This window comes from Salarias fasciatus, chromosome 12, assembly GCF_902148845.1.
Source record: "Salarias fasciatus chromosome 12, fSalaFa1.1, whole genome shotgun sequence".
Taxonomy (NCBI): Eukaryota; Metazoa; Chordata; class Actinopteri; order Blenniiformes; family Blenniidae; genus Salarias; species Salarias fasciatus.
In genome coordinates, this window is record NC_043756.1 from 11325486 (window position 1) to 11445808 (window position 120323).

General features: G+C 44.0%; 1 protein-coding gene and 2 long non-coding RNA genes across 14 annotated transcripts; 2 read left to right on the forward strand and 1 right to left on the reverse strand.

The window, feature by feature from the left end:
- Positions 1–6698: 6698 nt before the first annotated feature.
- Positions 6699–18474, reverse strand: LOC115397866 (uncharacterized). Its single transcript, XR_003932538.1, has 2 exons — positions 18247–18474; positions 6699–6837 (listed from the first exon to the last, which is right to left on the reverse strand). It is a non-coding gene; the product is annotated as an uncharacterized LOC115397866 (long non-coding RNA).
- mef2cb (myocyte enhancer factor 2cb) lies at positions 6804–67457 on the forward strand. Of its 11 annotated transcripts, XM_030104356.1 has the most exons (11): positions 6804–6927; positions 28588–28810; positions 38582–38785; positions 52994–53053; positions 53352–53489; positions 55784–55973; positions 56782–56829; positions 61234–61406; positions 62877–63006; positions 63396–63531; positions 63804–67457. In XM_030104356.1, exons 2-11 carry the CDS (start codon positions 28757–28759, stop codon positions 64150–64152), a joined length of 1482 nt encoding a protein of 493 aa, XP_029960216.1. In that variant the 5' UTR covers positions 6804–6927; positions 28588–28756; the 3' UTR covers positions 64153–67457. The 11 variants fall into 11 exon arrangements, with proteins under 11 accessions (XP_029960216.1, XP_029960210.1, XP_029960213.1 ...); XM_030104350.1 differs by lacking the exon at positions 53352–53489 and having other exon boundaries at positions 52994–53137; XM_030104353.1 differs by lacking the exon at positions 53352–53489 and having other exon boundaries at positions 52994–53137; positions 63900–67457.
- A 6123-nt stretch (positions 67458–73580) lies between these two features.
- On the forward strand, positions 73581–109139 carry LOC115397865 (uncharacterized). Of its 2 annotated transcripts, XR_003932536.1 has the most exons (4): positions 73581–73951; positions 87538–87633; positions 105637–105736; positions 108726–109139. It is a non-coding gene; the product is annotated as an uncharacterized LOC115397865 (long non-coding RNA). The 2 variants fall into 2 exon arrangements; XR_003932537.1 differs by lacking the exons at positions 73581–73951; positions 108726–109139 and adding an exon at positions 85046–85389 and having other exon boundaries at positions 105637–105695.
- The last annotated feature ends 11184 nt before the right edge of the window (positions 109140–120323 follow it).

Consider the following 120323-nt stretch of genomic DNA (forward strand, 5'->3'; position numbering starts at 1 on the left):
GCCTCACTATCACACATCTGAGCCGGGGAATCCTCATTTAGACACACATTATATTCCACTCCACTTACTTTTCTTCACAGCGAGATGCTATCAGCTGCTTGTTGAGAGTGTGGGAGAAGTTGCACAGCCATGCTGAGTGATCTTTAATTGTCAGGAGAACGGGGCTCAGGTCAACAGCTGCAGGAGGGACTTCTGCTGCGTCATGGTTACCATAGGAATTCCAAACGGTGACGACTGAGGGCTTCTGTGCCGCCGCTCAAATGGCACGAACTTTATTTTACTCAAATCCGAACCTAAGTTAGTGTTTACGGTCCCTACATGAAACAGTCATGACTGTGGTGTGAAGAAAACCCGTCTCAAGGTGAAATAAATGGCAGTGCCACGTGTGAGTCCACCGTATCGCTTTGTCAGCCGCAACTGCACTCATTTGCACATTTTTGTCAGGTGAACTGAAACATTTCAAGCATTCAAGCAAAAACCACCACTGTCATCATTTTCTCCTCGGTGCTCCACAAAAACACAGTGCTGTGGTTCGAGCTTTAGCTGTAAATGTAGGTAATTCAAGCTTGTGATTTCTTTTTTTTTGTTTTTTTTTCTTTCATGTTTCCCATGAAACCTGCTCAGATGTGGGATCTGCTCCATTGTTGCATATTTACAGCTTTTGCAACACTTTGGTAAACACTGGTGGACACCTCTTTGATCTGACACACACACACACACACACACACACACACACACACACACACACACACACACACACACACACACACACACAAAACAACAACACTGGCATCTTCTCTCCCATTTATGGGCACAATTAGAGAAAGGGCAGTGAGAACAATGAAATAATTGTGCCTGTGTTGGAGTAGTTCATAGGGAATTACTTTCCAACCATTCAAGAGGAGGGAAAAAAAATCATTAGCAGAAAGTGAGCTTCTTTTTTTCCCACTCTTCAAGCAATCTGTTGGAGACAAAGAGAACTTTGAGACACGGAGACAGAAAACAAGGCACAGGAAGAAAAGGAGGGGAGGTAAAAAAAAAAAAAAAAAATGTTTGTGTCACAAGTTAGAACAAACATCTCCGATAAATAAATTGATATTTCCTCAAAATGAAAGTCTCACAGTAACATCCACCAATTAAACAGCGCTTAGGATTAAATAATATGAGTTAAAGTTGAGGGGAAATAGCTCGGTTTAAACCATGTGATGAACCACTCGCCTGGTGCAGACCTCCCCTTGCAGGCAGCACTCTTCATTGCACGTCTCTATACAATTGTTTTGGTTTTTTTTCTCTCTCTCTCTCTCTACTGTATGTGGCAGATGGCACTCTGATTGCACCTGCCATGTACGCTTGTATGAAATACATGACATTAAAATGTGATTATGAATATGTAGTAAGAATCAATCTGCAGACAACAAGCTGAAATATTCAAACTCGTTTGTTTTTTTCAACTTATTAGATTTTTTTTCTTTAATTACAATTATTAGTTACCTGTAATTAAATCCAAGAGCTGTCTTTCTTTAGAATGAGATATTGAGAAAATGTGTTCCGCCAGCCATATCTGCGTCTGCAAGCACAAGTTCATGTGACCGAATGGAGGATCAACAGGTCTGATCAGCAGCTCGCCCAGCAGCGCTGCGTCCCAGACAGTCACAGGACCGCGATGCTTTTTCTGTGATGTAACTGGAGCATCGGGCAGAACAAAAGGAGAGCTTGTTGTTCAGCTTGCGCTTCATCCATAATGCAGAAAAGGTGTACAGACAGAATCCTGTTGGTTAAACACAACACATGCAAATCACCCGTGCCGTCTCCCGTCAGGTTTTACCGTGTGACTTTTACGGCCTTCACAGCTTTTCAGATTCTGTTGTTGTTACATTTAGGTCTGTTTTTATACCGTGAAAATAGTATTGCTAATAGTAATAATACTGAATAAATAATAACGATTATAATTTTGATTACATTTTTATTTCCTGACTTCTAAAAGCAACAAATGAGAGTTAAATTTATTTTTGTTTTACTCCCTTTGGTGATGTGAAACAAATAAAGAGAAAATAAAAAAGGTTAAACTCATATTTCAGTGTAATTCCATTTAAAGAAATAGTACCTACCTATAAAATTCTATATTTTATTAATGAAAGTGTGTTCACGTTTTAATAAATGTTTGCAAATCTGTATATGATTCCATACAAACTATTATTAATAATAATCCACTTTTTTCAAAGACGGAATATCTCCTCTATACTGAATTGTATGAGAGAAAAGACAGCTTAATATTTCACGGTCTTGTCTGAGTATACAAATAAATAGTTCCCTATCATCATGAACTTCTCCGTGTTATATATTTTGTACAATGATGACATATGATTTGAATTAATTAAAAAGGATTTTCTCACCTTTGCAACCGTAATTATAAAGTACGGAGGAATTCTTGAGACTATAATTACTGATGATATTGCCCTCTGAGTTTCATTACAAACCTTATTAATAAGGTGCTCAAAATCATGTAGAATATAAGGCTTTGGATGAATCACTCACGAGCCCAATGCAGATCGGCAGGGAAAAGTCTCTCATCTCTCAGTCAAGGTGTAAAATGACTTCTGAAGCAGGTATGTTTTGCCTGAGAACAGAAGCCAGATGTTCAGAGCAAATCCTGCAGAGTATGGATATCATCTGTGGAAGGGAACAAAGAGCGAGGGAAAGATGGTGAGATTTAAAATGTGTTCCATATTGTGAAACAGAAAAGAAGAACAAGGGGAAATGTTATTAAATCATATTTAAAATAAATATTTTGTGTACTTGCACTTGATTACTTTTCTCTTTGTCTTAAAACAACTTATGCTCCATTATATAATTTAATATAATGTTTTACAGCAGCTGTTTTTTTTATCCACTCAGCCATCCTGTTTTGAAGGGAAAACATGTTTTCAGTGAGGATTTCCCCGTGATATATCAGGCTTCAGTCTGGGCATGCCCTTTAAACAAACTCGAAATGTAACACGGACTATTTCAGACCCAAAACATGTGATGCACATGTGTAAAAGTGAAATCTATAGATTCCCAGCTGAGCCTGTGAGTTAAATCGGCCTGCAGGTCTTTTCGTGACCCCTGTGAAGCCTGCGCTTGTCACATCGCGTTGCGTCAGCGTTCTGTCAAAATACCAAACGTCGCTCAGATTCATTAGGGAGCGGCAGGCGGGGAGAGAATGACTGAAAGCGGTAAATACCAAATCAGGCTGGGAGCATCCTCACACGTATCCCACGTACAACAAATACTCGGTGTGTCTCGTAGTCCTTCTGTAATAGCTGGCTAATTCTCAGGAGCAGCGAGGCAGAGTGCTTGACAACATCATCTACTGTGACAGGCAGATTGTGTTTTCACGTGAGCATGATCGACAACAGATTGCACCGAGCCCGGGCTGTTCCTGTTTGCCCTGGAAATGTGTTTGTGTTTATCTTTTTTTTTTTTTTTTTTTTTTCTTGAGAGAGGCATTCCTTTCTTTCTCCCTCTGTTACCAAAAACACGCACACAAATTCAGGCACTCTGTTCTGCGTATGTGTGTGTGTGTGACACATGCTGTGAAGTGACTGCCAGGAGAGGCTTAAGAAACAATCCAAGCAAGATCAATATCAGCAAACCGCACTTATGTGTTTGACTTAACATCCAGTCGCAGTTTCCCTTCTTCTCTTTTTATGCGCCGTGGATGCCAAACCTCTCGAAATTTCATTTATCCAAAGGCCTAAAGTGTGTGTATACACACTCTGACATATTTAAAATTACATAATTGTTTTGGCAAACTGCAAAACTGATTTTTCTCCACCGGAGCTTTGATGAAACTGTCAACTCACACTTGTGCACACACGCAACCACACTGCTCCGAGCACAAGCCGAGGACTGTTCTTGGAAGGTGGGCCAGTGGCTCATAAGTTGGACTGTAAAAAGTTTTAGATGGTGGGAAACTCATAATTTGGTTCATTTTGATTAATGAAAAATAGTTTGACGTACGATAACACAAATGTCATAACCTCTAATATTTAACCTACATCACGCTCAGATTGTTTGCACATGCTTATTAGGTATTAAGCTCTAAATTTCTCACATTTAAACAGCATACTGCAAAATGCAGTGTAGCAATAATCTGACTACAGCTTTGAGTAGTAGTTCCCGTATTTAGAGTTCGCTGTAGATCCCCACTCTGCGGTCTCGAGAGCAAAGCATACAGTCGATCTTTCCTGCTTTGCATTAAATGCGTGAGCACTGAGTGAGGCTGTTATGAGCCCTCACCATAGGTTTATCCCCGCAGACGAGTCAGACATTCATTTATGAATATGCATGAGGTAGTGTTTGCCTCTTTTAATGATTTCTCACCATTGTAATGTATTCAATACACTTCCCCCCAATTTATTTCTCTGTATTTCACATGGCTATTAAACACACACACACTCACATTACACAGATTTTAACTCAATTTGTGCAGTATATTCATTTACGTGCAACAGTGACCATTTTACCAGCAGTATCCTTCTTCCTCTCCCCCTCCTCCTTTTCCTGCCTCTCGGCTTTACTTATCCTCTTTTGCTCTAAGGTGCCAACTAAAGACAACCTTAAGAATCACAAACACTGGAAGGACCTCTCCAATCAACTGCTGACACGCAGCGCAGAAAGTTACCAGAGTGGAGACGAGTGAGGACGGCAGTTGAAGGAACATTGAACGTGGTACGTACAACTTCCTAAGCACCGCTTACTGTCCATGCTTCCATAGTTATTGATTTATACACACAAAGAAGTCTGAAAGAAGGGAGGAAAAAAAAAGGACTTTGGAGGGTGTGAAATCTGTCGACTGCATTTTTTCACACATGTTGATATGTAAAGTCTTTTATATCTGTCATGTTGCAATCATGAACATACCTTATTGACTTATTATGGAGGTTTGGGGAGCAGAGGAAATGCTATTAAAGATTAAAAGGTCACGTGACGTGAAGGTGGTGTCCAGAGTCATCAGACACCGGCGGCTACAGTTACGGGCTGCTATGTCCACCCGTCAGGCAGATTAGCCAGCTTGATTTATTTATTAACTGATGTCCCGTCATTTCCGACCCTGACTGACTGACTGACTGATTTACTGGGGGTGGGGGTGGGCAGGGGGCACCGCATACATGACTTATGCTTCACAGGTGAACTTCAAAGGAGGAGAATGATTAGGCAGCCACTAGGTGTCTACTTACACTGTACTGAGTCTGTCATGCAGACTCAAGCTCATGGGGAGGTGAGTATTTCTGTGCATATACACACAGAAAAAAAGGTTATTAAGACATATTTTACTCTCATGATGGAATACTGAGGACTGTTCGCTGTATGTAAACCATAATCTACTCAGAAATATAAGGTTCAGATATCAATGTTCTTTTCATGAGGGTGGATTTATAAAAAAATCTGCTGAACTACAGTAGGCGTCATTCAGGATAGCCATTAAAAATTGTCTAACTGATACAGCAGCCATATAATGTGAGTATAATAGAAGCCTGGTATTACAAGGCCTATCTGGGATACATCTCTGCACAGAAAGCCAGTGCACTGCCTGTCTGTGTCTTATCTGAAGTGGCAAACTTGCTGTTCTAATTGTTATCTTCACACTAATAGAGTGGATGTTTTGAAATCATTTGGTTGGATGGATAAAGGCTTGGTAATTCCCCCATGCTTACTGTCTGTGTCAGGGCTTATCTGGAGGAGATAGCTGGGTCCCGCCGAATGATTGGCGGCGTGCAGGAGGTGGAAAGTGTAGGAAGTGTCTGAGAAAGAAGGCATGCACTTGCAGACATCCCAGGAACTGTTATTGTGTTTGAGAATCTATCAGACAATCTGATGCAAGAATGACTTTTCAGTTCTACTTTTACTTTAAGGAAGCGTAAACAAATCGTGAAATAGTGATTTCAAGAACAATCATTTCATTGTTTTGTTTTTAGTTTTATTTTAAAGTTGCAATGTGTTTGAATTCACCCACAACAAAACCACCAACTTAGTGCAGAGTGGATCTGGCTGTTGCAAAGTGGGCAGAATGCGAGCTCTCAGTTGGTTAATTACTTAAAGTCCACATCCCCCATCAGCCCTCTCCAGCGGTCCTCTCCTGCCAGTTAATTGTGTGTCCACTCTATCGACGCCGGCGCGATAATAAAGCATTAAGAGCCATGCCTCGTTCATTAAAGTAGAGTTGGGAAATGTGAGACCGCCCCCTTTCAGGAGTCAAAAAAAAAAAAAAAAAAGAGGAGACAGGAGGAAAGAAAAAAATTGATTATTTCTCCTCGCACCGGGAGAGTGAAGAGGGAGAAAAGAGAGACTCGGACGGGATTGTGGGACGGAACAGAAAGTGCGTCTCAACATCACTGTCAAGCTCCGAGACGTCCAGCAGCGGACCGGCAACCGGCAACCGGCACCGGCAGCACCTCCACCTCCACAAACCGCCCCACCGAGCCCCCTCGCCGCTCACCGGCACCGCGCGCAGACCAGGCGCTGCGTCCTCACCGCCTCCTGAACAGGCACTGTCCGACCGGAGAGAGAGAGAGAGAGAGAGAGAGAGAGAGCGAGAGAGAGAGAGAGAGCAAGAGAGAGAGAGAGAGCGAGAGAGAGAGAAAGAGAGAGAGAGAGAGTACTTTTCTCTGACATTATAGAGACTCCTACCACGCACTGTAGGTTACTTTTTTTTTTCCTCCCGGCGCCGTCTTCTGCTAAGTTGCGCTCCTGGATTTTAAGTGCGTCTCGACGAACTCCGTCCCCCAGCAGGCGAGCGGCTTCCACCTTCCTGTCAGACGGCCGGACCAAACACCCGGCAGGCGGACCTCTCTCCTCGCTTCATCTGTGGCTCCATCCGGACAGAGATTTCACGCGGAATAAGAAAAAAAAAAACAATAATAATTTTTAAAAAAAGAACGAAAAGTAAGTACCGTCCGCGCACCACTCGCAGCTCATTCGCGAACATCCACGAGACACGTTGCGCTCATCATGCGCTCTTTATTTTTAATCGCGCGGATGGAAACTTGAGGGTCGCGCGCTGCCTCCCTCCTCTAAGTACAGTAACTGCGTTTATTGATCGGCTGTGACCACTTTACACTTATGCCGGTGACAACTGTGTAATATGTCCCAATTACGGGCTGTTTCTGGTCTGTTAGGAGGGCGAAGCTCTGCTCTGGTGTTTTAGGGGCTGTTACTGCTGCTCGACCTTGTGTCGCTTTCTCATGTCCACATGCAGGCGCACGGTCCCAAAGCCACAGGACAAAAAAAAAAAAAAAGAAAAAAAAAAGGAAAGAAAAGAAACTGTTCAGGCTGCCCTCTTTAACATAAAGCATCATGTTCTCTTTTATGAGATGTCATATGAAAAGTTGAACTATACTTTTCCCTCTCTTTGCAGCTGTGAAATAAACTTTTAAAGTAAACTAAAGCAAAGATAAATTAAGCAAAAAAGTGTGTTAATAAGTAGGTTTTTTTTCTAAGCAATAGACTTGGAAAACATCCCTGTACAATATCTGCTCTTTTATGTGGTGCATGTGTAGTTTTTTTTTGTTTTTTTATAAGCACACTAATGTCTTTTAAACATGTATAAAGAGAGACTTCATAAAATTGTCAGGAACTGCTTTTACAGGTAATAAAACATTGCCAGTGGACAATGCCAAATAGTGTTTAACTTTAAAAAAAATATTAATTCTTGACCTGAGTGTGCTCACACACACGATAGATACAACTCCGATAGCTGTTTTAGAGACTTCTCAGCATCTTCAGCCTCACTTCAGAATTTCTTCACTGAGGCTTTAAGTCTTTAGACTGACTTATTAGTCTAGTCTGACTGTATTAACCAGGTGAGTTTCAGTCCCATGTTGCTCAGCTGAACCTGTTGCAGTGAGACATTTTCAGGATGACACCGTAATTGACTTGGAGCAACTTTCACAAGTTACAGCTTCAGAAACAAAAAATGCACGATTCGATGTTGACCGAAAGTGTACTGATCAGAGATCCACTGGCATCACATGTGTCGATAAATTAAGGATAGATTCATCTTTTCAAAGTACAAGAATACACTTCATTTCATTTCAGGTCGACTGTATAAAAGATGAGGTTGTGGGCATTCGGCTCATTCTCACTAACAACATGACTGTAAAACAGTAGTTCTACGGTCATTCTCTTGTAGATTTCTTATTCATTTTAACAATAATTTATTGAAATTTAATGTGATTTTTTATAATAGATTAAAAAAAGCTTTTTACAGTTTGTACTTAGGATTTGGAGATTGACATGACCTAATAAATTAGAAATACAGTTAGTTAAATTACGTATTTATAATTCAATCTTAAAAAGTATTATTTTGAAGTGGGCAAGTGTTGCTGTCTATTACAGCAGTCTAATCAGTATCTCTGCAAAGCGGTTGTGCAGTCACTTACTGCTTGATTGCTTTTTACACTTTGCCCATTTTGAAAAAAGTCTTTATATTCGAAATATACGTGATATTTCAGATCCATTTTTAAGATGATGTGGGGCCAGTAGCATAGCTCAATTACCTTTTGTTAACATTTATTGCAAATTGATTATTTATGAAAAATCTAAGTTTAATAATCCGTACAAAAGATTAAAAAAAAAAAAGACTTTACACATGGCCTTCCCTCGTCTGACCATCGTCAATGAAGTTGTTCTGTGTGGCCTGTCTGGCCTGTTGCTCTCTTGGGATTTAGCGATAGGTTAATCCGCTCAGAGGAAGGTGAGCACTCGCATGTGGACCTACGATTACACACAGAGGACTCTGTCAGCCAAGCTCTGTAATCTCAGAGACCCTTTACAAACACACACACACAGACACACACACACACGTGTGTGGTTGTGCGCGCACACACACACACACACACACACACACACACACACACACACACACACACACACACACACACACACACACACACACGCATGCTTAGACAAAAGCACGTTCTGTCTCCTTTCTCTCCCTGTCGGTTCCACACACACTTTTACACACATGCACGCATCAACACCCACACAATCCGGCCTGCGCTGCTTTTGTCTCTCTTATTCTCTTAAGACCTCTCGGTTTTGACAAATCATTTGGGATTTTGGGGACCGATTCACAAAACCAACAGTGACAACACACTCTTACCCTTCTCACAGAGAGGGATTAGAAGGTCACGTGTCCCAGTGATTGGCCGGGGCATTGAGCCGATTGTCAGGGCACTTTGCTGTACACCAAGGGCTCAGTGAAGCTTTAGTTAAGTGAAGGGAAGGGACACATTGTGTTTCATGCTCAGGGTTTTGCCATGTGTTTCAAACTCACTTAGGCAGAATCAGCTTTGGACAGACTGCTGTTAATATCTTCAATCATAAATGTCTTAATATATTGCCAGTAAATGTGTAATTAAATGCCTATAAATGGCTTTTATTGAAAGGCGGAGACGAGTATCACCACAAAAAGCAAAAAAGAATTGAGCGTTTTTAAATATGACGAGCTTGCGTGTTTTTTTAAAAAAAATATGGAATTAATTACAATACTGAGTTTGAACTTTCAGAGCTGCATAACAGATCAGATTTGTGAAATCTTAACTTAAATGTGAACATGTAATGTATATATATTTAGGCTAATACTTTAGAAAATGAAAAAGAACCTTTCTGTCTTCAACGTATTTTTTTTCACTAACGATTTAAATATTTTTGAAAGACTTTGCTAAGTTTGCCCAGTTAAACTCCAGCAAAACATTCATGTGCAGATTGCAGCTTGGCGAGATCTGCAGGTAGATACTGAAGGGCTGTAATTGGAGTTCATGTCCTTTGGCTCAAATGAGGAGGTAATTTAAAAGTCAGATGCAGAGAGGTTTATTTGCCACATATGTAGAAATAATGCCGCGTTTAAAGAGACAACACGAAGCGAAATATATAGCATCAGGTAATATTGAAGGGATTTGTTTTAACAGAATATGTGAGTCAACGTAGAATATTTGTTTGGATTAGAAGATCACTTTTTTCCTTCAGGTTTATAAGCTGATAAAACTACTTATAATAAATGAAATCCTTCTTATTTATTGCAAAAGTCAGGTGTTCTTCTTTTTGCTTTGTGGGAGAAAACGTCTCCGTTTACTGCTTTTTTTTAATGCCTTTAAAAGTAAAAGCGAAACGTGTAGGGCTCAGCCTCGCCATGTGTTTATTTACTCGTTTGGAGCAGACCTCACTTTCATTGTTCTGACTGTCGCACATGTTAGAAATGTTTATCCAAACGCATGACTGCCTCAGGACCACTGTCTGTGTATCTTCATAAGAGCAGCAATTACTCATGAAACTTAGGAAAATAATCTAAAGTAAATACCACAGTCCTTGAATGGTTCGTGGAGGATCGAATGCATATATTTGAATATGTCCTGGTTTCTGCATAATGATGCAAAGTATTCTTCTGTCTCTATCTAGTAATTAGCAGTGACGTTCAGCAACTTTCTCTGTACGCTGTAAGTGGAAGGGGGTGTATGGGGTTTGTTCACTGGGGTGTTAAAGATCACAGAGGAATATATCAGCCTTTGATGTTTAATTGTATTGTAAAACACACTTTAGAATATTTCTGCATAAAGTAGACTTCTGGCTGTGCTGTGCTTTGTGTTTGCTGTTTCTTTGTGTGTTTGTCTGTCAGTATGTGCCGTGTGTCTGGGAGATGTGTGTGAGTGTGTGTGTGTGCGTGCGTGCGTCTGTCTTCAAGTTTGTGTCCTGTCCCTGTATTTGTGTGTTGGGATGTTTGTGCTTTTGTTTTGTTTTTGTTTTTTCGTCTGAGTTTTGTGAGGTTGTTGCTGGTGTATATTCAGATGAAAATGCGTGTTTTTCTTTCCCTCCTTTATTCTCGCAGTGAAGAGGGTAGGATTTGATGTCTGGGATGATGGAGCAGTCTGGAAAACAGTGTCAATGTGAGGGCTGAAAAGGCAAACTGAGACGACAGACGCGCGTGGAAAAACAGAGAAAGACGCACGCCGAGAAAACGTAGACCGAAATTGTGTTTGAGCTCAGGTTAGTTAAAGGCTCGGCGACAAAACATCCAGGATCTTATCAGGTATCGGTTATTAAAAAAGCGATGCTTTTGTGATGTCATGCTTAACAGACTGATCTAGATGAACAGGATGTCCTGCCTTCTTCATCCTGTTTCCTGTTTCCTGCCTGGCCTGTTGGCCATTATTGCAGCAGCTGCTCGCTGGGTGGTCTTGCGCTCAGCACTGCTGACCACACAATCATATCGTCAGCAGCAGCCCACCTAAAGAGACACCCAAAACACCTCACCATACTTGAGGCCCGCTCTCCGAAATATTTGGACAGGGAGACGGTCCTGGGAGGAGAGAAGGCTGGAGGAGAGCAGGGAGTCGCGGACTTCGGGTGATAAGACAAAGAGAAACATTTACTTTGGAACAAAGGTTGATTTGGATTTGTTTTTTTAAGCGTTGGATGGTTCAGATCAGGAACCCTCCAATGCTAAAATGTGAAAATGAAATCTAAATATTGGCCGCATTACTATGAATTAGTCCAGCAGCCTTCCCGCCAGACACTTGTTTCAAGTTACCTTAGTGACATATTTTAAATATTTCTTTTTGATACCGGTAACACAGACAAATAGAAATATAACAGGAAACAGAGGTGAAGGGAATTTAGCGAGTTTTAGGAGTTCATTGGAGGGAAGAGTCTGTACTGTTCATGTGTTACTGTAGGAATGAATGTTCAAAGGCAGCGACAGTGTGAGTGTTCAGTGTTAAAACACTGTGCTTGACCTGTAAATGCTGAGTGTGACTTCTCAGCCCCTAATATATTTGCAGATAGATACCCCCCCCCCCCCCCTGCCACCACCCGCCCCCTCCCTCCGTGTCCCTTTGGTGTGGGACACATTTGGAATACACCCAATGCCAACAAAAAGAAAAGAGGTGTGGAGGAGAAAGTGAGGGGGGAAAAAAATGTAGATTTTTTTTTTTTCTTTCCAGTGGCTGTAATTTATCTTTGTCACAAGTGCAACATAGCCGAGTCATTCTGCAACAGAGTCCAGTGAGACGCACAGAGGTAGCTCTGTGCCTTGGCCTCACACAAGCTCACATCCATCTGAAACTCCTGCTCAGTCGGCTGCCACAATCTGTGCTGCTGCCGCCACTGCTCCCCATCCTCGCTGCTGCTGCTGCTGCTGCTGAGCTTCACATTGCTATCGGGTATTTTTAGCAGATCTTGTGTTCACACTGAATTCAGAGGAATAAGGGCTTCTTTTTTTTTTTTTTTTTTTCATCCAGTCATGCTTTTGTGTGATGTTGCTTTTTGTAATAAAACAATGTGACACTAAATTACCAACAATAGACAGTGTGATTAATATGTCTGTCTCTTTTTTTTTTTTCCTGCTTTAAGGCACAATATTAGAGTCTTAAATATTATAGTTATTTCTCACCCTCATCTCTGGCGTCTGGGCAATTTCTGTCCAATCAGGACACTCGCCTGATAACCCCAAGGGGGGCTGTGCTTTTTGAGAATGCTGTTAGCGTTGTCTTAAGTTTAGGGAGAAAAAAAACAACAACATGACAATCCATGCTCAGTGCTTTCTCTATTTTACCGAGCGCAGAGTTTAACCAGGCGGTGTCCTGCCAAAGTCCACACCACTGTTCCTTTCCACTGTCATCTGTGCCATTCCCACACCAAAGGCCAGCCTATAAAATAATGTGCAGAAAAAGGGCCGTTTAGAACACTGCTGACTAAAAGTGAAGCAAGAGCAGGACAAAGGAAGGAAGAAAAAAGAAAAGTGAGAGGAGCTCCGTAAAGAAATTTCAAGAAATTGCGTTCAGTTTTTTTAACCCGTGGTGCATCAACTAAAGCCCTTACTGGCCACGCGTATAAAAGGAAAACTTTGAAAGCATTAAGCTGAATAAAATTGAGTGAAAAGACCCAACTTTCCATTTCTATCATTAAAATTGACGCCGATGGATAAACTTCTTTCTGGATTTGTGGAAAATCCACACAACATTGACTGTCACTGTCCTAGTAAAATCTGAATAATCCTAAATATGGCTTCGTACAAGTGTCCACTGAAGTCATGCTTTATTAAAGGAAAGCGGAACAAAACATAATGTTTAGCAGAACTATTTCATCATAATTTGTCTTCGTGCCATGCATTTACAGTTATCATAAAAAAAAAAAAAAATGAGAGAAGAAAAGAAATGTCACCACTTATGGCCACTTTCTCAATATCAGATTCTTTCACTCCCAATATCACCTGATAAATTCCAGCAAAATGAAGTGACCCGAGGATGAGGAGCAGTGGAGCAACAGACACACACCCATTTTCTTTCTATGTCAATTTTTTTCCTGTACATTTTTTTTTTCCTTCTTCCTTCCTCCTCTTCAGCCCAACTCCTTCTGCCCCGTGATGTATGGCTTTTTCCTACAGCGGCTCTTCCAAAGTGCAGCTCGTGATGTCATTAATTTTATTCATACTTTATAGATGCTCTGTCTGGAAAAAAAACGAGAGAAAACGAAGAGGGGCGACGTGAGAAAGAGAGGGAGGAAGATAGAGAGAACGAGAGAAGGGGGAGAGAGAGAGAGAGGAGAAGAGATGGTGTTGCAGAAGGAGATTTTCAGTGCAGTTGCATGTATAATGAATGAGAGGGCACTTTGTTTGAAACTCCAGCCCGGCGCTTCACTTCAAGGTTTGCTGGGCAGAGTGGGGCCTTGTGATCTCACACCAGCCACTCTCTTTATCCTGCCAATAGATGCTTTCACCTGGCACTGTGGTTCGACCCAGTGGAAAAACAAATAACCTTGTGTGTGTGTGTAAGAGAAACACAGCATGTGTGTGTGTGTGTGTGTGTGTGAGAGAGAGAGAGAGAGAGAGGAGTGACAATGGAACAAGGGGCTGGGTGGAAAGGGTGAGGTGCGGGTGAGAGAGGGAAGAGGTGAGTTTGTATAACAGCACCAGTGCAATGACGGCCAGACGATACTGAGGAGAATACTGGCACCGAGCCCACACATCCTAAATAGTGCTCTCTACAGAAATAGCTCAGCCTTGATATTGACTTTTGTCTGCTGTTAATGTGTGTGCGCGCGGACGCACGTCAGCATGCTCAATAGGGGAACATGGTTTTATTTAATAGGGAGGAGTTTTTTTTTTTTTTTTTTAATTTGTTTGTTGTTGTGCACGTTTATTTATAATGTGTTTATGCGCGTTTGATAAAGCGGGAGGAAAAGAGAGTGATGGTGTCTTCGTTCGACTTTTATCGTTCCGGATAAAAATGGCCTCTGTCTTATTTTTGGCCCGGCGCTGGACTCATGGTTTTATAAATAGCAGAGGAAGTGCGGGGGATACCTGTCGTGGCTCCAGCCTCCCTCCCAGCAGAGTCCCAGTTCCTCCACGTCACATCCATCCATCGCCGGCCCACTCCGGGCCACGGCGGAGCAGCCCCCTCGAGGGGCCAGCAAACAGGATGGGAGTCAGATTGAGGGTGTGAGAAAATCAGTCTCGGGAGTAAAAGCACAAAAGGGCGCGCAGTTTAGCGCGGGGAGCCCGAGCTAACACTGTCAGGTTTTGTTAAGCACAGATTACAAACGACCAGCTTTTTCCTCTTTAGTCACATTGAGCAGAGTACACGGATTTAACAGCGCAGGAGAACATCTTGGAAATGTGAGTGGTGTTTTTCATCTTTTAGGTTATGAATGTGAGATCACAGGGTGTGTTTTTTTTTTTCTTCCCTCCACTCACAAAGTTATTGTCGTTCCACCAGATGCCATTTAAACATTCCTGTGAGTGTTACCTGGCTGGCTGTCAGTATCATTTCTCTCTCATCCAGTGGGCACTTTCTTATGGGACAATCTGGCTGGAAATTTGTGAGTCTCATAAAAGTTTTAGAATGACAGAACACTCAATAAAAAGATGTTAGCACAGAGAGTAAAACTGAATTACGTTGTACTATCTAACAGTTATTTACGATTGAAAGGATCAGATTACTCAGGGTCAAACTCATTTGTAATATCTCAATGACGTGGGTGAATAACAGTCTTGTTCTTTTATTTTACTGGGCGTCGTACTCTTCAATCAGACCGTTTGATTGTTTGGCTTTGATGCCACTTTATCACCCTGAGACACTCTGTTATCTTTAATTTGTATAAATGCATCTCTGGTGCACTTCAGCACAAGACATTGTCCGCCCATTAAAAGAGTAATACTCAACACATTGTTCTATTTTCATAGGGTACAATATGAGTCAGAACCAAAGAGCAGGAGCAACCTTAAAGAAGCGTGACTGTCCTTGGTGAACTCTCTTTACACAGTAAATGAAAAAATAAATGTCTATTTTTTTTTTGTAAGTGTTTTTACCCCCCGCCCCACCCCCCGTGGAGGGAATTGTGCCGCCTGTTATTAATGTGCTTTTGACAGCTTAATTTGATAAGCGGGCTACTTGTTAAAGAAACCTTGGATTGTTCTCAAAGCAAGAACATGATTTTTTTTTTTTTTTTTTTCCCTTCCCTCCCGTGTTCTTCAAAATGCTGCCGCACAATCTGTCGATGACCCAGTTCTGAGAGATGGTCGAAAACAAGGAAGAGCAATGCAAAATCCACAGGGAGAAGAAAGGAGAGGAGGCAAGAGGGTAGCGGGAGAGATGGAGCGCACGATAGAGCCAGAAAGGAAACTATAAGTAAGAAAGGCACTTGTGGGAAGTTAGCTCAAATGATTTTCTTTCTTCTTCCTCCCTCCTGCCTCCTTCTCACTCTTCCTCCTCCTGCGCCGAGCAGACTACCTTCTCGGGCTCCTCTTCCCTGTAGCCTAATCGGAAACGCTGGGAACGATAGCGGGGATTAGCTTCCACTGCTCGCCCGTTCCCCTTGGTTAAGTACACGTGTAATGAGTTGTTTATTTGGGATAATGCACAGTAGGTGCAGCAGAAGCCCAGAGCTGCCCTCACCTCGCTCCTAACACCGCTTGCAAAGACGAGACACACACACACACACACACACGCACACACACGCGCACAAACAGCAAATACGTGCATGCATTAAATCTGTAACACAGCCAGTAACGCAGAAATATACATGCGGCATACGTGGTGTGAACACTGACATGCGCAGGTATGCGTTCGTATATATGCGTTCACACAATCAATCCTCCTACGAACACACCCTCCCATGCAGATTCCCACACACAGCTGTGATGCTGGTCACTCGCTCTGGCAGGCTGTGCAGGGGGAGAAGGACTGGCAGTCTGCAGTTAAAGGGGTTCGGATGATTGTTGTTTCTGTGTGTGTGTGTCTGTGTGTGTGTGTGTCTGTATGTTCTCAGGCCTCCGTTGGGTCATAAGTTCGGGGGATTTTTCTCAGGGTGAGGAGAAGGGAAAGGAATTGAATGATATGAGAAAAATGAAGGGAAGGGACCATAAGAAGGAGAAGGGATATGTTGTGCCCACTGGTGTGTGCATGTGTCCAGTGCTCTTGTGTGTGTGTGTGTGCCTGTGTGCGTGTGTGTGTGTGTGTGTGTGTGTGTGTGTGTGTGTGTGTGTGTGTGTGTGTGTGTACGCACCAAGTTTGTGTGTATGTACATGAAGTGGAAAAAGCTGTTGCCTTGTGGAGGAGACGTGCTCTGCTATCATTAGCGGGGGGGTTGGGGTAGGAGGGGGGCAGTCGAGGTTATGTGAACGGTGCAGCTGTGCTCGCAGCAGAGGGATTTGAGTGGAGGGGTGGGGTGTGTGTGTGTGTGTGTGTGTGTGTGTGTGTGTGTGTGTGTGGCGGAGGGGGGGGTGCACTGCAGGCAGCCAGGTCCTTCACTGAACCACGAGCTCGAAAAGCATATGAGCAGAGAGGAGAAGAATTCATCCGAGCGTCGGGTCTTGCGAACCAAACGCAGCTTGCCGCCCTCCGTCCGCCACCCCTCCACCTCCCCACCCCTTCACTCCTCCGCTTCGGCCCTTTATTTCCCAAATAGGAAAAAAATAAATAAATAACGACTGATGCTCAATGGCAGGGATAACATTGCAAGAAAGAGGAAGAGGAAGAAAAAAGAAAGACATGATTTATATACATTGCAAGCTCAGCTTCTCTGCCAGCCATGTGTGGTTTTTACTTTCCATTTTAATCTGCGGCTCAGTCAAAACAACATAATAATTTCATCAGTAATATTTCATAATAGTTAATTTTCTTGTCATTTATTAGGAGTAAAGAACTCGTCTAATTAGCTCTCTTTTTGTTCGGGGTGTTTCTCTCCAACTCGACTTGCAATTCTAAAATCACTCAAATTTGTTTAAAGCTTCTTCCCCGCCTCTCTTATTCCCCACGCTGAAAAAGTTGGAACCCACGTAGCTAAGGACGGCGAGGCAGACGACGACCCAAACTTGCTTGTCAACCCCGTGTGATCAGCTGCTGCAGCGAGAGACAAGGCAGAGGTGGCTGAGAGACGACAGAACACAGAATGGCATCGGCATGCACTGCTAATGCATTCAGCCTGCCACCGAATCCAACAACAAGGCAAAATATCACACAACTCACTTCACAAGATGTTCCTACAACAACAACATCAACAATCGCAGACATATAAATGCACACACTGGCGCAGACAGTCATACAGTCGCACACAGGCATGCACACATGCATAAATAACTGCACACAGCATGTTAAAAACCAACCATGAGGAACAAGAATTTGAAAGCAAACAAACAAGTCAGAATGTAAGCAACTTGTCTCAGACTTTGTGACAGAAAAATAAATGAAAAATGAAAACAGCACCGTCTGTTCCGTGAGAAAGAGAGCTAAAATGTTGCAGCGCCTGACATTCGCATTTTGTAAGATGATATATATCTGAAAAAAAAAAAAAAAACCCCAAAAGTTTATAAAATATGTGAGATTACTGGCAGATTGTAGTGTAAATGTGAGCTACGTCAAGCACAACGGTGAGCGCGGGGCTAAAAATAGAGTGTGGTCAAACAGCAGTAGCGCTTCGGCAGGAGGGGTCATCGCTGCGTGACACAGCGGCCTTCACTGTAGCCACATATTGAGAGCAGAGGCGCTCTGCCAAGCCTTGTAGATTCACAGCAGTAATCTAATATTTGTTTGTCTCTATTATTTCACTCTCCCTCTCTTTCTCCTTCCCCCGCGCTTGCTTATGGGGGTTAAGTAACAGTAAGCTTTATCAGATTACTGGGTCTGAGGTCTCTTTCAAACCTCTCTTTGCCATCTTGATGTTGTGCAGCTGTGCAGACTCTTTAATCACAAGCTATCTTTTTTCACTCACCCTCTCCTCCTCTCTTCCCTTCTTCTCCTCCTCCCTCCTCCCTTAACATATGTTAATTGGCTGCTTTCTGTGACAAATTACGAGCGCTCACTTTGATGAGGTCGGGTTGTGATGGTGCTGGGAGTGGAGTACAGTGGAACTGCCAGACCCTCGCCAGTTCCCCCTTTAACCACTCCAAAAAGGAGCGCGGCACCCAGCCGATGACTAATGAGAGGCTTGGTCTGGGTCTGGCCTCGCTCGAGCCTTAGTGGGGCCACTCCCCTAAACAGAGGCTGATCTGTAGGTACCGTATGCCGCCACACGCCCTCCACACTCCATACAACCTTTCGCCTCTTGCGTCCCACCGCCAGCTCTCCTCTGGGAACCGTAACACACTGAAAGTATTACTCTGTGCGCAGAAAAAAATATGCATAGGATCCTTGTAGGTCGTGACAGTTTTTCGTTATTAACTTTAATATATGAGTGTTTGATTGAGACGTTTATTTGTGTTATTGAAGGCATTCAAATTACAGAGGAATGACATGAATTAAACACACTTACTTGTGTCTAAAGTTAACGTTTACGGCAGTGTGGATGCGGTGAAGAGACACTGCCTGGAAACATTAAACTAATCTCGCTTAGACAAACACTAAAATTGGAACAGTCTCTGTTTAATGATGCTCAGTGTCAACAGGGAAACAATGCTCACCAATAATCAGCACAATCAGCTTGCGGTAGAGAAAATAAAAAAGGAAACCTAGTGTTTTGTTTTTCAGTCTTTTCTGAAGTGTTGGTGGTGGCTGCATGTCATAATGTGACCCTGTGTCGCTTCTCTCGCTTCTGCCTCGTCTGTCTCTCACTCTCTAATATCTCTCCCTTTCTCCGTCACAATCCCTCTCTCCTACTCTATGATCTAGGTTACTTGGTTTCCTAGCAGAGCACAGGGACCAGAGGAAGAAAAAAGAGAGAGAGAGAGAGAGAAAAAAAACAGAAGGTCGAATCTATGAAGGACATCCTTGTTGAAGTATGCAACCTTCTACTTCTCTGCAAATTACCCACACACTGTGCACAGACTCAAAGCAGAGCTGTAGCGCTCATTTTAGCTCAGCAAGGCTGCGACCGTGACGCGCGACGCTGCTGAAGTGTCACAACAACGGGGGGAGGTACCAATAATGTTCCATCAGATTTGTTGCGTGGCTGTCATGGTTGTATTTTTAAAAAAAAACAACAATAATAGTATCGCTGCAGAAATCAAAGTTGCTGATGAGGCGAGACAAGGAAAAATAGTAAATTCCACAACTTCCTCTTCGGCCTGCAGATGCTGACTGAGTTCCAACAAACAGTCCCACAAAAAGAAATCGGTTATTTTTAAGTCTTCCCAACAGCGAGCATGCAAAATAGGTGAAAACCCCATAAGCGAGAGCAGATTACCACACACCCCAATCTGACAGACGCCTGCAGATTTAGACTGACATGCACGGACGTATGAGGGTGGCAATCGGAAGCTGGTTAAAAAAAAAAAAAAATCCACCCGGCACCTTGTGGCTGTGTGAGGGTTAGCCATGTTAGCATTAGCCTGCGGGGCCTAATTGAGGCCAGGAGGGAGCATTTAATAATTGCTGTCACAAGATCAAATTTAATTCTCCTCTCTTCACAGCCACCACTGCTGTAGGGTAGAGTGAAACAAATTGTCATCAGAGATTTCTAAATGAACAAAGCTTTTAATTAGGGTGATTAGAACACTGTGGCAAAGAGAAAGAGTAAGGGGTGGGGGTGTGATGAAATCATCAGTGGATCGTCTCAACCATGATGTCTGGTGTTGATACAGCGTGGGGTGACGGGTTGGGGCGCTAGACTACCGGGGAGATGCCACTCTGTGCAAGTAAGCGACCCCGTCGCAGAGAAATCACATCCACTGTTTTCTCAGATGTATTGTGGTGGAAAGCATAATTGATTGTTGTTCGACTGCAGTGCTGTGCAAGTAAGACTTATAGAGGTCTCTCCTTCATCAACGCAAAGTCAAAAAAAGTAAAAGATAAATGCATGGTTTCATATGTTAAGTTTACTAATATATTTAGATTCTTTCATATCATTCCTATAATTTTTTTCAGATCAGTAAATATTTGGCATTAAGAGCAGTGGAGGCTTAAGACTGGGGAAGCCAGCTTGTAACTGTAACTTTACAGCTTCCACTGGAGGTCTCTGAGAATTGCCCTCAAACCCCAAAACTCCAAGCTGCATCAGGAATGACTTCCTGTATCATCGAACATATAGATTACATGATCCAGTCAGGGAAACCAGAACCAGCGGCCGAACTGCAGAAAAATAAAAATGAACATTTCATATCATCGATCATTTTACGTTATTTACATCATTCCTGAGAAGAGGTATGGCCACTTCTCCAACAAGGCCTTAGCTTTTCAAAACACACACACACATACACACACTCACACGCAGACTTTCTCCCCCTCTTCCCCCCTCTGGAGAACATTGCTAACATCCTGAGACATTGTCATACTCGGCAGAGTACATAATTGGGTGAATATGTCAGTGCTTTGTGTTCTTAGTGACATGACTCCCGGCTGTTCCTGTGGGGGCTGGGTGCTCTCATTGAAGGGTTTGTACTGCAACTCCACTGCATTGACTTATTATTCATTACATTGTTGCTTGTTTTATGAACATATGAGCAACGCAAGCAAAGAACTGCCTCCGTTTGTGCTGTGAAGGAGTGAATGTTCGCCGCCACACGTGTGCGTTAATTTTTCTGCACCTGTACTTTCAGTGTCAGCATTTGGTTACACCTGGGTCCGCTGGTGCACGGGGGCAAGGTATGAATTTAGGCAGCGGTTCAAACAGACTGGAGAGCAACAGACAGAGGGAGACGGAGGGAGAGAGAGAGAGGAAGAAGTGAAACAAAACTGTGGCTGTGTTTATGAAATGAAACGAAACTTAACAAGGTTATTTGTGTTTAAATATCAAATGTGTGTCTATCCGCGCAATCAGCGTCACCTCCGTGTTCAAAACAACTTCAGTACTTCTTTTAATCCCCTCTTCATGCCACATTTCACCCTGTTCTTACCTTGTGCTGCCTCACCCCATTAAGATGTTTTTTTTTTCTCCCCCTCTTATCATCTTTTCTATCTCATCTTCATACTTGAATACATTCATTGCCCCTCTCTTTTCTCTTGCCATGGAAAGAATGAATACACTAAATGGTGATTCATCCTCGCCTTTCCGGGGCCTCTCCAAATTGTGCCTCGTCTTTGCTTCTGCTTTTTTCTTCTCTTCTCCTTTTTTTTTTTTTTTTTTTTTTTTTTTCTTGATACCATTTTTTTCCAGCCTGGCACAAGGCTGTACGTGTGGCGAGTTGCGGTCCCCAAAGTTTATTTGTTGATCACTCACGGCTTCGAGCCACTGTCGCAACCAGAAACTGCTTAGAATTAACAAGGAATCCCTTTTGTAGCCGCAACAGCGGCTCTTCCTCCCCGTCCCCGTGTGTCTGGCGTCGGCCGGCGTTTCGCGCGTGGCCTCTTGCTCGTCTGCCTTTGGCCCGGCAGCTGCAGCTTTACAGATCCTGGCCCGCTTTCAAAGAGGGGGGTTGACGCATTGTGTCAAGTCATTTTGTCCTTGGGGAAGTCGGCATTGGGTTATGGAAAGATGGCTCTCACCTGTCTCCACGCGGGGCTCTGACGGATGGCTACCTGTCTCCGCTGCTGCTCTGAATGCCCGAGGCCCGCGCTTCCCGGTGCTGAGTGAGACGTACAGCTGCCCAAACGAAGGGCAGACCTCTGCGTTCGCAGACCTCTCTGTTCCTACACAACTTATCGTGTTTACCCGACAGCAGAAGATCATGCATTATTCAGCGTCTCATTACTAAAACGCGCACCTGAGTAAATCGACGGTTTAATTTAAAAGTTTTTGTTGTACAATTGAGAATAAATTTGATATTATTTTGATCCCTTCGGGACTTGGTGCTCACACCTCGAACATTTACATTTAACCGCGTGAATTTCTAGAGAGCACATATCAATACACATCATAAATTAATTTTTTTAAATAAGATATTAAAATACCATTTCCAGTCTGACACTTTTTTTTCCCAGAATTTGCCTTTTTCGTTATGCTATGTGCTTAACGTACTTCCGATTTATTTCTGATGCGTTCACATATTAAAACGCTCAAATATAGTTTGCATAGTTTGATCGCCTAATTAATTCAAATATAAATGCTTGACGAACAATGTAATCAATACACCATGTCATATTTACGCAAAAAGAAAATGAGAAACCCAAGAAAGGTTTCAATTGTTTTAGAAATTAAGTATGAGATATCTGAATACGTTCATAGAAAACGAGCATTCGGCCTCGTCGCCACTTAAAAGCGGCAGCACACGTCTTAGGAGCTAGAAGTATTGAGAGAAAGAAGGAATTTGTCTTAAGAAAGCTTGTTGCACTTGTTTATTTGTCCTTAATATCTGCCAAGTGAGATAAAAGATGAGAGTGGCAGCAGGGTTTGTGTGAACGGAGTATTTTAGGGAAGGAAACACCTTTAGCACCTGTGATTGTCTGTACTGATGTCACATCCTTCCTCCTGGCTTCGTGTGTGTGTGTGTGTGTGTGTGTGTGTGTGTGTGTGTGTGTGTGTGTGCGTGTGTGTGTATATGCGTGTGTGTGTGTGTTTCCTGTCCTCTCAGACCACGGGACAGAGCTGCCGGATTAAGGGATAAGAGGAGAAAACAGTGGCGACAGACAGAATCACATCAGTTTAAAAATCAATTAGGATTTAAAGTTGAAGAGTAAAGTTTTAAACTGAGAAAGGAATCGAGAGCTCATCTCGTAGCACCCGAGCTGCTACTTATAACAATATACTTTGTTCTATAGTGTCAATCACACTTATGAGTGCTTGGCAGGGTGTAAAAAACTTGTGCCAACCACAGGCTATTGGCTCACTCTCCTCCCCATCAATAGACAGGTGTCTCAGTTCTGAGGCACATAGAGATTGAAAATAGAATACATGTGAAACCGTTTCTGTCTTGCTAATGATCCAACTAAATCATGATCTAATAAAGAGAGACAGGTGAAGACATATTCTCCGACACACCTATGAAGACACACAGACGCGCGCAGACACATAGACACACACATATCGCAGTCTCTTAAATTCAAGTTTAGCAAGGATACTCGCTGAGGGAGGGAGGAAAAAAAAAAAGGAAGAAGGAATGAACACATTATGAGATGATCCACCACTATCACTCTAATCCCCAGATGTACATGTTGCTAATCTCTTTAGCTGCTAACATGTTAAATTAGCCCTAATATCTGCTGAGATTCAGAGCCACAGAGGCCCACCTACGTGTGGGCTACCGCCCAGGTTTAGGTCACTCTTGTTCCCCAGCACTCCAAAAAAGATCCAGACATTGGAGTGGGGCGGTGGGGGCGGAGGGGGTTGAGGGAAATAGCAGTGATAGCCATTCGTCACCCTGCCTATCTCGCTCTGACAGATGGGGAGTGCGGCGTGCCACATAGAAGAGTCACTGCCTGTAATGACATTAGAGGCACAATGAGACCTGATACACATTTTTCCTGTTCCCATCCAGCCTGGCCATCAACTCAGCTCTATTTTTTTTTTTTTTTCTTGATCCTTCCCATCCTCTCATTTCTGTTGGTATATCTCCTTCCACCCTGACAGGAGATAAAGTGTTGCGTTCCACTATTTACAAATCAAAAGCAAAGACACACACACATACACACACACACGCACAAAAATGCACTCACACACTTTTAGACAAGCCAACATACACATCGCTTCAGCTAAAAGACAAAGTAAAAACCTCCCAAAAATCTACACATCTAAAAAAAAAAAATTGTTCTTGAGCGAAAAAAATCTTCTACATGACAGAAATGCTCTCGGAGAAAATGGAGCACTGCAAGTGTGTACTGACACCCAGATTGTATTTAGAAAACTGTATTAAAGCGCGTTTTTCATCCGCTTCTTCAAGGAAATGGGAGTTTATTTAAGAAGAGAGCGCGTTTATTTAATGTACCATACACCTCCTAAAAGGTTTACTTACTGCAGTGTAATATGTTATTTCAAATCCTCACAGCCACATTTCCTGGGAGGGTGGGGAAAACTGCTATATATGTGTGTGTTTTTTTTTTTTTTTTTTTTTTGCTTTTTTTTTTATCTTGTTGATATTGTGTTACAAAGGTGAGGTTTCAAGAAAAACAATCTCCGGTCCTGCCATGATAGATCACCTTCTGCAAATTCCAATTATGAGCAGAATTAAGATTTGTCAGCAACATTTGTCCAACAGTCTGTTCTTCTGTTTTCATTTGTATAGTTCTGCCTCATGTTTCTCTGAATCCAGGAATTCTCTCATAAGTGACCACGTACAACTTTTCTTCTCAGAACTGGGGTTCGTGTGTTCCGTTCACTTCTTGTCACATCTGTTCTTCCTCAGAAGCAAAACTCTGCAACTGTCTTTCAGAATGACGACACTGTCCAGTGCGTGAGTCAGTGAAGTTCCTTCTTTGTTGCCCCATTGGTTCAAAGAAGTCATCTTGACTGCGTGTCCTCAAAAACAAATCTACATTAACAAGCGCCCGACAGGCGTCTATTAGAATGTGAAAAAGCACCATGTGCTGTATATTAGTTTTTAGTGACTAAACACTTGGGAGAGAGGCGACCTAGAATCAAGCCTTGTGGTGCACTGAGTGTATATGTTCTCATTGTCCTCTCAGCTTCACTTCTGAGACACAGAGAGAAAATGCTCATTAGATCTATGTGCTGAATTGCTGCTCCCTCTCCTTCTCTCCCATCCTCCCCCAACTTTCATATCTCTCTCTCTCTCTCTCTCTCTTTCTCTCTCTCTCTCTCTCCATCCGTCTGCTTAACAGATGGGAGGGTCGTGGGTACAGCTCTTCCCCTCCCCCTGGAGAGGCCTGGTGCCTGTTCAAAAGATCCCTCTTTAAGCTTCACTCCCTTTTCCCTCTCTTCACTCCATTTCTCTGTTTTCCTCTCACCACTCTCCTCCTTTTTTTTCATTGTCACCTTTCCAACGCCGAGCTCAAAGACATAAAACAAGCGGCGGAGCAACCGTTGTCCTTCTGTCTGCTTGGTGCCACTGTGCTCTTTGACCCTAGCAATTGCCCGGCGCAGCCTCCTTCCAGTTGCCAGTTTAGTGTGAATACGGGCATGCCGTCAGTCTGACTCCACAGAGCAGCGATCTCTTTGTGTATTCCTGATTTTACGCAGCTTCATTCCCTCTTCCCCTACTTGGGGGATTAGTAAATTGGCTTAATGTGTGCAAGCTTGTTAGTTCTTTCTTCTATCTCACACTGTGTGACTTAAATTTTTCTCTTGTTACTTTGTCACCTTGTTTGCCCTCCTAAAAGTCAAGTGTCACCGTCGGCGCCCTGTGAAACATTCCTGCTGCGGACGGCTGTCTGGTGCCACTTGACCACGTTTTCCACGCGGTGTGAGGTTCCGACGTTTCCCTTCATTTCGCGTCACGAGGCCAAATTGGATTCAGTGATTCAGTGGTAATCTGTTAAGTTAACTGATGCTCTATCCACTACAGGGGGAGGGAGAGGGAAAGGAGCCCGATGAGGAGGTGGGCACTCGGTTCTTATCCAGGAGCTGCCTGGCACTCATATGGGACGGAGGCGAGTGTGAGGAAAAAGTGGGGAGGGGGGTGACAAGAGAGTGGGGAGAGGAGCGGGGATGCAGGGAAGGCAACTTGCGTCGCTGTGTAGGAGGAGGTAGAGGGAGCAGGAGGGAAGAAGGGGTTTGGGAAGCAGGGTGGGGAGGGGAGGGGAGGGGAGGGGGAGGCACAAACAGCGGGCTAAGCGGCAGCAGAACCTCACCTCGGGGAGTGTTGGCTGGTGCTGGGAGCCAAAAGCAGGGATTAAATGTTCAGGACACAGGCTTAATCTTAGTGTTAATGTTACGTAAGGCCTAAGGTGTTGCACCAGCGGGTGTTGACATTGAGAGGTTCAGCGCTGCTCAGTGGGCTGTGGGAGGAACGAGGAGGAGGTGGAGGCCAGGAGGCAGGGATCATGGAGGTAACGCCTCCTTGTTTGGAGCTGTGCCCGGGCTGGGTAGTGTTGAGTACAAAGACTGGGAGGGGATGATGCTGTCAGCCAGTGATTGAGGTACGCTGGCTTGATTGATATCCTTGTCTGGCTGTCTTGTGCCAAGCGCCTTAGTGTTGGCTTGTAATCCCAGTTTGTCTGACAACATCCTTTTTTGTTTTCTTCCAGAGGGCAGTGCTTTGTTTTTCTGTCTATGGATGGGTGTGTTTGCACAGAGCAATGCTAAAATGTTTTGGATAGCCTCTTCAGAACTGCCACAGAGTTATTTTAGATCTTGTTATTATTATGATGTTGCAGTTGGGCTGTTGTCCTAGCTGCCAAATGATGCATTTGTGTTCGTATCTGAGTTTTTCCATAAGTGGGTGTATTCCAAACCATCATCTCAGGAAGTTTTTTTGTCATGCATTTCATCATTTTTGAGACTGCATTGTCTCACTTTGTTTTTAGTTTGGAGCATGGAAGTTTTTGGCAGACATTCTTATGAAATGCATCAATACAGACAGGCAGTTCTTTAAGAATCTTACATATTTATTGAAAACTGAAGGCCCACATCATTGTCTTATTTTTTTTTTTTTTTTTTTAGCTCCGACAAAACTACTTTACTATAAGTCTGGAAAAAAAAAAAAGTGTCTCGTACACAGCCTGCGTTTGTGTTGCACTTGTACTGATCTGCAGTCATGTGCCACTGCTGCAGGCCGCGGTCTCTCGCTAAAAGCCACAGTATCTCTGGTTGTCTCTATTACGAGCTTTCATTATCAATGTCCTACTCCAGCACAAAAAGGTCAAGTGCATAGCAATGTGCTGCACTCACCTCGGGGGTTTAGATCTTTCTTGTGCTTCCTCATGCATGTTACTCAATAAATACATGGATTCAGGTTAGGGGGAGATAAAAAAAAAAAAAAGAGGAAAGAAAAAAGAAAGGAAGTGCATTACAATGTGCAGGTCTGTGTACGAGAGTGTGCAGAGGAGAGAATATGAGAGAGTGAGGAAAAGAGCAAGGGTGTTTGAGAAAAGAGAGATAGAGAGTGATAGAGAGAGAGACTGAGACTGACATGTCTTTTGGTGAAGCGGTGTCGTCTTCCACATCAATGTCTGATGCTTGTGCTGCCAGGTGCCGGAAATCTGGTTCAGAAAGGAGAGAAGAGAGAAGAAGGGGAAAGTAGCGAAAAAAAGGCAGGGTAGATGGAGGATTTTTTTTTTTATGTGACGGCACTGACAGCTCCCCTGCATTGCACTGAGCTTAAATAATGGGATGCTCATTTGCATAACGAGGGACGTTATCACCTCTACTGTCAAAAGAAAACACAACAACAGTTCTTGTGCTCCTCCCTGAGATAGATTGGGTTGGCCTACTTTAGCACTCTGGAGAGACGCACTGGAGCACTGGCTTAGCCAAGCTCTCACAAGATCTCTCACACACACACACACACACACACACACGTGCACGCACACGCACAGTCTCACATGAACCAGCACACACATGGACACAAAGTCACTCACTCATGCAAACTTTTTCAGTGCAGCTTTTTTTTATTTGCTCCATGCAGTCCGGCACAGCGACAGCTGGCCTCCACTCGTCAAACACAGGTACATGTGTGTACATGCAAACTCACCCATGCATGTATTCGCTGCTGCTCAGATGTTCGCACTCACATGCAATATCTCCAGTCGGGTTGTGATCTTTGTTTCAACAGATCATTCTTGGCACCTTTTATCTCATTTTTTTTTTTTTTTTTTTTATACTTTGGCTTTGTTTTGCCAGAACATGGAAAAACTGAATCACGGTTTTACATCTGCATCCTCTACCGCAGCTCACATCTGCCATTTTGGAGACGAGCTGCAGATAGAGTAGAAAAAGTTGCGGTTGGCAGTTCCACTGTCAATACAGTGCAGTTCCATGGGAAGAAACAAAATGTATCTCTCAGTTTGGAGGTAATGTTACAGTGTTGGTGATTAGAGCGTTTAAGTTAGCGGCACTTCCAAAACACTGTCAAACTCTCTGTGAACGAGGCGAGATCCTGACAGCGCTGTCTCCTCTCATAGTCGGTGCCTGGGAAAAAAAAAAAAAATGCAAAAACTGATTTGCATGATATCGACAGTGAAAAACACAGCGGTTCTCACAACATTGTTGACAGATTCTTTGTCTTTCTTCACCCTCCCTTGTGGCTGCCATGATGCCACTTTTATTATTTTTTCTCTCAGTATTTTGCCATATTTCATTTCATTTAATGCTTATTCTCTGCCACCCCCCCTCCCTTCTGTCTTGCAGGTACAGATGCTGGAATCTTTGAGTTGATTGGAACAAATAGCAAGCAGAAAAAAGACAGATAAAGGAAGAGCGGAAGAGTGAAGAGCAAGAGGAAAGAGAAGAAGAAAGAGGAGAGAGAAGAAAGCTTGAAGTTCTTGAGAAAGAGGAGAGAAAGAAAGAGACGGGGACGATGGGGAGGAAAAAGATTCAGATCACGCGGATTATGGATGAACGCAACAGACAGGTAAGTCCCTGGGGGATGGGAGGATGGATGAGTGTGAGGATGGGAGAGGGAACGGGTGGAGGAGGGAGGAAGGAGAAACACCCTGCACCCCACAAAGCCCTCCACAATGAAGGTCTTCAGGGAGTCTGGGCAATATGTGAACCGGGAGGACAGAAAAGTGCATGCAGGGAAACGCAGTTATTGCTCTGGGTAAAAGAGTTGCATTGGTCTATAACGGCATATCTCTTCTTTTCCATTTAAAATAATAAAAAAAAATCAAAATTAAGTGCAGTTTTCCAAATTGTAATAATTTCATGAAAATAATTATAATTTTTAAACATCTATTCTGCATATCACTCTGCAGTGTTGAGGGCTTCAGCTGAAGCACCCTTCACACACCCAGCCCCTCTCGCCATGCCACCCAGTTCAGGCCTGCCAGTGGAATATTACCGCTTAGAGGGTGGCAGCACCAGAGAGGCAGGGTGGGGGAAAAACACAAACAAACAACCAAATAGAGATGGGACGATCTAAAGTAACACACAGGGAAACAAACACTTACAAGTATTTTTAAACAGCTAAATCAGTAACTGTAGGTCTGCTGTAGCATTCCCCTGTGTGAATCAATAGATGTGTTTTTAAATAACTAATACACAGAAGCTCTTACAGACATTCACACACAGACACACACATTCAATCCCATCCCAAGCAATAATGGAATTCTTGGAAGACCCGTTGTAACAACACCTGGCATTACTTGAGTGAGACATAATAAATAGTGGACAGCGGGATTCGAGCAGACACTGCCGTCTGTGGCAGGAAATAGATAGAGACAGAGCTCTCTCACTGCCCTTGAGGCCCACAATCGATCACTTCCTGTGCCACAGCTGACCACTGACACTTTGTCAGCTTCCTGGCAGCCCAATTGGATCCATACGCTGTTAATGTGGCCCCTGGATCACAGGTCAAACGCATACACACCGTTACCAACACAAGTCCCGTTTCATTGCTTGAAGACATCTTTACGGTCCGACATGCACACGGTTCAGAACCACTCCGTCGTATGCGTTATCAAGCCATTTGTGGCAACGAGTGACACAAAGAAGCTCCATGAATTGATCGGCCTGTGCAGGAGAAGTAATTGAGGCAGATTTTGAGGCCTGTCTGGACCAATCTGGAGTTTAAGTAGCAAATAGCAAGGAGATTACCAAGAGAAAGCTGAGAAAGGGCAACCGAGGTACACATGGAATTCACAGAAGACATATCCATCCAAAACACAAAGCTGGCTAATAAAGTCTTACTTTGCATCCATATTCAAAATTCACACATTTGGTAGTGGAGGAGATGCACAGGGAGACACAGCAAGAGCAAGGAGGAGGTCACAGACTTTCAGATGAGGACTGAAACTATCGCGTTACAGTAGCACCCACACTTCCTCCTCACTGTTATCTCAGCCCTTCTCTCATCCCACCTCAGCCTCGGCCTGCAAGTTGCAACCAGGCTCTCCGACTCCTGAGGATAAGGAGGGAAAGAGGGAGACAGGAAGGACACCTGAGGGGAATCGATGCCTGAGATATCCGGGCTTTACTTACAGGGAGAAAGAGAGAGGAGAGAGAGAGAGAGTTCACGGAAAGGAAAATCAATATATCACTGGATTATGTTGTTTTGATCTTTAAAAATGATAGATTACTTATTCAGTCGTTGGTTTTTGAGAAATGATCCTTCCTCCTAACGTGATATCATCAAGTCATGTGGAAAACACCACGTGCTCCGCGGAGCATATGGCTCTCAGTGTCATTCAACCTACAGCCTAAATAAATGACATAATGCAGTTTGAAGAGGCGGGCATCACAAGACTGTGACAGAAAGAGATGCAGAAACTCAAATTTCTTGTAAAAAAAAAAAAGAAAGGAAAAAAACGGAAGCTTGGCTTTGCATATTTTCACTTCCTTTTTGAAGAAACATCCGAGAACCCAAGTCAAATAAACACCAGATGACTTTGCATAGTGTCACTTTCAACCTCACATTTTTCCACATATTTGTACATGTTTTACCATCCTCTTCAAGCTCTTTTTGTTAAACAAATTCTAATATTCATCCAAAATGCTCATTACCGAATATGAATGTCCAACAATTTAGAGTTACAAAGAAAAAAAAAAACAAAAAAAAAAAACGTAACTTGGTACAAGTCCCGTATTGCTCTAAAAATACAGATCTGTTGCAGCATGCCCATGATTACTGCACACTTCATAATGAAGCCCTCTTTGGAGTGGCACCACTCTGTGTAGCTGTCAACGCTGCCTTGCCACCTACGGGGCCGTGCCGCCCGCCCTCCGTGCGGCGGCGGCATCGCACTGGGCACAGGGCCTGGCTCTCTCTGGGCGGCCACTTCGGCCTGCCACCCCCAGGCCCCGAAACACTTCCCCAGAGCAGCGGCAGAAGGGCCAGGCCTCCCTGGCGTTGACTGGCTGCCCGGAGCTCCGGACAGTGGGCAGCAGTGTGCGAGCCCTGGCTCCAAGCCGCCCGACCACTCAGACCCTCTCCCAGCCCCGGGCACATGAAAGAGCCCCCTGTGCCATAAACTCACGGGCTGTACACAGAGAGGAGGCTCTCTTGATCCAGCCTGCACACGCACGCTGATAGGCAGGCACACACATCTGCAGTGCAAGATGCATGTACAGGTATGTGTGTGTCTGCGTGTGCGCATACTGGCAGGAACTTGAAACAGCAAATTATACACTCAGACACATACTTAGATGGTGCATTTACTGTCTTTGTTTATGCAGTGCCGACAAGCGCACGCTTGTATTCACTCGCACACATCTGAAACACGTATCTCTCTGGAGTCCGTCTTGGGGATCGACTAATTTACTGCAATTGGCTCTAATTAGTCCTACCTCTCCAGCCAGTTCGCTCACTGGGCCTAATTTAGGATGACTTGTTAGTTTCAATGTGTGTGTGTGTGTGTGTTTTTTGTGTGTGAGGGACATGTGGGTTCCAAGGGGGGAAAGGGACCCAGGGCCAAAGGTTAAACATGGACCAGGTCATCAGTGACAGGAAGTAAAACAACAGGATCTCTCCACTCCCACAAACAACAGTGACCCCGAGGCAGACTCGCCTGGATTCAGATTTTTTTTTTTTTTTTTTTAAAGCATCTTTACGTCTCTATATCTTCTCCCTCCCCTCATCATGGTAACTACAGCTAAGAAGAAAAAGGGGGTCTTTTTGTTTCTACGACAAAAGCATTATTCCCCCCAATCAACAGCACCGGGGTGAGAAAATGTGTGAGTGAAATTAACAGCAGGAAAATAATGAGGCCCACAGGGTAGCTCCTCACCCCTGCACCCCGTCTGTAATTCCCTGTTTCCCACCTTCCACCATCTTTTTCTTTCACCACAGCGAGTGGCACTCTCAGTCATGTGTTCAGCACCGCGAGACCTCACCTGAAAAGGGCTCACTAAGCTCTCACCTTCTCTCTGCTGTATTTTCTTTCCTTCTCTTTCTTTTCTCTTGCTCTCTTATCTTCTACTTATTTCATTCTACATTTACTTGCTCTGTTTTTCACATGTCTCTTCGTGCTCTGTCATTTTAGGGCCACAAAGACATTTTAGTTATTTTTATCTTATTAAATAACAAACTTGTAGTGCAGACCTAAGTGTCCCAAAATTTCCCAAGAAAATGTTTTTATTTTGTGAGTACAGTTTACTTTTTGTTTGTTAGAAGTAGAGGTTAATGGGATCAGCAAAAATCACTTCAACAATCTTACATGTTTAGATCCATAATCTGTGTGTCAAAACTAATTACTTTAACTTCAACTATTTTTTTTTGTGTATAAAAATTGTTCCAAAAGTGAAAAAATGATGCCCTCCTGTGTATTCTGTGTTAGTGACATGCCGAATGTTTATCCGCCCAAAATGAATGACAACAAAGTTATTTTTGTCGCTCTGACCACTAACTCGGGTCTCGCTGTGTAACATCCACTTTTTTTAGTCACAGAGCATATCCTTTTCCAGTTGCGGTTTTTTCAGCATAAACAGGAACATACTGAGGAGCGCAGCCATTTCACTCCTACACCGAGGCGTAATTACCAGGTTTGGTAGGAAGAACAATATGAACTGGCGTGGATTTTAGGACATCTATAAATGAAATTTTGCCATAATTAAAACAGCACTCTGTCAGGTTTACAGATTGAAACGTTGGGAGTTCACTTGCTCTGGGAGCTGAACTCAGCCGAGAGAAGGATGATAAGTGAGGTTTTTGAGAAGAGAGAAGAACATAGCATATATTAGAGGTGGGACAAAGCCTCTTTTGTCGTAATGCCGCTCTTAACAGCTTCTTTGGCTGTGAGACAGAGTTCAGGCCAAGGTCTTGGGCTCCTCTTATTCCTTTTGCGTAAGCTCGTGTCTTCCTGCCCGGCTCTTGACAATGGGATAAGTGTTTGTCTGAAGACAAATCGTGCTGCTCCATAGGTGACTGACATCTGCGCGTGTGCGTGCTAGCGCGCGCGCGCATGCGCGCGCGTGTGTTTGCCATGTTTAGTTTGTTAAGCAGCAGTTTTCGGTGCCTGTCTCCCCACTCCTCCTCTTCCCTCACCTCCTCCTCCCCCAGGGAAGCAGGCAAGAGGTGGGAAGCAGAAGCGAAGCCATTGTGAAGGGGAAGCCACTGGCCTCTTCCTGTTATGAGAGGAAATGCATACAAATGTGCTTCCTGTGCGTCCGCCCCCTCTTTTCTCCCTCCCCGTCCCTCTCTCGCCCATGTGGCAGAGAATCAGCCTCTATCCCTCCGTTTTTGTTTTGTTTTGTTTTTTTTGTTTTTGTCCCTCTGTTTATCAAAGGTGTTTTTCTGCTGGTCTATTAAGCCAAACAGCCGAGCAGATTTTTCTAATTTTTTTTATTTTTAATGGTCATTTTCCAGTTATGTATAAATTCCAACACACACAGAATAGAGAAACAAAAATATACTGTATAAAAAAAAAAAAAAGTAAAAAATGTAATCTCTGATAAAAGGAGGTGAGGGTAACATGGTTAAGTGTTTATAGGTGTGTGTCGTCGTCTCCTGGGATGCGCTCGTGGAGGAGGGTTGGGGTGAATGCATAAGTTGCGAGTTGCTGTGAGTCTGCGGTGTTTGTTCACTCTTCATATGCCTATTAGTGAGGGTTCAGAGCAGATAATTGCCCTGCAGCTCCAAGTAGATATGAGGTTACAGGAGTGTGGGGATGTTTTGGTCTCCTTCACACAGTTAAAGAAAAGATCCCAAACTTTAAAGGAAAAGTGCATGCTGTCTCTTATTGTTGCCGAGAGCTTTCCCATAATTGAGTAATCTCTCAGAAGGTTAAGTTGTTGTTGTGAGATTTAATAAGTGTTGATATTTGAGAGGTTTCCGAGCACAAATTTTCAAGGAGACTTCCCAGCTAAAATCTGTTATCATTATTTTACTGTAGATTTGATGCCGCGAAAATAACACTGAGACAACAGTGATTAGGATGGCGTGTGTATTTTAATGGTACCTCTTACTAAATATGTTACGTTACTTTTTAAGTTTCCTAACACACAAGTTTCCTTCACATGAACACAATCAGTCGATCTCGAAGTCTATTATGACAATTTTTAAGTTAAACGTCGCATTATAAGGCCAATGGACAAATATGGTCTGCAACAATTTCCTGTGTGTGTGTGTTTGTGTGCGTGTTTTTGTGTGTGGAAAGATAGGCTTCACACTCTAGTTACCAAAGTACTGTGAAAAGACACACTTGGGTTCACACTCACACACTCACGCTGGTCGCTTTTACCAGTACACACAGTGCTGTAATGTCGTGCTCTCTGTTATTAACATAGTGGTGCGTCTAACAGCACCCACTGACCAAGGAAACAAAGATTACACCCACACTGACATATGGGTGGCTAACAGTAGCTTTTTGGTTTTAACAGCAAAGACGCAGTGCGAGTTCAGCGAAAGAAATCAGTTTCTTGCCAAAACTGACATTGTCAAAGGCAGATACAAGTTTGCATGAAGATTTATCTGTAGCATAATGCGCCATACAAAGGGCTATAGATAAGGAAAAGTTCTAAAAGAGACACATACCAAAGTCTGAATCTGACAAAACTTAAACTGGACATGTACAAAAACAAGTTTAAAAAAAAACCATGATGGCAAACAACACACACACACTCAAAAACACAAAAGACTCAAGAGAAAGTGGAGATAAAGCCAAAACAGACTCAATCAAAGAGTGAAACTATAATCACCACACTTGGCAAGAAAGTCAAGACACCTGAGACAGAAAGAAAGAAAGTCAAATAAAACAGGAAATTACCACAAAAAAAGCAGCCAACATCACAGACTCCACAACAGCCTAACAACTAAAGGTGTTTGAGCTGTAATCAGGTTGAAAATTGCAAATAAATGTGCTTTCAGTAGAATTAATTGCACTACGTTAGTTTTCTCTGATTTAAGTGTGTTTTTTTTTTTTTATGAATTATGAGTTTCTGGGAGACTCGTGATTTCCTGTCGTGATCAAGTATCAGTCGATGTTTACAGGTCAGGTGTGCCATTCACAGCGTCTGTTTTCACCCACACAGGGTGCTGAACAGTAGCTCCTCGACAAACGGGTCCAGGGCTCCCGTTTTTACAGCGGCCGTGTGAGCCGCCAGACCAGAGCTGTTTTTTGAGCTCGCACGGGAAAGGCCAGCGGTGACATCACCTCTCTGCGTGCCAATAGGCTGAAGGAGTCACGTGACGGCACCATGTGAAGCCACAAAGTCACAACAGACTCACCTCAAGCAGCGGAAATCCAATACCGGGGGATCAAAGTTGCGTAGCTGAGACGCGGTATAAATTACCACATCCCACATGATGTTTGTACTGATATTCACCGTCAAGACAACCTTTTTCTACAAGCCAACTGCCATTTGGAATATATGCGTGTGCGCTTGCTTAAGCAAGCATGCACGGTACAAGACCTAATGTATTTGTGGATGTACGAGCATATCGTTAATAATATACAGTATGTGTTTTGGAGGTAGCAGGTCGTTAGTAATGTGCGTGTTTTGGAGGTAGCAGGTTGTACGTGACAGGTTGAGATACGGGGGTGTGGTGTGATATTTATGTAGGTGTTATTGTTTGGTCAGTTCAGGCTTTGCATAATCACACTAATTCTCTTCCCGTGGTGTTGTTAAAGTCAGATTATGTGTGAATTGTTATATGTGGGAAATGCATGTGCAGCTTCTCATTAATGTGTGAAGTTTAAAGACAACTTTGATTAGATTGTGCTCCCGTATTTCTTTTTTGGTTGTTTTCATACAAACTGAATGTTATACAAAACTGCCCGCGACGCTGATGTGCTGGCATGTTTGTGTTTTATGCCGATGTGTGCGAGCGCTCCAGTAATGTGTGGGTGATCTGAGCCAGCATGGGGAAGTTCCCCTTTGAGACTGGCAGCTCTGGACCCCTGAGACTCACGCCCAGTTCACAGTGGGTGCCATGTGCCACCTTCTGAAACATTAATGGCCCGAGTGAGTGGGCGATAGCGGATAACGGAGCGGGGCCGGCTGCCGGCGGCGTCCTGCGTCTGCCCCCGGTGACCCTCAGATAAAAACACAGAGGAAGACAACACTCTACCTGTCCTCCTCCCGAAGCCCAGACTCTGACCTTATGTTCCATGTTCCCGTGATTATATTTTTTTTGCTAATGCACGTTTTGCATTGTAGCCTCGCAGACCAGACTCCCTTAAGTTGCCCGTGTTCCAGCTGTGACTGATACAGTTCAGAGTTGCGCATGGTTATGACAATTAATCTTATTGTCACATGATACCTTTTGATCTTTCGGTGCAACAATGAGCCTTGTTTTGTTTTTTTTTTCCCCTCTCTCTCTCTCATTTCGGCATGTCTGTGGAAATGTCAGCATGGTATTTAGAGCCCAGGGGAGCGTTTTCTCCGTGTGTCGCCGGTGAATCAGACGAGTGTTTGTACCGTCGTACACAACCTGACAATGCACACACCGAACCAGTTTGTCAGGCGTTAGCATGCCGTCCCTGTCTCTGGTTTCAGCCCCCGAAGGGTGACATATAGCCCAGCGTGATGCCGCGACACCACTTGAATTTTGTTTTTCACCCTGGTTCGGGGTTACGGGGGTCCAAGATCTGATGGTTCATGCAAGGTCTCACCCACCCCACTCTTAAAAAGTAGAGGGGGAGGAAAAGAAAGGCAGGGCGAAGATGAGATATTCAGTTTCTCTGGTGCATCCTGGGAGATATTATTTCAGGAAATCCAAAACTATCTATCAATATCCATTCAGCCCTATCTTCTCTTCCAGTTGTAAAGAGAAAATGTGAAGGGCAGCGCACAATAGATAAATGCCAAAAATCTATTCATGCTCTCTCCAGATCTAACACATGGAGCTCTCTTTCTATTGTGTTCAAAGCAATTTTTGCTTTCCTTCTGTATTTTATTGGCCCTCTTAAGTGTCTGAGGAGAATAGGAAAACATGCAGTTAATCAACAAACTGAGATTGTTAGCGACCAGCTGGGCACAATCCTGGCACTATTTCCTCTCTGTATAAAGCTTTGTCAATACAGATCTCCAATGTAAATAACAAACACAGTCACAGAAGAAGAAGAAGAAGAAAAAAAAAGACATTTCAATAAAAACATGCAGTGTTGCTCAGTGATTGAACCTGGCAGTGGCACTTTTTTTTTCTTCTCTTTTCTTTTTTTTTTTCTTCTCCCATACAACCGGAGAGTTTGCACACATGGCTTGGAAAGAAAGCAGGTGCAGCTCACTGGAATTAACTCACTTTCACTGCTCTAGTTTTGATCCAAACAATAGCGGAATAGAGGCTGTTCTATTTTGACAATGTGGGCACTTGTAACGTGTATGTGTTACTAAAGGTACTGGTCCTGGGCTTCGCAAACACACACACACACAAATAAAGAGGACAACTGAAAGAAGTTGGGGGGGGGAGAGAAAAGCCTTCAGAGGAGATGATATTTTTGTGGTTTGAATTGTGCGCATTGCCACCGTTTGAGTACTGACAAACAGCTTCAAGCGCAGTCAAGGAACCCGTCTGTTATTTATATCAATGGCTTGTTGTTCGCTACGAGAGGTGGTTAATTGGGGAACACAGCAACGGAGTGCGATGTGTCAGTATAACTGTGTGAAATCATTAACTTTTTTTGGTTAAACTACCGAAAGTTATGCACACTCGCACTAAAAGGGGAGACAATGAGAACATTCAGGCAAAGCCATTTAACGGGACACATGTGCCACACTGTGCCTCGGGGCGCTTTGATGTACAAGCAATAACTGATCCTCTTTACCGTTATCTGACTGAGACAGGGTATTTTCAGTTCCTTAAATGCAAGCCCAAGCTTTTTTTTTTTTGCTTTTTTCTTTTTTCTTTTTTCCTGGTACAGTGGATGGACTGTAACAGTCATGAGGTGTTGAACCACCAGTAACTACACTGCACTGCACTTTCCATTAACGCTGTATCCCAGGGGAACGATCAGCTTAAAGAGACAGCGTTATCGCGTCTCATTCCGATTTGTTATTTCAGTAAAACCGAGTGAGGGTGGGGGACGTTTGTTGCATATTTACTGTAAATCACATTGAATATCTTCATGTGTTTGTAAAAAAAATCTCTTCTCTTGAATCTGATTTCTTCTTTTTGTACCTTCCTTCCCTTTTCTCATTAAAGATAATTGTTATTCAAGTTTATTTCCTGAACAATTCTTAATCTGCAATGTTTCCATCTCCCCCTCTCTCCCTCTTTCTTTATTTTTTTATTTTTTCCTCTATGCAGGTGACGTTTACAAAGCGAAAGTTTGGCCTGATGAAGAAGGCGTACGAGCTGAGCGTGCTGTGTGACTGTGAGATTGCACTGATCATCTTCAACAGCACTAACAAGCTGTTCCAGTATGCCAGCACAGACATGGACAAGGTTCTGCTGAAATACACTGAGTACAACGAGCCCCACGAGAGCAGGACCAACTCTGACATTGTGGAGGTAAGACGACAGGACACGGTTGAAAAGTACTAGAATGCACACATGGACATGCACACTCATGCAAGCACGACAGGCAGACAGATGGCTGCAGCATTCGTGACTCATTCAGCAAACCTTTCTTCTCTGTTTTTGTCTTCACACCTAAATATTTGCCACGCATCTCGAAAGGCTTTACACTCATTTCAATCATGTTTAGAAATTGTATTTTGGGACTCTCAGTGTGTCATACAAGTAATTCTGATTAATTAAATGGCCTCCTTGTTTTGTTTTGTCCTTTGCAACATAAAAGAAGTAGCCAGTCATTGATCTGGGCCTTTAAGCGCATCTCCCTGTGGCGTGTAATCACCACCCCCTGCCCTCGGTGTCTTGTCACCATCGATGTGCCTCTAAGAGGAGGATGTTGATCTGACTTGCTTTGGACACATGTCGCTAGAGTGGCTCAGGGCGACGTTAAACGGCACTCTCAGCCAAGCCAGTAGGCAGGTAGATAAGGCAGGAAATGACGCTGGCACCCTCCTGGATCCTTAAGCTCTCAACGTGAACCTGTTATGCAACATTCACTGTGGAGCTCGGATGAAGCCCGTGGACTCACACGCGCACGCAAGCGTGCACATGCGCGCCCTCGCAAACACGAACAAATGCTCCCATGCAGAGTTTGTCTTACTTGCTTTTATCGCTCATTTTTATGGCCACATCGTGCTTTTACTTAACCTATACCCTAAATACAAAATAATTCTAAATACAGTATTTTTCCAAAAGTATGAAAATGTCACATGCTATTATTCTCTGTCCTCACATAGTGAGCCGTGATCGGCTCCAGCGCCCTGCAGCCCCGAACAGGATAAGTGATATAGCAGATGGATGGATGAATGAATTAAGTCTGAATTTAACTCAGTATATGCAGATACATTGCTAATGTGGAGGCTGAGAGGTCATTTAAACACTGGACCTCATTGTTTTGTATCATTTGCACACGCTCGCATGAGCCTGACTGCATTATATTTTTAATGTTGAGGTCATCTGGGTCATAATTCATGCACGGCTCGATCAATATGTTGGTGTGACCCCAGCATTTAAAAACATCAAATATATCAAAAGAAACAAGAACTTGTAAGAGATGCATTGAATAAATGCTACACGCGTCCCTTTGGACTGGCCAGTGGAGCACAGGATCAAACAGAACAGAGCATGTTTTTATCTTTTCATGTGGATGTTGCTGAGTTTGTTCTGTACCCGCCGACGGAAACGTCCACTGAGTAGTTGCCTGCTAATCTGGATAGCACTCTGCAGCCGATTGCAGAGCTTTAAGTGTACATGGTGATATTAAAACTGTTATGGTATTAAATATTTTACCTCACATAAGTCCTATACATTTGGAGGTTAAAAACAGCACATGTGTAAAATGTATTGCTACATATTGCAGACTTAAGAGTCATTCACTCTGGTCATTATTGCATTTGTTCGTCCGCAGTTTCCATTTGGTGCCGTCAAATATATATAGTGTATTGATGTAGTCCATACGTAAAGTGGCTCAGCACTCAACAATTGACTAATGTTAATCATGAAACTGAAGACAATGGACTGGGTGCATTACCATGTACTGTATTGCAATATGTACTCCTGTTTCCGTTCCATAATTCACATTATTGAGCCTTTTCCAAATTATTTATGTGCTCAAGGCTGTAAGTTTGTTCGGTTAGTTACAACAAGACGTCTAACTTCAGAGCACTAAAGAAAGAGTGAGTCTATTTATCTTTATGAAGTGTTCACTATGAAGACATGAGTTTCCAGTTTCCGCAAATCACTTTCACATATATGAAAAAGGATTAAGAAACTGTCCATTGTGTTTTGTATTGCTTTTCCTCAACCAGTCTGGCTTAAACTTTTACCACCACTGTGCCCGTGAGCATTGATATCCTTTATCCGCCGAGCGTTTCTGCCGCTGTCACGTCTTACCATGTGCCATCCGAGCCCGTGAAGGGAGTTGTCACATGTCTCGGCGAGTGCCAGTGAGGGAGAGCTCCATGCTTTGAAGCTCCTTCTCTAACTGTGTCTCCATTAAAGAGCGGCGGATAGCTGCCGTGTAAACAGCCGTGTCAGGGTGGGGAGAGCGCGGCGGAGCACTGCCTACGCCTGCGATTCCCCGGAGGACCCGGGCTCTTCGGGCTCGGCGCTCTCTGAGCGACTCACAGCTGGAGAAATCGATCTGAAGAGGCCTTCAGCCCGAACTGCGGTGCGCTAAAGGGATTGGCCACAGGATTGACACCGGCACGTTTAGCGATGGTGGGAGGAGGGCGTGTGGTTAGAGAGGGGTACGTGTGATGGTGTGTGTGTGTTGAGTTTAGGGGAAATAGGAGCAAAGTGCTCTTCCTGGGAGAAACATGATGAGGGGGGAGGCCAAGAAAAGAATGGAAGGGTTTAGTCTCAGAGTGTTGATGAAGTTAAGATTCCCCCATGGAGTAACATGAAAATCCTATATTTGACGTCGGATACATGTCACAAGTATAATGCTTAGAATATAGAAAAGCCTCGTCTCTACTCGCATATGAAGATCCATGCATCTCTCTGTATCCATAATGCTGCTGTGCCTGAAGGTGTAGTGGGAGGAGAGGCAGAGGTAGGGGAGCGGAGCTCAGAGTGTGGGCGGCTGGCATAGAGGCCTGCTACATTAGCAATAAAGCTCTATGTAATTAGCATGTCTTTGGTTGATAATTAGCGTTGTTGAGAGAGTGGCACTGAGAGCGTTGCACAGCCTCTCTAGAAACAGCATGTTTACAAGAGGCTGGAGGGCTTTTCTCTCTACCTCTCTCACTCGACTGCTATCCTTCCTTTTTTTTGTATCCACTTTTTCATTGAACGCACAGAATCTCCGAGGTTGTTTTTCACGTTATATCGAGTCGGTACATGGGTCGGTGAGTGTATGTATGTGGAAGGCAGAACTAAGGGAATAGATGGCGAGAGGGAGAGAGGAAAGTGGTTTACAAAAAAAGGTCTTGATGACTCACTTGAAAACCATCTCATTTGGGAATGACACTTCTACAAATATATGTGAAAGTAGCAGACCAGCAGACAAAGCTGACTCTCCTCTGAGCACCAGCGTAACAAAAGATGCATGGCTAATCAAAGCAGGTAAAAGACATTATTTGTACCTTCCCGATGCATCACAGATGGAAGTCCATAATATTGAAATGACTACAGTTGTGCTTTGAAACTGTGGGATATGTTTTTTAATGTTTTTTGAACGCTTCCATTTAATCCTATGCCATGTATGATAATGATATATGAACTGGCTGAGACTCTTTCAGTCAGCGTAATAAAAAATGCAATACAGACAGCGTTGTCAGCTCTCACAAAAACAAAAGAGAGAGTCCACTTAATTAATGCTAAGTGTTCAAAGAGACATCTAAGCTCATCTCGGCTCTCCGAGCCTGATGAAAGGCAAACACAGAGGCAGATCTTCCATCACTGGACGTCCATGCGGGGTCCAAGTGTGTTGTCCTGGCAGGTCTACAGCACACTCCGAGTCTGGCTCCAGATAAAACAGTCAAACATGCAGATAGATTTCCTATACTCGCTGTCTGCCAGGCCCGCTTCCTGTACATGTGAGCGGCATTAGAGTAGAAACAGTGAGCTGTGTTGGGAAATGACAAGACAATAGATCTATCCCTCCTTTTCTCTCCTGCTTTATTCTTGCTAAAGAACAATCAATTCGAGCTGTTATTGGTGATTTATTATTCCAGTATGGAGGTTGTTAATTGCAACAGCACATGAAAGAGTCCTTTCTTTCCCCTCCCGATGATTGCAGATCTAGCCCAAACCTAAGCGGCGTTGGCTGGCGTTCGCTGTGATTCAACGGCCCAAAATCCAACAACACACTTGGGCTTTGCCAAATCCCTGTTCCACAATGTGCTTGTTTTCCCCACTGCTGAAACAAAGAACGCAGGTTTGTGAAACAACTGAAGGGTTAGAGAAGTGTGCGTTGGTAGGGAGACACAATCCCTTAATGCGGGTAAAAACTCTGAGGGGAGGAAGTATCCTTGCGCACTCTCGTCCACATACATCATCCAGGCCATTGTGCTTATATATGTTTCTATGCCGTTTGGCCTAAGGTTGCTCTCACAATGGCAGCGCTGCATGGGTGCGTGCGTGCGTGTAAATGCACGGCGGCAATTGGCTCGGACCCTGCAGAGGAAACGGCATTGCGATGACCTCAGCCAGGGCTGCGCACGCTGATGCCATTGGCTCAAGAATCACATGTAGTGGCACATGTCCCTTAGTACTGAAGTGCCTGCTTGCCTACCTGCCAGAGCAGGGCCAGTGGCCAATCCCATTTCCAGCAGATTAACCTAATCTGAAAGTTCAGCTCACCCTGTAATCTTAAACAGCAGCAGCAGGGACCCGACTCCCCACCTCGCCCCGGCTGATATCCGTCCCCGTCGTCTTTCCTTTGCTTCCCCCTGTCCTTACCGAGGACGCCCCGCTAAATGAGAGGAGGAACTTGAGAGACAGAGGGATGGATGAGTGCGAGGAAAAGAAAGAGGGAGGGAAAGAGAGATGGAGAGAGGAAGGCTGGTAATTATTTCCAAAGGTCATTCTGTTAATGACTACCTGCTTGGCTAATGAGATTCAGCAAAGCTCCCTCACCATGTTTCACCCTGCGTATGTTTCACCCGTGTGCCGAGATGTGTGAGAAGCACAGGTGTGATTTCAGCCCAGTGACAGTCCACTGGAGGGAGGGAGGGAGGGTGTGAGGGAGGGGGTGGTGATGGAGGGGTGTAAATGAAGAAACATAAAGGGAAAGTACATCGTGCAGGTACCTTGAGGAGAGAGTGTGCCCACACCGGCTCACTGAGAACCTTGCACAATGTTGAATTTGGCAATAAAAGACAGTTTCCCACACGAACTCGCTGCTGAAAAAAAGACTACTTTAGTTGATTTTACTGTCATTTCACTTAGAAAATGTTCCTCATTAGGTTTTCTTTTCTTTTTTTTACTTTAATAAATTCTGGACGTCAACAAGACATGCGATCCCCCTCTGAAGTAGCACTGTGCTCATGTTCCGCCTCGCTCCTATGAAAATATTTTCCCGCATGTGTGCTATTCTGCGTGCTTATTTGGTTTCTAAACACCATGGAGAACATTAGCCTTGAGGAGATTTCTGTGTTGATCAGCTCCCCGAATGACTTCTTCTCGTGGCTCCCGAACACTGTATAATTACTTTGACTTGAATGTAATTTATCCTCCATTACTTTTACACGTGTCAGCATCCAAGAGAAATAAAGGGGGTCACATCCTATCTTGAGCACTTCAGTTGTTCGCAGTAAATCTGCGCGTAGTCATTTCGCGGTTTTAAAATAGGGTGCATGTGGTGTGTGCATGGGGCGGAGGTAAAGGGGTGGGGCTGTCGCAGCGTTCACAGTGGCTCAGTGTTTACTAGTGATGAAGCGATCAACAACATGGCTTGTTTTTCCTTGTGAGCCGAGGATTAAGATCTGAAACTACTTTGACTAAGTAAATTAACCTTTTGACATTGGCAGGCTAATAGTATAGAAGGTTGTTAAAACAAAGACACTCGTGACATTTTTTTGTGCGTGCTATCATCAAGAGAAAAAGAAACAAAACGTGCAAGTTAGTGAAGAGCAGTTTATTTTAACAAGTGCCGGAGGCAAGGAAGTTGAAACAGTCCAACGTGCAAAAGTCATATTTACTATCTGTCCTTCTTTCTTCCTCACAAAACAACACGACTCAATTGCTCTCTATAACACCAGTAATTAAAAATTCTTTTTTTTCTTTTTGAAACACAAACACTGAGTTATGACATTTTGAATATCACTCTTGCTCACTACCTCAATAATGACTCCCACACCTCCAGAACTGTCTGCTTATTATAAACAGAATCTATTCACACAACTGGATATAGTCGTTGCAACTTAGGAAAAGAAAAAAAAAAGATTATAGTGATTCATTTTTCTGTCCGTAGAGGTTAGGGTTAGTATGGATCATAGATACCAGACCACATGTCTGTACAGTAGGAGTGTCTGTGTGTTCAGTCAGCACGCTTCAATGTGGCATAATGTGTCGAAATCACTGCATGAAGCAAAATCCCATAAACAACCGTCTTTTTTTTCTAATTCCCTTTTTTTTTCCAAGAAGTGCTTCAAAAAGTAGTACTTTTCTAAAAATAGTGTGTGGTGAAGCTAAAAATAGTTGCCTGGCTTGTGGTACTTGCTGGGAAAGGATAGAAGAATAGAACTGGGATCGCTCTCTCTCTCTCTCTCTCTCTCTCTCTCTCTCCCTCTCACTCTTTTCCATCCTTTCATTGCACCCTCCGTGTGTTTCAAACTGGGTGGGAGGGGGTTGTTTTTGAAACAGGAGTGAGTAAGCAAAGTGTCAGGGTGTTCATTCAGCCGCCCCTCTCTCTCTCTCTCTCTCTCTCTCTCTCTCTCTCTCTCTCTCTCTCTCTCTCTCTCCCTCTCTTTCTCCCTCTCTTTCTGGAGACCACATGCATAAGATCATTGGTGTGGGACTCTGCGGTGCCTCAAAAAATCAGAGCCCTTGAATACAGAAGTCTTTAATTTAATTCTCCTGCTAATCTATGCCACACGTCAGCAGGCAGAGTCTTCATATCTGTTTTTGAAAAGGAAAGAAAAAAAAGTCCTTTTATTACTCTTGTCCGAAAAATCAAGTACTTTCAGCAGGTCCGTGTCGGTTACCAGTCTCAAACACATGTGAGCGGCGCCAGCCTCAGACGTAAAGAGAGCAAGTTTACTGAATTCCTATTTTATAGACTATATGCCTTTTTCCCACTTTTAAAGAGAAAAAACAAGATGGCAGATAATATGTAAGATTTACAAGCTCAGCATTTCACTCCACATCAGATGCCCACTGACCAGAAAAGCAGAACCACAGACGAGAAATTATACCACTTGGATTTCTGTCAGAGGTGTTTTTTAAGGTCAATACTTAAAGCGGAAGTCTGAGGTACTCACGCAACAACAAAAGGAGGTTTTAAAAATAGCCTGTTTGAAATGTGCCAATATGTGGTCCCTGTGGTGAGGAGCAGTGAAAAAGGCAGGCCACTTCTGACGACGCGCTGCCAAAAGGCAAGGCTTTTCCACTACACAACCCAAAACAATTCATGCCAGCCATTAAGATGAAATGATGCCTTGTTCTTTGAAACTATTTGTGGAAAATTCGGAATAATGAAGATCTATTTTTATAGATGGCATTCCCTGCTCCGCCTAGCGCTCCCCCTGTGGCCCCACCCCGCTGCTGCCATGACTTCTGCTTTGGGCAGGGTGTGGAAACTCAAGGTCACAGTATAGAGGTCAGCCGGCTGGTCATTGTTACTCAAGGCCTCCCTCAGGCTGCCTTTTCCTGCTGTGGCACCACGCGATAAGAGACAGAGAGACAAAAGACGCTAAGTGACGGTTAGGGGAGGCGGTAGTGGGAACAAGGAGATGGATCACAGGGGGACTGGAATAGGATTTGAAGTTTTACACACTTTTAAATTCACCCATTTTTACTTGAAGGAAGCTGGCGTTAACTGTCTGCTAATCTTTGAAACAAAAAAAAAAAAAAAAAAGACTTGGAAATTCTAAACTTTGCAGATAAAAATGATTGATAGCACCGTGCAGACATCGCAGTCACATAGTCACATAAACGGGTCATATGCCGTAGCAGTGTAGGAGGCATGTAAAGCTAAGCTCTGTGTGGAAAATATACACAATTCAACCTCAACGAATTGATTTCTATGTTGCATCAGAAAGTCGTACGGAGATGTTCTCCTTTTTTTTTTCCATTTAAATGGATAAGAATTATACAACTGGAGTGTAGATGGGATGAAAGATGGTTAAGGGTGCAGACATAAGTGCCCTCTTTATCCAGTTTCACTGAGCTGGCATTGTGTCTCATAATGTCTATCTGGCTAATTATACAGTGTAGTGACAAGTCTGAATGACCACTTTGTTCCCGGGGCCGGGATGCTGCTGTAGCAAACAGTGTTGGATTCTGACATGTGCTTAGTGTGTGTCTCTTCCATATGGGAAACACAGCACCATCTGGTATTCTGCTGTGTACTGGCTTGCTAAGATTGTGTGTCTGTGAGTGGGCTCTCGTCTGCAGCGGGCCCTTCTTAAGAGTGAATTTAGCACATGCGCCATCACAATGGCACAGTTTGGAGAAAAGTGGAGGAACCTTGTTGCGCACAGTACCCTTTCTCAGTCTCACTTTTTTGGCTCGCACACTGACTGTAACACTTTTTTTCTCTATTTTCTGTTGTACTACTCACTCTCTTTTTTTACATTATTTAGTTCATAAAGTAGACCCCAAAAATCTACAAATCACAGTTTTTACTGAAAACGCCACTGTCTTGCCCAGAAATGACGGATCCCCGGCCCCGGGCTATGATTCCTTGACGATTGCGCAGCAGGGCACCAGAGGTTAGGGGATTCAAAGCCACAAAATCACTGAAAAGTCATTGATGCGCTAGTTGGTTCGATCAAAGCATCACGATGCACAGATGATGACTGCAAAAAAAAAAAATAGAAAAAAAAAAGCACACCACACACACACACACACACAGACAGGCTGGGACACACTTTGATTAGGGGTTCCATTCCTCACATTGGTAACCTACAAACTCAACCATCTCTCCCCCGAATCATTCACACACACACACACACACACACACACACACACCGTGTAGCCGTCATCCATGGGCATGCCCCTCGACATGGTCCTGGCATGTTCAAACCACGCTTCATGAAACTGTGGCCCTCTTGCCTTTGGTCTGCCATCTGCTTCCAATAAACTAAGCCAGCCTGATCCCTCTGATGTTCCCTCCACTCAGAGAAAGAAAGAGTGAGGGAGAGAGACAGAAATGAGAGCAAGCAAGAATGAGCCAGACAGGTCAAAAAAGAAGTAGAAAATAAATGGAATAAGAGCACATTTGAAACATACTATTACCCCTCCCTGCTGCCAGTACAGTCACCCTGATAGTGCTTATTGTGCAGTGGTGATGGGAGGTCTTATCCACTGTGCGTCTACTTTATGACTACCTCCTTATTATTTGATAGGAAAGGAATAATGCCTCTCTTCCTCGGCTCACCTCTACTGACAGGAAGCCACGTCGTTTTCAGTCAGCCTGCTCCGAAAAATTAGATTGCCAGTTGGTAAAAGCAAACAATGGCTCCCTGTGGGTTTCTTAACTTTCATCCCCTGAGCGATTGCGATCCAAATCTTAGATTTGTAAGTTCATGTAAAGATCATGCTAAGATAATACACTACATAATTTGTACATCAACCTTTGCTGCATTGCATTCCAATTTCTGTGCTCCGTGTGAATAAAAAGGCGATATAATTACTGCGGCCCATAGCCCTGGATGACATTTTCATAGAGATTATTTAGGGGCCTGCTTAAATGTCATTGTGATTCACTTTTGAGTCCTAAACTAGTTACTGAAAAGTTCTCACTGCCTTCTGTAGGTACACTCTGTGCCATATACCCAGCCTACACAAATTCTCAAGCGAGGTGATTTGGGTCTTTGAAATTCAGATGCTGCCATGTCCTCAACGACTACGTCTGATAATCAAGAATAAGTCAGTGTTTCCTTACCGTTTTTCACAAATCAAACTAAGACCCCAGAAAAAAGAGTACATTTCACTGTCCATTTATTATTATTTATCACATAAATAATTATTTACCACATGTGGAATTGTTAAAGATGCTTGTACAGGACTTATAAGATGTGCTGTAAAACCATAAACTGCTCCATTTATGGGGGAAAAAAAGAAAAAAAAACTACCAGTATTGTATTATCTGCTGTCTTGGATCTGCTGAAAAAAAAAACAGACGGTGTTGACATAGATTTAGAAGCACTATTATAATCTGAGTGTTTTTGCTGCACTGATGTTGTCAGTCACTGAGTCGAAGACATTGAGAAACATTCACTGGCCTGGCTGTCGCCAATAGCCATAAACACAATATTGAATGTGTCATACCCTTCAGCCACTGCCAAGATAACTGCAGAGGGAAGTGGTCAGCAACGCAGCTTTTTCCAAAACACAGCCCATCAACTATCAGAAATAAAGATGTCTCCGTAAAGCCGACAGTGCTTTGACTGTGTTTCTTGGGCGCGTTGCAGAAAATGAGACAAATTGGACCGAGGTAGTGAGACAGAGACAGACTGAGCGGCAGACTGAGACGGAAAGATAAGGGCAAGACGACGGATAGAGGGTGAGCCGGGTGGCAGAATGCCGAGCAGACGGGTCCTGGTATGGCGGGAGCTCTGGGCAGGCGTCAGCTGTCCCTAGCAGACCCCCCGGGGCCACCCAGAATTCACACCCAAATGCCCTCCACTGTTTTTCTCAAGAGCTCCATGAAGTTTTCACCAACACCCCAAACTATGAAAAGAATAAAAGGCTGGATTCACGCCTACAGTAAAAACATAGGACGGTGTGAATCACTGTACTTTCTAACTAATGCTGGTCTCTGATTACTTCAAGCACAGGTTACTTTACCAAAGTTTCCTTAATTCAGTAGTTCCTCTTAGACCGGCCCAGTCTAGGACAGCTTAGCTGAGGGTGTAGCGCTGAAGGGTACCGATGAGACGGGCGTCTCAAGTATGTAGGACACCTTGTCTATGCTGTGCCTGCTTCACACAGGCCCTGCGAGTCGAGTCATGAGGGAGCATCATGAAGAAGGAGTTTAATTAGGAGCAAGCCTCCAAAGGGGACACAGAGACACGGAGCCAAGCGAGAAGACACAGCTTTTCTGCTTTTTTGCTTCGTTCCTCCTCGTCATACTTTCCTCCCTCTACTCCCTGTAGCTCCTCTCTCCAGCACCCCGACTCTCTGTTAGTTTGTGCCTTTAGAGGTTTTACTTTCTGTCTCCCAATCTTTCAGTGTTTCACTCTTTTAAAATGGTCTGACTGGCTTTCTGCTGTTTAGGATAGTTAGTGAGTTTATTAAAGACACAAAAATTGATCCATAGAATGGAAATATAATACAAAAAGTGTAAAGAACATCATATTTGTGCATACAAAAAAGCAACATCAATACAATATCTTGAATAAAAATGTACAAAACAACAATGTGGAGAAATATATGAGTTAATTTTAAAAGTGAATGCATTTTTATTATATTAACATTGATAAATGTTTTTGAAAACAGAAGCAATACAAAAGCTTTAAACCGTTTGGGTTTTTTTTTTAATAAAAGATACATAAAATTACATTTTAGTTTATCAAAATTTGATACAGTCATTGTATTATTTGCAGGAGAGTTTAGCCAATTTTTTACTTTTTTTTTTTCTGTAGTTTTCATCCAGTGATCCAGTTGTTTCTGAGAGAATCCTGCTTTTAAGTTAGGTCTTCATAACTATACTCCTATATTTCCTGAAGTAATGTCAGAGTAGGTGCTCTTATTCAAACGATCATTATTCCTCCAGTTATGTTGAAATGTAAGTCTTGGAAAAAGCTTGCAAAATGATGAGAAATCGATTGAGGGCTACGGGGGAGCTATGAAATGCGTACATTGAAAGGGCAGATCGGGAAATTAGCTATTAAAGTAAGATAAAATACGTAGGATGGAAGTAGGGCAGTGGAGTGTTGAAGTGGAAAGCACCAGACGGAGAAGCCCATCTAGGGCTATATGTGTGCTCCCACAGATCTGATTGGGTGTTGGGTCCTGTGTCAGTCCTTGGCAACAGGTGCGATGTCTTTAAACAGGTGGGCATAACAGGGATAAGTGGCATAGCATCCTTGTGCTGCACTCTAAATATGCTGAGCCCTGCTGGAAAGCTAAGCCTGTGCCACATGCTTCACAGTCATATAACACTCCTGCCCTGGCTGCCTGCACCCCATCAATGCCCAAAGCAACTATTGCCCAACCCCCTGACAGACCACCAGCTCAGTTACCCCATATGGGTGTCACCTTTAGCCCAGCCCTCATGCTCCTCTACCAGCAATGCTCCACGCCTGTTCTTCCTAGAATGGAAGTGAATCTCTCATGCACTTTGTGCTGGTGGCAGTAGGTGGAAATCTCTGCAAGTAGGAAGAAAAGTTGTTGTTTTTTTATTTATTTATTTTTTTTCCTGTGTGCATTCTCATGTGAAAAGAGAAAGGCCAGCGGTTCAGCTGTTGTCAGTTCGATATGATGCATCGCCAAGGCCAGAATGAAACTACACAAAAGAAATAGCAAAAGTTTTACATCTCACGCCTTTGCCAAAAAAGACAGCATGCCTAAACCTCTGCAACCCCTTTGTTCTTTTGACTCATCCTCCTCAGATAGAGCAAGAGTGCCTGAATCACTGTAGGTCTGTTGGAAGTCAGATCCCCTGCATCGCCTTGGTTGATTTGTTTGGTGTGATTTCCTGAAGACTGTCAAAGATATGAGAGACGCTTTCAAATTCAGAATTCCAGATTTCCACTCTGGGGGCCAAGTGAGGATTCAGAGAGAGAAAAGGAGAGCCAGCAAATGTTGACACACTTACAGTAGCTGCTTCGCCACGAGACGCCTCAGGAATCAAACAGTTATCACACGCACAAAAGAAGCCCTGTAAGTTCACTAAAACCACACTCAAAACAGGCCTTTGTTGTGCTGACATGAGAGATGACTGGATTTTTATTTGTTTTCTAAGCAGGCAGATCGCTCCCTGTCATTTCTGTTGCTGGATGTGATTGAGTAGCTCGCACTCATATCTCCTGTGTGAGTGAGTACTGACAGAGACAAACAAATGAGAGGAAGAAGTTCACTGAGATTAACTTATCTTAGCATCTATCTTCCTCCTTTCTCCTGCTCAGTCTCTCTCTCTCTTTTTTCTTGACTCTAACACCTACTCTCACACACCCACACACATGCACACACAAACATACTCATTCCCCTCTTCCCCCTCCCACGCACACACACGCACATGCACGCGCTCGCACAAGCAGACACACACACACACACACACACACACACACACACACACACACACACACACACACACACACTCTTGATCAGCATCAAATACAGGGTGTGCTAAAGTAAATTTAATTACGTCTGTCTGATATGGAGCTTCAGATGAAAGTAGGAGAGCGCAGTGTGAAGCGACGACTGCACAGACAGGAGCAGGCCCGTGATATTCCTCCTGTAGACTAATCTCCCTTTATTAAAGCCAGGAGGAGAGTGGGAAGGAGGGGTGGGGGGGGTGGAAAGGAGGAGGAGGAGGGGGTGTCTTTGATGAGATCTCTAACTGTCAGCTACTGTACTTTTCTTCTCTCCCCGCTCTGTCTTTGTCTCTCACTTTACGAGGCAAATGAACACCGCACCTATCGCTGCTTGCCTGCTTGCTCAAGCAAACATAGCCCCATGCTATCACACACAGTAATGCGCTCTGAAACTTATCCCTGTTGTTAAGGTTGTCAACAATAACTAAAAAAGGACAGAGGCAGTTCTCCCCTCTCCTTTTCTCTCTCTCCCCCTCACTTTTCTTTGTCTGTGTCTCTCCTCCAGTTAGAGGGAGTGGTGAGCCAGTGGAGAGTGTGGGTTTTCTGCCTGTCTGCTATTTTCTGGCCACTCTAATGGGGGCAGGTGGCCATCAGGTGGCCAAAACAGAAACTGCCACATTTAATTGTACATACACCACAGTCATGAACCCGTGCACCTCTGCTATTTTTTTAATTTGATTTCATGGCCTACTGATGATTATGGTTATAAAATGTCTTTTACTTTTGCAACTGTTCCCTTTGCTGTGTAATTTTGAGGTTTTAAGGTCCCATGATTTTCTCGTTCGGTCAGGATTGTGATCATTTGTTGTGTCATGTTAGTACTGGACGTGATTAAACCATGTGTGCTGTTTGTTACCGATGTCTAGCTGCATTTTCTCTTACTGACAAAACAGCCAGTGTATTCTGGTGTCAGTCCAACTGTGTGTGTGTGTCAGTGTGATTCATTGACAAGCTTCAAGACTTTTTTTTTTTTTACATGTTTCTATCAAACACACAAAAATTTCTCCTGAGAGAAAAATGTTTTTTATTCAAAATGTGTTTTCATTCAATGTTGCCTTAAATTGTTTTTTAAAACTTCCTCCAAGTTGTCGTTTGTTCACATTCGTTCGAAGAAGATTTCTCCACATTTCATGACCATTTGTCCTTCCAAGCTGTTCACCTGGGTTGCTGTTCCCTAAAGCCCTTCAACTATGTTGTACAACTGCTCTATTTGCAGACATTGAGAAAGAAGGGCCTAAACGGCTGTGACAGCCCAGACCCCGACGCAGATGACTCGGTTGGCCACAGCCCTGAGTCTGAGGACAAGTACAGAAAAATAAACGAGGACATTGATCTGATGATCAGCAGACAGAGACTGTGTGTAAGTACTTTTCATTGAACCCAGAGCCTTCCTCACACCTCTCTTTCCTCTCTTTCCCCTGTCCCCCCCCCCCCCCCCTCCCCACGCTTCCTGTCGCTTCATTCTTGTCTCCTTGTTATCGTCACCTGTTCCCACCACCCATCTGTACGCCGCTTCGTGTGTGTGTGTGTGTGTGTCTCCCACCATCCTTCTCTGTGATTGTGGGACCTGGCAGGCATTGAACAAGAAGGAGAACAAGGGTGGCGAGAGCCCGGAGCTCGAGTCCGCTCTCATCCTCACCCCACGCACTGAGGAGAAATACAAACAGATTAACGAGGAGTTTGATCACATGATTAAAACACATAAGATACCTGTAAGTACTGGGTTGAAACTATGTTGCATCCACAGCAGGCTAACACAATGCTGACTGGCAAGCAACTGTTTAGCTAACCCGGCTAACCACCATTGTTTGGCACTGGACTAATTACACAAAGTGAGAGTGAGAGTCAGACCAGAGTGACATTATACAGTGTATTTAGAGTTAAGAAATTACAGTGCTTTGATTCTGCTTGCTTACAGATGAGGAGCAGTCCTCTAATTTGGCATTACTGCAACCATAACTAGCGGGCTCTTTCTGCTATTTCCCTCGCAGACTTTCGCATAAGACAAGTTTTAACCTCACTCAGTTCCCACCTTGAACCCATGCTACCCATAATGCCTTGCCTGCCTCCCAGGGGAGGTGTGGTCTGCATGTGCTTTTCCTTTTCCTGGACAAAAAACACAGTGCTCGGTCACCCGCGTCAGCGGGGACAGACATCGAGGCGGTGAAACAGCAGCAGATGTCCACAGACTGTTCAGAGTGTTTTCCTAATTCACAATAGACGGTAGTCTCTCGCCACCTTGCTGAAATAGCTTAGTGTAATTTCTAGTTGCCTATCTCTGTTAGTGAATGCATATATTAAAACATGTCAACCAGTGGATTCAGCGTTAATTGATACAGACGAACTTAATCTATCCCCAGCTGCCAAAAACCACAAAATAGAGGCTTCTTTCTATGTAAACTGAGCCTGCTCCTCATTCCCAGCACCCCATATTGAAATGGTTAGTGCTCTGGCCTTACGCAGACAGACAGGGATAATTCCACGGTAGATAATTCAGAGAACAGTAGAGTCTCGGCCGTGTGGAGCAGCAGGAGATGTGGTTAGAAATAAAGGCTGGGGCTGGTGAGCTGCTGGGGTCGGTTGGGTTTGGGATCAGAGAAGGGTGGGGATGGGGGTGGAGCTGGGTGTTTGAGGGGGTTGTGGGTGGGTGACTGCACACAACAAGTGGCAGTTCAGAGTGTGGTCAGGGTGGCTGCCAAGCACTGGGCCTCTGGATTGCTGGGGACTGTTGCGGGGAGCGTGGGGAGAGGCAGATGAGGAAGATGAATGAAAACAGGAAGGATGGCACCAGTTAAGGGACAACGCACAGATGAGCATTCACACCCCGCAGTCGGGTGTGTGCGCACGCAAATGTGCACTCGGTATAGAGCTGGCTTCCCTGTTCGCTACAAACATTAACAGAGAGAGAATCATTAACTCTAACAACTCTGGCAAGGAGTCTAAAATGGAAGAAATTATGGGGTGGCTAAATGAATGAAATAGAACCAGAGGCAACCCCTCAGTGGTTATAAAGGAAAGCATCCACAGGGTTTGGCCTGTCTACTCCTGTGTAAAGTTGTAGTAAAAGTCAAAACGTGCTGAGGCCCACAATGAAACTTTGTTGCAGTAATTATCATCGTACAGTGAAATAATATTTGGCCTGCAAAAAAGTACATGAGCAAAAAGGAAAGAAATTGAAGTAGCCAAAGCAGCGCTAAAGAACATATCCCACTTCGACGTAGGCCAGGCTGATGATCTCCCTGATGCACTCTCTCTGTGGCTCCCAGACACATGGCAGTAATTTAAGGCCCTATTTTATACTTCCTAAAGCTAACTTGCAGGATCAACCACTTCCAGGGCGCTCCCAAGGTTAAGCCCTTCTGCCAAGTGACACAATAAACATGACAAACTAGATGCCTGGGGCTGTCAAGATACCTCTACTCATGTTCCTGATGAGACTGCTGACTGATCGCCGTCTACCACTTTAAACGCTTAGTATTAGCTCCTTGTAACACGAAAATAAATTATTCCTAATTGCAGTCAGTTTTTCTGTCTTGAAGCTACTTTTACAAGTAATACTGCCGGCTTTTTAGCAAGGTGAAGACAGGCTGAATTATCTGCAGTCCTGTATGAAGAGCGGCACACACCACCGGCTCCATTCCCGTTGAACCATAGCCACATGGGCTTTTGGATTGCAATAAAGCAGGAATGTTTTTAGCAATGTAAATACTTTGACCTGAGCATTTAATTCCTGAAGCGCAGCATTCGCCTTTGCAGTGGAAATCTGGCTATATACTTGGTCCAACAGACTTGTTGTTTCAGATTTCTATTTCTGTAGTTCTTATATGGGTTTATCTGCATAAAACTCTTTATAGTTATGATTCTGTTGTCTTGTTTAAACTCTCCATCTTTCCTCTCTGTGAATCTTTCTTTCTTCAAAAGTGTATTTTATTCATTTCTCATTATTTTTAATCTAATCACAACATTATCTGTGTCTCTTTTTCTTTCCCCCCAATCTCTTTCTCAGCAGGCTGTGCCCCCATCCAACTACGACATGCCCGTGTCCATTCCCGTTAGCAACCAGAACAATCTCATTTACAGCCATCCCGGCGGGTCCCTAGGCAACCACAATCTGCTGCCCCTGGCGCACCACGGCCTACAGAGAAACAGCATGTCTCCTGGAGTTACTCACAGACCCCCCAGTGCAGGTAACACAGGTAGGGCCTCACATGCACTCAGGCACCCATGTACATGCTGTTAGTCCATCTGCCCGTCTTCTCAACTGTACCCATACCTGCCTGTCACGCTGTTAGGCACACACACATCAAATGTGTGATTTATTTCCTGACAGCTGCCCACATTATTCCAACCTCAAGGTGATGCAATCCATCCTGCAGTGATTCAAAAAATGTTCCTCTTAGATATACATTCAGAAGCTGTCTGCTCAGGATTTTCTTTAAAGTGAGTCGATGATTTAATGCTTATTCGAATCCCTGACCACAGTCTCACTGATTTAGTAGGATGTTCTACTCATAGGATGTCTGGTGCTATGAATAGGCCCAGAGCTGCTGGTGACATAAGCAAATTGGGCCTGTTGGTTTGTTATTGTTGTCCAAAAGTCCTTTTTCTGTCCCTCCGGTCTGAAGGCTGCTGCCCACACCCTCACCCTGTCATTACAACTGGATGCTAGAAACGCCAGCACAAACTAAATATGAGTTTTGGCGCTCGCTGCATCCACACCAAACCGCACACGCTCCGGACCCTCCCACTCCTCCACCTCACATGCCTTAAAAATAATAATGTGTCATTTGTCTTGGACTGCAGCTTAATGTATCCACTTGGAGTGTCCAGCTTGTTAAGGTTCGAGTGGGAAGCAGTGTTGTACTGGCGTACACACACACACACACACACACAGCACATTGTGCTTTAATTGAGTGGGAGACAGCAGGCACGGTGGATGTTATGTGGGTGTCCATCCTCTAATGGTCGTCTCTCTTTTGCTCTGCTCTCTGTTTCATCTTACAGGTGGCCTCATGGGAGCTGACCTCACCACTGGCGCAGGCACCAGTGCTGGTGAGAATGGCTTCATCTTCTCTCTCTCACACACACACACACACACACGTCTGCTAACACATACACACTGTACATGGCACCCACTCACCCACTTGGGGCTATAAAATGCATGACTAACGCTAACCCAAACCCGAGTGGAGATTTGGTTCATGATGTGTTGAAGTTAGTGGTCGTAGAGTTCATCTGGGAATGTTTGCTCAGTGCCGGGGCTGTGACACATCCTGTCTGTGTTCAGCTATAAAATGCTAGAACAAGTGAGGGGAAACTGAAATAAAGTCGCGTTGTACACCGACGTCGCAGGGCTGCCCGAGGAGAGACGGCAGGATTTTGTTCCATTTATCCGTATCACCTTGCAGATATTTTGCCTGCAACCAAACTGAATCAATGTTAAGAGTTGCTTTTCAATCCATAACGACTGCTCTTCGAGAATCATGTGAAGCGATGCTTCTGTGACTCTTGTTTGTCTGTGGCTTTTGCCCCCCGGAGGACATGTCAGGACCAAGTTTATGGCAAATCAACTCCCGTTTTAAAGGGTTAAATTTTACGGCCTCGGCATACAGTGCAGAGTGTAAAAATGGAGAACTGGGGAGGGGGGGGGGGGCGTCAATGGGGCACAGCTGGGCAACCTCGTCTGGCCCCCGAGGCACCGTCACAAGGGGTCAGTGCCTGGTTTCTCTGTCTGGTCACTCATCGCACACACAGATACATACGCACACACAACAGGGCCGTTTGTTGTGGCGTGTGTTCCATTGACGGCGTTCGGCCGTGCGTGCTTCAAATGTAGCCTTTGTGTCACAATGCTGAGGGAACAGAGGCGCTCTGTGAGAGCTGCGCGTCGCTCAGCAGCGGCGAAAAACACAACGTGGAGCGAGAGTCATGTGGGAGCTGAAAGATTCCATTCAACGCTCTCTTAAATCTCATCTGGGGGGGGAAGAAAAAGATCGTATTTCGGTGGGGCGGGGGGGGGGGGCCTCAGTGATGAATATCCACTAATGGTGGAAGCATGTGCGCAAAGGAGAAACAGTGGCTGAACACAGATGGAAGTGTTCTGCGAACTTGGTCAGCCATTTTAATGATGTTCCTCCAGCATCAGTGCGAGGTGGCCCCGCCACGTCTTCCCGATCCTTTTTCATTCCTTTTTAAGTTTTGATAAGCACACTATACAAATAGCTGTCAGCTCAGTGTGTATGTCTTAAGTAGCACAGAGGACGCCTGTGCATGTCTCTGTAAATACATGTTTTAGACATTGCAGTTCTTTTTTGCCACATGTTTTAAATCGAAAAAAAAATATTTGTCTGGTAGCATACAGATATACTGTGCTTCAGTCATATCTGGTTATAATCCTTCAGATTTGGCTTCCAAATTTCACTGAAACATCATTTTGTTATTTATCCAGTGTAAGCACTCCCACCTAAAGAAATAAAGGTCCCCAGATGATTCCAGTCCACTGTAAATAGGCCATGTTGCTGAAAGGCTGACTCATCATGTCCCTTCTATGGAAATATTGTGGAAAAAGTGTAGATGTGTATGTTTGATCACTTATGCACGCTGTAGTGTGTTCGATCTGTCAATCCCTTTGCTGGATAGAAGAAAATCTGTATGAGATGAGGAAAGGGAATGTGTATTTTTTTTTTTAAAAAAAGGGGAGCTATCAAGGCATTAGCGTGTGAAAACCTCTCCGCCTCCGTTTGTGCTATTAAATGCCTGTCATCTCTGCGCCGATCGGCAATCCTGTCACCAAAGCACAACAAGGAATCGCAAGAACCCCCTGTCTTTTCTCACCTTCACCAATTACTCTTTTAAATGTGTGATGTATAAGGTACATCTTTACACCCGTCCTGGTCAGAATCACAGAGAAATGTCAGCGTAAATGCGCTCAAATGTTCACTAACAGAAAGCCAGCTTCACCCGATCCCACAAACTCAGTCTTGGCAACACCTCAGATCAGCTGCGCAAGTAGTGAGCGTGACGCCTTTAATTCAGTTGGAGGAGTCGGGGTTGAATTGTACATTTGTCGAAACCGCAACGGAAGAGTGTCTGTGTATGGGGAATAGAACGGAGAGCGCCTGTTAGACCACAACAGGACATCAGAAATTTGTTCAGTAACCGTAAAATGTAAACCACACCTCTCCTTTATGTGTGTGTGCGTGTGTGCGTGTGTGTGCGTGTGAGCGGAAAGGGAGAAAGTCATCACTGTCTTGCCAAACACATGCATGTTGAAGCGTTCTCACTAACCGTGGAACTTATTATTAATCAGATCGCAATCCGTCATCTCTAACCTGAACCTGAACACCCCCCCCCCCCCCCACCTCCCCTTGCTGCAGGAATAGCAGAACCCTGCTTATCTTAATCTCAGATCACATTTTGTTCTCTAAGTGTGACTTTTTCATGGTCGCAAAAAAGACCTCTTGCTGAGCTATAGTTAATTTTGGTACTTCCTCTAAACAGTTGATGCCAGCCTGTGCTGCAGCTCCACTGTGTAAAAGGAGCATTCAAGGAGGACCAGTATCATATCGCATCTTCAGAACATCGCGTGTTTGAGCCAGTGGATCTCTACTGAATGCAACATCCTAAAATCAGGGTGATCTCGCCATAGAATGAAATAAAATGACTCATAGTTCTTGCTTCATTAGCTTAATTGGCTTGTGATTTTTACTTTCGAAGTGCTTAAGGACTGGCCCGTGCCACTCATGATTATAGTCGTCTAGCATATAATTGACTGGACCGCAGCCATCTCCACAGGGTGGCAATACACAGATGTCTGATTAATCGTCACCGAGATGCAGTCGGCGTTATCTTGACCAAAGTGTGTATTAATGTCTCTCTGTAGCTCACTGTCTTTTTTATTCATCTGTACAGAAACACTGGCGTACTTCCTGCTGGGTTATTTACTAAAGTGTTTGTGTGTATGTGTGTGCGCATGTGTGTGTGTGTGTGCGTGTGTGTGTGTGTGTGTCTGTCTCATTCATCTATCTCCACATGCACCCACTCCATCTCACAAAGGGCCAGCGATGAGAATGAGAGAGCGGGAAAACTGAAGAGGCAGCTGCCTCTTTGCTAATGTGGGATTGACATTGAATCTAAGAGGGTCCAATACAAAACACACATGTGCGTCCGTACGCGCGGCTCGCGCGTGTGCAGTCATACGGCTTGTTTCACAGAACCTCAAGTCTTTTCTTCGCTCATGTGACAGAAAGCCGGTGCCGTGTAGATTCACGAACATCGCAAAATTGTATACCACAAAAACATAAGATGACACTCAAAGCCTGTGTTGACATCAGCTTGTACTCGCACACACATCACACATGCCAGTAGAGACACAAACACACACACACACACACTAATAGTGGCACACACAGTTTTTCTCTCTTTTCCATCAGAGGGACTCTTTTTCTTTTTTTCTTCTTTTTTTTCACCGCTAGCGGTAGTTTACTCTTCAGATTGTTCAAATTGAGCTTTTGAGACTTTTCATTTCCAAACAACAAAACCCTCGCTCTCAAATTAAACAAAGATCAGCAAGGGAAATTGCCCAGGAAGACATCTGCAACTCATTTTCCCCCGGAGTATATGATTAGGAAATTCATTTATGTCTAACGTATAATTCCTGCCCGTCTTTCAAGTGGGAAGGTCCACACTGCGCCCTGTGTTCTCCTCCCTGGAAGAAGGAAGGAGAAGTAAGGGGAAAAACAGCCTGCGGGATTGGGTTAGAAACAAAGACTATGTTGCTTGCAAGAAAGCCCCACTTTCATTTTTTTTCTTCTTCTTCTTCTTCTTCTTTTTAAATGATGTCACTAGAATTTCACCCCCACTGGTTTGTGGAGGAAAAACGGGTGCTGCCTTTGGCCCTCCGCGCTGGGCGAGCGCAGATCGAGTGACAGCGCTGAGGCAGGGTCTTTGTCTGGAAGAACCACAGGGCCGTGTTTAGCTGAGATGGCCCAACGATCCGTCCGTGGTCTTGCTACCAGTAATTAGATGTTTTTACAAGCCTCGCTGGATGTTGGAGGGGTTCACGTAGCCTTTATTGACAGTGACAGAGGGAGCGGGCGAGCTCCTCTCATGTGGATGCTTTAATCTTACGACTCCCAAACAGAGGAGGCTGATCGGAAAGGTTAAAAGTCTGTTTGACTCTGCTTCCACCAAGCAACATTTATTAGTCGCTTCAAAACCGGTGCGCTAATAAAATTCCTACCGCAGCAAAGTAAAGACGAGACGGAAACACTGAAAAGGAGCACAAGGTGAAAATGGATTCCCGTAGTTCTTAATTAGGCTGCAGCATCATGGACAGCAGGAGATTCAGGATTCATTAAACTTTTGAAGAAGGTCTAATAACACAAATCTGTGTCTTTGTTTCAAGCGCCTTTTTTTTTTTTAAATATTTCTCTGCCTCTTCCCTTGCTCTCCTAGGAAATGGATATGGAAACCACCGTAACTCGCCTGGTCTGCTGGTCTCTCCAGGTGGAATGAACAAGAACATGCAGGCTAAATCACCCCCACCCATGAACTTAGGCATGAACAACCGCAAACCCGACCTCCGCGTGCTCATACCTCCTGGGGCCAAGAACAACATGCCATCCATTGTGAGTCTTTTTTTTTTAATATATATATTCTGAATCTTTTGCCACTACTCTCCCTTTCCTTGCCCACTCCTGCTGTAGCATATCTACCTGCCTCGATATCTGGCTGCTTCATATGCTGCCGTCTGCTGCTTTCATCCCTTCATATCAGGCTTGGGGTCATGATTTAATGTCTGTGACAGACATTTTTGTTGTTCTCCAATGAGCTTTACCAGCATTAAAGAAAAACAACGTCTTCCTTCAAAATCCTCCTCTGGCCCAAGACTGATTCACTGTGAGATAGATCTCCCCTGCTGTGTCTGTGCGTGTATTTTGGCACTTATACTCCACACCCTGGTATCTCATCTCTTTAAATTAAAGAGCAATGAATTAGCGTAGCTTAAATAGATGTTTAGCATCCTCCACATTAGCTGTGTTTCCTAAGGCAGCTTCTTCCCTGGATGTATTCGTAGCCACCAATTGCTCACTCACACTCACTAATTTCAATTTATTACCCTCCCCTCTCAATGCCGTCAGTCAGAGGATGTTGATCTGCTATTGGTAAGTCAGACACTCAAATTTAGAATCAAATCAACCAGAATGGTCTAAATAATCTGAAACGTTTGGCGTTTTTGATCAGAAACAAGTTAAGGTAGTTCTCACTACTAAGGTTTTTGGACCTGAGAGCATTGATATTCAGTGCATGCTTTCATGACAGAGTTTTTTTACAGGAAGAGTTTTTTTCTTTTTTTTTTTTTTCTTATTTCCAGAAGTGTGTTCCTGACTCCACAGTTAGTTTCACCTTTATTGTTGCTGACTCTGCCGAAGTCCTGAATGTCACCTCATGTGACATTTTGTGAGGGCACATAGTGCCATCCTGTGGTGCGTCCAGGTAACAGCAGCCTGGCCTCTTTTTTTTTTTTTTTTTTTAATTATTATTATTATTTTCTGGCACAGCCCTTGTGCATCTTACTCCTCCCGTTCCCACTTCAGTCTTTTCCACCTGCACGTCGGATCCTGTGTTGCACACGTGCAGCTCGCAGCTTTGATTTCTCAGACTTTCAAAATGAAGGGCAGCGAAGGAGTACACTTTCAAACCTTCATTATTTTCTGACAAACCACCCCTCTGCCAGTAAAGTGCCTTTCCTTTGCCTTTGCTACCCTGTGTTGCCGTGGAAACCCATGGCGTTACTATAGCGACAGCGGCCCTCGGAAAAAGGGTGGTAAATGATAGGGTTGGCAGGGTTCAGCCGTGCCGCATGTCAAGTGATTAATTTCCCCAGAAGTTGGCATCACATTCATTCTCCCAGCATCTGTTAGGTGAAAGAAAGAAATGAAAAGAAGAAGAAAAGAAACGAGAGAAAAAAAAAACTTTCTTATTTTATTGCAGATTTTTTGTGTGTGTTTTGGTGTTTTGTCTGAGAGTTGATTTCATGTTCCTCAAACCTCTCCCGTCTTTTGTTTTTCCCGATCTCCTCCCTTCCTCTGTCACAGAACCAGAGAATAAACAACTCCCAGTCTGCTCAGTCATTGGCCACCCCTGTGGTATCAGTAGCAACTCCCACTTTACCAGGACAAGGCATGGGCGGCTACCCATCTGCCATCTCCACTTCTTATGGTACCGGTACGTATCAGTGTGGGTTTGTCTGATGAAACCTTTACGCACTGAGTCTCTCCTGTTGTTTGTTACATTGTTTCATTCTGCATTTATACTTTATGTTTTGTTTTTTTATACGTATCAAATGAAAATGGCCAAGCCAAAAATTTCTGAAATGTTGTGCAGTTCTTTTCATGCAATTGAAAGTGTTCTTTTTTTTTCTTTTTTTCAAAACCCTTCTTGATACTTCTTGCTATACAACCCATCCAACAGCAGAGGGTGTTATTGCTCCACCTTCCGCTGTGGGAAATGTTCTCGGTGGTGTGCAGCAGTGCAGCCTTGTCTTTCTGAATGCAATTTGAACAATTCTTAACCTCCTCCCTCCTTTTTTCCCTTCCCTGCGTGTTTGTGCGCAGAGTATTCCCTGAACAGCGCAGACCTGTCCTCCCTGTCTGGCTTCAACAGCGGCAGCTCCCTACATCTTGGCTCGATGAGTGGGTGGCAGCAGCAGCACCTGCAGAACATGCAGCATTCGGCCCTGGGACAGCTCGGGTGAGCGGACTCACTCTGGTGTGGCTGGAATATGCATGAAGTAACACATAAATGATCAACGGAGAGGATTTGTGAGACACGTAGACGTACAGCACCTTTACTGCTCTCGATCGCCACCTGCACAGTCCAACACAGACGTCACCTCACTGTTCTCAGGAGTGTTTGTATTTGCATGCCTGCATGTGTGTTTGTGGTAGCCTTACTTTGAGAATCACTTTGTTTCTTGCTCTGCAACTCTGTAACCCCTTTGCGTTTCCTTTTCCTTCCAACAGAAATTGCTCTAGCTCTCACTTATGTCAGGGTTCAAATCTCTCCCTGCCCTCTGCTCAAAGCCTGCACATCAAGTCCGAACCTGTTTCTCCTCCTAGAGATCGCACCAGCAGCACACCGGGGGGCTACGGTGGCGGGGTGCCGCCTCCCCAGAATCCCTCGTCCCGCCAGGACTCGGGACGCTCCCCCGTTGATAGCCTGAGCAGTTGTAGCAGCTCCCATGAGGGCAGCGATCGGGATGAGCACAGAAATGAGTTCCACTCGCCTCTGGGACTGGCCCGGCCCGCCCTGGATGAGCGCGAGAGCCCCTCCATCAAGCGGGTGCGCCTGTCAGAGGGATGGGCGACATGATGGCGCTGCCCTCCCCTCGGCAGTCTCCCAAGTCGCCCCGAGCCCCCGACGATGCAGCATTTCGATGCCCCCTAAAGTCAGCCCCCCCCCCCGCCCCCCCACCTCCCCCTCCCTCTCCTCACTCGGTATCACGAGTCAGTCACCACCCAGCTCCACGGCCTCCCTACTTTGATCTCCTTACCATCGAAGGAAAGAAAAGGGATACCCTTTTCGCAAATCTGTTTGTAATTTCTTTTCCTTTTTTTTAATTTTCTTATTTTATTTTGCTGAGTGTGTGTGTGTGTGTGTGTGCGTGTGTGTGTGTGCGTGCTATACATATTGACATTATCTAAACCAGTTGGGTGTTGTATTAGGGGTTTCGGGTGGGTGGGTGTTGGTTAGGATGGGATCTGGGGCAATTTTTGTTGGGGAACTATGCATAAATTGTATTGTGTGTGGATAAAAAGAATCACGTATGCATATATCTTTACACGTGTGTATGTGTACATATATGCATATCAACAAAAAAAAAAAATAGTCAGGTACTCTCTTTCATGAAATGTACTTACAATTTGCCTCAGTGATGATATATCAGTGACTAGACACAAGGAAAAGAAAAGAAAAAAAAACACACAAAAAAAACAACAGGATAGGAGTGTGTGTGTGTCCAGTGGAAAAACACCGAAGCACTTGAGTTGGACAGACAATAACACGTGTACAGTATCGGTTTCATTGCTATATACCTTCTCTGCAGTTCTCCCTTGCAAAAATGTGTGTTAACATTAGATGATGTCATGTTGCAGGTTCAACGTATTTATGTAAATAGATGGGCAAAACGGTGAGGGGGGGGGCGAGGCGGGGGGGGGGGGGGGGGGGGGGGAAGGGTGGGGCGGGAGGGGGTCGAAGGTTGCCAGACATTACAAGATTTATTTACTCACTAAATGAAAAGCTATTATGCAACATTTGAAGGATTGTACAGGTAAACAGGCGAACCCAATGCTAGATGTGTGGACCCGTGGATGATTTTAGCGCTCCCCCTTAAAAGACCGGAGCCAGGACCACCCTTCGATCTAAGAGCTACGTTGGCGTAATCAAGAAAACTCTGGATCTAGTATTAACTCTTCAGTATTGATAAACAAAAAAAAAAAAAAACAAAAAAAAAAACCAACAAAAAAAAGAAAAAAACAATTGTACGATACACTTGCTTCTATTTTCATATGAAAGGAATACAATGCAAAGCATTTTTGTGGCTTTTTGTAGTTTCTATAAGCCAGAATGTGTTTTTTGATAGCTTTGCTAATAAGAGGTGGATAGTTCACCCTGAGGGGAAATGACAGGACTTCAGAGTCCTAAGCCATGAAAAACAGACTGAGATTCAATGCTTTGCTGAACTGTTTTATCTTTGTAGAGGTTTGTTTTTAAACGTGTATTTCTAATTATATATAATAATGGTAATATTAAGAATCTTTAAAAAAAAAAAATCTGTGAAATTAACATGCTTGTGTATAGCTTTCTAATATATAAATATATATAATAATGATTTTTGTTGGTTTCTTAGTGGAGTTTCTATGTGCAGTTGCACATGTTGTCTGGTTTGTTTTAATTTGAACTCTGAACAGTGCTGTTCAGGGATGTATTTAGACTAACCTTAAAAAACCAGCTGGAAAGCATTGCCAGGGTTTGTGTGACAGAGAAAAGACAGGCCTGAATGCTGAAAAGGAAGGAAAGACAAAAAAAAGAAAGAAAGAAAACGTCCTGCTATAGTGGAAAATGTCACAAGACTGGAAGCGGGGAAGACACACAAACAAATGCTGATGCATGATGCGCACGCTTGTCACACTGATGAGGAAATATGGCCGACCCTCAGTCACCGGATGCATTTTTATGCATCAGATATTCCATTATGGATTCAAATTATTTAATTTATTGCAGTTAATCTCATAAAAACACATTTGTGACATTATCAGTTTTCTGCTAAGGCGAGAATGTTGCAGATTCAATCTGTACATTTTGCTTTTTGAATAATGTTAATGTAATGCAGTTTTTTTTTTTTTGCCAGTGCATCGTGATTAATTACCCCCGTCATTTGCGAACCTAATTTAATCTGGCGTCGTCCGGCCACTCCTCCTCTTCCAGTCTTGAGGACAGGGTTCCACGTCATTTACCATATCACCGACAGACCGTTCAGCTCAAGATACAAATGGATAACCTGATCATGCTGGTATGGGAGAAGCACAATTGTTTATTTTAGATGAATAGCTGTTTTTTGAGTTTCTCTTTTTAAAAACAATGAAACTAGCCACATATCTCTCTGCCACTCCCACTCCTGTATCTGCTGTCACTTAAGTGTTATATTTCTATGTGCATATTTCATGCAGGTTCACTATGTTGTTACTGTATACAGTCTGTGTAGTCAAACGGGGCAGAGCCTCTATAACAATGTTCTTCTCTCTTTTTTTAAACTTCAATACAAAAAGGCTGAGAAAATAAAAAAAATAAACATGATGTTTCAGGCAGCATAAGTGTGGAGAAACCAAAGCCAGTGGCATTTTTTTTGTGTTGTAAACTCGACTTTTATTTGACATTCATTTATGGTTTTTGCAAGCATTGAAACAAAAATAATAAAAGGATTTGCTCAAATGTACAATTGTTTTCACATTTCAATTGTAGTCACAATGTAACCTTTGCAATCAAGTCTCATTGTTCAAAGAAAAGAAAAAGGAAACCCCAGCGACAACATAGGAATCGACCTGTTTTGTTGCCTGTTTGTCTCCATTGGAAATGTTCTGTGCAAAGACGTATTTTGTGAATGCGATTTGTTCACTCAACAGAATCATTCAGGCCTAAGTGTGTGTAATGCGAAGCCACCAGACACGCCAGACACCATGCTACGTTACACCCTGAATGAAACAATGCCAACATGTCCAGACGAGGAAATTCGCCCTATAGTTTTGACGAGACTTTTTACCAAAGACATGAAGAAAAACTTGTCTTTATATCTTTGTGTTCTCTTTCTTCTTCTTCTTTTTCTTTATTTTTTTTTTTTTTGTGTTTGTTGAATTTGAAGCCATTCTTTCTGAGCATCTGTTGATCAGTTGTGTTTTTGTCAATACTATACTAGCCGTAAATGTTGGTACCTCAGAATTTGACCCAAGCAGTACCTCAGCTGATCTTTTGATAAGTCACCTGCAGTGCAAAGGGGAGACACCTGTACAGCCATGTGTAATAACATACAATTGCTTAACATCCCGACATTCACAATGGGATTCTTTGTTGCTCCACTGTGTTTGTGGTTTATTTAAGTTGTACTCAAAAAAGCTGAAAAACAATTTCTAAAAAAAAAAAAAAAGAGTAATATGTTAAAATACTTAAAGTCAGTCTGTAGTATCAATGTAGCTTGTATAAACCTGAAAATGGAGGAAGTTTGGAACTAATGTTTTTCGGGAAACGCAAGAGCGGCTTTCAGCGGCATAAGCTGGCCTTTGTCGCCACTTGAGACTAAGATGGTATTCAATTCAAATGACATCTCTGTAACTCAAGGGACTTCATTCAGCTGTATGTAGTGAAAACGAACGGGGATGAAATAAAAGTCTCCTCTGCTGGAGGGAAAGGCAATTTGTATTTTGCAGAGATTTCAGTAAAGTTACTGGCTTTCTTAGTTATCTCGATGTGACTTGGTGTGATTTCATTGTGTTCAACTTGTTTCTGAGTGATGATGATGATCCCAACAGCAACTTCACCTCAACAGAGTATAAACTAGAAGCATGACACTGACATCGTGACCATGACATTTTACATTGCTTTATTTACACGTGCAGCAAATTAAATCTGGCACTTCAACATAAATATTCATGTTCACAGCATTTATTTGACGTTCAAAGCTCAGGTTTATCTCAGTTCAATCTGCAGTGGCGTCAGCTTTCTCAGTGATATATTAGCAGAAGTATGTGAAATGTGCACTGCAGAGGTTTGCAGATCTTAACTTAGCAGGAAACATTAACAATGCAGTGACACTGAAAGACACGTGAGTGGGGAGAAGAAAGAAAAAAAACACATCTCTTGATCAACACATGATACAGGCCCAGCCCAGGACTGACTCATTTCTTCATACAGCAGAGGAAAAAAAAAAACAAGAAAGAAACGACTTTATTTCAATTTGTCTTCAACTCATAAAATAATTAAAGGGAAATGTTATGTATGTATGTTTTTTTTTTATGCATTAAAAAAAGAAAAGAAAAGAACGGAAATGCTTGTCGCGACGCGATGACGTCGCAAATAAGCAACAGCAAAAAGAAAGGAAGAAACAATAAGAAGATGAAGTAAATTGAAAACCCCATTCGGGTTTGTTTGTATTTATATGAACGAACGAAGACGACATAATTCCCGATGCACCACTTTTCTTTAAATCATCCGTGATTTTTTTTTAAGACCTGAGACAGGAGAAAAAATCCAACCTGAATGGAGTGTTTGATTCTTGAATTTCCACATATAACGTGTGAATTGATTAGTTTCCAATCACTCCTTTTTAAAACTCGTGTGTCCCCTCGAAAAAAATTTATATAATAAATCCGATTCCAAATGACACTAAAAAGATTTTTAAGAAAACGTGTGTTGGGTCGTATTAGTGGAAATAGTTCCCTATAAGTAAGAGTAAGGCAAATAATGCACTTGTTTCAAATTTTTGTGTGTGTTTTATTGGGATTTTTAAAACGAAATTGAAATTTGCAGCTTGCAGAAAGGATTTCGTTCCATTGAAGGCCATATAGCGAATAGATTTTGTTTTTCAAACATTGGGACTTTTTTTCTTCTCTGCGTAAAACATAAAAAATAGCATCTTATCAAGACATTCAAAGCATTTTATATAGTGTTTGTTTTTCACGTAACCTGGATTAAATCCCACCAATGTTTCTACGCGGCTTATGTGGACTAAACGTGAAAATATCGAAAACAGCCCAATTATAATTCACTGCGTTGTGTTTTAAATCCAGCAGAATAAAAGCGCGTTTTTCAGTCATTCGTTCTGTGAAAAGAAAAGAATAAAAACACCGTGAGACTTGCTGTGTGCTGCTCTGCGGCATTACTGTAAATGCACATTTCATTTGCTGTATTACTGCGAGAGTGAAGCTGGGATCAGTGCACGCGCTGTTAAAAAGCCACTTTCAGCCCACAGGATCTAAAAATCTTTATTTATTTTTTTAAAAACATTATATTTACCATTCTTATACTGGCTGAACAGCTGATTCCAGCTTGTGAAGAAGAAAAAACTTAAAGCCAAAGTAGAGTTATTATGATGTGTATTTTCCATAATCATTCCATTAAAACTGTTCACTTTCACTAAATGTCACACTGACGTAAAACGCGTCAGAGCTTCACTGCGCCCTTTCTTAAAAAATTAATGTGCGCGTGTGTGTGCGTAAAAGAGCCTTAAAAAGTCCAGATCTAAATGAAAATTAATGACCAAACATTCAGTCTTACTGGGAGCAAAATCAAACAAACAAATGTAATCTCCCTGAAACATTAATGCAAACAGGAGAGCTCGTTAAAAATCACTTTACATCCACTTTCAGCTCCACTTCTGCAGACATGCACTGAGTGAAAATAAACTCTCACGGTTTAAGCTTCTGACGGGAGGCCGTAACTCCTCTGCATCTCTTAAAAAAAACTGCTCAGTCACGACAGGTTTTCAGGGAAGCGGACCGTGGTGGAGCAGAGCGCAGGCTGTTCCTCCCGTCCTGCCGGCTGCTGGAAGCCGGGCCGCCTTCCTCAGGGCCTGCATTCTCTGCCTTCACCACTAGATGGCGCCATTTACTCGTCTTAGGCGACGCGCTCTCCGCCCTTCATCCTCATCATCCTCCTCCGGAGAGGTAAAGCGACCGGACCGAAGCAGCCCGGTGTGTTTGAGAGCCACTGGTCACCGTGACTGATTCCAGGTGAAAGTTAGTCCAGAATAAAACACCAGTAAAACCCAGCTGGGCGTTTTAAACGGGCATTAACAGGGAACAACTTACAAAAAAAAAAAAAAAAAACCAGACAGAAAAGAAAAAAAAAAGAAAAGAAAGGCAAAAAACTACTGTACTGTAGCGACATAATAATAATAATAATAATAATAATAATAATAATAATAATAATAATAATAATAATAATAATAATAATAATAATAATAATAAAGGACAAATGGCGGGAATAATTACTGAGAAAAAGGGTGAAACGCTTTCCATCACTTAGGTTCAAGTGTACTATACACTACATACGTTTAGAATTAAAAAAAACAAACGTGCGTGCTTATTTTATTCATTTATTTTCTATTTCTTTTGAGGTGTTCCTTTAGAGCAATTTTCACACTATTGTTTCCACGTGCCAGATGTGGCTGCCCCGTTACTAGAAGCTGCAACATAAACGTGCAAATGCTTCATAATCCTGTCCTTTACGCGTGTTTGACGCAGTGCGTGTTGTTCATTCCCAAATTATCGCTTGATTCATTGTTGAATTATTGCTGTATATTCCACATGGTTCCAGGGGGGAAGCATGCGTTAAATAGACATGTGTCATCATTTGTCAGTCTGATCTAATCTCTTTTTTTTTTTCATTTATAAACTGGATTGTGTTTCCACCAGAACTCGCGATTTTGATGTCTGTATTATCCATTTTATTAGCAGGAACAAGGAGGGAATCTAGACTCCACAGATGTGTTTCTTTTGAACATAATTGAAATTAGGACGACTGTTCAACACACAGCTCTCCTCTTCATGACAAGATCTGGACTCAGTGAACAGTCAGGAGCAGAAGTGTCTCAGAGTTTAGCCTCTCCACCTCCACCTCTCATCAAGCCTGATTAACGAATTACACAACCCTGACTGCTCGACAGCAGAAGACTGTCACTCAGCAGTGTTATAATCACTAAAATCCTTCTTTCGAAAACCCTCCTCACATCAACCTGATCTCGTCCAATAAAAAAAGACTTTTAGATACAGGTTTATAAGCTTGATTTTTTTTCCATTTTCATGATAAGGAGGCCTAATCGTTGAGTTTCTGGTGATAATCTGATATTTTAGAAGTGATCAGCAGGCGTTTTTTTCTTTTCTTTTTCTTTTTTTTTTCCTGGAGAGGAGCTCGGTATAGGTGGGGTAACGGGCTCCTGTGGCTCTGAATATCTTTAGTGAGCCAGTCTGACCACTGGTGTTGAGCCACGAGCAGTTTGAGAGCAGGGTTCAATGAGGAGGGGACTTCCCCGGACGGACCGCGCGAGGAAAGTTTGCCCTCGGAGAAAACGTCCCGCCAACTTGATGGAAAAGTCGCGCGGAGCTCCAGCAGCAGTTGGCATCGCTGGATTTAGTTGAGTCGGGGGTAAGTTTCTGATTTCAAACAGGGTTTTTCTTTAATCATCACCAGGAAGCAACATAGACGCATTCACAGATGTGGAAGTTTACATCCTCTGAAGGACATTTTCACGGGTTTTCCTCTTGAATATCGTGCGATCTTTAAAGGAGGATTTTTCTAAAAGAACACAGCCATCGTTGCATCCGCGCGCCCCTCTTTGCGTCTCGGTGCGCGTGCACGGACACAGAGGAGACGTCCTGAGCGATCGCAGCCTAAATGTCAGCGCTGCGTCACTGGATTTCTCACAAACTGGGCAGGAGACTTTTTTTTTTATTTTTTTGGTTCTTAGTTTTTCGCAGACCTCATCCTGCCGTTCTGAGCCAGACGCACCGACCCTGAAGCGTCACCCCCGCGGTGTTTCCTCCCAATCCTCCCCATTGTTTGTCCACCTGACAGTTCTTTGTTCATGCATGCTGCATATAAGCATACAAATAAATCGACGATTTACATCACTTATATTAAAGATTTTCCTAATTGTCGGCACTCTAAACTCGTGTCGGATCATTCTATTGAGCATTAGCCTCTAATATGAATACGAAGATTACATTTTAAGAAAATACGCGCCGCTACAGGCGGAGCTTTGCACGTGTCTATACGCAAAAAATAGCAAAATCCGGTCGAAGCAAGCAGTAAGGACTAAGTATGGAATGCAAATACATCCACTGAATATGCATCAATATTAAAAATAATACGCACACCAGAGCCAACGGCGTTGGAGGATTGAGAATGGAGGAGCAGGTCGTCTCATTACGCATGGGCGGTTTTCCACGCCGGAGCCGCGGTTCCCCTTCTCTCCATGTCTTCCCTTCTGTCCCGCTCACATTAAGGAGGCTTCTCGGAAGAAAAAACAACAAAAAAAAAAAACAAACAACGTTATGTTGGCTTTCAAAAGCGGCAATCAAACACCCAAGAACAGGCTGGGGGGAAATTACTCCGACTGCGGCCGGGCGGACTATGTAGTAAGAGGGATTTGCATATTTGGATGCGCTAATTGCCTTGATGTATTTAAATATGGCTGCACGTAGCTGATATGCTTGTCTACGTCATTGAACGTGCCCTAGCTGTTAAACTAAAACGTGAATCCGGTTGAATCTAATGGATACGCCTGCAATTAGGCGAGGGGTGGGGTAGGGGGACGACTGGGGGGGCTCAAATGAGAGAGGACGCCTGGTGCGCTCTTTGCATTTACAGTCTTTTCAGTCACGTGGTGATTTTTTTTTTTTAAAAAAATATGGATTTAGATATAAAAGAATGAAAAGAAGGTTATCTGGAAAGTCTGACCAGTGGAAATAATGCAGCAGAAACCCTGTTTGCAAAGCTAGAGAGAGAGAATGGATGTTCTGGAAGAATGAAGCCTAGTTTTACTGCAGAATGGGAACGTGGTAATATATTCAGAAAAACAAAAAAGAGTGTAATCACCATGAGAATTATCTGAAGACACGGGCTACTTGTAGGATACTGACAAGTAGGTCACCTCATTCTAACTTTTTTTTTTGTAGAAGACATTTTTATCATCTTTCTCTGTGTATGTATGTGTGTGTGAGTGTGTGTGTGTTATGAGATTACTTTTTATGAGGCTTCTGGGAGGAAGGTGAGCGTGTGAGTCCAGAGGAGGCCTAACACTGTACACACAGATCCAATCAAAGCGTTTTTGGAGCGAAGTTTAAAGTGTGTGTTGCTCGCTTTTCATTATTGACCTCATTCGAGACTTAGTTTGGGAATTGCATGTAGCAAATCATTTCCCCTTCTGTCTGGGAACCGGTAAATGCGTTCCGTTTGTCAAAGCGCGTTAGCGAGGCGCCTGCAGCAAATTCATTACCGCCCAACTGCGAGGCTCACTTCGCAACCTGGCCAGGGGAGAGGAGGGGAGAGGTCCACGCCGAATCGCGAACAATGCTGCCTCAGTTCGTGCGTGCAACAAAAGAACCGAGGGAACTTGTTTGAATTTCAGAGCACGTACTCTCCTCACACAGAAGGATGGACTTTACACCCCCACCCCACCCCACCCGAAACACCATCCCTCCTCATCATCATCATCACCCCCACCTCCTTCCTCATCCGACCCCACCATCAACAGGGAGGAAAAAAAAGAAAAACTTGCTCACTCTGAGAGCTCAACTGTGCATGCACTTTTCTATTTGGTGCTTGTAGACGTTATGGGAAAGTTGTCTCTCTCCCTCTCCCCATCCCTCCCTCTTCCTCTTTCTCCTTCTCTTCTTCTGTCATGTGCTCGGGATGTGCTCGCGCTCTGCACAGAGCGGCTGTGGCGCGTCTCATGCGTGCTCCAGAGTGTTAGCGGCAATTTTAAAGTCCCCCCTGCCAAAATGATCCGGCTGGGATATCTGAGGGGGACATATACCACATCACCTGCGCGCGGAGCCCCTTCTCCTCCTGTTTGGGACGCTTTCTGGCCGTTTGCAGAGATTTGACTCTCCTTTGGGAAGTAAGTGCAACTTTTGTGGCCGCTTTGAAGGATTTGCTTGTGCGTAAAAGTTGAAAAGTGCGCGGATAAGGAGTATTTCGGTGTTTTGTGAGGATTTGTTTTGAAATGGCTATTGAGGGAGAAGTGAAAAGCTAAGTTTGTGACTCTTTGTCACGCAGGATTCGGTCGCATTGCTGAGATCATTTCGGCACTTTTCGAAACAACTTGAGAGTCGATGATACATTTTGAAACCAAGATGACTCTCACATTTTTATAAATTGTCTGTCCCCTCTTACCACACTCAGTCGTGTGTTAATAGGTGTTCTTTGGAGGTGTTTTTTTTTATTTCCGAATGAATTTTAGAAGCAAGGATGCTGCTTTTGTTCTCTCACTTTTATATTTCCTATAACAGGCCTGAAATTACAATAATATTCATTTTTTGGACAGTATAAGAAATAATAAAGAACAGGTGAAGACAGTGCCTCTGGTTTTACTTTGTGTGATTTAGATAAAGTGTGTGATGTCAGAAGCGATGTGTGTGAGACAATTTCAAAGCAAATAAAAAGACAGATTTGGAACAATGAAATAAACAATTTACCGAGATCATTTTCCTGCCAGCGGGTTGAAATGAAGTTTCACTTCACAAGGACAGAATAATGTCAGCGAAAATCTTCAGCCTGAATCTGGACGATACAAAGCTGACCTGGCATCGTATTTCATACATGTGTTTTTTTTACGCACGAATCCATCGCCGGTACGAACGATTTGACACATAATATGAAGAAAATTGCGAGCTTATGATATTCTTGGCTTCTCGGCACTGTGCCATTAACTTCCACGGAGATGCAGGTTATTGTAATTTCAAAAGGCTCAGCAGGTTGTGCGCTTAAAATTGGTGAACTGTAATTAAAGCCCGGCCTCTGTGTGGGAGGCCTATTCTGAAGCCTCCTTTGCCCTAATCAGGTGTGCTGTACGAAGCTGATCTTAATGATAAGATGTTGGCCTTGCAGTTTGTCATTCGCCAGCTTTACGCAGAAGGGAGCAGGGTGACTGTGGCCGTCAGATCACCGACAATGCACTGCAGTGAATAAAGGGATCAAGAACGTGTGTGAAAATTAAGAATATACCTGTTTTCTACACAGTATAGTGATGCCTTTTGGGTGAATTCAGGCCGGGAGCGCGTGCCTTTGGTTGTAGATACTGAGTATTAAGAACGCAAAGATGGAAATATGATTGCACTTCTTCTGAATGCAATCATTTAAGGACCAAAGCGCTGTGCACAGTAATCTCTCTTCAAATGCACAGGCCTTGGGACACATATTTGCTCATTAAAACACCTCTGCTTTGCCCCTCCCACCCACGAAACGAGAGTAAACTTGAGAAGCAGGTCTCAAACCATAATAACAAGTGAATGGCGCACCTGAGGCAAAAAAAAAAAAAAAAAAAAAAGGCTGATGCCACTGACATATGATACTATGTTAATTTGTCAACATCTGATTATCACTTTGTTACTTTTCCTGCCATACGCCCACGAAGAGAGTCAACCTCTCCCCGGGGCTAACTTTTCCCTCTGAATGTGGGGTGTTTTATGGTCCGAGCAGAATCAAAGTTGTGCACAAGGCACCTTAAAGGCACTCGCTAACCTGCAGCTGCGCGCTCCTGCGCATGATCCATCACATGCTCCACTGCTTGTTACTGTTGACTCAGTTACAAACAACCTATATTTTGACCCATTTCTGCTGAGCTATCGGTTAACTACTTACATTTTTTCTGTGGGAAAGTGAGCGGCTTTCACGTCCGCACGGTGAAGCGCTGGGGCTTTTCTCTTTTTTCTCTCTCTCTCTCTCTCTCTGAATCTGGCGTGAGGCGACATCGCCAGCCGACCTGACTGTGCTCGACCCATCGGATGCGACGATGGCAAAAAAAAATAAAATACACAAGACGCTGTTAAGGATTTTCAAGGCAAAATCGACTGCGTGAGAGCGATTTAACCCCTGTAGTTGTGTCTCATGTGAGCAATAAGCAAAACGGATGCCACCATGTCATCGCGATTAGAAAGAGAAAAGAAATAGACGGAGGACGATGGGCAGCTCCAGGACGCTCTCCTCAGTTGTGCGTTTTTATTGCTTCACATGTGCTATTTCTGCTCGCATCCGCCACCAAAAGAGCTGAATCGCTCAGATTCTGTGTAGCTGCGGGTCCGTGGTCTCCCTGCCATCCGCTCGCGTCCCTCTGAGAGAGAAGGCGCGCGGACCGCTCGCTCGCTGCAAGGCGGACTGCTTCCAGCGCGCGCTGTGTAATGGATGAAGATTGTGCATTGATAGGAGGATGCATTTGCGATTTTTTTTTTCATGACATCACCGCGGTTACATTGTCGTGGTCCGAGGCCTTTGACCTCACCGGGGTTGGTCCATATTTTGGCCACCCCCAGCCCCCCTATCCTTTGGGGATGGCCCTTATTCCCCCACTCTTTTCAGACTGATCGACCATGCAGGCTGCAGAACGGACCCTTTGGCTCAGACTCATCGCTTTTCTTTTTTCTTTTTTTTTTTATCGCTCCTTAAGTGCACGCTGGATGCGAACGGACAACTTGACACTGCTGGCCGAAAACAAACTGCTTGTCTTCATAATCCGAAACATTTGCGTCGTAATTCCCTGCGCCGTTATTGCACTTTCCACAGGAAACCGGATTTCCCCCTTCTCCGCCGTGTTTCTTCTCCGCCGGCCTCACAGGATATCTATTGCTCCTGCCACAACGACTTAATAGAGGCGAAAGAGCCTTTTGTGGGATTGAAGCTATTTGCATTGCAAATTAGGGCCCCTGTGCAAGGATGACTGCACCTTACCGCGATTTCCAAGGCCTGCACCAACTCAGTAATACTGGTTAATGTCAAGTGAATATGACATTAACACTGGGAATATATATCATTTTTCAGAAGAACTGTCGTCTTTTACACCGGGTGTTTAACAGTTCGGGCTGCACCGTAGTGGCCCTCCATGGCAAGAAGGGAATATAAGGGATATGATGCACAATGTTACCTAAAAAGGACCATAATTACTTTTTTTTTCTTAGTTTGTTTGAGTGCTGACACGTGGAAACTTGGAGAACCCAGAAGATGAAATGTACATGTGGATTATTACTGAAGATTGGGAAGTGGGTTGTTATCTTTGGTTATCTAGCTGTATGAGTGTTCTGCTCGTCATAAAGCTAGATAACCGAAAGTAAAAACTACTTCCAGACTCGTCGAGGACTTTTGGACGACATGTCCCAACTTAGTTCTCCCAAGGACCTGAGATCAGAGCTGATGCACACTTTAATGACTACAAATTTCTTTTCATTTATGTTATCATGTTTTTATTCACACAACTTTCTAAGCATGTTTTCTTTTTGTAAGGACTTTTTTGTTTGTATACTTTTTTAAAATTGTTTTTATTCTTTTCAGTTCAATTAGTAACTGTTAAGTAGGATGAAGTATTGTACACACGTGCTGGCTCATCTACTCTTAAGCGCGCGCACGCACGCACACACACACACACACACACACACACACACACACACACACACACACACACACACACACACACACTCCCTTCAGGCCACATATAGCATGTTAATATTAACAGCCTATTTGAGTCTCCGGCATTACGCATGCTTTTAATTTCTATCTCTCTCTGAATGGGTCGCTCCTGTATAGGTTGATCGCGTGCGTCAAAACGGTGACATTTTGGGTCTTCTGGTGCAGCTCCACGTGTACCGCCTTCATGCTTCTTATTTCGGCATGATCGGGTCCGGCCAGGAAACGGCGCTGGCATCCTAAACAGTAATAATTAGGACGTATAGTGAAGTGACAAAACATGGAGAGAGAGAGAGAGAGAGAGAGAGAGAGAGAGAGAGAGAGAGAGAGAGCGAGAGAGAGAGAGAGAGAGAGAGAGGTGTGGGAATAGGGTTAGGGAAAGGAGGGAGGTGACAGAACAGGGAGGAGAGGAGAGGAGGGAGGGAGAGTGGGGATTGGGGAGATGCTTGGGGGGGGATGAGGGGGGATCGGGGGGGTCGGCCCTGCTTAATTGATTCCGTTAACCGCAGTGCAGGAGATGTGAACGACTGGACGATCCCATTCCCACGCTCGGTGGGGCAAGTGGCAATGCCATGCCCAGGCCCAATATGACAGACAGCGCCGTGAGGGCCTGGAGGGGCTGGGTGGGGGCTGGCGGGGGCGGAGGGAGAGGGGGACGACAGGGGTCATGAAAAGACGTCAAGTGCACCAGACTCATCTGCATCCCCAAAGAAAGAGGCGACGTTTCCCAGCCCCAGCCGACGCGGCGCTCCTAAACTTGGAGTAGTAACGGTCCTGAATGCGTCCGTGTCTCGTCAATTGTATGTTGATAATGAGGACTCCGGGTCATTATCTTTAAAACTATGCGGGTTTATGCATGTGAAAGGGACGTGCAGCTACTCTCTAATCCCGCATGGCCCCACTCGAGCGCGCGGTCCTGAGAATGCTTCACAGCGTAAATATGTTGAATAGGAGACAACTCAGCTCATTGTTTGCATTTGAACTTGACCGTGAACGAAAGTCTGATTTTAGTTTTTGAAGGGGAAAAAAAAATCTATTTCTAAAATGGCATAGATAAAACTGTGGGGTGACACAGTTATGGAACCTCGTCAGTTGACACGTTTAATCTTTTAAATGACATTTGGATATTCTAAGATACGAAAAAAATACTGAAATAACAATATTTTACTTTTGCACTATTTTCATTTTTAACTCATGCTGGCGAAATATATGTGATTGCTTGATTGCTGCCCACGTGTGAAATGCAGCGATTTATGATAATGTTTTTTTTTTTTTTTTTTCTGCATGTCTTTGGAATTTTACGGGTTTTGATGAAGTCATAGCTGAAGTTCAGCATATGTGTGCAGAAATCTGCCATTTTGCAACAGTGGATTATTCCCGTGCAGTGTTTAACAGAGCCACAGAGGCTGAATTCAGCACACCGCCTCTGCTGAAAAGGTCTCTTGCAGACTTTCTCACACCGTCAGACAAAACTAGTGTCTCTTGTTCCCGACCCCTGTCAAAGACGGCATACAATGCCAGGTCGTTTGCCCGAAAGAAATTTGAGAACACAATTTGGGCCGAGCAGTGGTGAATAAAACAAGTCTTATTGTCCTCGGATAAGTCGATTGAAATAGTCGTCTAGCCTCATGAAAGAGAACAGTGTTTTTAAGTCTAGGGGGCACTCTAAATGTCAACCCCAAGTAGGAGAAAAAAAAAAAAGAAAACTGGGTCTGTAACCAAGCTTCCATCCCATTAACCAGTTTTTATACAAGCAGTGAGGCTCTCTTACAGCATAAGCAAATATTTTTTGATATTATTGTCATTATATGAGTTTTCTCACTTCTGTTCAGAACAGATGCTTGTTGTTATTCTCTCACTCAAGCAAGAAATTGTCTTGAAATGCTTTTAGAGGTAATTATATTAGTGTGACTATATTTCCTTTAGAAATTCAATTGATTAGTTAGTTAAAATATAAGATAACACACTTTGCTAAACTGGTGTGTGTGTGTGTGTGTGTGTGTGTGTGTGTGTGTGTGTGTGTGTTACTTAAATTTAGCAGAGTAAGCCATCCTTTAAACTATCATGGTGGCAAATAAAAAAGTCATCCTATATGGCAAATCAATAGAATTTGCAGTGGAAGCACCACCCACCCCCAGCTGCTGCAAACCACACTTGCATGGATCTCGCTTTTTTCTCAAATGTCTTGGGCTTCATGGGTTGCAGATGCAGTATGATTGACATTGTAGTTTTTGATGCTTGCATCTTTTGAGGACGGCTGTTTTAGAGGAAACAAATGCTTGCTGACAGAAATCTTAAAATAGTCCCCTTCGTTCTCTGTCCTAGATGGTGACTTGGCTTCCATCTAAATTTCTAATTCATCCTATAATGTGAAAGTCCATTTCTCCTCTTAGCTCATAAGTCTATAGATGACGCTGAATATATATATAATGTGCTGTGCCTTCGTCTTACTGTGTACTGCAGCCATTGTTGTCACGTGATTTGTTGAGTAACAAAACCATGACGACGATCGACGACGGCGTTTTCATATTCATTGGATGAGCAATAAGCATATTTTATGCGAGCGTGTCTGGGATTCTTTATGTGATTTCTGCGTCCCCGTGTGCTGTGGATGGCAGGTGCTGGAGTAGGTTCATAATATGCATCGGCCGAGGGTAATGTCTGTGCCAGACAAAGAGTGTGAAAATAACCATCACGCCAGTGCCGTTTACTTATGCATGTGTTGCATGGCTATTTTTTCATTTATTTTTTTTTTTTTTTTTGAGGGGGGTAATTCATTGTGGCCTACTGCCATATTGGTTTGCAATAACAAAGTGGTTAGTGGCTTCCTTCACAGCTGAGAAAGCGATCGCACTCACAGCCTGCATGAAGTAGCATTTGCAGTATTAGAAAGCAATAGTGGTGCTGATGTCCCTGCTGACAGGGTAGGGTTACTTTCATTCTACCAAGGTTTGTAATGGGGCAAAAGACTCCTTGTGCATATTTATGTCCGTCGTGGCATGTGTGTGTGTATATCCTTGTGCATTCTGTGCGCCAGCCTGCTTGATAAGCTAGTGAGGCAAATACAATCATGTTGATGAAAGGGGACAATAGCTGTGTCTCAGTCAACAACGTCTGTCTGTCTGGCTTGGGTCATGTCTCACTCTTTTTTGTGTGTTAGTGTGTGTCTCCTGGACATGAACTTGAACTTGAGACAGGCAGCCAGACACCATCTGTGCACCAGGGGTAATGAATTCAGTGCATTCATGGCTGTAGAGCAAGCCTAGGCCAGCACCACCCATTGATGAGCAGATGACCCCTATAGTCTGAGTTAGCTCTTCATCACTAATAGAATTCAACAATACCAGCTGGTAGTTGGGGAGCATATTTTGTCTGTTCCCTGGGAAAAAAAAATGGTGTAGTGCCAGTCATGGTGGTGGTTACATGTGTGCTTGTTAGGGTCTGACCATGTATGCATGGAGCCCTGCTTGTTTTCCAGTTTATCTTTGTCTTACCATGTGGCTTAGAAAAAAAAAATGAACTGGCATGCAATGCATCCTTTCTCTTCCCCTTATTCTCATTCTTCCTCTAATAAAGCACTGGGCTCGCTATTTTAACAACACAGCCATGTTGGATTTATTGCCTGGATAATTGAATGGGCCAGTTGAGCATTTCCCTTGATAAAAGGCTAGTAAGTGAATGAGGCATAAACCTTAAACAATCCATCCACAATGTGAATTCCGGCAGGCCCTCCTTCTCTTACTCCTCCTTCCCTTCCTGCAGCTCCAGCTTCTGTCACAATCACAAGCACAAACACACACCAGCGCATGCGCACACGCACCGAGGCTTTTCCCTCTGGTTGGTGTCGCCACGGCAACGGTAGGTGAGATCACCTTGCGCATGGCAGCGTCGGTCCCCGCCAGAGCAGGACAGGTTCCTGGTTTCCCTCTGTGTGTGTGTCTCTGTGCGCTGATGTGCATATAGGAGGCTATAGGCAAGAAAGTGAGGGATCAGCCAGCATCATCATCACCGGCTCAGCATCCATGCATGTTGTGTAGAAACATGTTCTGGTTGATAGATCAGTATCTTTATTTTAAAAAAAAAAAAGCTCATAATGTGGATCAAATTCTACATGAAACTGAAATAGCATGCAGCTCTGGTGTTAATATGAGACACGACATTTGTCTGAAATTGCACACTGGTGTTTGGTGCACATACCAACACACACACACACACACACACACACACACACACACACACACACACACACACACACACACACACACACACATAAAAGGCATCAATACCTTTAGTCATGGTGTCGTTGCTTATTAACGGGGATCTGATCGACCTCCTTCCATAACAGACCAGCCAGCCATAACTTGCCAATAATCCACTCAGGAATGTCATGGCTCGGCCCTTTTTAATGACATCATGCATGGCCACTTGAGCGTCTTGTGGGGAGCAGCGGGCATGCTGTGCTCCACTACACTGTATGGCCCTCCCCTTCAGCTAGCTGTGGGGATGGATATGCATGGCCAACACATTAGTCAGGCACCTTATTTTATGTGGACCGTCAGCGTTCCCGTCCCTATACGTAGCGCGAATGGATCATGCTTGTAATTCTCGTAAGTGGCAGTTAATGTCGTCGGCGTTAAATTGATTTCCTGTTGTCTGGAATTATGAGATTATTGAGATCTGGTGGCACAAAAAAAAAAAAAAAAAGAGCTGATATGAATTCTGGAGAATTAATCCTTTCAAGATAGATCCTCCAAAATGACTGTTATTATTTCCAGAAGATACATTTTGGTCTCCTTTGAATTGTTACAAATTATTTCACCCACAAACTGACAGCAGATATATAAATACATCAGGACAGTAAATAAAAGTTTGCTCTCAAATAGACATTGCTATTACTTCAGTGTTACCCAATCTGTGTTCTAACCATCACTATGCTCATGTATGGCAGGATTTCACAAGAAAATGTAGGAACACAATGAGATCATAAAGGAGGGCAATTTAAATGAGAGAGCTTTTGTTGCTTCGATTTAGAAATCTATATTTCATACATTTCTTATTTGAATATTGATATCTGTAATGCATTGGTTATCTTTTATCAGTTAATCTTTCTACTGCAACATGCAATAGAAAAAAAAAAACATTGTTTTTCTATTAGCAGTGTGTATAGAGCTCCAAAAATGTAGATATACCTGCAGCATACCTGCAGCCTCGTGACTACATGATTACGTATAAATGCAGTGGCAGCAGCAGTGTGTGCACAATTGCTATTTTTGCTCTACAAGTCTAAAGCTGGCTGTCAGCCTGTCTGCCAGGATATCTGTGCTCTGTTGGATTTTGATTATGCAAATGCTATGCACTATAAATGCATTAGTATACTTGCATTTGAAATGCTTCCTCGAAAGATGAAAGGGTGTAAATAATACATTTTGTGTCACTGCATTATTCATTCTTTATTAATTACAAACACCGGCCTCCGTCCCTTCATGCCGTATTCTATACTCTGCATTTAAGTGGTTTGATGTTGTTGTTTTATTTAAATCACAATGTGTGTATTCACCCATGATCTGTCAATAACGCCGCCATAATGCTAATTGTTGATTCTCATTAACACACTTGTTAACACCAACAGTTTCCAAAACTTAATTGGCTTTTATCGCGGAATGGAAATGATTGTTTGTACAAGCTCTGACTCTGTAAATGGCAGTGCCCCTGTATTCTCAACGTCAAGCGTTTTTTCTTTTTCTTTCTTTCTTTCTTTCTTTCTTTCACACTATGCATTAACCAATCTGTATAACGTAGCAGCCCGTAGTCGAGGAGGGGCTTCAGAGAACACTAAATAAGCATAAACACCGTCGACGTCCCTGCACTACAATTAAACTACGCCCATTTTTTTTCCCCGTTCATTGAAAAGCGCGCGGTGCTGAGGCCCGGGTACAATTTGAATATGGCGAATCGTTTGAAAAATATATGCTGTTCGGCAATTAAATCATATGGGCACTTGGACTGGGGAGCCGGGACGAGTGCATATAGAATAGCGAGCAGTAGCTGCTCTGCTCGCATTAGCATCTGGCCCTTTTATGTAAATTTGATGAGAAAGGACTCATGCATATACGCCAGGGCTGGGGTGTACTCGCCTAATATCCTTATTAGAGAAGGATGAATTAAATATTTATTAGGGGGGCTAAGGGTTAGTAACGGGGGGCCTGTCCTGTGTTGTCGTGAGGACCTGAGGTGGAAGAAGGGGGAAAGGGAGGAGGAGATTGGCTTTTCTGTATGAGTGTCTCTCTCTGCCTCAAGGTGCCACCATCTTAAGGCGTTTGGCAGTAGTGAGAGTGTGGGGAGGGTAGACCTAAAATGTCCGCTGGCATAGACACGCACACGCATGCACATTAACGCATACGAATTTCAGCGCAGTACGTAGACAGGAGAGAGATCTGGAAGTCAATTATTCAATTACCGTCGTTGGCAGCTATGCACGCTGAGCATTTCATTTGCATGTATTAATTCCCTCGATTACTGTCACTTATGAGATCGGCCTATGCTTAGCTTTGTATCGCCCGCCGCTCGTTGCGCACGGGCGCTAAGACTTCGCCCCGTGGCTTTCACAAGTACAGTGTTAATTGCAGATTTATTGTAAACTTAAATCTGGAATCATTTCTGCGCTTTAACCATCCCAAGAGACAATTTTCAGGCCTTCATTGAGAAAATTGTCATGTTGGAACACAAAGTATTTCATGGTTGAACTGCTGAGTAGTTTAGTTTTTATTGTAATGATTTTCTTTATTTGCTGTTATTGGGTTTTTTTTTGCCACATATGCAGGACATAATCTAAAAGTTACATACTGTAAGTATCATAAATGTATCAGTGCACTCAACTAAACCGTCCAGAAAAAAAAAAAGAGAATGAATTCCATCTTTTGGATAATACTGAGAGAAAACATATATCTTTCTTAAAGCTTTTATATCAAAATCAACAACGCAAAATCCACCAAGCAGAGAAAGGAAGTTGGTGACGGTATTACTGGTTTATGTAAATCAACACACACTCAGCCACACACACACACACATACACACACAAACACTGCGGCTGACCTCTCCTGTCTGTTAATTATCATAAATGTGCTTTGCGAGGTGGCACGTACACACACTGCCACGCACACGCGCACACTTACAGCACACAAACACACATTGTTCGGTGAGATACAGACACAGCATTAGCATTCCCTTTCATCGTGAAGTGCTCCTGAGTATGGAAAAGAGTGTGCAGGAAATTATTCAAGATGAATTATGCCACACATCAATCCCAGTTTTTCAGGCATCTCACACACACACACACACACACACACACACACACACACACACACACACACACACACACGGGCAAATATACACACAGAGTTTAGAACAATATTTTATCCTACATTGTAACTTTTGTTTTGTGTTCGTCATTTGTTGTTTTGCTGCCGAGTGTGTGTTCGTTCAGTCGCTGTCTTTCCTGCGTGGGATCATGCATGCGGAGTTTGAACCAGCTGAATGTGTGTGTGTGTCCTTGCGTCGTCAGCCTGTTGTCCCGTCTTTATATGCATATATACACACAATATCAGCTGTTCGCCTTTCCTTCCTCCCTGTTTCCTCTGATGAGTGGTACGCCCCGGCGTGCTGCCAATGAAGGGAGAATAATTAAACGGCTGTGAGTTTGAGCCTGGCGTTGGCTAATGGATTGTTACTGAGAGGAAATGAGACAGGCAGCATGGGGGAGCTGGGTGGCAAAGCAGACCTCGACTTTGGATAATGAAACTCTGTAAGCCACCGGGGTGGAGAGAAGACACACCTCTCAAAAAAGGAAATGCTTTTGTTCTGTGACTACTTTCCTTTGTCATATAGGTAGGTGCAATTGGTGAGGAGTCACCCGATTTGAGGAAAAGCACAGGACTGCATCGCTTAAGTCAAGATGCATGTAATTTTTCCAATTTTAAATTGCACTCCGTTTCAGATCAGTGCAGCTCACTTAAACATAATCTTTACTTTTCCGCGTGCAATAATCCTTGTATGGCTTATTTATATTCCTCTTTACATTATCTTATATTGCCTGCATGAGTGTCTACGTGTGTGTGTGTGTGTGTGTGTGTGTGTGTGTGTGTGTGTGTATGTGTGTGTGATTGTGTTTGATATGCATACGTGTGCAATTTGCATTACATTTAGCATTCTGTGCATCATTTCAGGACTGCTTTAGAGAAAGCAGGGGTTGAATCTTGGCACCGTTTGCTGCCAGCGTAGGCCTCCCATCCCCCTACCCACCTTACACACATGTAGGCTGGAAGCGTGGTGGTGGTGATGGTTGAGGAGGGGGGTGGGGGGGTGGGGGGGCAGAGCGGAGAAGGGAGATAGAGGAGCAGGAGGGAGATGGGATGAGACAAGCCACACAAGCCGCAAAGGGAACGGGGGTGAAGGTAGAGAGATGGGGGTGGGTGGGTAGGGGTGCTGTATAGTTACCCTAAACTCTGCCGTAGGGCTTGAAAGACACACACACACACACACACACACACACACACACACACACTGGTTTGCAACAAAACCACAAGACATGCACAGTAATATGTTGAACATCACAGCGGGGAGAAAGAGAACATGCCCTCTATAAAGATACCCAAACTGTTTTTACAGGCTGACCATATAATTGCTCTTAGGTTTAAGTGGAATTTAGAGGTGTATGTGATGGAGTCTTCTATTTTCTTTTTGATTCATTTCATTTTTTTAGAGCTTGTATTCAATGAAAATTCATAAAAGTGAAATAAAATGAAAAGTCAATCATCAGAACGTTGTGTTGCTGCGTTATTAATCACTGACTTATAGAATCCTGACACTCTGTGTCTGTCTGTATGTGTGTGTGTGTGTGTGTGTATGTGTGTGTGCTTTGATATGGAGCTCTAATAAAATGTGGCATCTGTCAGTTTGATACTGACATAGTGAAAGAGTCTCTCAACCACTTGGGAGCACAGCAGCAAAGCAGGCCAGAATAAGAAAAGTATATACTGTGGGCTATATATTGTATGGGTCTCCCAAATGAACTCAAGTACTACATGAGTATCAAAAATACCAGATTTTTTTTTCTTTCACAAAACATCTGAATGAAGCATTTTCGTCTGAGATCAAAAGAGCGTGTTTGTGTCGCTCCTGTTCAGCCGCACTATTTTTGACATCTGACCAGTTTTTGACTGACTTCTCTCCAGCCTTTCTTCACATGAGGAGAATGTCAGCAGTCACATTTATTTACAGGGCAAAAGGAAACAAATGCAAAGGAATCAAATAAATAAAATGGATTGAGAGAACATGAAGGTTTGCCGCCATGTTGCTGTTTGAGGTCAAAAGCTAAGAGTCACACGAACCATACGCTGCCGCAGTTTTTAATGGTTTCCTTTGACCTTAAATGGACTTGTCCTTTGACCCTGGAGAATAAGTCAAAGGTCAAGGGCACGTGGGTTCAAATGGCTTGATGCTGCTTTGTGCTGAGACAACACTGCCAAACTGCAGCAGCATTCTGGATAAGTTTACTACAACTACAAGTCTTAATTACACTGTTGACCTTGTTTTATCAATGGAAATGAATATATTTAAAAATAAAAACTTGGCTAGCTTCAAATTTGTGACTTCACCTTGAAACAAAGTTTCATATTGATATTTTGAAGTATGAAAAAGTGCCTCTCATGACCTTCAAATGAGCTGCTTATGTTCTGCAAAGGGAACGGCTCTGACTTGCTATTTGTGGCAGAGTGTAAAGGTTGAGAAGACATTTGCACAGAGTTATTGCCAATGTGAAGTGAACTCGGCTTTGGCAAATGCTGCCGTGGTTCTCCGCTCCCACCACGCAGCATCCCGTCCTTTTTAGTTGATACATGTAATTGTGAATTTCTCACCGAGAGCTGTTCGACATGTAAATGTTTCCACCTAGCAAACGTATTCACTCTCTGTTTGTGTGTGTGTGTGTGTGTGTGTGTGTGTGTGTGTGTGTGTGTGTGTGTTTCATTGCTGCAGCGATGGAGAAAGAAAACTGTGAAGAACTGCAGGCAGCAGGAAGTAGAGGTCAACTTAAGATCTCTGGGATTTTGCTCTCTTCTGGACCCCCATGAGGTGAGCTTTGGTTACTAACCAAGTGTGTGTGTGTGTGTGTGTGTGTGTGTGTGTGTGTGTGTGTGTGTGTGTGTGTGTGTGTGTAAATGTGGGTTAGCAGTGCTGGCCTCATCTGAATTCACGTTTGGTTGTGGTGCACTGACTTGCTGTATGCATGAATATAGGGAAACAGAAAAGTCAAAACCTGAATGCAGCTTAAGCCAGATTTTTTATATTTTGGGATTTTTTTTTCTGACCTGTGGGTTTTCAAGGAAATAACATCTCAGCAAAAAGCACATGAGTGTTTTTTTTTTAAACCACATTTTTTTTCTAGTTAATAGACTTGTATAATTAGGAGAGTAGAGCTTTGGATTGTTGGACATTTTAAGGTTTAAAGGTTATAAAGAGTCTGATTTTCATGCGGATGAGTCAGATACAGAAAATGGAAAGTTTTTTTTTTTTGTTAAAAACACCCAAATTTCCGTGTTGGCAGGTGGTTTTTATTGAGTGTTTTGGCCTATGTGCCTGCATCTGATGGTGTGTGAGGCTGTGTCCGTGTGCGTCTGTGCGCCTGCAGCAAAGTTGGCCCGTGTGTGTTGGATGAAGGCATAGATGTTAGCAGTAGTCCAGAGGACACAGTAAACAGAATAACAGCGGTTTGAAGGGAGCTCAGGCGATGCGATCGTGGGCAATATCAAATCCCATGACCCATTCTTTGCCCTGTGGTCCATACCAAAGACAACAAGCACGGGGGAAACAGAGGTTACTGTTCACTATTCATCACCAGAACAACACACACATACACACACACACACACATACACAAAACCAGGAAGTGTGATTTTGTGAAATCTCCTCCCGCCTCTGAAATCCATGCAGTGCAGAGCAGTAATTGCCCGGCGCAGCTGACAGAGTGAGCTTTGCATGCAATGCATCTCGCTTCATCAATTAGACCTCTCGCCATTATTACATGTGACATTTGATGTTATTGAAGGCGGCTAAACATTTTAATGAGCCGGGCGCTTCCTCATAAAAAAGAAAATACTGCTGGCTTTAGCTGGCAACAGCTGCTGAGTTTCACCTCGGCTTTATTTTATTTTTTATTTTTTTCACTTTAACTTTGATGCTTCTTTTCCTTACATCTCTGTGATTACTTGAGAGGTTTAAATAGTGTGAATTCTTGCGATATAAGATGTACACAAACCGTCAACGGGCTAAAATGACTGACATTGGTCAGTATTTGCAAAAATACACGGTCTTGCCTGATACCCGATGCATGATTATCACCTGTAAATGTATGAAAACTAAACAGTTACATCGCTGAGAATACTCACCATTAAGGTTTTTAGAGTCAAAAGTTTTTTTCTTAGTGATTTAAAAAAAATGTAACATAAAGACAGAGAAGAGGTGATATGTCAGCACCCATGGGTCTCAGTATACGATGGTATTACTGGTCTTAATTACTCCCTGTGCCCACACACACTGGGTGAACTTCTCCGAAGGACCAATTAAAAGGGCAGGAAGCCAGAGCTCACCTCTGTAATGCATCGACCATACCACAGAGAGATGGCGTCTTATACTGTCTTACAGTAAACACTGTTGGATATTTTCAGGAATTAGAGTTTAATGGAGAGAAAATGCTTCAGCATCCACGAGGTGTGACTTTGATTTTGTTGGGTTTTTTTTTTTTTTTTGAGTTGATGCATGTGCATTGTTGTTCTAACATAGCTTCAATACGGTGCCTGTATGTATAAGATCACTGTCAGTGCTACTCAAGCAAGACAATACTGACATATTTTCAAAAATATGAAAGGAAGTTATCTACAACTTCACGATTTTGGTGCTTAACAGTTGAATTAGATCAGTGGCTTCAAATATGAAATATTTGCTGGATGTCCTCATCGAACGACATCAAACTACAGGTCAAAAGCACAGCCCAGGGTAAGTTCTAGCAACATTAGACAGCTATAACTTTGCATTATTTATTTAGAAAGGTTGGCTTTTTTTCTGTTTCGTGCAGCATCCAACCTCTCCATCAGCTCCCCTCTTTACAGAACATGGCAGGGTCAAAAGCAAGAGGCTGAAACAGGAAAGCACCATTTGCAGATAGTCAGGTGCATTATAAATATCACAAAAAGCAAAAATCTATTTGACGGTGTAATTTTTCATATGTGGCGAAGCCTGTAGAAACTCAGCCGATACTAAAGCATGAGATCATTTACACAGTAAAATGTGCTTTAAAGAGCACCGACGGAAAGACTCACTGTTTACTAAACACTCCAGTTTGTTGATATTGTATCACCTCATTTGCTATGCCATACTCATAATCATCTATCAGACATGCAGATTTGCGGTACAGCTGGTTACTATTAGGTTGCCAGCGGGAGTGAGTATTTATAATGTGGCACCCGCTTTCCTTGAATATAAACCCTCCAGTGCTGCGATCCGGCTTCTGTATCATCAGCGCGAGCTCGCAGCGATTAATGAAGTCGTCTGCATGTGTCTATATGATTAAAGAGTGCTAGTGCACGTGTGTGTGTGTGTGTGTGTGTGTGTGTTGTCTGCTCTGCATAGATAAAACAACAGGGAACAAAAGATGTCAGCACACTGGAAGGGAACAGGTTCATTCACAAACAGCAAAATGACGACTTTGCAAAGTGACGGCGGCCCGCGCTGAACACAAAGGCTTAATTCCTTACAGTCATGTAAAATCAACACACACACACACACACACACACACACACGTGCAACTGATGACTAAAATCAGGGATGCAACCGAAGGAGAAAAATAGTGAATTATTTACAGAAAAAAAAAATGTAAAATATGATTTTTTTTTCTCCCTTTTCAGTGATTTAGTTTCCATCAATAATTTTCCTATTTCCTATTTGTCAAGTAATTCCATATTTCATGCTTGGATGCAATCCTTTCCCCCCATGCTATATGCTGCAGATGCTCGTGCCTTTTAGCGATAGCACAATATGTCTTTTCCATGGTTGTTGAAAAATTCCACAAAACTATAACGTATTCATACTGACGACCCCCCCCCCCCTTCTGATGAACTACATTATCATGAGCGTAGATAAGTTTGGGATTCCTGCAGATCCCGTCTGATCAATATATAATTAAAACATACAGCAAGTTTGAGTTTGTATTACAGCGATGTGTTATATCCAAGTGGCTTTCAGGAGGCTGTGTGTGGAACAGCGCCGTGCATGGAGGGTTTCTCCTGCATCATCATACACTCAGAACAAAGGATATGCACGTCGTAAAAATCATGCAAATGAATGCAAATTGCTGGTAGCAAGAAATAACATGGTGGCAGGAGGAGGGTTTGTAAATGGAGAGAGGGATGCCAAGGACTTTGTATACAGCACTTGCAGGACAATCTCCTTTTTACGTGGTGCGGGACAACTAAAGATTTACTGCTTTTGAATGTGATTCTGAATCCCCTCTCAAGACCTATTTTCTCCTAAGGTTACATCAGTTTAACCACTTTTTTTTAATTTATACCATCAAATTGCTCTGTGGTCATACTGGAGAAGCTCCCATAAAATCCAATGAGTGCAAACAGATGCTGCATGTTGTTCAATTCACTGTAGTGTGTGTGTGTGTGTGTGTGTGTGTGTGTGTGTGTGTGTGTGTGTGTGTGTGTGTTTTCGAGTGATGCAGTATAGCATCAGCCAAATTAGAGTCACAGCTCTTAGTAAAAACTTTCACATTGTCAGACATGATATTTTCATGACAGTGTGCAGTCCAGCACAACAATAATAATAATAATAATAATAATAATAATAATAATAATAATGATAATAATTTCCAAATAACAGAATTATTCTATCAATTGAAATGATCACCATGTATTTTACCAAGAAAATATTATTTATTTACTTATTTACGAATTTAAAATTGTGTTTCAGATTTTGAGAGAAATCCTTAAATGGATATTATAAATACACACACACAACATGTAAACATTTTGCAAGCATATACATTTGTGCACACAATATATTTTTGCAGCATCAATTTCTTTCCCACACTCAACATGACTTTAAAAACAATGTGCAGAAATGATTTCCCAACACGATGTTCAGAGAGTCTCATACAACAATCAGCGATTTGTTTCAAGGCTCATGCAAACAATCATATTTAAATCACACCACCCCCTTTCAGACACACACATGGTCTCACCCCCAGACATAATATTGCAGGGGAAAGAAGGGGGTGGGCACACACACACACACACACACACACACACACACACACACACACACACACACACACACACACACACACTCTCAGACAGACACTCACAATTGTGCATAATGATGTTAACATTCCTGCATGTCTAATGCAGGGGATATTGGGACAGATGCTAGCTGGTCTGCGGTCTGGCTGCATGTTGTGAGTTCGCGGATGCAAACCGGAGTGGAGCATAATGATGTATTAATTGTGGCCGGCGCTCACTCGAGGTGTTTGGGTTCCTCGCTGTGGTTACTTCAAGGTCTTTGATATAATCGTTAATATTATGCGTGTTCCCACCGCGTTTGATTTACACCACTGTTTGTATGAAAGAGACGGAACACTGTACCCTCAGTAAAAGGAGTCCTTGTATTGTTATTGCTTTGAATAAAAAGAACATGTTTATATATTGGATTTGTTATTAGTTTAAAAGTGATTACATTCATATTTCTATTAAATCATCAAACATTCGGGGCACGGGAGCCATTAGGTGACCAGTATTCCCGCGGATAAATGCTCAATCAAGAGAAATCACATGAAAACAAAATGTTAAACATCATCATCCTTCATCATGGATTGATGCATGTGCAAGGAGTGGCCTCAGAGTGTGGCTTAATTTTTCAGACGCGTGCACCCTTCAGCAGTCCTCTGTCGCTGTTATTTATTTTTGTTTCAGGTTCTCTATATAGAAAGGCTCAAATAGGCGCCGTGGATATGAAAATGGAGCGCCAGCATCATAAAAGATGGAAACAAAGAGAGACAGACAGCATACACTGACAAGGACAGGCAAAAGATGAAGCTCATTTTTTCGTGGGCACCCAGTGGCGTCTGCATTGCAGATCGCTGAAATCCCCCTCAAATGCGTCCCTGGGCTTAAGGGGGGTGGAGTGGGGAAGGGTGAACAAGGGATGGGTTTATGCTATCTCTGCTTTGGTACACTTTGTTTTTTTTTTTTTTTTTTTTTCTTTTCCTTCCCCCACCAAAATACATTTTTTTTTTCTGTCTGCATCAAATGTCAAGTTAATTTCCTGGGTGCGATGAGGGATGTGTCCTCCCCTTCGATATGTGTGGCAGGGTGGTGGATTGTGGCAGGGCGCTGTGCGTGCCGGTGTGTTTACGTGTGGGTCTTTGCATGAGTGTGTCTGTGTGTGTGTGTGTGTGTGTGTGTGTGTGTGTGTGTGTGTGTGTGTGTGTGTGTGTGTGTGTGTCAGTGTCTGTATGGGTGAATGGGGAAAAGGGAAAGGGGCATGGCAAGGCAAAGAGAGAAACGAGAGGCGGTGAGGGGGGGGTTCAGTACAGTATGTATAAATTGGTTCTCTCTGAAGAGCTTGAAAGGTGTGTGTGTGTGTGTGTGTGTGTGTGTGTGTGTGTGTGTGTGTGTGTGTGTGTGTGTGTGTGTAACAGTATGATCCAATTATTAATAGACGCTTTTGGCAGTGTACCCATGACCATGTACCTGTCCCTATTTGTGAATTCATACGCTCAGATCTTTTGAAGGTTCACCTGAATTGAATACTAATGCAAAAATAACCAAAACAAAAAAAAAAGACGACCATATTTAATACCAGATGAGAAGGAAATTGAAAATCATTCAAATGAAAGGCCAGAATATTAAAATATTCCTATATTTGTATGAATTTCACAACAGAAATCGTCCGTTGTGGAGCCGTCTGCTGTGAGTCTAGTTGTGTGTTATGTTAAACATTGTTGCTGTCTCCCTTCTGGTAATTTTGCTGCATGACAAAAGCAGTCTTTTATGTCTTTATGCCTTTGAAGGCCAGACCATTAATTATTTTTATTTCAAATACTTAGGTTTCCTATTAAAAAAAAGAAAAAAAATCTTCATTCCTCTCTAATACACCCATGCCTACTACTCTTAAATACAATTAAATACATTTTTCCCGCAGTAATGTAGTCTCCACGTCTCTGCTGTTGCTTCTCCACGGCTTTGCTAAAAGTGGACTTTGATCCAGAGCTTCTGTTTGTGTTGAAATGCAGATGGCGCGCTCCGCGACATGATTTTTTGAGTGTCTTTATTACATACATATCCAACGGCGCCGTTGATGATTGCATGACTGTATGGATGGGCGGTGCCTGCGTGCATGTTTATCCGAACGGTTTCCCCGCACTTTGCATGCAGCTGTTATGTGTATAAAGGCAAACTGTATATTTTTGTATTGCAAAGTGTAAAGTGCCTCATTGCAGTGAAAGGGATTTGCATTTGTCAGTCGTGCTTACACTGATGTATGCTCCTGCCCCACAAATGTCACATCCCATAACCCAGAGAAATTACACCAGTCCCACCTAATTACGCATATTCATGATGCTGTTTTGCATAGTGCTGGTAGCATCCTTCTGTTACAAGCCACGGAGCGGAGGGATGTGGTTGAGTGAAAAGGCTTTCAATCCACTGATTCAGCGTGTCTCTGCCACAAGCATCAGCTTGATAACAGTACCTCCATGCCAGGTTTTTTTTTTTTTTTTATGAACTGAAACCATTATGGAAAGAGAGCTTTCTCCTATTTCTTGCAGTCAGTCATATTGCCAGTGCCTGCAGCATGTACAACCCCTGTGGGAATTTTTAATAAAGAAATTATCTTTGTTCCCGTTTAAGAAGGTCATTTTGAAAATAGATCAGATTCATCAAAATGATTTTTTTTTTAAATAGTTTGTCCCTTTTTTTCCCCATCCTTTCTCTTTTTCTTTTATCTCTCATACCCTTCTCCTCTAGCACATGTGATTCTCTCGGTCGTTGGTGGCGAATGTGCTAAAAAGAGCTGGAAACTGGAAGCAGCTGAAGTTATTGGCTGAAGACAGAGGAAAAGTGGACGAGTCTTAGTGGCGAGCCCTGAAGGCTCATTGTTGCACTTGCAGTAGAGACTCAATCAGACTTGGCCCCGCGTTAAAAGGACGATGCAGGTCGTGCAAATGCTTGAGCAAACAGCAGTTGTTTCAGTCCAGGGTCCCAAACATGGGCAACAATGGCACCATTGTCCTGCCACGTCTAATTAAGAGCCGAATCAGAGATAGGGCGAGGAGCAGAAGTGGGGATGGAAAGTGGGTAAAAAAAAAAAAAAAAAAGGGGCAAAAACAGAGAAGGGGGGGAGGGGTTTGTGGTGGAGCAGGAGCAGGTGGGAACCTGGCAGGAACAGAAGATGGGGTGGGCGGGGGAAGAGAAGAAAAAGAGAGGTATGGAGCGCTATGCTTCTTTGATGCTGATCTTTTTTTTTTTCTTTTCGCACTTCATTGTGTCTTCTTTCTCACCATCTTCCTCCTGTTTCCATAACCTCCTGGCTTCTAACTCCTCTCCTCCCTGTATTTTCCTCAGATCCTTTCAGAGATACTTCTTCCTTCATCATCCTACCAGCCATCTACTCCATCTCTTCCATCTGTCCTTTGTTCCACTTCTTTTTCTTTCTTTTTTTTTTTTTTTTTTTTTTTTTTTTTGCATTTGGGATGGTGAGGGATGTTTTGCCTGTCATCCCACCTTTGTATCACCTTTCCCATCCAGCTCACCCAGAGAGAGTGAGAGAGAGAGAGAGAGAGAGAGAGAGAGAGAGAGAGAGAATGTTGGAAGGGGATGAGAAGAGTGGAGAATGGACGAGAGAAAAGAGGCAGGAGACAAAAAAGGGAAAGATTATGCTGCTTCCTGCCTTAATGAACACGAGCAAAGGACGATCACAATAGAATACATTATGCTCTTGTTAGTAGAGGCAATCAATTAGCGGGGAGCACACCACTGGCACACCATCTTCCGTGCTTGGGCACTGGCTCATTCACAGCCCAAACAAGTGGTCGAAGGGAGCCCCCCCCCACCCCCCCACCCCCGTCCTCGCTGTTTTTCCCACCCTCAATACCCAGTGGCCACAAAAGATATGATTTTGTTCCCCAGTGTGAAAAGGAGGGGGGCAGTGTTGAATTTGCATTTTCTGGAACATTCACTCGACTTTAGTTACTCGGGTTTTGCCACAGTTAAAGATCCCAGCCAAGTCTGAAGAGTGTGTGTGTGTGTGTGTGTGTGTGTGTGTGTGTGTGTGTGTGTGTGTGTGTGTGTGTGTGTGTGTGTTTGAATGAAAACGTAAAGCTAATACCCAATAGTCTTCATTAGTTACACCTTTAAAATGTGTGTGATGTTGACTGGCCTACTGAAGACGGTAACACATTGTGCACACTAAATTTGGGCTCAGAGATGGAGATGGGACATGACAATGTATCTGTGAGTGACACCGACAATTGCATACAAAATTGTCACTCAGGCTCCATCGGCAATTCATACAGGGAAATTCCTTCATCCTCTTCCACCCATGTTTTCCTCTTCTTTACCGTGTCATCTGGAGGAATAGCGCCAGATAATGGCTGCAATCTTTATTGTGAAAAAGGCAAGGAGTAGTTCAGCTTTAACACAGGGACAAATCGCCGCCGTCTGGCTGAGGATCTGTAGAAGTGTCTGTGATGAGAAGAACTGACTGCTTTCACTGAGAATCTCTGCTGTGATTCCAGGCAGATATTGGAAATGGAGGAAACAAAAGAGGTTGGAGGAACAGGGGAGAAAGGAAAAATTGTATTAAGCGTCAAGATGCTGGACTGGTTGTTTTCTTCCTTTCTTTCTTTTCTTTTCTTTTTTTTTTGAGAGCACACAGTGAGAAAGATGGCCTCAGGTTTGGGTTCAGGAAGTCTGCTGCTGCTGCTGCTGCTGCTGCTGCACTCACTCCTTACACTCTTGTAGCCATCTGGAGGCTGTGTGCATGTTTGTGTGTATATTAGGATGTTTGATATAGATCATGTTAATTAAGCTTTTTCTCACCTTCAGTTAATGCGCGTCTGGATGTTTCATCATGTTGAGGCAACATCTAGAAAAGCTGTTTTTTCAGTAATGGGAGAATCTTAAGCAGCAAATTTATTCTCATGCTTTGAAAACTGAAAGACACTGAATGACGTTTACTTTTTTTTTATTATTGGAGCGAGTGTTCAGCAAGCAGACAAGAACACAAAGCATTGTTGGAGAAGTTTTGCTTGGGTACAGCATCAGTTGTCAGCTACTTGTTTATTGTATTTTCCACAACGTGTTACCAACTTTTTACTTATAAAACTAGTGGACTAATCTCATCAGATGACTGAAGGCATGTAGGAAAAAACAAGAAGATGGTTCATGAAAGAAAAAAAAAGATCTGGAGATGAGTGACATAATTTTCCAATGTGAATTTGCTGCAGATGACAGTTTCTGGGTGAAAGCAGATTTAGGTCAACAAACAGATGAGTCTCTGTTTACAGAGACGTGATACAATTTTTTAATTGTCAATTATCTTCAGTCTTGTATTCATGAGAAGTGAATTCGCAGAGTGAGCAGAGAAAAGACTCTATTTAAAGATCATAATTTTTCATTAGTGAGTTAAAGTTAGCCTTTCTCAATACTTGTAGCTAATGAGACCTTTTATGTTGATCAGAGCAGAGGAATACAATAGTGTTTTTAATCCACAAAGTAATTGCTGATTGTGCTTTGTGACCCATGCTACTATTATTTTGTTAATTTCTCTGTTTGTGTACAAATTATTTATTTATTTATAATTATTGTTTTTCTTGATGTCGTGCCCTTGCATGGACTGTTGATAATAGTTCTCACGAAACACATCTTGCTCATTTTATTTGCATTTTGCATGAATTACACATAGATATACATGCACATTAATTACATTGCGCATTACGTACGATTTGGTTTAAAACCCTCATAAATTTGCCGCACGCATCAATGTTTAAAATGTGTGCTCTCCACTGTTACCTGGGGAGGTTTTGAAACAGATTTTTTATCCCTCAACACTGGATGCTCCTGTAGAAGTATTTTGTTGGTCTTCAAAGTGCTTTGAAATAGTACAGTGTTGTTTTGACCTTTCAATATAGAACACTAAAAAAAAACCATGATATTTCCTGTATGTTTCTGTGTTGCCTGTATGTTTATATCTGCTGGAATGTACCAGTAATGTATTCATTGCTATTTAAGGTGAAGAGAGAATGGCTTTTGCTTTACTTTTCCAAAGTTAAAATGTTTAATGCTGAATAGATGTGGAATGGGAATGGCAACATGAGGCACATATTTTTTGCTTGAGCTGTTTATCTGACTGAGGGAGCTGGAAAAATGTTCCTTTAATGATGTAAAGTAAGACCAAGTGTTAGATTAAGTTGGGTCAGTCATTGCCTTTACCTCGCTTCTGCTGATTTATTTCCTCCTAGTTTTGGGGATTTTAGAGAGTTCTTCTACTTCATGTATCTCTGTCTGTCATTGGATGTAATGTCCACTCTTCTCTTTATCAGATTTTCCTTGATCATCTGCTGCGCTCTCTCGCTGCTGGGTGTCTGTATCGGCAGTCATGCTGCTGACATTTGTGTCCAGGCAGGGTCAGGTGGCCTGGCCTTTACCACCCCTCGCTGCTTCTCGCTTCACCAACAGTACCCCCCGCCAACGCTCTTAACCCACCAAAGTCCTCTTCATCTGCGCGCACGCCGGTGTGTGTCTGTTTGTGAGCGTGTTTGTGTGCTTTGGGACCATCCGGTGTGTGCAGTGTCTGTGTGTTTAAGCCATGTCCAGATCAACCACATTCATGCTTGCCTTTAGCCTGTGTGCACAGTAGGGGACATGGTATTGAGCAAGCCTCCTTCTCTGCTGGATGCAGGGTGAGCAAATACAGTCGCTGCGAGCTGGGAGGGAGGAGAGAGACGCACACGTGTGACAATTGAAAGCTCCCCCGATGAAAATCTCTCATAAACTGTTTTTCTTCTCCAAAGATGATCTGAAATATCAGATTTTATTTGATGAAAAAGGTAACATATGCTCCTGCAGATTATTCGGAAACATATCACGTCGGCTGTGTTGCATGATTTTGGTACAGAGTTGTTGTGTGTATGAAAAATAGACTGCAAAGCTTCATTGTTCTTCCTTCCAAACACACACTCGCACACGCGCGCGTACACAAGCACATTCGTTCCATACACACACTTGCAGAAATATACAGACACGCTCACCGTCCCTGCAGCCATGGGAATGGAGAATGCTGAGGTTCAAGGTCATTTCAAGTATTCTGCACCCTGGGGCTCTCCATTGTCAGTGCACCACATCCTTTTACTCACACATGCACTCAAATTCACAAATAAGACAGTGAAGGCAACAGATTCACCCGACACACAGACGCTCTTGAAACACACACATCCGAGTCAGGTGAGAAGATGACACTTTGTTGGCCCGTTCACATAAATAAACAGCTTAATGTGTGAATCTTCTCTCAGTAGGGACAATCATCCATGTTTGTTTTCGTACTATTGTCTGTCCAGACTGAAAAGAACGGGAGGTACTGAGGTGCTATTGGAAAATAGCTGTTGGGTCATCACGTTTCTTTCCTGCAGCATTGTTTGACGTTAATAGATGATTTGTTTTTGATTGTCTGTTTAGCCGAAGAATGAGACTCTGTAAATGATAGAAACAGAGTGAAGGTAAAGAGGGGAGAGGACAGAGCGAGCGAGCGAGCGAGCGAGAGAGAGAGAGGGCAGTGGGCAGTGGGTGTGATTAGCTCCTTTGTTGGAGGTCTGTTGAGCTTCATTGGTTTCAGAGAATAGGTTCCTAATGAACCCAGCCAAGCTTGGACCAAACTTTGTGCTGAAGACAAACTAAGTTATGGTGGTCTGGAAGAGTGCTGGGGGCGAGCCGACTGATATACAACGCCTGGACATATGGTCCCCCCATCAGGGCCTCTCCCAGCCACTTTCTCATGTCCTGGCTTCTATATGGATGTTTGTTCTTTTGTGTGTGCTCATCAGATGCGATACACACAGAAAGAATATTTATAGGGCGCATTTTTTTTTTTTTTTTTGTATTTGTTCGATAACTCGTTGGAACATAGAAACGAGAGGGAAAAATGGGGAAAGAACAGAGAGACTGAGGGGGGCAGAGGGAGCCGAGAGAAAGGGAGACCGGGTGATGCTTACTGCAAGCGACAGAGGAGAGAGGGCTGCAGGCTCCGTCTTTCCAGCTGACCCCAATACAGAATCCTTTCTGACACATCCTACAAGACATGGAGTAACTGAGTAAATCAGGCCAACCTGGCTTTGGTGCAGCAGCAACAGCACCAACAGATGCAAGAGAATATGAGCTCATCACATGCAGGACATGAAGTTTATGAAGTCTTTAAACTCATCGAAAAACTCTTTTTCTTCAAGATTAAAAACAAGTTTATGAGAAAATCGCTCAAAAGACAAGGAGCAAAGGAGCATCAGTGTGATTTGAAGGTAATTGCTGGGGTCAGGGTGGGAGTATGGGACGGATATCTTCCGTGTCCCACCAACAAGGCTCTCGGTAACTGAGCCAGAGAGGGGGAGAATGGGCCAACTACAGGGCCACACAGCGGGCTCAAACAACACTTATTCTACTGGCCAAACTGTCAGCCAGAACAACTTCATTGTGCCCAAAATTGGAGTTGAAAGCAAGGCAGAAACTTGGGAGGGGGAGAGAGAGAGAGAGGGTCTATGGGAAACGGGGGGACTGGGAAAAGGGGGAGCCCAAATAAAAGTCCAGTCTCTGGGATGAAGAGGGTCAGACGGTGTGAGTTCATTTCTGTGAGGAGAATTCCCACAGATCCAAAATTAAGGGCGGACGGCCAGGAGCAAGGCAGCACCCCTCAATGGAAATTTATTAAAATGTATTCCGGGATACAGGGAGGGACTCCAGCAATTTTCTATTCTGGTGCCTGCATTGTCAACATATTTAATCATACTATTCAGCGATCATAAACACAGTTTTGAGACAGTGACATAACAGCCGATGTGCATAATGTGCATCTTGTGTGCCGTTATTGTCCTCTTGTGTTCCGGTTCTGTGGCCCTCTGCCATTAACTCATGCCAGTATGAGATCATATATTTGAGAAATGTCAAAAGCCTGTTTGATAAACAACTGCCTCGCATAGGATGCCCACAAGCATTAGACACATTCGTGGCAAACGTCCCTGTGTTGGATTCCGTGAGGGAGTTTAGCCACAAGCTTCGAGCAGTGATTTGTACATTGTGCAGCATAAAGGCCCTTTCGGACTGACGCTAAGCCCGTTTAAATCTATCCAGCACTGATTTACGTCACAGTTCTCCCTTTTTGTCTCTACTCCCTTCTCCTCCTGCTTATTTCAGATTCATCCTCCTGTCCTCTGCAACTGCTGCGAAAGGGTGAAGAAGTTTACTTAGTCGCACTGACTTTACGGAAATGAGGAAAGTGTGTGATTTTGGGTGTGTGTGTGTGTGCGGTTTGTACGTGCATGCGCGCAAAATACAGAGATGCATGCGCACGGACACACACACATACACACACACACACACACACACACTCTTGTTTGATCCAGAGCTAGCCCTGCAGCTCCCAGAGACTCAACAAAAGGCCTCCTCTATCTATTGTATGAGCTGTGTGTTTCCCAGGAGAGCTCGGGCTCAGCGAGAGAAGGGCCCCAGATCGCTTTCTCCTGACATGGATGTTTATTCGCTCTATGGTCCAGCAGAACACCCTCAAAAGGACTGGCCTGAGCATTTTGACGTGCATGACACATAGTTTTCGAAAAGAGAAGAGGGGCTAGAGGGTGTGAGAAAGAAAAAGGGGAGACAGTGAGAGTCTTGACAGATGAACAGACACACAAGACAGACAGATAGAGAGCAGGCCTGTCTATAAAGGTGTTCTCAGTGCACTCATATGAAAAAGAATATTCTGGGTGTTCTCCGCCATTTTATTTGCTTCTTGTCTTTACACTAGTCAGCTTTCTTGTCAACCTTGTTCGTGAATGTAGATCCACCCAGTGGGTGGGTAGAGATTTCTTCCTGATCTTGACAAGCCCTCCCATCACTGACTGCATACTAATTTCACCAGAGCTACTGGGCCGATGTAAAACAAATACAAATCTGCCAGGGCTACTGTTTGTGGCTCCAGAAGCTGGGTCCTGGTTGGTTTCAAGATAGAATCTGTCTATTATGGATATAGCAGTAATTAGCTTGTCGTCTCTGGCTTTTGCAGCTGATTGTATGAGATCATTGGAAAATTGTAAATCATCACCCACAGAAGATAAGACAATCTCTAAAAAAATGACTTTCATTCAGCAGTCAATTAAAATGAAATGTGTCATGTGATCATTTGAAAATAACTGATTCCGGAAATTCAAATTCCCAAAGGACGCCATTTGACAGTAAACTCTCTCCTGAGCTGCTCTGGTGTCTCCGGCTGTCTTTTATATATAAACTATATATCTCAGAGTTTCCATCTATCAGCGTATTTCACTTCCTCCGACAGTATCTAAAGGTTTCCGTGAGATTGAGAGTGCCTGCAGGGTTGACCATACATCTCAGTAGAGCTGCAGAAGTTGAAAACAAACATGGTAGGCTGATACCATCTAATCTGTTGAACACCATTATCGTCTAAGATATCGCTATACTCCCTTCTATACCCGCATGAACCCAGCCTTCTAACCAGACTTACTCTGCTCCCTTTGAGGTAAAAGCTTGTGTGTTGAAGCTGCGAGTGAATGTAAGCTATTGTTATGGTGTAACCGGACTCTACAGCAGGTTGTTTGATCCTGTTTTGGGCCTGAAAAGCCTTTTTCTTACTTGAACTGCCACATCAGCTGAGAGGGTCAGACAACAGTCTATTTGTATTTTCTGTGTGCTTCCTTTTTTTTTTCTTTCCAGCCTTACTTTGTATCTCTTTGTCAGTCTAAATTTATCATCCAGATTTATGTTTAAGCCCGTGCCTTTAGTTACAATCGACTGGAGCGCACACTTATTCACGTACTTAGACAGAAATGTATGTTTTGAAGCGCGCGCTGCTGCACTTGGTTTCTTCTTTTGTTCCCCTTCTTTTATTTTACCAGGATCATCTGTTACCCCTGTAAAGACACCGACATTATATTCCTTGCTTGCAAGTCCTGCATGGCAATAGCGAAAGTAGAACAATACTGGAAAGTGTTTAGATGACAAAGGCTTCAGCAAATTGTTTTGTTCAACCGCAATACTTCCCATGACACATCCAAGCTCCTGTTGTGTTCTTGTTTACCCAACATCATTTCATTATTTACATTACAACATGGAACCGCATCACCGCATGGTTTTTTTTTTTTTTTTTTTTTTTTTTTGGAGCTGACTTGCACTTCTGTGCCTTTGTTACTGTTTTGACGTTGTACGCTGAATTTATGATCCGTTCGGCGTTCGGTCTGGACAATGTACATGCAAATAGACCCCGTCCCATTATGCCAGCTCTCTTTGTATGCCAGCTTTCTTCCCTAAGAGGTATAGATGAAGAGTTGGAGGAGGGTAGAAAAAAGAGCTGTATGTTTTTTGGAGGGAGATTTGTGTATGCATGCATGTGCCCGTGCACACGCGCACACACACAGTGGTGCTCCAAAACCAGTTCAGACGTGAGAAACTGTACCTTCATTTGCATAAGAATAATTGACACTTCAAATTAGCCTTCCAATCAAAGAGGATTATTTTTTTCAGCATATGTGCCGGCAGTGAGCACTGCCATGCTGGAGAATATGAAAGGGAGGGCAAAGAGAGTAGGAACGGGAGGGGGGATGTCATAAAAGATTAACCCTTTCATTTCCTCATCTCAGGCTAAAGGATTTGATGTGCCTTTTTATTGCAAATATAACATGAAATACAGTAAAACAGACTTTTGTAGGGAAATAATAAATTATTTCTTCTTTAAATCAAGCAATCCTGTGACTCTGCGGTTGTGCAAAATGGTGTTCCTGATTGATGGGTGTTTTACCTTTGAAAGCTTTAGGTGCACTGACTATGTTATGTGCACGTTAACACGTCTATATCCACCTAGGTGGCATTGGGCGCAGGCCAAGAGAGTAAGTGCTATTAAACAGAGTGCGCGCGTGTGTGTGTGTGTGTGTGTGTGTGTGTGTGTGTCAGCGTGGATGTGTTCGGATTGAGGGTTTGCTCACATTAAACCATTAAAGCAAGTGCAATGTTGAATTATTGATAATGGCTAATGAAAAGGATCAGTTCAGGATGAACTCCAGGCTTAACCACAGCCCTGAGGCTAACACAGGCATACACACACACACACACACACACACACACACACACACACACACACACACACACTAAAGCAGACATTTCCTTGTCAAACATGTTTTTTTTTAATCTTTTTAAAATTAAAAGGTAAAATAAAACTACTGCTGTGTTTTGTTTAATTTTTTTTAATGCTCACAGTACTTATGGTTCAGTCTTCACTATCCCAAAACACAGAAGGCCACCGCTGAGAGTGTAAAGAGTGGCGTGCATCCTGATCGCCCCATCCGACAGCTTTTTTTTTTCTTCTTCTTCTTCTTTTTTTTTTATGTTGAGCTCATTTTCAGGGAGAATAAGGAACAAGGAAGGAATCATTTTGGGGGAAGGGGGTGACTGAGGGTTTGGGGGAGGTTCGGTGGGAGGGGGGGGGGGGGGGGGGGGCGTCTCGGCGCCAGCCCCTCTGAAGCGCTCAGCATCCCCCCGCTTATGGGATGGCGGATGTGTCTGGGTGTATCCATGACAACCTTGCAATATGTGGGGATACACCACAGCAACATGGCAAACCAAAGTTGGTGGAGGTGTGTGTGTGTGTGTGTGTGTGTGTGTGTGTGTGTGTGTGTGTGTGCATGTCTGTGTGTGTGTGAATCCATTAAGCGCCACATATCTCAGTGACATTAATATTCATTCAGTCAGACAAGGCAGCTGCGGAAGCCTCAGTCAGTGGCTGTTGTATCTCCGACCACTTACAATACCTTCATTGTATCCTTTGACTCACAAACACACCCTGAATCTGCTGTACACGTGTTCCCGTGTCATCGAAGTCACTTTTTCAGAGTTTGACACGGTCGTCAGTGAAAACAGCGTTTGGCTAATGGTTTGTCATAGCACAGTTTTAATGCTATATATTGTCTATCTTCCGATACGCAGACAGGCTGGCCCCCACATTCACTGAGGTCAGAACTTACTGTCTGACAAACACACACTCACACTCACACACACACACACACACACACACACACACACACACACACACACACACACACACACACTGTCAAGCACGGGCTTGCACAATCACACTCATAGCTCTCACACAGCTCAAGCTGTGTTATAATAATCCCATCTGGGCTGGCCTGGATTCTCACTCAGGAAGTACCCACATAATGATGCTCTGATGAGAACTTGTTCTGTGTGTGTGTGTGTGTGTGTGTGTGTGTGTGTGTGTGTGTGTGTGTGTGTGTAAAACCGAGAGATAAAAACAGTAAGAGGAAGGTGCTTTTTGTGACACAGGTTATATACTGCTTTATATTTTAAATCCACCTTCCCATTCCACACACACATGCACACACACACACTCGCACACGTATGGATGAAGACTCAAACTGGGATCCTGTGGGAGTGTATTTTTAACCCTGACTGCCTGTGCATTTGCTGAAGGGTTAAAGGGCCGAATGGCGAATCGAGTAAATAATTCACAGTAGCTGAAACTCTTTCAATGTAACCTCGGAATGAACGGGGGAGGGAGACCAAAGAGACTTCCTTATGTGGCACAATGTAGTCGAGCCCAAACCTACTTAAAGTTTGAATCAACAATACAATAACTAAAGAAACAAGTAGGTCAAAAAGTTGTTACCCAGACATGATTCGCATCAGGAGATGCAAAGTTTTATGACGCGCGGCCTGATGCAGCTGTGTTGAGGGATGCGCACACTTGTATTATTACTGTACTGAACAATGCACTTTTCCTGTGTTTTTAGGTTGGATCAACGTCAACGATTTGCAGCCCCATAAACCAGTTGGGACAAAGACTGGAGTGTCGACACTTCCGATCCCAAGAATATTCAGCTAATCTCAGAGGTGAGTGAGCTCTCTCATTCCCAGCTCTGCTGTCTCTGCCCTCTTGTTATGTGGACTATATTTCACAAACTCCCGCTCTGGATCAGCGGTCTCTGCATCCCTTTACTCAGAGAATTTCATATGAAAGTGTCTGTAAGACATTTTGAGTGACATTGCTTCTGTCAAATAGTTGATTGAAGGAGACACAGAGAGAAATGCTGTGCTAATGAAATCGTCTGACCCACATCCTTTAGTGCTATCCATTTCTCCAAAGACACAGAAAGGGCATTTATACAGGTAAACCATGACTGGTCCCTGAAGTGAAAGAGGGGTTTTTCAGAAGGAAGAGGAGCATCCATTATTTACTATACTGGGGTTGCTAGACACTTAGGAGATAATGCAGTGCTTCAAGCATACAAAACATAGAGCCTCCTTGGTGCTGGCAAGGCCATTGTTGTGTGTTTTGAACATGTCTGTTTCCATCCATACTGACAGATGAAAAAGAATATGTCTCCCTGAGGTTCAGAAGCGTGGACAGAGACAGATAGAGAAAGATGGAAAGGCAGAGAATGGGGTTGTGGAGAGATGTGTTTTGTGTGTCACATCTCTGTGTAGGGTTGGTGTTCATCTCAGTGCATTTATATATGTGTGTATTTGCTGCCCCCAGCCCCTTTGCTGGCATGTGTGTGTGTGTGTGTGTGTGTGTGTGTGTGTCCCCAACCAGCCCTAGATTATATAATGCAAATGAAAAAGTCTTCCTCAGTGTTTGTTCATGTATATATGTGCATTAAGTTTCTCCTGCAGCTGAGTCGGTATAAGTTGGGTCTTCAAGTAGTGATGGGCTTCAATGGAGTCTGATTCTCCGCACATCAGCCGCATCTGTTTCCCCCTCATGGAGAGTGGAGGCATCTGACTGCTGTCTACTGGGAGTAGTTAGCAGGAGGAGACAAAGGCGTACAACTCCTCCACCCTGTTATCAGACTTGGGGCAACACCAGACACTACTTTCTGCCTTTGTCAATTTCCTGAGGGACACTTTGACATGAAATCCTTTTTTGTGGATGAGGGGAGAGCACTCCCAAAAATTCCAACAATTTTTCCACATAAATGCGCATTGTGATGAAGTGCATGACAACCATCCATGTTTGCAGATGTGTTCTGGGAATTCTGGGTCCACTGGCACTGAATAATGCTCACAATTACAATTATAAAAAAAATATGATATAGGCTCTTTTCATATTACTTCTAGAGTTTGAATTCTATGTGAATGTAACAATGTATAATACACTTCAATGACATTTTGTTTAATTCTCTTTATTTCTCCTCTTCCTAATACAGAAAGTTGTTTCAGTCACCAAGAAAAAACTATTGGGTAACAATTGTATAGAGTATGGATCTTTCTCCTGTTAACCCATGAAAACTGGTAGAGAAAAAGTCAGTACTTCAAACGTATTTCGTTATGTGAAAACATGCTTTCTGTAAGGCATTTTCACTGATGTTGCCATTTCGCTGTTATATTTTAAAGGCTTTGGCCACATATGAGAACAACGTTTTTCATTTTGTTCAAAAGTGTTGTCAAAGCGAGTGATTTGCTAAGTGTTTTTCAATATTTGCACTGCCTTAATTGTATATTCTATTGTGCATTATTTAAAATACATATAAAATCTGACCACCATCAAAAAACTAAGGAAAGCATAGCTACATAATCATATATAATTGACACCATCCAGACATCAGTATAGGTGTCAGCCGACAGGAAGCACGGTGAGACACGTTCAGTTTTGCCACACAGCCAGTTTGTGCCCTCGAGGTGCGACGACACGACTGCCTGATTCTGCCTGAGTTGTCTGAATCCCCTTCTCCCTTCTTCTTGAGGAGTTGGGCCGAGTTTGTCTGGTGATGGCCCAGGGATCCCCTGCCAGCCCAGAACTGTACTGTACTGTCAGCCAGAGAAAGTTTGTTCAAGGAGAAAGCCTAACAGAACATTACTTTTGTATCATCTTTTAAAAAAAAAAGCAAAACAAAACCGAGCGAGTTACTGACTTATGGGAGCTTGTAAAGGAGTGTTCCACTTTTAAGTTTCTGACATGATGGATCAGTAAACCTCTGTAAAAGTCAAGGGATCTTACAGAAAAAAAATCGAGATCTCTCTTTGTTGTATTATACATTTCAGTTGAGCCATCTTTACAGTTTCAGTCCTGTCTCAAATGACCACAGCTGGTCTGCACAGCCTATAGATTCATATTGGGCTTCAGAATATCTCTCAGGCTTGTCAACAAGCTTTATGGCTGCGCGGAAATGTAATACCATAATGTCCTTTTGGAGGAAGGGAGTGTCAGGTATGGCGGGAGTAATGGAGGAAGGGTTGGAAGTGCAGGTAACTCAGGTTTGACTGAGTTTACAGGGGATCCGATAAGGCGTTCCCCAGACCCTACAGTCTTCCAGGCTCCTCTATGAGAGAATAATAAGCAGCTGTAACCCTGAGACACTCCCAGGCCTGTGTCCTCAGCTACAAAAACCTTCACTGGGCGTCTTATCAGGTTCTAAGGATATCATGTAAGACAATACATGTGAGAAGTGCAGAGGGAACAATGGGAGGAAAGTGCAGTGTGATATGAGGGGGACTAATGTCAACGGATATTGCTGAGGCCTTTGTCGCCTTCAAGTACACTGGGAACTCACAGCTCACTGAGCTCCTTTTATTCAAAGAACGTGCTTTGGGATGTGATGAAACGCTACAAGAAGTGCCGTCCTTCATACTTTTGCAATGACATGCATTTGTTGTGGTTCAAGTTTAACTGTGCCGCTTTGGCAGGTTTGTGTTTTAAAGTATTGTAGTGGAGTCTTAAAGTAACTGTGGTTGGAATTTTCTTTTTTTTTTTTTTTCAATGAAACGGTGATATCTGTTGTTGTAAAATGCATTATACTTACTTTGAATTATTAGCTATGATTTCAAAAATATAAACCTTCTTAATTGTTTTTTTTTTTGTGTGTGTTTTTATCTCATTCAGGTGGATGACGTCTTCTGATCAAGCAGAGAGGAGCCTGAAATCAAACAGAGAAGGAGATTCAAGACATTTTCATCCTCCTACAAGGCTTGAAGCTGCACTGTGCTCTTTTGTTTTTTGTATTTTTGTCCACTAGTTTGATGACAGTGTTGACCAAAACTGACAAATACTCTCAACAAAGGCCTGAAAATAGTCATTTCAACACCTGCTGTGACTTTGTTCTAACAGGCATCAATGTATTTATTTTTAAATTTTTCAATGGAAGAACACTTCCTAAGATCACATGAAAATATTCTACACTTTAGAAAACTAGCATTTATTTCATGATTGAGTCTAACTGCGATATTTTTTGACAGCTAAATAAAGACTTTTTTTTCCCCTTTAAGTGATGCTTTAAATGTGAGTTATTTCCTCCTTTCTGTGCAGTCCTGTGGCACTCCAGGCAGAGAACAATGTGCTTGACATATTTGGGTCCTATTTGGTTATGAAAAGAGCATGCACGCTGATAAAAGCGGGCGGTGTGATCAAAGCGCCTCACGTCCTGATCAAAATCATACACCTGACACAGTTGTACCTTTTCCAGACAAACTTACGAAATGTGGGGAAACAAATTTCAGACAGCCTCCCTGTTTAAAATCCACTCCAGTTCCTCAGTGTGCGTATTTTTTGGTGTACTGCTCCATATCTGTCAAATCAAATGTAACTGTACATGCAAGTTACAGATTACAATATATGTTTTTTTTTTTTTCCTATGGAGCATTTATGTTTTTGAAAACGTCATTTGATTCAAAGTTGCACAAAAGTCCTATTCACTCACACCAAGAAGTGCAAAAATTGGGATAATAACTTCTTCAGACATTTTTCTTTTTTTTATTATGGGAAAAAAATTCCTAATTTTTCTCCCTTTTCTATCTTTTATTACTCTTCATTCATCTTTATGGGCCTCTACATTTTCCCTTCTCCTTCCTAATCTTATTAATTCTCACTGTCCCTCCCTACTTAACATTCATTCTCACTATTTTCTTCACACTCCCCATCCTCATTTCCTTTTTTCCAGCATCACTCTTCCCTTCTTCCCTGCAACTGTCTCTCAGGCTCATCTGTCCCTGCTTGTCCTCCCCTTTTGCCTTATCTCTTCTTTTCGCTGCCTCCCTCACTGTGTCGCCGTCGTTCTCTCCCTCCGTTGCCGTTCTCCCCCTCTCAGATGTCAGATCACAGTCTAGTCTTCCGCTTGCCCTGTCATCACATTTTTCACACAGCCCCATCCCTTAATTGGGCCTGTATTATCATATCATATCATGTAGAATACCTGATCACAGTGAGAGATGAAAGATGGCCTCCACCTGTCTGCTCACAGACCGACAGACAGATGCACACACACGCACGCACACACACATACATCAGTGGTCATATGGGACATGAATCCAAGCTGATGGCTGAGTCTGTGTACATTTTTTTGCACCTCATGTTTGCAGCACATTGTCGGTGTGATTGCTACAGTGTGACAGGTGAGATGGTGTGTATTCCAAGAGTGTCCAATGATGTTTGGATCAACTGCTAGTGGCTTTTGTGATGAGACAAAGGATGCCCTGGAGCCAACTGTGTCACATCTACAGGTAACTTGCAAAATAAAAGAAATGTCAACAAAAAGTGTCTCAAAAAAAAAAAAAGTGTCTCACGAGTGTTAAAATAGCTCAAACCTGTCTCGGCATCATCTGAAAGGATGCATCACGAAACCCAGTGCAAGCTACTATCCAGATCCAGTCACCCCCACTACTGGCAGGAACGTTTCTGTCCAAAATACTGTTAAGAAATTATATTTCCATCCATATAGTAATAATAGTAACACAATCAATACTTTTTCATGCTTATGATCATATTGTTGTCACCCAGACAAAATTGGTGAAAACACTCAATATAATGCGTTCAAAATACAGTGGTTGTATGCCTCAAAGCCATACAGATGTGAATATAAAAATGAATTACAGGGAAGAAATAATCTTAAAAATATGTTTAATAAAGCATTTACTATCATACAAAAGTTTGCATGTGTTGTGCTCACAAACATGTCTATCAATCCATCTATCAGTAGGAGCGTTAACTTCTGCACCAATCCGGCCAGCAGGAGCTTGTTTCTGTCAGATCGGACAAATCAGCTGACCTCACCATGTGCATCAGTGAACCTTAGCCGCTCATGACCTTCCTGCTAATCCACCACTTCTCCTTCCTTGGACCACTTGTGATCGATGCATACCGGGACACTCCATTGAGGCTGCAGATGGGAGATGCTCCGACAGTCATCCAGTCAGCGGCAGAGCGGTGTTCCTCAAACTCAATCAAATGTTCACATGCGTCCATTTTTCCTGCTTTTAATGCATCAAATTTGAAGACAATTGCTCATATGCTGGTGAACGCACCCCACATATAGAAGTCGTGGTAAAGAGATAAATGGTTTTATATGTTTGTCCACAGAGGTGGTGCGTCTAGAACCAGGTCAAGCTGTGTGAGTTTCAGTGATTTTATCTATCTCTGAAAAAAGGTGCAGTGTTGATATATTTACATCCCCCAGCAATAGAATGAAGCACAATTTGATATGATCAGTTGCGCTGTTGTGTTATTTTACGTTTACAAAGGAAAAGATGTATAGTTTTGCTTGAGTTCATCAGGGAGAGTTAACGATACTTACTGGCAACTTTATTTGATACACTTCTCCTGTATTAGCGCCACAGGTTTTTTAATTCACGTTATTTGTGGTGCTGAGTCGGAGAGAATTAGTTTATCTGGTTTCTAATATTTTGGCCATTCCATCATGAGAGCGGCAGGTCTGCTTATTACCACCGCTACCTCAAAAATAAACAAAATATGGCAATCTCAGGCAAATCTGAACATTGCTACCTTGGTGAAGACAGGATTAATGGCACAGCTGTGGTCCTGGATCACATCAGACTGCACAGTGGCCAGTGAGTGCATGTGCAGAGAATTTTAGATGAATGCATTTATGTGCAATTTAGTGCAGAGCAAATTCATATTCAAGGAATTTAAATGGTGTGAAGTGAAAACAGGCATGAAAAAATCTATACAAAAGTTTTCTTGAAAGCCTGAAGCAGCCGTCTTTATCTTTCAGTGTACCTGGAGTTTAGTGTCAAGCTGTTTCTTGTCATTAGGAACCACTGGTTAAGTCATGAATTACAGTTAAAAAATAAAAATAAAAATATTCTGAATGTAAAAATATTCTTAAATAAATTCTATTATTGACACAAAGCTTCATAAAAAAATATTTTTTTTCTTGGCCTGTGAACATGACCTTGGTAACTTATGGTGAGGTGAGGAAAAGAATAAAACTTCTAAACTCTATTATGTGTTAGAACTTTTTTGCTCCTGCCTTTGTCTCCCTCCTTCTTTTTCCTCTCGACGGCACAGTATTTCACTTTTATCTACAGATAGCAGGACTTTGTGTTATCTTATTTTGTTTGGGAAAAGATTCACAAGTACTATCCACCTCATGATCCCTGCAGACGGCGAGATACAGAACTCCAAGTCTGGAAACTTCACAGCGAGAAAAATGAGGTCTTACTGAAACTACCTCCGCTGTGCGTTTACCTACGTTTATTCCTAAAAAAGACCTGAAAGCCAGAGCTGCGGGCTGCATGATGTTTCAGTGCGGCGAAATGCAACACTGCTGCGTGTGAATAAAACAGCAATTTGTATTCAAGGTTAAAGGTATAGAGGTCAAAGAGACTTTACATTTGTGTGCCTGAATATTCATTCATATATAAATTGAAATAATTAAATCAATGTTTTCTTTTTATGTAAGTGGGATGTTAGCGACAATATTCTCCCTGTCTTATTAAATAAATCACCAAACTATGTAAATATGACCACATTTTCAATCCATTCATTCTGTTTAATCTGTGGTTATCCAACATATGGCCCACCAATAAGACTTTCCATTGTGTAAAAATCATATAAGAACATTTTGTGCTATGTTTTTATTTCAAAAAAGATAATTGATATTCTAAATATGTTGCCACAGTTTCATTAACAATGAGACTCAGAAGTGAACAACTGATAACAGCAAAACATGAAGTAATACTGGAGAGAGGCTTAGCCGTCTTCTTCTAAACAAACAGGCATTAGCATAAAAATAATACTGAGTGTGAGTTTGAAAAAACAAGCATCCCGATGGCTGGAGAAATCCTGCAACTGAACAAGTAACAGCCTTATGCCAATCTAAATCTGAAAGAACTCACTCTGAACAGAGTTTTTAGCATTGTTCTTTTTTTTTCTTAAGAAATGATAAGAATGATGGGATACTCATGATATGTTTTTTTTTGGGGGGGGGGGGCTTCATCCAGTGACACGTGGTGAGGTTGATGGCTCCTGAGGCACGGACTCCATCAGAATCACAAATATATTAACCCATCAGAGCAGATTACTCACGTTTGATTGGCAGGTTGTTTCAGATCTCATCAGCTTTCTTCACAAGTACAAACTGTAAACCACAGGATGCACAGTTCATTCTTACGTTCACTCGTGAATGAAGTCCATGTGCCGATTCTTCTTCTGGACAAAAATCTGAGTTTCTTTTTTGTGAAAGTTTTTTGATCTTGGATATATGATCATGGATTGTGAAAGCAGGTGGCTCAAGGGTGGAAAAAACTGGATTAGGTATTGCTGTTATTGCAGATTGTGGCATAAAAATGTCCATGAGGCAGAAGATCTGCATAAATTAATGTATAGTTTAAACCACTGGATAAATTTAATGTTAATATTTCCATGATGACAGGCCTCCGCTGCCTCTCCTGACCGCACAGCACTGGCTTGATCCCAGCTGACACTGCATGAAGGCAAGGTGAATTAGTAGTTACTGCATGTAACTCCAGTTCTACGAGTAAGTGCGTGCCCCCAATCCACTGAGACCAAACAAAGCTCGACGCACCAATCCCCCACGCACGACGGCGCAGCGCCACGCCCCTCACTGAGGATACATAACCTCGGACGGCGCTAAAGCAAACCCTTCTTCTGACGTCAGCAAAACAAAGGAAGCAGACAGCTGGGCCAGCAGGTAGGCGGGCACGCACTTACTCGTAGAACTGGAGTTACATCTATTAACTACTAATTCTACTTCGTAAGTGCTTAGCCCGCCTACGGGCTTTGCTAGTGGTACTCACCAAGGCAGACGTCCAGACGTCCGGACCGTAGAACTCCCGAAGGACAAGGCGGGCACCCAAGCGACGAAGTGCTGCCCACGACATACAAAGCATCGCCACAGCGACACACACACACGCCGGCCGGGAAATCACAGCGGCCGATGGCAGGGCGGGAGGGGACCCCAGGTCCGTGACCCACGCACGGGGAGCGGCAGCGAACCCAAAAACGGCAAGCGGCAGAAGTCCTGTTCCTGCAACACCATCAACAACATCCGCAGAACGCGGCAGAGCCGAGCGGCAGGTGGGAAATCCCTGGTCCGTGACCCCACCCGGGACGCGGCAGCCGGGCAAGAAGACCAGACACGGCAAGCGGCAAACACCCGTACCCGCTAAGCACCGTCACAGTAACAACAGCCATAGGCTGCGGCCAAGCCAGGCGGCAGGCAGAAAGCTCTGGTCCACAACCTCACCCGGGACGTGGCAGCCAGGCCAGAAGGACCGAAACGGTTAGACGACCAAACTCCTGTTCTCGCAGAAAACCGACATGGTCACCGAGCCAGTGCACATATCCAAAAGATATGAACGCACAAAGGTGGACGCAGAGGCCCAGGAGGCAGCCTGGCAGATGTCACTTACCGTGACCCCTCTGCACAGGGCCGCAGAGGCAGCCGTGTGGAATGGGCACGAATCACTGCCGGTGGTGAGAGAGATTGTGCCTCGTAGGCAGCTGCAATAGCGCCCCCCACCCAGTGGGCGAGACGCTTAGAGGTCAGCAGGGATCCACGCCCCCGGGCTCCAAACCTCACAAACAGCTGTTCCGTGGTGCGAAAGCCATCTGTGCGTTGGACATAAAGACGCAGAGCCCTGACCGGGCACAGCAACCGCAGCCGTGGGTCGTCCCCAGACGAGCCAGGCATGGAGTCAAGTGCCCTGATCTGGATCACTCGTGACCGGAAGTCCGAAGTGATCACCTTAGGATGAAAGCCGGGTTAGGCCAGAGGTGCACGAGTCCCCCATCCTCGCTGAACACCATGCAGGACGGGTGGACCAACAAAGCGCAGAGATCCCCAACTCTCTTGGCGGATGCCAGCGCTAACAAGATGGCGGCCTTAAAGGAGAGAAAGCGATAGTCCGCCTGCTCCAAAGGCTCGAAAGGAGGCCCCTTAAGACCCTCCAACACCACGTGGAGGTCCCACGGAGAGACCACATGCCTGGGGGGTGGTCGCAGCTGACACGCCCTGTGCAGAAAGCGCTTCACAAGCGGGTGACTGAGTGCAGAGAAGCGTCCGAAGCCGCCGTGGCCCACTGCGATGGCCAATGCAAACACCGCCAGGGTGGATGCAGCTCGACCGCTGTCCAGCAGGGCCAGGAGGAACTCCAAAACTCCACCAACGGCGCAGAAGACCGAGTTCAAGCCCCTCTCCGAGCACCATGACGTGACGAGCTGCCACCGAGACCTGTAGGCCTTGACAGTAGAGGGGGCCCTGGCATTCTGAATGGTGGACACCACCGCCGGGGGGAGGTCTAGTTCCACTAGCCTCACCCGCTCAGCCTCCAAGCCAGGAGCCTCCCGCCCAGGAAGGGGCGGGAACGAAGGGCGCTCCCTGACTGCTGCAACGCGTTGGGCCCATCCGGAATCGGCCACGGGTCCCCGACCGCCAGCTGAACCAGGTCCGGGAACCACCACGCACTCTGGGTGTCCAGAGCCACCACAATCACGTGAAGACTGTGCAACCTCACCCTGTGCAGCAGCGGGGTCAAGAGGTGGACTGGAGGGAACGCGTACAGGAGGCCCGACGGCCAGCTCCTGTGTGCGAAGGCGTCTACTCCTAGAGGGGGCGCGTCGGACGACCTGAGCGAGAACCAGAGTGGGCACTGTGCGTTCTCTGCACTGGCGAAAAGGTCGGCCACTGGGGGCCCGAACCTGCGCCAGAGTCGGGCCGCAACCCACGGGGACAGGCCCCACTCATCGTGGAGTGGGCCTCCCCGGGACATTCCGTCTGCACTGACGTTGAGGACTCCGGGCACGTGACGCGCTCTGAGAGACGCGAGGTGCCGGTCCGCCCATAGGAGGATCTGATTGAAAATACCTGGTCCCCACGGCGAAGCGGAGGAAGGCTCTGTGTCTTCTGAAAATGGGGATGTGGAAGTAGGCGTCCGTCAGGTTGATCAAAGTCATCCAGTCCCTGGGTCGAATGCTCTCCAGGAGGTGTTTGACTGTCAGCATGCGGAACCTCCTGGTGGCTATGTGAGTGTTGAGGACCTTCAGGTCCAGAATGGGTCTTACACCTTCGCTTTTCTTGAGGACCAAGAAGTAAGGGGAATGAAAACCCAAGTGCGCCTCTGTCGCGCTCAGCTCCGTGACCGCACCCCGGCGGAGGAGTGAGGCTACTTCTGCCTTGAGAGCGGCCACCCCCGCAGGGCATGCGAGCCGCGTACGAAGGATGCCGTTGAAGCGAGGCGGACGACAGCCGAACTGCAGGGCATAACCGTTTCTCAGCGTCCTGGACAGCCAGGGAGAAAGCGGTCCCAGCATAACACGCCACGTGTGAAACCGGAGCGTGAGTGGCTGTACCACGGCCTGAGGGGACGAACCACCCGTCCTCCTGGCCTCGGGAGACGGGGGGCCCCGTCGAAAGGGCTGTGGAGGGGGCGTCCCTTGAATGAGCGCGGACGGCCGCAGGGGGGCCGCGGACCGGCGCTTTGCTGGGGACAACCCGAGCAGAGGCAGCGCGATCCCGGAGTTTCCCGGGTCGCTGTCCTCGGTGCTGAAGTCGGAGCCTTCTGAGTCGCTGGCCGTGGTGCTGAAGCCGGAAACGAGACGCTGAACAGCGGGAGCCCGGGACGGCAGGGCTCCGCTGCTCCGAGGCTCCGCCGTGTCAACAGCACGCGGAAGCCGAGGGAGCCGCCGGGAGTAACACGAATAAGGCCGGGATCGGGACGCTCTACTGCGGAAACCCGGGGATGCGTGAGCCCGCCGCTCGGCGGAGAAACTCCGATGGGAGCGGCATAAGTGGCGCCGGGGCTGGGGCGCTGCATATCGGCAGCCCGGGGCGCAACGGAGCTGCCGCTCGGACGCTTCGTCATGCTAACACGAGCAGAGGCCTGCGGACAAACGCTGCTGAGAGCGCTATGGGTGTGGCCGGGGCCGCGATACCCCACGGCGGGGACCCAGGTGATGAGGCGGTTCCGTGCGCATTCCACACACCATTCTCAGCCGCCCTATTGCAGAGCGAGAGAAGGGAGGGAGAAGGGCCCAGCCAGGTTTTGCTCTTTTGAATCATGCTAACACGGGGGAGAGGAGGGATTGCTGCTCTTTGGAAGATGTAACGGGGCGCTCCGTGTCTCGGGAGCGCGGGACCGTCTGGGTTGATCGGCGCCCTGGGAGGATCGGCGGGAAGACGGTCCGGTCTGTCCATGCGTCGGGGTGCTCCAGGGAGCTGGACGCCGCTGGTCCGCAGTGCGTCGGCGCTGGGTGGCGGCTCACGGCGGGGTTGGAGGTGCGGGACGAGCTGCTGCGAGCTCTGTGCTGCCGCCTCCAGGCGCTCCATGATCACCTGTATATCGGGCGACAGTAGCCCGTTTGGTAGAGTGGGTTGTCTTATAACCGGGAGGTTGGCGATTCGATCCCCGCTCCTGCAGGCGTAAAACTGTTGTTGTGTCCTTGGGCAAGACACTTCACCCACCTTGCCTGAGTATGAAAGTTGTGATAGTGAATGGTTGGTGGTGGTTGGAGGGGCCGATGGCGTAGATTGGCATCCTCGCTACAGTAGTAGCTTACCACCACCCAGTATGGTGTGAATGAATAATGCAATTGTAAGTGTCTTTGAGTGTCCAGAAAAGCGCTATATAAACCCAATGCATTATTATTATTTTTTCTTAAAAAGAGAAGAGGTGGACAGGGGGAGTCCCAGGACGCCCCGCTGGTCCTGCTCAGACAGGGGAGACAGACCAAGCCACAGGTGCCTCATGGCGAGCTGTGCGTTGGCATGACGTTCTGCGCATCAGGACTTCGGCCGTATTTTGAACTTCCACGATGTCTTCGGGGGAAAGCTGGGACTTCTTGTGGCAGATTTTGTCTACCGAACCCAGGAGGAAAGTCCTGTTGTTGGCTAGGGCGAACGTCAGGCTAGCGTAGCCTCGATCCAGGAAGCTCGCCATGCGCCTGTCCCTTTCCGACAGCAGCACGGGCTTTCCGCCGGGCCAGGTGTAGGATCGGGGGAGGAGGCACAGCCGAACGGAGTCCTCAATGGCAGGTACTCCGGAGACCGGCGGCCAGCCGCCCACACAGGAATACTCCCGGTAGCCCTTTACCGTGTCCTTGGCGGCAAGTGGCGTACACCAGTCCCGCTGCACGACAGCTTGACACAACAGCACAGCGGGACATAGCACCGCAGTCCGGGACCGAGTCCGTGACTGGGTCGCCAGCCTGAGAGCAAAATTACGCTGCACCAGCCCCGGAGGCTACGGCGGCAGCACGAGGCCGGTGCGCTCGGCGGCTGAAGTGAAGAGCCCCACGAGGTGCTCCACAGGCTCGTGGTGGGGACGGGAGACGGCGGAGGCGGAGTCGAACCGAGTCGAACTCTGTGACACCGACAGGCTGCTGCGATTGCTACTGCTGCCACTGACGCTGCCACGGATCTCAGCCCAGTCGTAGGTGGCGGCGGCGGGGTCGGCGGTCTCCTCAGCGTCGTCCTCATGGGCAGGAGCCGGGGAGGTTGCACCCATGAAGGCCGCTCGCCGCTGGATCTCTTCAAGCGGCAGCGCGAGGCAGGCCAGACAGGAGGCCCGCTGTCAGTGATGCTGCCAGCCAAGGCACAGGAAGCAGAGCTCGTGACAGTCCTGCACGATGAGCAGAATGCCGCAGGAGCGGCAGGAGAACGGCCCGACGCCCGATGGCGACTGGTCCCGGGCTGGCGAATCCATACAGACCAATCTTGATCTGGAGAAGGTAGAAGTAGGGCTTCTAAGTCTCATGGAGAGCTGAGGAACAAGAAGGTTTTGCTGTAGCGCCGTCCGAGGTTATGTATGCGCGCGGGGGATTAGTGCGTCGAGCTTTGTTTGTTCTCAGTGGGTTGGACAGAGATGGAGGTGTGCCACTAGCGAAGCCCGTAGGCGGGCTAAGCACTTACGAAGTAGAACTGATCAGGTGCTGAGTTCATCACAGGGCAAACAGGAAGGGACATCCGCACAGTTGCACCGATTATTAACTTAAAAACACAAATCGCCAAAATACACGTCTTCAAACTGTGGGAGGGAACCAGTGTCTTCTAAGAAAACCCAACCATACACACACAGAAAACGCGAACTCAACACAGAAAGCCCCAAAGCTGGACCACGGATCTTCCCGCTGAGACGCCGGAGTGCTAATCACTGGTCCATTGTGTGGCTGTAATACGTCATTGTGTCCTCTTGAATTTAAAGAATATTTGGTGAGTTAGCATCCTGTCTTCTTCCTCTGTAATCATCACATCACAAAGGCCCGCTATCACACACAGTCTTGACATGCAGAGGCAGCTTTGTTGGAGCTGGATGGGGACCGAAGACACTGCCTTTAACATCTTGTGTGGATGTGCGTTTGTTTGCGTGCGAGCGCCCCACATGTGTGTGTTTGTGTGTGTGTGTGTGTGTGTGTGTGTGTGTGTGTGTGTGTGTGTGTGTGTCGTTCTCTTTTTGTCTAGTTGAGAGTGATTGATTTTGAAGTGCAGAGTGTTGACAGAGTCTTCGGGTATCCCAGGAGGCACAAGACCACAGGGGCCAAATAGAGGAGCAACCTTCACTTTCTTCTTCTCTCTTCTCTAACCTCAGCCCTCTCTCATTCCCCACATCATCCCCTATTCAATACAACCTTTTTTTTTGTCCCACTCTCTCTGCTATTTTTACCCTCCTCTCTGATGGGTTTATTGATATGTAACGTTGATATTTATTACGGGCCAAAATGAGCCGCTGTCTTGCAAGTGGTGGGTGGGGATTCCTTATGTGGGTCAATATGAGACAGACGTGCCGGCTGATTTGCTTTGGGGGAATTCACAGCTGCAGTAGCTTATGCCTCAGAGATATAGCACATGTCAAACTCTCATCCATACTAAGAAACAAAAACAACAGAGATGTGAAATGGAGGAGTCTCGGGGAGCATCACAGATTTTCAATATTGCTTAGAAAGAATGGCTTATTTTTATTCTCTGCAATCTGTGCACTCACCTATCACTTACCGGTCACTGCGATGTGTATTTACAGTATATAGGGGCCGTGTGTGTAGGGGGAAGAGGAAATAAAGAGGGTCTGGAACATGTGCAGTGTCAAATTAATCCATATGTGCTCCTTCTGGCCATATCCTATATTTGTGACAGCCTGAAAACAATTTCAAAGGTGAAAGTATGGAATTTGATTTACAGCAACACTCATGCTTCCAACAAAATAAAATCAAATTACTTTTTTCGCCAAATTTTCC

Bases quoted from the DNA above. Each gene is read 5' to 3' on its own strand.
- mef2cb (XM_030104356.1), top strand. From the start codon at position 28,757: ATGGGGAGGAAAAAGATTCAGATCACGCGGATTATGGATGAACGCAAC. The intron at 28,811-38,581 runs GTAAGTCCCTGG...TCCTCTATGCAG, and splicing joins TGGATGAACGCAACAGACAG to GTGACGTTTACAAAGCGAAA. The intron at 38,786-52,993 runs GTAAGACGACAG...CTCTATTTGCAG, and splicing joins CCAACTCTGACATTGTGGAG to ACATTGAGAAAGAAGGGCCT.